A 137,487-nucleotide genomic window follows, 5' to 3' on the forward strand; every position below is an offset into this window, starting at 1 on the left:
AACAATCAGTTTAATTATATGTGAATGCATTTAGGCATTGATGTTAGTTGATCTTGATACAACTTTCTTGATACCTCTTATTTCAGGGGTTCCTTTCATATACTTTTCCTCTTCAAATCCCTATTGATCAGAGTTGAAAACAAATTCCTTACTGAATGATGGGATACGTTTGTTTATCTCATCTACAAATTTTCTGGCCATTCCACAGTTTGCTGTGCATTGTCAAGTTGACATTTTGTTTGAAATTTCATCATCCTGTGTCTTCCCACTCTATAGCATTGTTTGAAGTTATGCAACCATCCACTACTTCTCTTGAAATCGCAGTAAACAATGTCATGCCCAATTTGATGTGCATAATATACTAAGCCACTACCGTGCATAAACACAAGTTTTTGTAACAAGTGCACCCCTCGAATATCTATAGTTTTTCTTATGCTCTGCAAGGTCAAATTGCTATGGTCGTATTAGAAATCTGGTCATAACTGGTTTTTCACTTTGCTGCAGATGATCTTCCATGCACGTAATTATATGTAATACCCACTCCTTGGACAATGATTGTCCTTTACTATGCTTCACTGTAGATGGGATTTGTGGCTCCCTGTCTGACAAGGATCTACATCTACATCTACATATATACTCCGCTAGCCACCAAGCGGTATGTGGCGAAGGGCACAGTTTGCGCCTAAGTTATATTTCCCCCCCTCTGTTCCACTTGCGGTTCACACGAGGGAAAAACGACTGTCTGAATGCCTCAGTAAGATATCTAATTTCCCTTATCTTTGAATGGTGATCATTTCGCAATTTGAAAGTTGGTGGTAATAATATATGCTCTACATCCTCGGCAGAGATCGGATCTCAGAATTTAGTGAGCAGCCCCTTCCGTTTAGCGTGTCGTCCATCTGCAAGTGTATCCCACTTCAATCTTTCTATGAGATTTGTAACGCTCTCATGATGGCTAAATGTACCAGTCACGAATCTTGCTGCTCTTCTTTGGACCTTTTCAATCTCTTGAATGAGACCGAACTGTTAAGGGTTCCATACAGACAAACAATACTCTAAGACTGGACGAACTAACATATTGTAAGCAATTTTGTTTGTTGAAGGACTGCATTGCTTCAGGATTCTACCAATAAACTGCAATCTAGAGTTCACCTTGTCCATTACTTGTGTAATCTGATCATTCCATTTGAGATCATTTCGAATAGTCAAACCCACATACTTGATGGATGTTACCGCTTCCAAAGACTGGGAATTTATTTTGTACTCATAAATTAATGGGGATTTTTTCCTTGTTATATGCAGTAGGTTACACTTACTAATATTGAGGGATAACGGCCAGCCATTACACCATGCACTTATTTTCTGCAAATCCTCATTGATTTGTTCACAACTTTCATTGATACTTCTTTCCTGTAGACTACAGCATCATCGGCAAATAGTCTAATGCCACTGTCAATACCATCAACCAGATCATTTACATAAATTGTAAAAGGCAGCGGGCCTATTATGCTGTCCTGGGGCACACCTGAAGTTGTGCTTGTTTCTGTTGAAGTCACCCCATTCAGGATGACATACTGCTCTGTGACTGTTAGAAAACTTTCTATCCAACCGCATATGTCATCCAATAGACCATAAGCGCACACTTTTTGGAACAAGCAACAGTGAGGAACTGAGTCGAATGCCTTTTGAAAGTCGAGAAATATGGCATCAACCTGAGAGCCAGTATCTAGAGCCTGTTGTATAACACGCACAAAGAGGGCCAGCTGTGTCTCGCATAGCTGCTGTTTCCTAAAACCATGCTGGTTTCTGCAGATGAGTTTCTCAGAGTCTAGAAAGGTCATTGTGATGTACAGATGGTGGCAGAGCCAGGATGGGGAAGGTGTAGGCACATTTATTTGGCCCAAGCCTTGTTGACACAAATTTATTATTTAACAATAATTGGTTATACATCCAAGTTAATACAATTAACAGTTTAAAAGGAAATTTTAGCAATAAATTAAAAAAAAAAATTCTCTAGAAGAACATGCAGCCCCTCTCTGAAACATTACATAAAGGTACTGTTAGTAAAGGGTATATTATATCGTACAATAGTGCAACATGTACAAATATTAACAGTTACACCAGAAAAAAATTGAACTTGTGATTTGTACTACATGTACATCAAACCTTTAAAATTCCAGTTTGGCGAGAGTGCAACAAATTCCCTACTGCCTGCTTAAAAAAATGTGGCAATGATAATCAGTTTTTTTACCTCCTGATTTCACTTAAGCTTCCGTAAACCCTACACAAATGTCACTTATTTTTCTCTCATGTGACATCAGTTCACCTTTTGTGACAAATACACAAAATTTCTAAATTATTTTATATCAGTTAAGTAAGCTACAAGACAGAAATAACATTAATGACTGGTGACATGAGTAAACACTGTCAAGCTTTCAATTCCACGACGGTTGTGTTATCTAGCAAATTTTCATTTAAATACTCGCCCCACGTGTTCCAAAATCAATTCAGTCAGTCTCGAGAAGAAACACAACTTAATACACAAATATGGCAATATCAAGAAATAGATGGGTTTATCCCAAGCAATATTAGTAGAATTAAGAAATTTGCAATTTAAACGCACCAATTTTAACAAAGTCTAATGTAATAATAATTTGGACAGAACTTTCATAAAATGATTAATGATAGTGGATACCATGCCATACGCTATGAAACAAATTAAGAATTATTCACAGTAGACACCTGGCACATTATGATATTCTCTGAAGTATTTCAAATCAAAAAATGTTAGCTACAAGTGCCAACCACATAATAAAGTAATGATCATTAAATATAATAAAAGTATATGAAAATTTCAGCCTTAGCCAGGTGACAAGAACCACACCAATGCAGTTTCCTGTAACACTCGAGTGCTAGGCCCAACAAACAACAGCTGGTCATGGAGAACCACGCTGAGCAAGCGGGCATCCCATCCTCCCCACATGCTCGCAAACAGCCATACTCATTGCAGTTCTTAATTGGCAGGCACCCACCACTTCCGTCCTGTCGCCCTATCCCAATCAAGCTGTCGTCCAAAACTGTTGCTTCGCGCACCAGCGCCAACAGCGCTCAGCGATCACACCTCCTATCGCTGCGGCAAAAACAAGTGAAATTATCTCGCGGGTAAAGCAAATGAGCTGAGCCGTGACACGGCTCAGTCATTATGTCTGAACACAGAATATGTTCCATGATTCTACAACAAACTGATGTCAGTGAAATTGGCCAGTAATTATGTGCATCCCATTTCCTACCCTTTGTATAGATTGCTATGACCTGGGCCTTCTTCCAGTCTCGTAGAACTTTCCGCTGTTCCAATGATCTCTGACAGATGATGGATAAGAGTGGTGTTATATTTGTAGCATAGTCAACATATAATCCTACAGGGATACTGTCTGGGCCAGATGCCTTCCTGGCATCTAAGGATTGTGAATTACATGGCTTGACATCTGTTTCAGTATCACTTTCAGTTGTTAAGCATGTATCGAAGTCATTGTACTCATCGTGCACTTTGTCCACACAGTTGAGCATGTATGACACCATGTGTTCCACTGACTCATCTTGCAGAAATGTTAATATTTTATATGCTACTTCTTTCACACTCTGCAAAATTCCTTGGGTTCCTTTGTGATGAAATGTCAACTTCAGCAACTATTGTTGTAGATATAATACAATGTTTGTTTTATTTATCATTGCCATTGTTCTGCTTTGTATCAATACCACTAGCACTGTTGTGAGTTACTTGTCAACTAAGCAGTTCAACTAGACTCCGTAGCCTCATGCTGTTCTCTCCATTGGATTCCTCTAGTCCCACCCCCTGTGGCCATTAGCAGCCAATATTGTGGTTTCATGGTAGATAATTTGTGGGGTGTTGACTGCCGTGCACATCATTGGCGATTTGTGACCTCGCACTCAAGGAGTTCCTTGCAATTAACTACACCCATGCTACAGCAACCAGAGGCCCCTGCCAGGTGTCGCTGGCCACAGACACCAATGGAGTTGCTTCTGCGACCATGCTGACTTGCACCCTTGGGTGTCGACTGCATAGAGGATGTCTCTTGGGAGGAGGAGGTAGAAGTCATCATGCATTCCCAGGGGGCCAGTGTGTGAGATGATGGCGACTTGTCTGATCATCGAAACACTGTGCCTGTTGGACACTATGAACCAGCAGTACATATGATCTGGATTGTTTGATACTAAATATGCTGACACAAGCGATTTTGTTAAAGGATAGATTCTTGAGTCCCTTCAGTTGGGAATGATGATCAGAGAAATGGAGAAGCTGTTTGTGTGCTACTGGCGGGATCATCTGCGGAACATCATAGAACACGGAGGTTGATGTCTTGCATGCTGTGTAAATCAGGATAGGTAGCAGATGTAATGACAGATTATAGTGCTGGTGCAGGTGCAAGTGTTACAGACTGCACTGTTCAGTGTAAAATGTTGAACATGGTGCTCCACAGCAGGCAACCCCTAGTATTTCCATAGTGACCAAATGGCATCATCAGTTCTGATTATGGTAGAGATAGGATCAATGGAAATGAGTCTCCTTGTTGGACGAATGACATTCTTGACAGTTGCATCTGGGTACTCCATCACGCTGGTTAAGGTCTGCTCAAAACATGCGCCACTACGTGGACACCAGCTAGGAGTCAGTATGTTGCTATGGGGGTCACCCACCTGGGCTTATATGGGATCTGTGGATGTACATGAACATTAGTGCAGATAACTTACATCCTATCTACATCTATACTCTGAAAACCACTTTGAAGTGCATGGCAGAGGATGTGTCCTATTGTGCCAGTTGTTAAGATTCTTCCCATTCCATTCACATAGGGAGCATGGGAAAAATGATTGACTGAAATGCCTCTGTGCATGCAGTAAATATTCTAATCTTATCCTCATGATGCCTTTGTGAGCATTACGTAGGGGGTTGTAGCATATTCCTGAAGTTACCTTTTAAAGCCAGTTCTTGTAGCTTCGTTAGTAGAGTTTCTCGGGATAGTTTACAGGGTCTATCTTCAAGAGTCTGTCTGTTCAGTTTCTTCATTATCTGTGTGACACTCTCCCACAGATCAAACAAACCTCTGCCATTTATGCTGCCCTTTTCTGTATGTATTCAAGATCTCCTGTTAGTCATATTTGGTATGGGTCCCACACACTTGAGCAATATTCTAGAACTAGCTGCGAGAGTAATTTGTCAGCAGTCTCCTCTGTAGACTGATTGCACTTCCCCAGCATTTTACCAATAAACCAAATCTACCACCAGCTTTACCCATGGCTGAGCCTGTGTGATTATTCCATTTCATGTCCCTATAAAATGTTACACACAGGTGTTTATATTTGACTGATTCCAACAGCGTCACATTGATATTATAGTCATAGGATACTACTTTGTTTTGTAGGGAGTTTTTACGTGTTTGAACATTTAAATCAAGTTGCCCATCTTTGCACCACTTTGAAATGTTATCAACATCTGGCTGAACATTTATGCAGCTTCTTTTAGACAATTCTTCATTATAGGTAACTGCACCATCTGCAAAAAGTCCTTCCAAAATTGTCTGAATTATTTGGCACAGCCTGTTGCAATTTGTTTGTTAAGTATGATTCAAACCAGCTGTGCATAAAGCCATCAATTCCATAAAACTTTAGTTTTTCTTCGAGAGTAATGCGATCTACACAATGAAATGCTTTGAAAAGACCACAAATATACCAACTGGCAATATATTATTATTTAAGGCTTGTACTATTTGATGAGTGAATGTATAAATAGCATTATCAGTTGAGCTACCCCTCTGGAATCCATACTATGGTATACTAAGTAAATTGTTTCCACTAAATGTGTTACTTCTTTTTGAATCCATTATTTTTTGAATATTTTGGGAAAGAATGTCAGTAAGGAAATTGGATGATAGTTGCTTAAGTCTGTCTTGGCACCTTCCTTATGAAGTGATTTAAAACTGCATATTTTAACCTACTTGGAAAATATTCCTGTGCCAATGATGCATTTGCATATGTCACTAAGAACATTACTTATTAAGTTGGAACAGCTTCTCAGAATTCTGTTTGAAATTACATCAAACCCCCCCTGCCCTTGACCTTGTGTTGTTTAGAGTTTTTCTAATTGTGTTCATTTCAGTAAAGGATGTTGGTGCTACTTCTAGTTGCTTAAATTTTATGGAATGACATTTTTAATATACTCTCTTGCTTCTTCAACTGAACTATTTAATCCTGTATTTGCTGCTACGTTTAGAAAGTAATTGTTAAAAATTCTTGCAACTTGTGAAATATCAGTCACAACATTATCATTTAGTTTAATTGTTATGGACTCCTGTACACTGGCTGGTTGTCCTGTCTTGTTTGTGACAATCCCCCATATAGCTTTAATCTTGTTACCTGAATCATTTATTTTTGTCACATCATGCATACTTCTGGACATTTCAATGACTTTCCTTAAAATACTACAGTATTTTTGTAATAAGTAAGTAATGTCAGATCTTGATTTACTCAGGCCTTTAGATAAATTTTCCTCTTCCCTTTACATGAAATTTTAATTCCATTAGTTGTCTAGAACTTAATTCTTTTTAACAGATCTTCTGAATAATTTTTTTAGGAAAGCAACTTTCAGATATTGATGCCAGTTACCTATGGAATAAATTGAATTTGACATTAGCATCTCTTTCTATGCATATCTCATCCCGCACCACCTCTTTTAGCTTACTCTGAAAACGCTGTATCATGTCCTCATTAATAAACCACATTGCTTCACATGAGTTTGCCTCAGGGTTATAAGGCTGATATTCTAGTCAGGTACAGGTGCACATTCTGAGTTGACAGTGCCTGCTTTTGACATATTTTACGAGTCCGCAGGTAGAACCGGCAGAGCACAAGTTAAGTGGGGCGAGACAGGAAAGAAAAGGACCTCCTCTTAAGAAAAAAATGGTAATGAGAAAGTGACTCCCCAAATGTAGACAGAAATGACTGAAAGAAAAACATTCTCTTCATTTACATGCGTGTGTAATCTGCAGACCTATGTTCATCATCATAATGCTAAGTGAAATATTGACTTCTCAGTTTTCAAATAAATGCTTTTCAAATGCTTTTCTTGTTGCATTTGTTTGGAAGTTATCTTAAAATGATATACTAAGCACTAATTAAACTAATTGTTATTATATTAAAATATGTTGTATATTTTACCCTGCAGCCAGAGACAGCGGTCATGTGTGTGTGAGCTGCGTTTGCATGAAAGTGTGTATGTTGTCTATTTTGGATGAAGGGCTTCTGACCAAAAGTTTACGTGTTTAGTAGTCTTTTTGTTGTGCCTGTCTGTTACTCAGCATCTCTGCTATATGGTGAGTAGCATTCTATCCTTTTCATAATACAGTCATTATTCCATTCTAAATTTTCCTTTGTAATATATAATTAATAAGAAATAATATGTGGTCAGTGATAAATATGTAATATGTCAGGGTAAGACACCATACTTTTTGCTTCTACATGAAATTATGACAGAAATTTTGAGATTTTCGAAACAAAATTAATCACACATGTGGAAAGTTGTTTTCAAACTGAAAACCAATGTATATGATAAAATCATGACATTCATGTCCTGCAGGTTCCCCCCAACCCACCCCCTGTGGGCTACTAGGCATCTCGCCCTGAACATTGTGTTACGATGGCAAAATAAATTTGATACCATTATCCATTTTATTTACACCGGTTCCTGTGAGATCACTGAAGTTAAGCGCTGTCGGGCGTGGCCGGCACTTGGATGGGTGACCATTCAGCCGCCATGCGCTGTTGCCATTTTTTGGGGTGCACTCAGCCTCGTGATGCCAATTGAGGAGCTATTCGCCGACTAGTAGCGGCTCCAGTCATAGAAAACCATCATAACAACCGGGACAGCGGTGTGCTGACCACACGCCCCTCCTCAACTGAGGATGACACGGCAGTCGGATGGTCCCGATGGGCCACTTGTGTCCTGAAGACGGAGTGTTTTTTTATCCATTTTATTATATATTTTATTGTCAAGTAAAACAAATAAAAATTTATATTGCAATTACTGACAATTCTACAGTTGGTACTTAATTTACTGTTTTATGGTACTGTCATTATACGTATCTGCTTCACCTGTGCCTGTTTTATGGAACCCCTTCTTAACAGTGAAAGCACTGAATCCAGCCACTTGCAGTCCATTTTTCTCATGGTAGTTACTTTTTCATTGTCTTCAGCAGTATAATTCTCCCTCATTTGGTGGTCGGAGAATTTTTTTTTGTGTCAGTCTTTTTCTATTGCATTGCTTTCAGACTTTGTACAGTTTCCTAGTCTGTCAACACAGATGTAGTTTTCTTTCACCTTTTCTCCAGTGTTTTGCAAACTGGTATCAATGCAACCTTTTCAAATGAGGTAGAGGTCTCTACTTTAGCTGCAACACTTGAGTTAGTTGCAGTTTCTGCACTTACAGATTTATTTGGAGTGTTTGGTTCGGAGTTGCCACTTCTGCCAAAAATGTTGGTTCCATTAGGATGCTTCTCCATAATTTCTAATTACTGTCTGCACATAAATAAGTGTACCAACAAGGTATTATGAAAGTCAGTCTTACCCTGAATAAACTATGGTGTCTTTCCCAGGTATCAGAGTGAGGTGTAAGCTGAAATAAATGGCAGCAAATGGGACATAACTGGACACAGACATAGTTCAAGACACAGAGTACATGATAACAAACAATTAGAATTGGTAAAAATGTATAGAAATCACTATTATTTTTTAATACATCTGTGATTATTTTACAACATAAATCTTAATGCTTACCACAGTTTTTTGGCTCCCAAAGATGAAAAATAGCTGATACAATTGCACCTACCATGTACCCCTCATTTCTTGGATTTAAAGAAGCAGTGGATGCTGCACTCTCTCGACACAGTGAACTAACACAAGCAAATAAGCATCATACCCAATTATCATCTTCTCCCAATACACTCTATACAGGAAAATTTTATTAATTACTGCAGCATTAGAACTTTTAACAATATGCTGCACAGGGCTAAACTGAACAAAGACCTAAACAAAAATGTAGCTCAAAAATTCTAGTCATTTTTCTATGATTACAAATACTTCTATGATTACTGCTATGATAATGCATTCCCCTTAAAAAGTTAAAATCATTTGCAACCTAAAATTAGACTCATGGTTAACTCCAGATATAAATAAATCAGCAGGCACACTTAGAAATCTGTGGAAGTATGCAAAGCATAATACAGCTACATCTTAGATGTTACAAAAAAGACTATAGGAAAGTGATATGTGCGGCAAAAAACTTGAACAATGACTTGTTTATTGGAAGATACAGTGACCAAACAAAATCAGTTTGGAACAAACTTGGGTAAATGTAAAATGGAAAACAGTATGCTTATCATAAAAAGAAGGAAAAGTTATTGAAGACACCAAATACATGTAAATTGCTAACAACATTGTTAGGAAAAGGATAGATTTCTACTCACTGTATAGATAATCCGTTCAGTTGCAGATAGGCACGACGAAAAGACTGTTATGCATTATATCTTTACGCTAAAGCCTTCTTCAGCAGAGAAAACACACACATACACACAAGCAAGAATGCCCAGGCATGCACGGCAGCTACTACCACCAGTTCCAACTGGAATGCAACTCTCAGATGAATAGCACCAGATTGCTATTCACGTGACAGTCACATTTCAGTTGGAACTCTGGTGATAGCGGCCGTGTGTGTGTGAGGTGTGCTTGCTTGTGTGAAGGTGTGTGTATTTTCTTTGCTGAAGAAGGCTTTGGCTCTGAAAGTTATGTGTAACAGTCTTTTTGTTGTGCCTTCTGCAACTTAATGGGTCATCTTTATGGTGAGTAGCAATCTATCCTTTTCCTAATATTGTTGATATTCCAACCTGCAGTTTCCATTGCTTGGTTTTAAATATATTGCTAATATATTTAATAATAACTATACAAATTCAGCACAAAAAAAAAGATAGAGATCTTAAGAAACACAGACAATGAAAACATAAAGATTCCCACAAAAGGAAAGATATGTTTTGTACCCCGTAACATATTCAGAGGCAGTAAATGCTAAAAAAATTGGCTAAAAATAGAAGGATTATCAATTTGATGGCATTCCTGATTAGGGAATTAAACATAGTTCAGAGAATGTAAATACCCAACTAACTGATATACGAGGACTATCCACAAAGTACATTGCGTTTTCGTTTGTGTCTGTTAGGGGCGGGGCTAGTGCGGCCATCTTGGTGTCATGGCATTCTGCCGCTCAGTCGGCATCCTGCTGTGCTGGTGAGAGGTTTGTGCTGTACTCTGTTGAGTTACTGTGACAGTTTGAAATGTCAGCGTTAATTGAAAATGCCGCAAAGTGTAAAGTGCGTGCTGTAATAAGGTTTCTGACTGCAAAAAACTGTACACCGATAGAAATCTATCGGCAGCTTTGTGAAGTGTATGGGGACAACATAATCACTGAAGGTGGAGTGCGTCAATGGGTCATAAAATTTAAAAATGGCCGAACTAACGTTCACGACGAAGAGCGAAGTGGAAGACCCAGCATAGTGACTGCCAAACTTGACAAAAAAGTCGATGCCGCGGTCCGTGAAAACTGTAATTTCACAATAACGGAACTCTCTATGAGTTTTCCACAAATTTCATGAAGTTTGTTGCACGAAATCATTACTGAAAAGCTTGGTTACCACAAGTTTTGTGCAAGATGGATACAAAAAATCTTGACAGAGATTCACAAAAATCGGCGAATGGCTGCAGCGTTAACGTTTTTGGACACTTACGAGAAAGATGGCAACTCATTACTCGACCGCATCATTACTGGTGACTGTCTTTTGGGACAGAAAAGGTGTGATTTTTGTGGATTTCCTGGAAAGAGGCACTACAATAAACTCTCAAAGGTATTGCCAAACTCTGCACAACCTAAGAAGAGCAATACAAAACAAGCACAGGGGAAAGTTGGGCTCAAAGATCTTGCTGATTCACGACAATGCCAGGGCCCACATGGCAATTGCCACTCGTGAAGATCTCGAATCTTTTAAGTGGGAGTTGTTTCCTCATCTGCCGTACAGTCCCGACTTGGCACCGAGCAACTTCCACTTATTCCCAGCAATGAAGAAGTGGTTGGCTATGCAGTGTTTTGATGACGATGCACAGCTTCAAGAAGAGGTAAACACGTGGTTGAAGGCGCAGGCGGCCGAATTTTATGACGAAGGAATTTCCAGGCTCATCCATCGCTATGATAAGTGCCTTAATATAAATGGAAACTATGTAGAAAAGTAGTTTTTAAGTGTGGCTTTCATCTGTATATAATTAAAAAAAATTCCAATACTTTATTTATTTTTAATTCCAAAACATAATGTACTTTGTGGATAGCCCTTGTAATAAATATTTCCTTTAAGACTGATATATTCCCATGTACACATAGACAATAAACAATAAAACCACTTTATAAAAATGACTATACAATTAACACACAAAATTACAGACAAATAACACAGCTTTCAGGTTTTTCTAAAGCAAGTGAAAGAATAATTTATGAGAGACTTTTAAAATTTCTGAATAAATACAAATACCCACCAGTGTGTAGAATGGTATCAGAATGCATGAGTCAACTGAAACAGCTGCATGTCATTCTTGAATCAGATTCTAACTGCAGTGGATAAGTAGGAATTTTTAAATCTGTCGAAGGCATTTGATCTTACTAGCCATGACCTGTTACTATAGTAACTGCCTTTTTATGGTGCCTGTGAAGTGGCCATAATGAGTATCTATATGACAGACATTGTTATGACACAGAGCAGAAAATGGGAAGAAATTAAAATTTTCCTTAAGTTCTCATACAACCACAGGAAACAGCAGACAGACGTGGTGGTGATATAGCCATGGAGCTGAAAGAAATAGTCAACACTCTAAGTTGGTCATGGACATGAGCACACATTGCTAAATCGTCACCAATCGCCAGGCACAAGTTATACATTTAGCAATAGGCCCATTGACAGAGTTAGACAGAGATATATTTCTTAGCTCTTGTTACATGGAGCAACAAGATATACCTTGGATGTAATAACAACTATCAGATGCTTGACAGTGCAGTTAAGAGCCTGTAACAAGTTGTTAAGCAAATGTAGCAGCGAGGACTGCTGATAACCAGTAAAGAAGCGGGGCACATTTGGTCATAATGAACACAGCCTCATGTCATTATCTCTTGATCTCCATAAATAATGCAGTTCTTCAGTTCTGGGGGCAGTTGAACATTAGGAACGATGGTGTTTGTACCGAAGCACTTGATGCAATGATTACTCCTTTGTAGTAACATCCATGTGTTAGACATTCCAGCACTTCTCATAAATTTGCTGCTTGCCATTCCTGAGATAGGAATACCAAAGAACCACAACCTGATATTCATGGGAAGTAGCACGGGCCAACCATCACATCATTGATAGGGATACTGAGGGTTTTCCAACACCAGTACATATCGTGGTGCTAACATCATCAGTATTGCTGAGAGAGAGGGCTTTTTGGTGCCTCTGTTCCTGTAGGCACGTCTGGGTGTGTGGGCCCACCTCTCCTGTGGGGCCAGGATCAATCAACTTTTGACAGCACAGTACATCCCAATGGTCTCCATGGGTCATCGTCATCTTTTGGAGTGGGACATAGGACACTCTGATGCACTGTGAGGTCATAATCTCACAGAGTGGCTTCACCTGCAGGCTGCAGATATCAGCCAGCAAGACTTCAGTGGAATTGCTGGGCCAACAGCCTTGCCATTCATGCTGACAACAGGAGTCAGCAAATTTCACCATGGCACTGGCATGATTCATTATCCGAGGCTGGCGAGAAGGCACAGAGCTGTAAATCTAAATGAATAAATATTAACTTGCTAATCATGTTTTATTAACAACAAAAGATGCTGTACACATTACACACACCATCCTGACAACATAGTGGTGTCTCCACTCGGCACCCTTACAATTTGGTGCCAGAAGTGGTTCTTCAGTGACATCAATTCAACACTGATTTTGTGGAGTGATCGACATGCCGGGAGAAGGCGTCACAGCATCAGCAAAAACTTTCTGACATTTCAGTGTCCAAATGTCTCAGCTATGACCACAATGCAGGGAGTCCTAGGAATATTTTCTACTGGCCTTTTTGTTCCTTTTGATTTGTTATGGCTGGGATTGGATGTAGATATTGGCATACAATGTGGAAAGTGACTCTCGTCAAACCTGAAAAACCTGTAGATCTGTCACAATTAGGAGGAAATGCAAGGAATGTTATTTGGTACTTGTGAAGTGTACAAGCTGTAATTTAACTAGACATAGTTAAGATGAAGCAGTGACTTGCACCAGTTGTAGTCGTCATGCCCGTGCAGTACATGATAGTTGCAAGTGCCAATGGACAATGATAAGACTTAAAGATTAGTTAAGATTATTTGTATAAGTTTTGGGTTCAATTATGTCTGTAGCATTTTGCTATTGCTTTTGAAAGAGGAAGTGTTTCATTTGCCTTAGTCTTGTATGAGTAAATGTAGTAATAAACTGCATGAAGATGCCGGAAACACTATTGAGTAATATGAATGATGCTGTATCCACACTAATGGAACATAATTGTTAGAGGACAATGCTGAACAAAAGTTGTATAATGATGAGTTAAGTAAGCAACTAGTAGCTCTGTAAGCTGTGAAACAGTTACAGCCAGGTTCAGATGAAGTTAAGGCAGTAGTGAGTGTTCCCTCCTCCTCTGTAGGTCCCTCAGCAGCTAACCTAAAAGACCCTTCTCCAGTAAAACAACCGGGGCCTGACAGTATTCACAAATGATGTTTTAGCCACAGCTGAAATGAGTAATTGGTCAGATGAAAAGCATCTGTAGATGGCCAATCTACATTTGATAGGTGAGGCAAAAACATATGTGATGTATCATGAGATGCTTAGAAAACCTTGCACATCCAAACAATTAGCAGAGTGTTTATGGCAGAGATACTGTAAACAGAACAGTGCTAGATTTTTAGAGAGAAGTTGAGTGGATTAGTGCAGGAGGTCGCTGAAACATTGAAGCCTTTTTTCACAGAATTTGAAAAATGAAAGCACAGATATATGAGTTGACAAAAATCCAGAAGCGGATCAAGTCTTGCTGAGAGAAGCAAAAAATAGGGCACTAGACGTACACTGAAGCACCAAAGAAACTGGTATACACATGCATATTTGAATACAGAGATATGTAAACAGGCAGAATACAGCGTTGTGGTCGTCAATGCCTACATGAGATAAAATGTGTCTGGCGCAGTTTTTACATCAGTTACTGCTGCTATAATGGCAGCTTATCAATATTTAAGTGAGTCTGAACATTTGAACATGATGTTATAGTCAGCACATGAACAATGGGGCACAGCATCTCTGAGGTAGTGATGAAGTGGGGATTTTCCCATATGACCACTTCACAAGTGTACCATGAATATCAGGAATTCGGTAAAACATCAAATCTCTAACATCGCTGCGGCCAGAAAAAGATCCTGCAAGAATGGGACCAATGATGACTGAAGAGAATCATTCAACCTGACAGTAGTGCAACCCTTCGACAAATTTCTGCAGATTTCAATGCTGGGCCATCAACAAGTGTCAGTGTCCAAACCGTCATCAATACGGGCTTTTGGAGCTGAAGGCCCACTCATGTACCCTTGATGACTGCACAACACAGCTTTATGCCTTGCCTGGATCTGTCAACCCTGACATTGGACTGTTTATGACTGGAAACATGGTGCCTGGTCAGACGAGTCTCATTTCATACTGTATTGAGCAGATGGATGTGTACCGGTGTGGATACAACTTTATGAATCGTTGAATTTTTGGTTTCCCTCTTTATTAGAGTTGTCCTTGATAAAATATTTTTATCTTTAAAGTTTGATTGTGGTGGTTATTGGTCGCGCCAGACCGCTCGTTAAATTTTTTTTTAATGAATTAAAAGAAGTTAAGATTTTGTTCATTTTTAGGTTAAGATGTTATAACCTCAATAGAATAAAAGCCTCAAAGTCTATTTGTTTTAGTTCTTTGAATTTTCGGTTTCGCTCTTTATTAGAGTTGTCCTCGATAAAATATTTTTATCTTTAAAGTTTGATTGTGGTGGTTATTGGTCGCGCCAGACTGCTCGTTAAATTTTTTTTTTTTTAATGAATTAAAAGAAGTTAAGATTTTGTTCATTTTTAGCTTAAGATGTTATAACCTCAATAGAATAAAAGCCTCAAAGTCCTGCTCAGACACACAGCCGAAGGCCATCCTAGAGAATGGCCTCACAGTAAGTGAGGTCTCCTTGTTAGGGTGATTAAAGTAGGCAATTAAATAATATACTTACTGTTTGGGTGGTCTACTGAGTTTACGAGTGGGGACGGTGGGTGGGTTTATGTTTGTTACATACTTTATTCGTTGCTGTACGCGTCTTAATGCGCGTGACTTTCATTGGGACTTAGTGTCTGGTGCAGCTGCGCGTCTCAGTGTGCGTGACCTTGATTCGGACTTAGTCTCTGGCGCTGTACGCGTCTCACTGAGCGTGACCTTGATTCGGACTTAGAAATTTTCAGCGTGCCTTATATTTACTTTACCCGTGTTGCAGAAGAATTCACTTCCGGTCTATGCTATTCTTATGGAGATTTAGCGCTCTTATCATTTAATTCTATCAAAATGCACTTCCGGTTTTTAATGAGCGCTGATAAGGACTTCCGCCGCGCTGCTCGCGGCTTGGAGTTACTCTGCCAGCAGCAGCTGACGGTGCAACACAACACGGGTCCTAGTATTACGAGACCCGTGTTGCAGAATAATTCATTTTCGGTCGTTTATTGCATTCTGTCCTGTGGGTTGCAGGGGTTACGTCCCCTGGGGAGGTGGACGGGTTGTCTATTTGTTTTACTTTGTGATTTTTTGGTTTCCCTCTGTATTAGAGTTGTCCTTGATAAAATATTCTTATCTTTAAAGTTTTATTGTGGTGGTTATTTGTTTTACTTTCTGATTTTTTGGTTTCCCTCTGTATTAGAGTTGTCCTTGATAAAATATTCTTATCTTTAAAGTTTTATTGTGGTGGTTATTGGTTGCGCCAGACCGCTCGTGAATTTTTTTTTTTTTTAATTAGTTAAAAGAACTTAATATCTAATACAGAGGGAAACCAAAAAATCAGAAAGTAAAACAAATAGACAACCTGCCCACCTCCCCAGGGGACGTAACCCCTGCAATCCACAGGACAGAATGCAATAAACGACCGAAAATGAATTATTCTACAATACGGGTCTTGTAATACTAGAACCCATGCTGTGTTGCACCGTCAGCTGGTGCTGGCAGAGTAACTCCAAGCCGCGAGCACCGCGGCAGAAGTCCTTATCAGTGCTCATTAAAAACCGGAAGTGCATTTTGACAGAATTAAATGATAAGAGCGCTAAATCTCCATAAGAATAACATAGACCAGAAGTGAATTCTTCTGCAACACGGGTCAAGTAAATATAAGGCACGCTGAAAATTTCTAAGTCCGAATCAAGGTCACGCCCGTGTTGCCGCGGCAGACTCACTCTGCGGCTAAGTCCCACTCAAGGTCACCCGCCTTACACAGCGGCATACGCTGAACACAGACTCGCAAGAGAAAGATGTTTCAGTAGCTGAATTAGTATTTTTAATTTAAAAAAAAAAAAATCTCACAGGATAGATAAGGATGGTTCTCTTTATTAAGAATGGTAATACAAAGTAATATCTCCTTGTACAACAATATATTTAGTTAACACACCAGACATTTTGCACGAAACATTCAACTTATCATCTGCATTAACCTTCCTGCGATTCCTTGTGTAGAGTGAAAATGGCTTGTCTGTTGTAACCACACATGTTCCATAATCCCTGTTGGGTACAACTCCAACTGCAAATGTGCGATATGAAATAATGTCTCTTTCATTGTAGGCCTCCAATCCTTGAGGAGGTTTATCAGTGCCTCTTAATATAGCAATTGTTAACCATGAATTGCCACTAACTACTTTTGTTGTAGTACAAGAAACATGTCAGCAGGAGACTGTTCAAGCTGGTGGAGGCTCTGGAATGGTGAGGGCATGTGCAGTTGGAGTGATATGGGACCCCTGATATGTCTAGACACCACACTGACAGGTGAGATGTACATAAGCATCCTGTCTGGTCACCTGCATCCATTCATATCCATTGTGCATTCCAACAGACTTGGGCAATTCCAGCCAGACAATGTGACACCTCACATGTCCAGAATTGCTACATAGTGGCTCCAGGAACATTCTTCAGTCACCAAACTTCCCAGGCATGAACATTATTGAGCAAGTCTGGGATGCCTTGCAATGTACTGTTCAGAAGAGATCTCCACTCCTCATACTCTTATGGATTTATGGACAGCCCTGCAGGATTCATGGTGTCAGTTCCCTCCAGCACTACTTCAGATATTAGTTGAGTCCATGCTATGTTGTGTTCCAACACTCCTGTGTGTGCTCGCAGGGGCCTTACAATATATTAGGCGGGTGTATCAGTTTCTTTAACTCTTCAGTATATTTCTATGGGGAATTCCTGCAGAATTTTCACATAGAGTCTATATGGAAAATCTGAATAATTTAGCTGCAGCATTTCCTATTGCCATGCACTTGCAGAAAATCAACGTTGCTATGAAAGTACACAACAATCGATGAAACTTTGCTTCTGAAAAGAAGGAAAGGACATTTGCAGGCACAATATTGCCAGCCACTGTGCTAGAGTTGTGAAAATATTGGCCATGAGGCAAATAAATGTAGAAATAAGAAGCAGGTTAAACAAACAAACAGAAGTAGGTGTTAAATGCAGCAGGAAATGTTTCATCCATCAGGAAGCATTCCCAGTAAACCATAATACTGTAAACATGCCTTGGTGCACGGCCAGCACATCTTGGCACAGTGTTACACCGTCCGGGTTATCTGGATACTTCCCACTAACACCAACCTGTCAGAACTCCGGAGATGGGAACTTGCCCTTCAGCATATCCTTTCTTCTCGCTATCCGCCAGGCCTCAATCTCCGCTAATTTCTAATTTCTATTTGCCGCCGCTCATACCTCACCTGTCTTTCAACTTCATCTTTGCCTCTGTACATCCGCCCCGACTGACATCTCTGCCCAAACTCTTTGCCTTTACAAATGTCTGCTTGTGTCTGTGTATGTGTGGATGGATATGTGTGTGTGTGCGAGTGTATACCTGTCCTTTTTTCCCCCTAAGGTAAGTCTTTCCGCTCCCGGGATTGGAATGACTCCTTACCCTCTCCCTTAAAACCCATATCCTTTTGTCTTTCCTTCTCCTTCCCTCTTTCCTGACGAGGCAACCATTGGTTGCGAAAGCTAGAATTTTGTGTGTATGTTTGTGTTTGCTTGTGTGTCTATCGACCTGCCAGCGGTTTTGTTTGGTAAGTTTCATCATCTTTCTTTTTAGATATAATACTGTAAACATGTATACATAGGCAGACTGCTGCTTTAGCGGCTTAATACAGGGCATGTAACATAAATTTCTGGTAGACACGGGTGCACTTGTGTCTGACATTATGCTAGACCTAGTGGGCAGGAGACCATACGATACAGGTTACAGATTATGTGGAGTAGGAAATAATGATGTGGCGTCATTGGTGACAACACAGCTTAGCTTTAAGATAGAAATTAAAGGGTTTCATGGCCTGGAAGTGTTGCCAACTGTAGGACAGGGATAGACATCATACACAAAACTGATCTTTGACATGTATGGTTGAACTTAATGGGAATTCATTTCTGATGGGTGCAATACTGCAAATGTGTCTATGTTGCAAGGTACACCAAATGCTAAGGTGTCATTAATGGAACAGCAAACACATCCATTAAGGATAATTTCGCATGACAGAGTACCAGCAAGTACAGGGAAGTTGATTTGGGTAACCATGGATATTAATGTACCACAACGAGTGCTGTGTATGGTTGAGCCACTGCAGAACAATGAAGCATTAGATGAAAGGCAGTGTTTTATATGCAGAAGTGTGGTGAGCATGAGTAATGTAAATGTTGAATTAATGGGTCCCATAATCCCTGATAATTTTTGCATGGATGACGTGAGTCTCCTGAAGGGACTAATTGTAGCAGACTTAGAGATACTCAATGAGGGTGATATGGATAGATTAACATATGATCACAGCCTTAAGCAAACCCCCAATGCATGTGCACTACATGCCCATATTTCTCACTTAAAAGACAGTGAATGGGAAGCCATGGAAATATTGTTGATAAAATACTCAGACTTGAAACTTCCTGGCAGATTAAAACTGTGTGCAGACCGAGACTTGAACACAGGACCTGTACCTTTTGCAGGCAAGTGCCCTATGAACTGCACTACCCAAGCACAACTCATGATCCATCCTCAGAGCCTTACTTCCACCAGTACCTCGTATCCTACCTTCCAAACTTCACAGAAATTCTTCTGCAAAACTTGTGGGACAAACACTCCTGGTGGAAAGGATATTATGAAGCCAGAGCCCTCGAGATATTTCCAGAATGAGATTTTCACAATGCACCAGAGTATGCGCTGATATGAAACTTCCTGACAGATTAAAACTGTGTTCCACACTGAGACTTGAACCTGGGATCTTTGCCTTTTGTGGGCAAGTTCTCTACCAACTGAGCTACACAAGAACAACTCATAACCCATTCTCATAGCCTTACATCCACCAGTACCACAGTTAGTAGAGCACTATCTCATGAAAAGCAGAGGTCCCGAATTCAAGTCTTGGTGCGGCACACAGTTTTAATCTTCCAGGAAGTTTCATATCAGTACACACTCGACTGCAGGGTGAAAATCTCATTCTCTACTCAGGCTTGTTTGATTTATGTGTCCCATTGCCATCAACACCCACAACACAACACCACATTCAAAGAGGCGATAGTACACCAGTCTACAAGAAACCGTATAGAACAGAAAATTACCTGCAACTGCTGGTAGATGAATTTATAGATTAACAGCTCACTAAAGGTATTATCAAACATACTGGTAGCCTCTGATTAGGTGATATTGTCATTGTACCAAAAAAGTCATCTGTTGGAATCAAGGTTTTGTGACGGCTCCCAAACCCAAGGTCCTCGGCAGTACTTTTGGGGCAGCCACCACAAATTGTATAAAGTGTGGGTAGTGACCAGGATGTAGCTATGTCTGTTGGCCAAAAAATAATTAATGACAAGAATTGCGCCAGGTAGAATGAAGAGATTACTTATCTTTATTTCTGACAAAACTTGCACCAGAAATACAAGTCCAAGTAATATCCAAGAGTAATCCATGTACTGAGCCTAGTCAAATACAATAGCAAATATCACACTTCAATGGCTCCACTATGAACTCCACGAAAGGCTAGCAATAGACAATCAACAATAGACTGTCCGTCTCGGGGCCAGCACTCCTCCTTATATACAAAAGGCAGAGGGCGCTGCGGACCCGAGCTCAGCCATGGCGCGACCTCTTCCGTCAGTGGTAACGCCCTGAGACACTGATGGCTGCGACAGGAACTGTGGCCAGTGATGTCACGGTCAGGGTGCGTGTGGGTGAGTTGGTTGGTTGGTTGGTTGGTTGGGTCTGTGGATACAACACAAGGAATACAGATCCTGTTGGAAATACTGTTTTCTAAATTCAGGCAGTATAAGAGATGTGTATCCAACCCAAAGATCAGGAAAACATTACACAACTTTGGAAAATGTAAATATTTTTCAACAATGCATATTAGAAATCGTTTTCACCAAGTTGAAGTATATCCAGAAGACAGGCCTAAAACAGCATTCACAGCACTAAAAATATGTATGGTGTATTTTGACAATACAATAGCTTATTCAAGAAAATTTAGAAGAGCATGTTAAACGCTTAAATGAAGTGTTCAGCAGACTGAGAACAGCACACCTTACTCTCAGCTTAGACAAGTGATATTTTGACCAAACAAAAGTTAATAACCTCAGACATATAAGTCAAGAGGGAGTAAGGACAGATCCTTGTCTCACATCAGCCATGCATGATTTTGCAACACCACAGACAACAAAACAGTTCAAATCATTTCTTATATAACTATTCGTAAATTTACAAAGGGATTTGCTGAAATAGCAGAACCATTAACTAGGTTACTTTGCAAGGAAGTTAAGTTTCAGTGATCATCAGAGTATTGGGAAGCTACTCTGAAACTGAAGGAAATACTGATATCAGACCCTGTGTTTGTATTCTCTGATTTCAAGCACGAATTCTCATTTTCCTGTGATGCTAGTAACAGTGCATTAGGCTGTATTCTAAGTTAGAATTATAATGGAAAGTAACATCCTGTGGCATACACCGCTGGACAGTTGAACAAGGCTGAACAAAATTATTCAGCAACTGAAAAAGAGATGTTGGCATTGATATATGGAATTGGCCCCAGCTACCAGAGACTGTGGTCATGTGTGTGAGTCATGTTTGTGTGAGTGTGTAGCATGTGTGTACCCTGTCTTTTTTGACGAAGGCCTTGTGGGTCAAAAGGTAACTTTCCAACAGTTTTTTTTGTTGTGCTCTCTGTGACTCAGCATCTCCACCGTATGGTGAGTAGCAACTATCCTTTTCATTATACTGTTACATTCCATCCTGAATTTTCCATTGTTTGAATTTATTATTTTCATTGTTATTTGTATGGTCAGAAACCTAAACTGATAACAGATCACACATTCTTGAAGTGCCTGTTAGGCCTAAAAGCCGCTTCAAGTCAGTTAACAAGATAGGCTTTCAGATTAAGGACATTTGATTATGAAGCAGTTCACAAGTGAGGAGTAAAGCATATGAACGCAGATACTCTAAGTGGAGAGGTTGCAATGTTACAAGCATTGGTCAACAGTCAAGCAGAATGAAAAGACACAGGTGGTTGACACAGAATTTCTACATCTACATGGTTACTCTACAATTCACTATTAAGTGCCTGGCAGAGGATTCATGAATACTCTTCAAGTGATTCCTCTACCATTCCACTCTCAAACAGCGTGCAGGAAAAATGAACACTTGAATCTTCCTGTGTGAGCTCTGACACCAATTGTTTAAAATGTAACCTCAGTTTGCAACATAAAAGGGTTTACTGTGCAGGTCCAGTGCTGAGTATTGTGGTTCCCACAATGCTCAGAACTGAAATCAGGCACATGAGCATGTATTATCGGGTCATGACTGTAAGAGGGCAACTGATAAATGAGTTGCCATTCCACTCTCAAATAGCATGCAGGAAAAATGAACACTTAAATCTTCCTGTGTGAGGTCTGATGTCAACTGTTTAAAATGTAATCTCAGTCTGTAACTTAAAAGGGTTTACTGTGCAGGTCCAGTTCTGAGCATTGTGGTTCCCACAATTCTCAGGACTGGAATCTTACAACAGGCACTTGAGCATGTATTATCAGGTCATGGGGGTAAGAAGTCAGCTGATAAACAAGTTGCAGAAAGATGTTGGCGGAAAACAAGGGTACTGATGTAGAGCAGTATATGAAAAACTGCATCTTGTGTGCACAAAGAGCAGATTTAAGTCATCAGAGAAAGCAGTTACATAGGTTACCAGATGCTGAAGAACTGTTTAAAATGGTAGGACCCAATGTGTTAGGACTTTTCAACAGAACTCCAGCTGGTAACAAATTCGTACTCATTATGACAGATCATTTTTCGAGATATTAACTAGTAATGGTAGCTATTCCAGATCAGAAAGCTAGTACTGTTGTAGTGGCAATGGTAAACTACTGGTTACTAAAATTTGGCATGCCAGAAAGCATAGTCACAGATCAAGGACTAATTTTGTGCCTGATCTGATGAAATACTTACGCCACTTATTGTGAATTGAGATGTTATATACGAGCCCATTCCACCAGCAGGTGAATGGGCAAACAGAAATAGTTCACTGCACAGTATCAAAAAATGCTAAGTTATTATATGAATAGCCAAAATGTAGACTGGGATACCTATTCACATTTTGTAGTTGGTGCATATATTCAAAAAAAAGTTCACACAGGAACAGGTTTTTGACCATACATCATAATGTATGGGCGGAATGCCATCACCTTTTGACGTGATTCAACCAAATTTAGGGACACAAGGTGAACTGGTAAAACAATTTACAAAATGGTTAAGAAAAGTTTGGCAGAGTGTAAAACATGCCAATACTAAGGCTTTGAAAAATCAGGAACATATTGGACAACATGCAAGTAAACTACTGCAATACAGGATAGGGCGGTGAGTATCGTTAGCAAATTCTTATACCCAAAGGACAAAAAAAATGTTCTTAAAAAAGTATGAAGGACTATACCAGGTTGTCAAAATGACTTTGCCAGTAAATGTAAATCTACAACAACCAACTAATACATCTGTATCCCATGTCAGTAAAGTGATGACATTTAAAGGAGTGATTGAGGTATTACAGCAGGTTCCTCCACCATTACCAGAAAAAGAGAGGTTACCTAAGAAAAGAAAAGCCACAAATAATGTACCATATGAAGTTAGATCTAAGGAAAATTAGGATGAGTCTACACAGTTTGTACTTTAGGTGTGCATGGATTATGTTGGGGTATATGTTAGGGTACTTAGGTTAATATTTTTTCCATTTGCTTGTATTCATTCTGTACATATACACTGGTCTGAAAGAGGGAGGAGATTGATGATAATACCTTATCTCTTAGGTGGTATACAAATTATGAAGCCCAGTAGGGTTACCTCGAGTGTAGTACTACTACACTTTAGTAGAAGCGAGTATCAGAGGGAGTGTTACCAGTAATCCAGCCAGGGCAATTCTCACTGACAGACAGGCATGTGAAGTCCAACTATTTCTTGGGAAAATGGAAGCAGCAGAGTGTAAAAGGGAAGTACTGGCCCCACAGCCATATTTCCAGAAAATTGGAGACCTCTGGGTTTAGACCCATTTCACCAGAAACAGAGATTGTCAACTGTTACAGAAATGGAGAATCAACATGGATGACAAAATTAGAATTATGAAATAATGGATTACTAATCAATGGAACAATATGTGACATAGCCATGACATGGTTTCCTCGTCCAGCTACTACCACAGCAACAACAATGATTAACTTTTCTCGACCAGTGTTGTATTAGTCAGGGCATCAATTATGCATATTACCTATACATAACATAACCTTCCTTAACAAAACCTCAGATTCCAGTCTATTACACCCTTTACATAAACAGATAATCTGATAAAAGAGAAGAATTTCAGTTGACCAGGTATTACAAATAGGTATCACGAGAAACACAAGCAAAGCATAATAATTGTTAGTGTGTCAACAACAAGAGTTATCCTGATTCTAGTACAAATACAAATGTTTTATTCCACCATTGAGCATATTTACATGTAATTGGCATCATCAGTGTTAACACAATAATAATATAAACTTTGACATGACAATGTTGTTGTTGTTGTTGTTGTTGTGGTCTTCAGTCCAGAGACTGGTTTGATACAGCTCTCCATGCTACTCTATCCTGTGCAAGCTTCTTCATCTCCCAGTACCTACTGCAACCAATATCCTTCTGAATGTGCTTAGTGTATTGATCTCTTGGTCTCCCTCTACGATTTTTACCCTCCACGCTGCCCTCCAATACCAAATTGGTGATCCCTTGATCCCTCAGAACATGTCCTACCAACTGATCCCTTCTTCTAGTCAAGTTGCGCCAAAAATTTCCTTTCTTCCCATTTCTATTCAATACCTCCTCATTAGTTATGTGATCTACCCATCTAATCTTCAGCATTCTTCTGTAGCACCACATTTCGAAAGCTTCTATTCTCTTCTTGTCTAAACTATTTATTGACCACGTTTCACTTCCACACATGGCTACACTCCATACAAATACTTTCAGAAACGACTTCCTGAGACTTAAATCCATACTTGATGTTAACAAATTTCTCTTCTTCAGAAACACTTTGCTTTTCATTGCCAGTCTACATTTTATATCCTCTTTACTTCAACCAACATCAGTTATTTTGCTCCCCAAATAGCAAAACTCATTTACTACTTTAAGTGTCTCATTTCCTAATCTAATTCCCTCAGCATCATCCGATTTAATTCAACTACATTCCATTATCCTTGTTTTGTTGATGTTCATCTTATATCCTCCTTTCAAGACACTGTCCATTCTGTTCAACTGCTCTTCCAGGTATTTTGCTGTCTCTGAAAGAATTACAATGTCTTCGGTGAACCTCAAAGTTTTATTTCTTCTCCATGGATTTTAATTCCTACTCCGAAACACAAGCAAAACGTAATAATTGTTAGTGTGTCAACAACAAGAGTTATCCTGATTCTAGTACAAATACAAATAATACAAATACAAATGTTTTATTCCACCATTGAGCATATTTACATGCAATTGGTGTCATCAGTGTTAACACAATAATAGTATACACTTTGACATGAAAATGTTATTAACTACAATATAATAACCCAAAATACATATTTGTGCAAATGTCAGTAACACCAAGAAGTTCCCTAACAGATCAATTACAAGACAAATGAACTACATAGTTCAGTGAATGACAAATAAATAATCAAACAGATAATTAACCCTAAGTACACGAAACAGTAATAAAATAGTTGCACAGTGTGGCATTTGCATAGTTTGCAGTTAATTTACAGTTCATTCTCAAAAGGAAAGTGGGTCATTTGTCACATACTCAAGGAACTCTTGAGCAGAGTAAATTACTTTACTTTTCATCCACCTTTAAATTTATTTACCGGCACTGTGTAGGTGTCTTCAGGTTGAGGGAATATGATATAGTTGTAGGTAAACAACTAGAATTCTCTCATATACAGATTTATTCACACTTAGCGTCTACACAGATACAAGTCCGGAGGCTAACTGCCGTTAGCATCCAACATGCTCTCCAAAGCCCCCTCCTCAAAGATAGCACACTTACGCACAGAACAAATATCGATTTTTATGGCGCTCTACGCCACATAGGCCCCCCCGCGCAGTATGGAGTACGTCCCTGTGGATGGGGGGGTGAGAAGTTAGGAAGGTAACGCACAGTTCTTCTGCATCAGGCGGAAGCAGTCGACTGGTAGGAGACCGGCGGATGAAACCCGGTACGTCAACGGTGAAGTCAGCAACCGACGCCGGCGGCTGAAGACAACGTCCCGTCCTGGATTGGAGGTGTAGCACTTCGTCAGCTGGCAGACGGAGAATCATCTTGCCAGAAGGCCTAACAAAGGCACGCAAATTGCCACACGCAGCACTTCTGCTCAATTTAAAGCGGCGCACCACACGAGATTCTGCACTTCCTCCCCCAGTATTGTCACATGCGAGTACCACACACACCGTATCGCCATCTACGACAACAGATAATTTATGTATATCATCAGGGTGCACATGTGTTGTGAATTCTTGGATGGCACCTGTACGAGCAATGGTAGGGAGGCAGGGATGTGTGGGAAAGCCATGGCAGGGGGAAGCATCTGCTAGGAGGGGGGTGGCAGGTGCACTGGACTGCGCAGGAGACAACCTCGAGCGATCAGCTGACAGACGAGGGAGCGTGACCGAAGGCAACGAGGAGCCAGCGTGGATTGAATGGCGTGACAGAGAGCTGTCACACGAAGATGGTAACACAATGGTAGAATCCGAGTGGTTGGCAGTTCGACTGCGAGGGCTGTGAGGAGTGAAGCCCCGAAAAGATTGGCCACTCGAATTAGATGAACGCGGAGAAGGAGCAGTGCTCGGCAGAGAAGCACGCTGTGGAGAATCAATACCCAAATGCATGGTGTGGGAAGATGGATGGCCGCTCGAAGCAGGAGTGGGAGAAATAGGGGCAGAATCAGGGAGGTTCACCTGAGGCTCAATGAAAGCTGGTTTCACTCGGTTGAGTGAGATCGTGGTTACAGAGTCTCTTATGAGGAGATCCATGTTATTCTCAGAGCGTTTGATGACCTTGTAAGGACCTGTGTAGGGCGACTGAAGCGGGGCTTTGACTGAGTCATCTCTGAGAAACACGTACTCACAAGAGTCTAGCGTGCGCGGTACGTACGCACGCGGAGGTGTATGAGCAGCCGGAGGTGGCGGCTGAATTTTGCTGCAGTGCAAGCGCACCCGCTCGAGAAGTGAAGGGAGTTCAGAGGGCCGTGGAAGTGGGGTCGGAGTGACTAATTCTCCAGGCAAAACCAGAGGTTGGCCATACACAAACTCGGCTACGGAACCCTTGAGGTCTTCCTTGAAAGTCGCACGAAGGCCAAGAAGCACGAAGGGCAGTGCCTCTGTCCGTAGTGAGTCATGGCAACGCAGGGCAGACTTTAAGGTGTGATGCCATAGCTCGACAAGCCCATTGCTTTGGGGGTAGTATGCAGAAGTATGAATTTTGACAATACCACACATTTTACATAAGTCAGAGAAAACTGAAGACTCGAATTGTCGCCCCTGGTCAGTGGTGAGGTAAACAGGTCAGCCGAATCTAGAGATCCACGAATCTAAGAACGCTCGGCTTACTGTCTCAGAGGTAATGTTTGGAATAGGCACAGCCTCAGCCCACCGAGTCATCCTGTCAATAGCTGTAAACAAGTAACAGAAACCCTCGGAGGGGGGCAAAGGGCCTACGAGGTCGACATGAACATGGTGAAACCGGCCTGGCGGTTGGGCAAAACAGCCAAGGGGTGGAGAAATGTGCCTGGAAACTTTGTTCTGTTGACACATCATGCATTCCCTTGCCCAAGACTGACAATCACGGCGCATGTCTCTCCAGACAAACCGTTCAGTTACCAGACGGGTGGAAGCTTTGACACCGGGGTGTGCTAATGAATGTAGTTTGTCAAAGACCTGGTGTTGAAGGGGCACACGCACACGCACATATCCATCCACACATGTGTGGATGGATATGTGCGTGTGCGCGAGTGTATACCTGTCCTTTTTTCCCCCTAAGGTAAGTCTTTCCGCTCCCGGGATTGGAATGACTCCTTACCCTCTCCCTTAAAACCCACTTCCTTTCGTCTTCCCCTCTCCTTCCCTCTTTCCTGATGAGGCAACAGTTTGTTGCGAAAGCTTGAACTTTGTGTGTATGTTTGTGTTTGTTTGTGTGTCTATCGACCTACCAGCGCTTTTGTTCGGTAAGTCACCTCATCTTTGTTTTTATATATAAATATTAACTCACTAATTTTGGTTTAATTGCTCCAAAAGATGTTCTACAAGTTCCACAACACTACTCTGTCAGCATAGATGTGTCTCCACTTGGCACCCATACAATATCAAAGAACTGAAATATCTCAGGCAGACAGTTTTACTTAGCATACAAAAAAGTTAACTATGATGTACCCCAAGGTTCTGTTTAGGATATTCTGTTATTTTTTAGTCTTCATAAATAATTTATCAAACCACTTAATAAGGGCAGAGCCAGTTTTTTTTTTTTTTTGCAGACAGTATAAGGCTGCCTTTTCCTTTTTTTTTAGGGATTGAATGAACCAGTTTTACAAGAAAAAGCCACTGCAACAAGAGATGAGACAGGTAAATGGTTTAGGAACAACTGTTTAGTTGTAAATTAAAAGAAAACCATATGGCCGAATTTCCAGCTCATAAGAAAGAACATCAGAGATAACTTAAAACTGAGATTAGGTGACTATATTATTGGACAAATAACTTACACAAAATTTATCGATATACGTTTGTATGACAACTTAAGAAGGGGGAAACTGAATGAAAACTTAGTACATATTGTTTTATATTGAGAAAGCTCAGAGACTGCTGCAGTATCCAAACAGTGCTGTATGCCTATTACTCTCATATAAAAAGCCTTGGCAAGCAGCAGTGTTTCTTATAACGCTGTATGACAAGTAATACTGTACTGTAAATTGGACTCTGCGTTGACAGATGTAAGGAAATATTTTCTTTGAAAAACGCCACTGTACTAAGTTACTAGCAGAAGATGAACAGCAGCTATACAGTAAAACTGAGGAGGCAACAGAATTTTCAAAGCATCAGCTTTCTACTAATTTACTCAGTTAAATTTAGCTGGAGAAGGAGAAGGCTACTAGAAGGATGTAGTCAGACAGTTGCACTTTGTGTACCAACTGTTAGAGTTTAGTGGAGAGGAATCCCTTGTAGCTGAAGGTGTAGGAGACATGCAGCAGACCTCAACAGTAAAGAAGCCTAAGTCAGTTGCAAGTTCAAATAGAAAGAAGACGATTCTGCATTTAGGTAGTTCTCATGGCAGAGTTGTAATCCAAGAGCTCCAGGAAGCGTTGGAGAGAAGATACCCAGTCACCAGTATTGTGTTTTATATTGCAGGGTTGGGTCAGGTGACTGATATCATAGGGAAGTTGTGTAGGAATTTTACAAAAGAAGATCAGATAGTGATTGTGTGTGGAGCTGGCATAGTCTTGATAGGGACAAGGAGTATGACATAGATGGTGATCTGGAAAAGATAGCTACTCCAAGAGGTGGCACAAATGTGCACCTCATGCAGCTGTTTCAGCAACTTAACACAGCTGTTACACATATTAGCATGGAGTTTGAGTAGACATCAATGACAGAGGGGATGGCTCACATTTCAGTTGTACCAGTTGTCTATTGATAGATTGGCATGAGCCGCAGGTCATAGGTATGGGAATGTGAGGTTGGCAAAGGTTATAGGTGACAGCATAGTGAGAGATAGTGGGATCACTCATAGGAAAATTCCTGCATTCGTTGGTGTTGGAGTTCCACCTTTTTTAGACTGAAGTCAGCTGATAGATATCTCTGCTTAATAGAAGTCTCTCTATCAAAGGAATCACCTTAAAAAAAAAAGGCCAGGTATCTACAAAATTAAGGACCTAGCATATTTTATCAAAATATAAGAGGTGCCAGAGATAAAGTTAGTGAACTGCTTATTGTTGTTGACTCTGACATCCCTGGTACATCGGAGCACCACTGAAACAATGTGACAGTTCAGAGGTTCCCTATACCAACATACACACTAGCTGGCTGTTTTTGAGGAGTTCTTTGCAGAGAGGAGAAGTGGCCTTTTATGTGAAATACGGTTCCATTTGAATCTATTGACAAATAATGTCAGAAATCAGTACATCTGACAACAGATTTAAGGCAATATGGGATATAGTGAAGCAAGATACAGGACTACTAACCACAGAAGAGGATAACATTACTATTGAATTGAATGGAAGAGTTATAAATGACAAGCCACAGATAGAAAAATGCTGTTATTAATAATCATTTCTTAAACATAGTAGAAAACATAGGGACCAACAGTTCAAGAGAAAGATCACAGCAATATAAAATTACATCATATGAATGTACCACCAACTTCTACTTCTGAAATTAAGACAGTCATACAGTCTCTCAAGAATAAAAGCTCTTCTAGTTTTGATGGTTTTTCCAATAGAGTACTAAAGATTTTTTCCCATATAAGTAGTCTGGTATTGTTCGAAACACGTAATGCATCACTAACTCAAAGCGTTTTTCCAGAGAGACTAAAAGATGTCATTGTAAAACCCCTCTTTAAGAATTGTGATGAGGGAGATGTCAGTAACTACTGACCTGTTTCACTGTTTACATCATTTTCCAAAATTTTTGAGTTGATGATGTGTTCTAGAATAGTATCTCACCTTGGCAACAATAATATACTCAACAAATCACAGTTTGGGTTTCATAAGGGTTGCTCTACTGAGAATACCATTTACATGTTCACACACCAGATATTACAAGCATTAAGTAACAAAACAGCACCGGTATGTATTTTGTGTGACCTATCCAAGGCATTTAAGTGTGTGAATCATAGTAAACTCCCAGATAAATTGAAGTTTTATGGGATTGGTGGTATATCCGATTAATGAATAATGTCATAGCTAACAAAAATAATGCAGAAAGTTGTATTTAGTAGTAATTCAACCACCAGAATCAAAGGACATAATTCTAACTGAGGAGAAATTTCATATGGGGTCCCCCAAGGCTCAGTCTTAGGTCCACCACTGTTTCTCATATATGTAAATGATCTACCGTCTAGTGTACAACAAGCAGAATAAGTTCTTTTTGCAGATAACACCAGTATTGTAATCATTCCCAGTATACATACAGAAATGGAAGAAATGGTGAACTAATTTCCTAAAACTATCATTGACTGGTTTTCTGTGAATGGTCTCACTGTGCATTTTACAAAGACACATCATCTTTGGTTTTGCACCTTTAGGGGTACTGCACCAGTGATAAGTGTAACACATGATGATGAAATAATACATAGGGTGAAAAATTCAAAATTCTTAGGTGTCCATACTAGCGAGAATTTAAATTGGAAAAAACACATTTTGGAACTTCTAAAACAATTTAGTTAAGAAACAATTTAAGAAACAATTTAGTTAAGAAACATTTGCACTTAGAATCATAGCAAATTTTTGTGAGAGAGACATAAGTAAGTTGACACATTTTGCTTATTTTCATTCAGTAATCTCATATGGAATAATGTTCTATGGTCACTCATCTTTAAGAAAGAAGGTCTTCATTGCCCAAAAATGTGCTGTAAGAATAATATTTGGTGCTCACCCACAATCATCTTGTGGATATTTGTTTAAGAAGTTAGGCATTTTGACTACTGCTTCACAGTATATTTATTCTCCCTCATGAAGTTTATTGTAAATAGTCCACTACAGCCCAAAGGAACTATGAGGTACATAATTACAATACTAGAAAAAAATGACATTCATCACTCAACATTAAGATTGTCTTTTAGCACAGAAAGGTGTGCACAATGCTGCAACAAAAATTTTTGACCACTTGCCCAGTGATATAAAATGTCTGCCAGACAGCAAGGTAAAATTTGAATATAAATTGAATCCTTGACAACTCCTATTTTGTGGAAGAATTTCTGTGTTTTTAATGTGTAAATGGTGGTTGGTAGGAATTGCTAACTCATTCTGTATATCTTGCTGCCATTAAATATTTGCAATACAAATGTAAAATGACTCATTCCACATCATGACAATTTATCATGCAAAATGATCCATGGAACATGAAAGTAACTAGGGCCTAACTAACTGACCGCACTGAACACGTCATTAAATCAACTGCAGGAGAAGTTGAGTTTAGTGAAACTAAATTTTTAATTATAGTTATCTATAGATCCCTTAACTCTGATTTCAGGACATTTCCGTTCAAGTTAATGAGAATTCATGGTTCACTTAACAGAACATACTAAAAATTAGTTATATGTGATGACTTTATTTTATGTTTGTTTGTGCGAGAAAAAGAATGTTGGAAGATCTACTAAATTCAGATTGTCTGATGCAGACTATATTCTTTCCATGTAGAGTGTAAGGGAACAGTAGCACAACTACAGACACCATTTTTGTTCATTCTTCATTTTGAGACAGGAATTCCATTAGTAAAAGGGTAAATGGACTTCCAGACCATATGCATAAATTTTAACACTAAAAGAAATTTGTACACATACATGTGTTAAATATAATGACAAACTATTTAGAAATGTTAATCAAGTGGCAAAAGACACTATTTTAAAACTTGTTAAAGAACAAGAGTGCTGATAACATAGACAAAAAGTATAATGCTTTCCTAAACAAATATCTTATGCTCTTAGAAGGTTGCTATCCATTAGAATGTTTCAAACAGGTGGTCAACAGAGGCATCTGATCCCACCCGTCGGCTTTGACCCGTGACATAAGGGTGCATGTGTTGTGTGATTTCATGACGGTGCGGAGTTCAGTTTATTAATGTGTTGCGTTTGCAGAGGCCGTCTTGTTGTAGTTGGTGGTATCCTCTGGTGGTGTGTGTATGGTCCACGTGTTGTGTTTATGTTATTGTGGTGTTGTTTGATGTTATTGGTTTGCTATTTGTCATGTGGTAAGTCATTTAATTCAATTTGTGGCTTCTTTTGTTAGGTATGGATATGACTTCTAAGTATAATAGTGCGCGTCTGCAGGCTGAAATGGGGGATGACATGTTGTCTGTCATTAAGTTTCTGCAACTTTTGGGTTTGTGACAGAGATAGTGAAATGCAGCATATGCAAGCAGAATATGCAAGCTGGGGGTTAGTGAGTAGTGCCAAAACTTTTTTATTGTAAGTAGTAGTTTTTTTTGGGTCTATTGCTCGCATGTTACGATGTTCGGTGGGGTTTTTATGTGTTGTTGGGTCAATGTTATTTACTGCATGTATTGGTGGTTGATGTTTAGTATCAGCACTTGTGGTTGATTTATGTATCTTAGGGGAAGCACTCGATTTCAATTTCTTTGGTATTGTCAGTTGTGTCTGAGCTGTATAGGTCATGTGAAGTGACTGATTCCAATTTGTCATCATAACTATGTGTGTTTTGGTATCGTGAGCTGTTGTTGACCTATATAGGTCAAGGGAAGTGTTAGATTCCAATGTGTCATGATTGTGTGTTTGGTATCGTGAGCTGCTGTTGTCCTATATAGGTCAAGGGAAGTGTCCGATTCCAATTTTTGTTAGTTTTGTGGTATCGATAGTTGCTGTGTGATTATAGTTCTTGGAGTAATTGGTTTCTTAATTTGTGGTATTGACAATTGTGGTTGAGGTATGTAGGTGAAGGGAAATGATCGATCTGTAATCCCCAAACAGGTAATAGAATTAACAAGTAACCTGGGTGGCTTACTTGTGGAATAAGACTATCATACAGAATAAAGTGGGAACAGCAGATGGCCGTAGTTCATTTCCACGAGCTTGGCAAGTTAATTGTCCATTCGGAATGCAAGGAGCATGAGCACTCGGGCATACACTATCATTACAAAAGGGGGTGCTGACACAGTTTACAGAGTTCACAACATTGTCGTTAACATGCGCAGGCACAGGAACACCAGATTGGCATGGACTGACCTTGTCTGTAGCCAACGAGTTGTCTGCTTGTAGTGCCGTGAGGCATTGTTGTGTGGAGGCCAACTCGTGGTAGTTGTGGTGTATGTTGCGGAGATGCAGCAGCATTTCCGTACCTTCCATCCGCAACTTCGAAGACTTGTGCACTCCACTAGCCACTTGTTTGTCCAAGATTGCAGCTCCAAGGATAGGTTTACACACTTCTTAGCACAGCACACATGTTTGGTGTTAGCCGAACTATCACTCGGCGAAGCAAAAGGAATATGTTTGTTAAGGGAGGGGTAAAACACAGTATTTTGCACAAAATCTAGTGACAACTGATAGTGCTTGAGGAAATCAATTCCGAGAATAGGTTCTTCAATTGTTGACACTAGAAACGTCCACTCCAGCTTGCACTCGGGCGAAAGTTTCACTGTATACAAAGTGGAACCCGAACACTGTAGGGTAGACAAGTTCACTGCACGAAGTACTGTTTTGTGTGGTTGCACTTTATTGGTTGCTAGGCGAACCGGCAGCAAAGAGACGTCTGCGCCGGTGTCTACCAGAAAACATACACCTGATCTTAAATCGTGAACATAGACTCGACCACACTTACTGTTGGTGTCCAAAACGGAGTGCAACGTGGGATGATGCCCGTTGTTTACATCGCAGGAGGTGGCACTGTAGCCTACCTGCGGTTGAAGTTTGGGTAAGAACACAGTGACTGGCATTTGCGAGCTTGCTCCCCGAATCTCACGTGGAAGAAACGGTAAGGTTGGGCGGGCCTGTGCTCCTGTGGGTAGTTGCTAGGTGACAGAGTATGTGCCCCAGAGTCTTCCACAGAGGCCGATGCACTGTCGTTGCGGGGAGTTGAAGGTGCAGGCAGGGCGGCTAGTTTAACAAACTTGTTATTAGCAGCACCAGACAAGGGCGTGGCGTCAGAAAGCATCTTAGTGCAGTCACGTCCCGAATGCAGTGCACGGAGCTCACATTGCCTGGCAGAGTATGCTCTGCCGGCGGGGCATAAACGTTCATTTACTGGCCTATCTTCATACACAGAGATTGCAGTCTGGACAGGCAAAGGCAGCTTTTCAGTCCAGATTTCTGCGAGCACGTCATCAGGCATAACATGCTCATCGACGAGAAGATGAATGCACCGCCACAGCTGGGACGGAGACCTGTCGCTGAGACACTCTTCGTAGATGAGCTGTCGCACATTTTCTCTCCTGGTTTTAGAGACGCACTCCAGTATCGTTTGTTTTGCCACAGCATAATTCCCTGCTAGGGGGGGTGCTTTGAACAGATCATAAATTAAATTGACACGGTCATGAAGATGGTTCATGAGGCAGGAGAAGCATGCATTGTCATCCAAAGCACAGATATTGAATGTTTGCTCAACCAGATTAAACCAGAACTCTGGGTGAGCAGGTTTGAAGTCTGGTAGTTTCGGCAGATTCGGCACTGCAGTCACTGTGGAGGTGTGCCTATTACTTCGGACGGAATTAGAGCATGCAGAAGATAGCGAGTCCGAATTATTGGCGTCCCGTAATGCGGGAATCGCGAAATTCACTTGACGCCGGGGGGGCAGCTGAGAAGCGACAGACGCTCGAACGATGTTAGGATCGTAGTCAAAATGTGCATTATCATTGACATGGTAGCTCAGAGAGAAGCCACAAGTGCTTAAGTACGCCGGTGAATGTCCGTTATGCACACAGTATTCACTCGACCGTGAGTGGTGGGGCTGGTTGTAGATGTCGGAGTAATTACTGTGCAGCACAGAATTGTTGACTTGATTAGAAGCAACACAAGGATCCCACACACGTTGACTAGGATGCACACTCGGTGTGATATTTGCTGTTTGGCGAGCATTGAACACCTGTTGACTAGCCTGCACGGAAGGAAACACACGTGGCGGGAACTGATTCGAGTTTGAATTTACTACTGGATTTTCCAAAGTAGCAAAACCTCGCTCGACGCCACGAACTGTATTGAAATGTGCATTCGACACGTGAGTAGGAATGTTCTGACCAACACTCTGTGGAGAACACGTGGGAAGGTCTAGGCTAACAAAGCCAGAGTCCAGGACCGTTGGCGGTTGGAAGAAACTGGCGGCACTCGATGAATTCCACTGTATGTTCTGGCTGAAGGATTCCGAAGATTCTTGCAGCATGTCCACTATGATGGCAGGAGTGCTGGAGAGATGTTGCTGAAATCCGGGCGGCGGTGAGTGCAGAAAGGCCATTGTCTGGAGCTGAACAAAGGCCCTCGCAATCGCGGAGAAACCCGACGCGGTAGGTGCGTAAATAACCTTCGGGCAGTAACTCGGACGCGTATTACACAAAAACGGGGTCACCAGTGAGGGAATATGGAATAGTTGTAGGTAAACAACTAGAATTCTCTCAGATACAGATTTATTCACACTTAGCTTCTACACAGATAGAAGTCCGGAGGCTAACTGCCGTTAGCGTCCAACCTCCTGCCCAAAGCCCTCTCCTCAAAGATAGCACACTTACGCACAGAACAAATATCGATATTTATGGCGCTCTACACCACAAATTTTTCAAGAATTTTAGAAAAGGTTGTTAAAAGGGAGATAGGCCGATAGTTGGTAACGTCGGCTTTATTGCCTTTTTTAAAGAGAGGTTTGACAATAGCAAACTTTAGTCTCTCAGGAACAATCCCGTGCTGGATGGATTCATTAAATATGTGGCACAGTATTTTGCTTATCGACTTATAGCACTCCTTCAGTAATCTTGAAGAGATACCATCTATGTCAACAGAATTCTTGCTCTTCATCTCTCTAATGATATTCTCATTAACAGAACATGTTTTTCCAGTTTGTACTGCTGATGCCAGAAAGTGGTTGTTAAAAATTTCAGTGATTATTTCAACATTGTCATGAATGATATCATTTGTTTTAATTTCTATCGTGTTTTCTGCAGCAGGGATTTTACCTGTTTCCCTTTATATTATGCCCCATATGGTTTTAATTTTGTTGTTCGAGACATCAATTTCTGATTTTATAGAAATACTCTTTGCCCTTCTTAGCACTTTTTTAAGGATAGAGCAGTATAGTTTGTAATGTTTTTCCTTTTCTACACTATAACTGGATTTTAGTGAGGCATACAGATTCCTTTTCCTTCTGCAAGACGTTTTAATGCCCAGTGTTAGCCAGTTTTTATTAAAGTAGGTTTCGCGTTTGGATTTGACAGTCCTTTTAGGAGCAGATAAATTCATTTAGAAAAGCATTGTACTTGTCATTAACATTGCCAAAGAGCTCAATCTGGTCCCAGTCTATTTCTTGTAGGGAATTGCAGAAGCTATTGATAGACTGTGTGGTAATTACTCTGAAAGTTTTACTGCAGGAGTTGTTCTTACAAAAAGGGCTAACATTGTCAATTGAAAGTAGTTGACCATCATGGTCTGAGAGTCCATTCAATATATATTTTACAGTTATGTTTAGAATTCTACTGCTGTCTAAGAGGATGTTGTCAATTCGGCTTGTAGAATTAGCTGTGACTCTAGTGGGAAAATCCACCAGTGCTGTTAAGTTAAAAGAGTTCATTAAATGTGATAAATCATTTCTTCCCATGTTATCTATAAGAAAGTCAACATTAAAATCACCTACAATTATAATATCTTTTGTTTTTACAAAGAGATGAGTTAACAGAGATTCTAACTGTTTTAGAAAAATACAGATTTTGTCTGCAGGAGCCCTATAAAATGAAAGGACAGTAATTTCAGAGAAATAAGTACAGATTACAGCTCCACAAACCTCACAATGTTGATCAATACAGTATTCACTCAAGTCTAAAGATCTATAAGCTATTTTGTTCTTCACGTAAACCACCACTCCACCCTTATCTAAAGAATGTCTACAGTAAAGAGCTGCTAGGTTATAGTTATTCAGTTGCAGTGTGTCACAACCAAGTTTCATAAAGTGTTCACTAAAACAGATTACATCAGCATTGTTAATAAAGTCCTTATCTAAAATGTTAATGGATAGCTCATCTAGTTTACTTAATAAGCCTTAAATGTTCTGATGGTAAACAGCAAATTTATTAGCACTGGCTGCAGATTTGGGGTGGTTGATTGGGTTAGTCTCTCTTAAAATGTTAACATTAGGCTTACTTGGAGTTGTAGTTATGACACAATTTTCCTTTCCTTGTGATGATACCACAAAAAATTCTCACTACGAACTGCAGCTTTTTTGGACCTCTTGCTCCTCCTCCTTGCAGTTGGCACTTCTCCTTGGGTTGCTGAAGATTTCTTATCTGTTAGCTGCTCTGATGGTTCTGCAACAGCAGCAAATGATACTCTGGGTGCTAATGATGCTTCATCTTTTGGCTCTGGAACTATTCTTGATGCCAGTATATCTTCCTGAGGTGATGCTGGGAAAGCCTCTTCTGCCTGTGGGAGTATTGATATCCCCTCTTCTTCTTCTGAAATTGTTGGTAAGTGTATTCCGGATTCTGAAGTGATGTCTTGAATGACCATTGGAGCAACATTATTTGTTGACACTAGTACTACTGTTGCAACCACTTCTGATGAGGGTGATTTTCCTTCAGTTGATTCAGGTGTTGCTGCCCTTGGTGAAGTCTCTGTTGTGTCAGCAATTAATCCTGGTAATGCTGCCACAGGTGTTGGCTCTCTTGAATTCGCTGATGATGGTGAATTTGCTAATGTTATTAATAGTGGGTCCACTTGTTGTGGATTGGCAGGAGACCAACCCACCAAATTTAGAGGAAGGCGAAAGGCACGCATTTTAGCTCACGCAGGCTGGCGTGAGGTCTGGAACAGGACAAGGAAATTAGAACTTAGAAAAACGGACGCAGATGGTGGAATACTTAACTTTAATCCATTAATGTTGAACATAGCTCTTGTCTGTACATTATTTACAATATCAATAGTAACTGAACATGGCGCCTTGCTAGGTCGTAGCAAATGACGTAGCTGAAGGCTATGCTAACTATCGTCTTGGCAAATGAGAGCGTATTTTGTCAGTGAATCATCGCTAGCAAAGTCGGCTGTACAACTGGGGCGAGGGCTAGGAAGTCTCTCTAGACCTGCCGTGTGGCGGCGCTCGGTCTGCAATCACTGATAATGGCGACACGCAGGTCCGACGTATACTAATGGACCGCGGCCGATTTAAAGGCTACCAACTAGCAAGTGTCTTGTCTGGCGGTGACACCACATTCCTCCCCCGCAAATTGGCATACGGTTGTGTTATAAGGCTTCCGCCCACCGTGGGGAGGACCCCATGTTGACGTATGCAACGAGGTGGGGAGCCTAACAACAGGCGAGGCTGTGCCACCCGCACCCTGCCATTCGGTCCGAGGGGAGCTAGGAAACGCCTGAAAACCTGCTCCAGGGTGCACGCCAACATGCGGTGTATGCGCCCGCAGAGAGACAGGAGGGGCTGAAGGGTCGACCTCCATCGGGCCGGGGCACCCAACGGGTGAAGACGCCATATGGTCCGGAGCGGGCAAGAGGTCCATGTCGGAGGACAACTGGGCACGGAAAGCGATATGCGGCGCGACCCAGGGAGGCGCCCGGCGGCTGCAGCGAAGCGTCCACTGTGGGCGTCACTGGCGGGAGAACAGGCGGCGGCGGCGGCGCGTCGCCATGGGGCAAAATGGAAGGCAGCGTCAGTAACACCTGGGGCTGAGGCGAGCCAGTAGATGGGTCCCCAGGGCGCTGACCGGACGGCCCCGTCGCTGAAAGCAGACGGGGAGCGGCAGAACCCGTGCGACGACATAGGCGCAGCTGATTGAGATGCCGACGCACCTCACCAGAGGCCCCCAAAACCAGATACAGAGCGCGTCCGAGGCAGCGAAGAATGCGCCCTTCAAGCCAACGCCGTGAACCTCGATAGTTGCGGTAGTAGACAATGTAGCCTGGAGAAAAAGAAGGTGTCTGCCGCTGCACAGGAACCAGATGCGGCGGATGTAGCAAAGACATCAAGGTTCGATGATGTCGACCGTGGAGCACCTCAGCCGGCAAGCGACCATCTCGGGGCTGAGAGAGATACGAGGACAAAAAGAGCAACAATGCGTCCTCCTGAGAATGAGACTCTTTCAACTTCAACATCTGTGACTTGAAAGTCCTGACCAATCATTCAGCGGCACCGTTTGACTGTGGCGAAAACGGCGCGGACGTAAGATGTTGAATACCATTGGCCTTGCAGAATGACTGAAATTCTGCGGACATGAATTGTGGGCCATTGTCGGAAACAATAGTCTGTGGAAGACATTCAATGCAAATGATAGCAGATAATGATTGGATGGTGGCAGATGACGTTGTGGAAGACATCCGGACAACAAAAGGAAAATTAATGAATGAATCGACCAGAACCAACCATCGAGCATTCCAGAATGGACCAGCAAAATCGATGTGTAAGCGTTGCCAAGGGGAAGTGGCTTTTGGCCACGCAAAGAATTTCCACGGTGGTGCGGATTGTTGTTCGGCATACGCCATGCAAGAAGAGCACATATTCGTAATCGCAGCATCGATTCCGAACCAAGTACAGTGCTGACGAGCAAGTTGTTTTGTTCTCACTGTACTCCCATGTCCTTGGTGGAGAAGCTGTAAGACAGAGGACTGTAGTGAACGTGGGACCATGACCCTGGACTGATCATTATCAGAACGCAACAGCAAAACACCATGTCGAAAAAAAAGTCTCTCCTTGTGATCAAATAATCGGCGAACCAGCGGATCCCTGATCTGTCACTTGGACAAGGGCTATTGCGTAGCAACAAAACGCAGAACGGTAGCAAGGACAGGGTCGGCAGCTGTGGCTGTAGCTACACGACGAAAATCAATCGGAAACAATTCGACCACATCATCGGTTTCCGCATCAATGAACATGCAAGCAAGTTCAGAGGAATCAAATGCTCTATACTCAGCAACAGGCAAACGGGACAACGCATTGCCATTTCCATGCTTAGCAGTGGACCGATACAAGATATCGTAGCAGTACTGCGAGAGGAAAATAGACCAGCGAAGGAATTTCTGCACTGTACGTGGAGGTACAGGCTTGTTCGGATGAAAAAGCGATGTCAAAGGTTTGTGGTCTGTGATGATGGTAAAGTGACGACCATACAAGAAATCATGAAACTTTGTAACACCAAATACGAGAGCCAATGCTTCTTTCTCGATCTGTGAATAATTTCTTTGTGCCGACGAGAGCAATTTGGACGCAAAGGCAATAGGGCGATCGTGCGATCCATCTTTGTGCACAAGCACAGCACCGATCCCGAAATCTGATGCATCCACCATCAACAAAAGGGGTTTCTGGGGATCGAATGGCGTAAGGCAAGTATTGGAAAGCAACGCCGATTTCAACTGGCGAAAGGCGCATTCGAATTCCGTCTTCCAGACAAACGGAACACCTTTACGGCGTAAGCGATGAAGCGGAGCTGAAATGGAAGAGGCATGGAGAACATAGCGAAGATAATAGTTAATTTTTCCCAGCACACTCTGTAGCCGCTTCAAATTCTGCGGCGAAGGCAAGTCTTGTATGGCACGGAGGTGCTCGGCACTGGGATGTATGCCTTGGGCATTGAGTACATGTCCCAGGTAGGGTAAGTCACGAGCAAAAACCACACATTTGTCCTTCCACAAGCAAAGACCATTTTGTCGCAAGACCTGAAATAATGTTCTGAGATTGGCTAAATGTTCTTCTTCCGTCTTTCCGGAGATCACAATATCGTCCAGATAGTTTGATGCAGTAGGGACTGACGCACAAACAGTTTGTAGATATTGCTGAAACAATGCAGGGGAGGATGCACACCCGAATGGCAGTCGTTTGAATCGATACAAACCAAGATGCGTGTTAACCACCAAAACGCGCTGGGACTCATCGTCCACCGGTATTTGCAAGTACACATCTGCTAGGTCCAACTTTGAAAAATATTTACCCGGGCACAGTTTGTCAAAATGATCTTCCGGGCGGGGTAAAGGAAAAGTTGCAATCACTAGTTGTGGATTCACTGTTGCCATGAAGTCCACACAAAGTCTCAATTTTCCGGAAGGTTTTGGCAAAATGACTAAGGGTGATGCCCAGAGAGAAGCCTGCACACGTTCAATCACACCTTGTGATTCCAAATCGTGTAATGTTTTTGCAACCTCATCACGCAATGCGTGGGGAACATTGCGCGCTCTGAAAAATTTCGGTTGCACGTTTACTTGCAGTTCCAAATGTGCTTTATAGTTCTTAGCGCAACCAAGGCCCGGTGCAAAAATGTCTGCAAATTCCTCACATAGACGAGAAACACTGTCTGAAGGCACAGACTGGTTCACTGATAGGACCTGATTTACTATACACAAGTTAAACAACTGAAATAAGTCGAAACCAAACAAGTTCACTGCAGAAGAAGAACGAAGGACGTACAATGACACAAGTTTTGTTTGTCCCTTGTATGTTGCAAGAAGGCTGCATTGTCCTAACACAGGGAGCCCGTGACCTGAATATGTAGTTAGCGTAACATTTGCGGCACGCAACAGAGGTGTGCCCAGTTGTTTGTACGTGTCTTGATTGATCAGGGAAACTGCAGCTCCGGTATCGAGCTGGAATGGTATCACTTTGCTGTTAATGTCCAAGTCCACAAAAAGTTTATTGTCCTGTTGACGACAAGAGCGACTGTCTCGTGCAACATGAACTGACACTGGTACAAAATCACTTGCGATTTGACGGGATTTCCGGCGAAGTCGACGCACACTATTTGTGGGATGAACACAGTCACTGTTAGAGAGAGTGGCACTGGGCGGAGTGGAATGAACTACATGAATTTCCATGGGTGAAGTTTCACGAGCCAGAGGATCCTTGGTTCGATTCCGATTCCGGCGCAAAGCAAAGGGCCTGGAATGATTGAGAGTGTCCGATCTGAGCTTTTTCTGGCAAACACTCTGAACATGGCCTTTTTTATTACAGAAAAAGCAAATAGCCTGGCGTGACGGGCAATTCTCATGCGAATGTCTAGTAGCACACCGCGGGCATGATTTTAGCACTGCATTTGCTTGCCTGCGCGGCACAAGTGGCTGAGAGCCTGGCGGCCGTTGCGGGGCCGGGCGCGAGGGCTGTTTACTGCTCCGTGCAGCTCGGCTGGTGGGCCAGTTAATGTGACACACGGCTGGTGAAGTTTCAAATGATTCCTGAGCAAAGTCAAGTGTGTCCTGCCAATCCAATATGTCCATTACTTGTTGAAGGGAGGGATTGACTAGTTTCAAAATCTGTTCCCTTATACGAACATCAGAAACGTTCTGTGCAATTGCATCACGTACCATAGTATCTGAATAAGGGAGTCCACATTGACACTCAAAAGCACAATCCCTAGTAAGGCCTTGCAAGGTTGCAACCCACTCCCAATTAGTCTGACCTGCTGTATGTTTTGTACGATAGAAGGTATACCTTTTTGCAACTACATTGACTGATTCTTTGAAATATGCATCTAATGCAGACAAAATTTTGTCGTAGGACAGAGTTGCTACATCGCGTCGGGGAAATAATTTGACTATCACACGATACGTTTGTACCCCGATGGAGGAAAGGAGAAAAGGCTGCTGCTCATTACCTTGAATTCTGTAGGCGGCGAGATGGAATCCAAATTGGCGTGACCACTCCGTCCAGCTTTCCAGTGCAGCATCAAAAGGTCGAAAAGTTGGTGCAAAAGCGTGTTGTGGCTGCGGTAGCGGTGGAGCGGCGGCTGCCGCATCGCTTTGCATTGATTGTTGACCCTGGACGAGCTGTCCAAGGGCATCCAGTAAGGCCTGTGTCTGCTGATTCTGTAAGCGATAAAATTCGGACAGTACATCTGGAGATTGTGGCAAAGCCATTACACAAGTAAATCAGGGGAATATCGATCAGAACGCGGGGGTCTCGTCGCCAAATGTTGTGGATTGGCAGGAGACCAACCCACCAAATTTAGAGGAAGCCGAAAGGCACGTGTTTTAGCTCACGCAGGCTGGCGTGAGGTCTGGAACAGAACAAGGAAATTAGAACTTAGAAAAACGGACGCAGATGGTGGAATACTTAACTTTAATCCATTAATGTTGAATGTAGCTCTTGTCTGTACATTATTTACAATATCAATAGTAACCGAACATGGCGCCTTGCTAGGTCGTAGCAAATGACGTAGCTGAAGGCTATGCTAACTATCATCTCGGCAAATGAGAGCGTATTTTGTCAGTGAGCCATCACTAGCAAAGTCTGCTGTACAACTGGGGTGAGTGCTAGGAAGTCTCTCTAGACCTGCCGTGTGGTGGCGCTCGGTCTGCAATCACTGATAGTGGCAACGCGCGGGTCCGATGTATACTAATGGACCGCGGCCGATTTAAAGGCTACCACCTAGCAAGTGTGTTGTCTGGTTGTGACACCACACCACTGTTGGGAGTTGAGTTGTTGCAGTAATTTTGGAAAGTTGAGCTGCTGCATATGGTGGTGTTTGCTGAGGTACTGAAGGTTGAACTGTTGTAGATGAGTAATTTATCTTTTTGGCACTTACAGGCAGCATTGCCATAATTTTTCTGCAGAGAAGTTTCTTGCCCTTTCTGTTAAGGTGCAACCCATGTCTCGTGAAGCTGTCTCTAAGTAGGAAGTCGACAGGTAGAAACTGAGTATTCAGATACAGTTTACATATATTTTCGAACTGTTCATTAGCCTTGATTATTTCTTTGTTTACGCATGATTCAGATGTATGGTCATGTCTATGTGGAATTCCCATGACAATAGTTGCTTTAGTATTATTAGAATCAAGTATCCTATTCAAGTTTTGGACAGCACTCGGCAATTCATTTTTATAAACGTCGTTGGCTCCCCCCCTATTACTGCATATTTATTTATATTTCTTGGAGACCTGTCTTTTATGTTTTTCTGATTTCATACAAGGGTGCTCCTGGTTTTACATAACTGCAAACTTTAACATCGTGATCTTCACGCAAGATTTTTGCTAATCCACGACTGTGACTATCCGAGTGGATATTTACCTTAAAGGATTTCTTCCCTGATGCACTTTTATTTGACAATGCAGTAGCAAATGAGTATTCACTATTTCTAATCTCTTCAAGAACACTGAAAAAATTATTTAATGGCACTTGGATGACAGATTCGTTTGGTTTTTGATGAGTGAAGTTTTTAGGCCTATTAAACTCAGCACAACTTTTATTTGGTGATGTATTAACACTGCTCAGTGACTGAAGATATATCAAGTCCTGTTTTAGCTTTACTATGTCGTCACACAGGATGTCAATGATTTTTTTTTCTTTTGTTGCTAATTCACACAGAATATTGTCCAAATTTTGTTGCAAAGATCTGCGTTTACCGGGCTGATCACTATACACGAGAGTTTACATGTTCTTTTTTCCCAGTGTTTTTAATTAAGATTTGGCACGGCACGCACCAATTATCACACCCTGCATTGTATTTCTCGCACAGGGAACACTTAAACTCGCGATTTTTGTTACTAAAAACGGAGCTCACCAAATGTGTATCTTCTCCGGCATAATAGGTGTAAAACAAAGCATAGTGCTATAGATAGAATAATGTTGAATGAAACACATTTAGCTATCCAGAGAGCAATGCATGAAGCCTTCAGTAACAATCATAGCAGAATATTGTCCAATAATCCTTCACAAAACCCAAAGAAATCTGGTCATATGTTAAGGCTGAATTTGTGGCTGATTGAGTCTCTCTTCTAACTATAAACATAAATCCTTCAAACAAAAACCTGTGCCCAATTCTTGGAAAAAATTGCAGAGTACACCTGTGTACAAGAAGGGTAGTAGAAGTGGTCCGCAAAACCACTGTGCAATATCCCTGACATTGATTTGTTTAGAATGTTAGAACATATACTGACTTCAAACATAATTAAGTATCTCGAACAGAGTGACCTCCTCCTTGCCAACCATCATGAATTCTGAAAACATCGATCTTATGAACACAACTTGTACTTTTCTCACATGACATACTGAAACATATGGATCAAGGCAGGCAGGTAGATGCAGTATTTCTTGACTTCCCAAAACCATTTGACTCAGTACCACACCTAAGCTTATTGTCAAAAATACCATCATAGGGGGTGTCAAGTGAAATTTGTGACTGTACTGAGGACTTTTTGGTAGGGAGAATGCATCATGTTATCTCAGATGGAGAGTCATAATCAGATGTAGAAGTAACCTTAGGGCACACCAGGGAAGTGTGTTGGGACCCTTGCTGTTCATGTAGTATATTAATGACTTTGCAGACAATATTAATAGTAACCTCAGACTTTTTGCAGATGACACAGTTTATCTATAATGAAATACTATCTGAAAGAAGCTACATAAATATTCAGCCACACCTTGAAAACATTTCAAACTGGTGGAAAGATTGACAACTTGCTTTAAATTTTTAGAAATGTAAAATTGTGAATTTCACCAAACAAAAAAACATAGTATCCTATGAATAGACTATCAACGAGTCACTTTTGAAATCAGCAAACTCATACAAATACCCGGGTGTAACACTTTGTAGGGATATGAAATGGAATGATCACATAGGTTCATTCACGGGTAAAGCAAGTGATACATTTTGGTTTGCTGGTAGAATACTGTGGAAGTGCAATCAGTCTACAAAGATTGCTTACAAATCACTCGTGTTACTGGTTCTAGTACATTGCTCAAGGGTGTGGGACTGATACCAAATCGGATTAACAGCAGATATTGAATACATAGATAGAAGGGCAACATGAATGGTCACAGGTTTGTTTGACCTGTGGGGGTGTGGTACAGATATGCTAAACAAACTGAACTGGAAGACTCCTGAAGATAGACAAACTATCCCAAAATTGACTGATTGATTTATTCATCCGTAGAACAATATACATTGCATAGATGTCATCAAATGTTTGTACAATATTTCTTATAAAATAAACGTGTCTCTTTACAGTATATACAGCTCCTATACTTAGTTCTACTTTTCTAATCATGTCAAGTTAAATTTGTTATGCAGTACAATGTTCATGAACATTAGTCTATAGTTATTTTAAATATTCGTCTGCAGTGTAGCAGCTATTATCTAGTAAATATTTTTTTAGCCTTTGACTAAGGGTGTGGGGATCATTTACACCTTTTATTTTTAGCGGTACAATTTAATACCATGATATAATACACTATTTTAAGTTTTTGACTTGTGTCTTCTGTTTAGATGTAAACAGTGTCTCGATTTGGTTCTATGGCCGTGAATTGTGCTGTTTGTGGTATACGGATTAATGTTTTTCCTTATGCACATTATGTTTTGATAAATATATTCACATGGAACTGTCAGAATTTCTAACTTTTTGAGCAACTCTTTGCAGTGTGCCCTGTTAGTGCTATTTGTTACTATTCGAACAGCTCTTTTCTGTATCTTGAAAACAGCTTGTATGCTTCCAGCATTCCCCCCCCCCCCCCCCCCCATAAAAAACAAACATTATCCCATAACTGAGGACGGAATTCATATACCCATACCCAAAGTAGATTACTTTGAGGGAGGAAATATTGCACACTGGTACAAGAATTCTCACATGCCCTGTCCATTTTAGCTGACAGTCTACATTCATCCCCAAGAATTTACTGTTAGACAATCAAGTACCTCATTGTTTACTTTCAGTGTAATGTCAATGGGTTTTTTATTTACTCAGAATTTTATACAGTTTCTCTTTTTGACATTTAGGGTTACTTTATTCTTTAGTGGCCAGTTGTGGATGTCTCTGAGAGCTTTATTAGATTTGTTGTCTGTAATCACTACAGTGCCTGTCATAGGACTGGGCCCAGTACACTTCCCTGGGGGACACCTATATTAATATATATTGGATGAGATAAGTGTTTTACTACCAATCTTTGGCAAATATGTGAGATTTCAACTCTTTGCATCCTGTTTTCCAAGTATGATTTAAACCATTGCTTTGCTGTACCCCTTATTCCTAATATTTCTACTTTGTGTAATAAAATTCTGTGCTCAACTGTGTCAAAAGCCTGTTGCATTCTCACTCTTGTCTAATGCTTCTAGTACGACTTTGGTAAACTGTGCTGTAGCTGTCTGTGTACTTTTTGTGGGCCTGAAATCAAATTGTTCACTGCGGAGAAGGTTAAATTTTTCTAGTTAGTCTATTTTTCATTATGGTTTCTATTATTTTGCAAATGCAAGATAACAAGGAAATTGGTCTGTGGTTTTCTACATTTTTTGCATTGCCATTTTTTAGTACTGGTATTAGTTTTGCTTGTTTCAGCTATTCAGGAAAGCAGCGCCGTCTGAAAGCTAGATTAATTATTATTGTTAATGGGGTTTTTATGTTGTGTGTACATTTGTTTAGCACACTGACTAGGATCTCATCTAACCCTGTGGATTTTTTATTCTTTAGATGGTGTTTCACCCATGCCACTTCTTGCTCTGTTGTTGGAAAGGGCATTATTGTGTGTGATGGCTGGTCCTGTTGGTGTTGAACATATGTGTTTGGAAATTTCTGTTGCAATTCCTTAGCAATCCCACCAAAGTATTCATTCACAAAGTTTGCTAGTTCCTTTGGGTTGCTGATTTCAACATCTTTGCTTTTAATCTGTTTTTCCAGATTTTTTTGTCCATCATTTGCTGTCTCCTGTTTAATTATGTTCCAGATTGCTTTACTTTTGTTACCTGCCTTCAGAAATGTTTTGCCATTTGTAAGTTTCTTTTTTTTTTTTTTGCAGCTAGCAATACTTTTCAATAAGTTCTCCTGTAATTTTTGTTGTACTCACTGGGTCAGTCTGGCAATTTTTGATGGATGCAAGATACCTTAGGGTTTCAGAGGATTTTTTGATACCTCTGGTCACCAATTTATTTTTGTTTGTTGCTCCAATTGAATGCAGTGTTTTGGGGAATGCGTCCTCAAATTTTAGTTTAAATATTGTCATGAACTTATTAAACATTTTGTTTACATTTGTTTCTGCATACACTTCCTCCCACCCTTCATGCTGTAACTGAGACGAGAAATGGCATAGGTTTGATTCTGAGAAGGCCCTCTTGCATGCATTCAATTTAGCAGACTTCTACACTAATATTTGCTTTTAATATCTGATGGAGATGATCTGATAGGCCTAGATTTTGAACGAGTAAGTGACAGACAGTGCTTTCTTTCTATGTCTGTTGCTACATGGTCTGTTATTGAGGAAGATTGTTTGGTCACTCTAGTTGGATAGTTAACAAGTGATGTTATGCCATAGCTGCAGAGAATGTTCAAGTAGGTACTACTAAGATCATCTGATTGCACTGTGTTGGTGTTTAAATCCCCACATATGAGAATGTTCATTTTGGGACAAGTTACCTTTTCTAAGCTCTGATTGAGTTTTGAGACAAAAATGTCCATATTACCACTGAGGGATCTATATTCACAAAATACAATTAATTTTTTTTGACAAGCTGTTTTCTGTTATTTCAACTGCTGATAGTTCAAAATGTTTGTCTTCACTTAATGGTATAAGATCTTTACTAATTTTAAATGTTATGCCTTTTTTCACATAAATACATGAACCCTTACCTTTCATATTAATTCTATTATAGGAATAGGTCAGGTCATAAGATGTTAATGCAAAATATATAATGTCATTTTCCTTACACCAATGTTCAGTAATAAACACAATGGTACTGTCTAGTTTTTGCAATTCTAATTCTAGTTGTTGAATTTTATTCTTTATGGACTGTATATTTTGGTGAAATACAGTGAAAAATTTAGTTCTACTTATTGTAATGGTTTCCTCCTCTTTGTGCTTGACATTAAAAAATCTTTCATGTGGGATGGAGGCACTATTTTTTGCCTGCTTGTTACACTACACATTTCACCTGCAGCTGTTTCCTCCTCTTCTGTTGGTGGGGTTTCTGTGTCTTCTACTGCTGCTGCTGCTGTTGTGAGTACGGCTGGGCATGCAGGTGTTTCCTCTTCTTCTGTTGTTGGTGTTTCTATTTCTACTACTATTGTTGTTGTTCCTGTGGGTGCAGTTGGACATGCAGTGACAGCTTCCATGTCTTCTGGATTATCTGGTACATAAGGATTTTGCAGGCCTACAATTGTCTTAGCTATGGATGGTTCTTTGCATGCTTTTTCTTCTGATGGCAGTGCAGTAGTGTTACAGCCTACTTATGAAGTTTCAAGAAGTGGGTTTAACTGATGACACTAGGAGTACACTACAACCCTCCATATATTGCTCATATAGTAATTGTGACGTTGTCAAGATATGATTAATTACAGCATGAAAGAGTCATTTAAACAGTCATTATTCCTGCACTTGGGTATATGAAGAAACATTAATAACTGATACAATGGGACATACCCTCTGCCACGCACTTTACGATCGTTCGCAGATTATAGATGTATATGTAGAAATATATCAAGAATATTTAGATGGCCGTATGAAATACTGTGTTTATTGTATCTGTAAAAAGTGGCTGAGTTACATAAAATAACACTGGGGGAAGCCAGAGTAACAAATTGTGACCCACTCCCCCTCCCCACAAAGAACCGTCTCTCGGTTACGTGCCTCGTTGAAAGAAACACGAGCGCAAATAATGAGTTTCCTGCAGAAAATCACCTCAAGATATATTAGCAATACATTTACTTTCTTCCAGCTGTCCCCGTTTCTAGATATTTAGATTTTAAAAAAGAAGGCCCGTTCCTGACACCGTGAATGTTGGTGACGCTGTACCCTGTTCAAAGTTACGACTTTAATTAGAACTCATAATGCCATGCTGTAAATCGTGTCGTTAACTGGTATGTTGGGTACCACATGCAGTCCGCCGAGCGTCATACGAACACGCTGCGCTGTGTTGTTAAATTCAAATTACGCTCGAAAGTTTGCGACGTCGTGACGAAACACGTCGGATTGGTCACCAGTACGTCAGTTCCGCCGGAGCCATCCAATAGTGTGTGAGGTAGTATTAGAAAAACAAAGCAGACATTCAGTCAACATGGGCGCAAAAGGCGTAATTGTGTTCCCGCTTGGAAAACCAGCAAAACTTTTAAAATGGGCCGTGGAGGAAGGATCTTTCGTTTCTATAGGTCGTGTGCTACTATTTTACAACCTAAATGTGGATGCAGAGAAACCGACAGAACAAAAATTGAAGGCAAAGACCGTGGGTGTAATTCGAAAGCTGTTGGTGAAGGAAGGCGAAATAATCGAACCAGGGTATGTAACTTACTTAATTAATGTTGTAGCGTGGTGCCTTTCGTAATCTGTGGTTGAAATTCATATTTTCATTATTTTATATGCCGTAATACTTGTTACACTAGCAGTATTATTGGAAATTAATTGTCGTGGGAGCAAGGAAATCAGTGTCGTGAATGAGTAGCGAAGTGGCACGATGTAAACAATAACAACAACAAAAGCATCATTGTGTCAGCGTTAATGTTGATGTTAATCAGAACTGGCATGACTGACGTGATCAGCGTACGTTAAAGTTTACCATTTTAACTGGTTGCATTCGGAAATTAATTTGACTAGTGACCGAAATATTTATTGACACAGCGAGTAAAATTATTCCTCGATACCGAGCGTTTCTCCACCAGTTGACTCTAAAAAAAATTTAGAAGTGTACTTAAATGCCTATAGTCATGCTGACAAAAAACATGAAGACATTAATCACTAATAATTAATTTGCATCGAACTATTAGTGGAACAGTTGTGAACAGCATTTCATAACAGTGGTAACTCGTACATTGTATTGTAGGCCTTAGCGTGAATTCTTTTTTAAGGTACATTTGAAATAAATTCTCGACATCGAGAATAATTAAAGAAATTGTTTGGTAAACTATCACAGTGGCTGTCATTGACCTATAAATATGCCTTCTCATTATTCCAATATTTGTGTAATACTAAATGGCGATACAATTATTAGTATACATTCTGCTCTGTTTTCTTGTCATGGGCTATACATCATTCTTCAAGGAATTACCTCCCACATGAACATTCTCTTCGTTTGTTGTGGACTGCAGGCTTGGATAGATTTGTCTGATTCAAGAACAACTTGGTTTCTGGATTTTGTTTTTTCTAAGTGTTCCATTTTTATTGCACAGATGAGTGTGAATATAGCTTTCTGACAATTTTGGCCCTGAACTATGGTCTCATAGTTAGAGTAGAGATATCATATCTTCATGTAGTAAACCATAGTATGCAAACCGTTCCTACATTTTTATTTAAGATTGAATGAATTCGTCAGTAAGACCTTTAAATAAAGTTGAAGCATTCATTCATACTCAAATTAAAACTAAAGACACATCAGTGTCATCTGTATCATTATCACTGATTCTCAAGTAGGCTTAGTCTTTGCTCTCCTGAGTATTTTCTGGCTTCGAGAATACTGGCATCAGCATTATTAAATATGTGCTTATTTGTAGGATGCAGAGGTGTAGTCCACTACTCAAGTATAGGCAATCATTTTTTTGCATGGTATTAAAATGGACACACGCACATGTCCAAACATATATGTGTCCATCATGTTAACACCATAAACCAAGTAATTAGTTTTACAGGTATGGCAGAAATGACAGGTAAGATATTGCTTGACCAAGTGGCATTGTGTTGTCCTAGTACTTCATAAAGACAGTAAACAGGGAACGTTAAACTTAAAACCAGATTGTTAATAGGGGGAGCAAAGTACATCGATGAAAGTATTTTGCATCTAGTGTATACCCTTCAGTAAGAATTAGCCTACCTTGCAGTTTTATGTATATACAGGATGTCCCAGGAGGTGTTGTCGATATTCAGGGATATGACGTGAACAACCATTCGAAGCAAAAAAGTCTAGTGACCATTTGCTCTAAAATGCACAGCTTAAGAGTTATGAACACTTCATCTTTCAGGTGTGAACTAAATCTCTTTTACTTCAGGATCTTTGCTTTCCATATTTTGAGAGGTGGTAGTATGGACCAAAACAAGAAAAAATATCCAGTAAATGTGGGCTCTAAAGTGCATAGATTAAGAGCTATGAGCACTTGCTCGTCTTTGCTGCTGTGAAACTCATCTCTTCTACTGAACTACTGTGCTACTATACTACTTTGCTTCGAATGATCATTCCTTTTATGTGTAGATCTAGACTCCTGAATATTGACCATTTCTGTCTGGACATCCTGTATAAGACTGGTATCTATTTACATCTCTAGTTCCATAGGACCAAATTGAGAACCAAATCTCCAAGGTCATTGACCATGTCAGTACATGAAATTACAACATAAAAGTAATAACAGATAAATAAAATGTTTATGAACCCAAAAAAAAGTCATCCATAAGTTTAAGTAAACGCAATAAACAATATTACGTAGGCATCAGCTAAATTTTTCAAGGAACTCCTCGACGGAATAGGAGGAGTGACCCATGAGGAAACTCTTCAATTTCGATTTGAAAGTGTGTTGATTACTGCTAAGATTTTTGAATTTTATGTGGTAACTTATTGAAAATGGATGCAACAGTATACTGCACACCTTTCTGCACAAGAGTTAAGGAAGTGCTGCAGTCAAAATGCAGATTGGATTTCTGCCTAGTATTAACTGAGTGAAAGCTGCTAACTCTTGGGAATAAGCTGATACTGTTAACTAGAAATGACAGAAAAGATTATATATATTGAGAGGCCAATGTCAGAATACCCAGACTAGTGAACAGGAGTTGACATGAGGTTCGTGAACTGACACCATTTATCGCACAAACTGCTGAGAATGGGAAGAGTTATCCCAAAATACGAGGGCATTTCGAAAAGTAAAGATACAATGGCTCACAGTCCTTAAATAGAACATTTATTTAGAAAAAGACAGTTACATCTTATTAACTGGATTATTTGTTATTTTTCGACATAATCAACCCCGTTATCCAAACATTTGTTAAGTGGGTGCACAAGCTTTTGTATCCCACAGTCATAAAAGGTTGCCGCCTGTTGTCGGAACCACATTTCAACTTCATCTTTGATCTCTTCATCATCGTGGAATGTTTTTCCACCAAGATGTGACTTCAGGTAACGGAAGACATGGAAGTCGGTGGGCGCAAGGTCTGGGCTGTATGGCGAACGGTCCAATACGTCCCATTTGAATTGTTAGAGTAGTGCTTTGGTTACGAGCACTGTGTGAGGCTGAGCGTTGTCATGAAGCAAGCGGACTTCACTTGTCAGCATCCCCCTACGTTTGTTTTAAATTGCCCTTCAAAGACATTTCAAAGTCTGGCAATATGCAGCAGCATTAATTGTCATTCCAGGAGGCATAAATTCCAACAGAAGAATGCCTTGCCTGTCGCAAAAAACAGAAGCCATGATTTTCTTCACTGAAATTGATGTTTTGCATTTCTTGGCTTTTGGTGAATTCAAATGGCACCATTGCATTGATTGTTGCTTGGATTCAGGTGTATGGCGATAAACCCACGTCTCGTCACCTGTCACAATGTGATCAAGGAACTCATCACCTGCTTCAGCATAGCGTGTGAGGAAGCCGAGTGCAAAGCCCATCCTTTTCTTTTTGTGTTCTTCTGTTAACAGTTTTGGAACCCAGCGTGCACACAATTTCCTGTACCCTAACTTGACAGTCACACCATCATAAAGAGTTGTCATTGACACGTCTGGTATGATCTGATGCAATCCTTTCAATGTGAGGCGTCTATTCACATGAATTGCTTCCTCCGTTCTCCGAAGAAGGGTATCAAAGATCACAGATGGCCGACCTGTTCTTTGTTCGTCATGAACATTGGTCCTACCTTCAGAGAAATGACGACACAATTTCATTACATTTTGTCGATTCGTAATGTTCCCGTAAACAGAAACAATTTCTTTGTGAATATCTGCTGGTCACTGACCTTTTGCATGAAGAAAACATATGACGGAGCGCACTTCGCATTTGGCGGGATTCTGAATCGGTGCAGCCATTTTTAACGTGACCTACTCCAACCAGATGCAACGTTCAACTGCCGAACGACTGTGAGGAGGAAGCTAACGGTTCAAGGTTAACACCAGGGTTGCCAACTTGCTCGCCAAAACTCTTCTGCTCCTCCCAGGAATCCCCTCAGACCCCATGTCACAGCCATTCTCAACACTGTGAATAATGACATTTTACTGTCTGTTGTTAAAGTAAGAGGTGAACCAATTGTGAGCTACTCCCTGTATTCCATAATGGTCCAACTTCTGGAGCAATATTCGGAAATACGGAAGCGTCCGATCCCGCCCATCTGCTTTGACCCATGACGTCACAAATATGGCGGAAACAAAAACACACACACACACTTTCCACAAGAAGCCTAATGACACTAACGGGACAAGCACGGGAAATGGGGTGTTTTGGGTGGGGGGGCAAACTAAATATAAACAAATTTAGATGCCTTGCGTAGCTACAACGTGTAAGTGAAGACAGCCATGCATGAATACCCACCCACCTCCCCAGGGGTCGTAACCCATAGAAGATAAAAATGCTTCAGTAGCTGATTAGTGTTTTTTGTCTTTAAAAAAAAAAAAAATCTCACGGGATAGAACGAACAGATCCGAAAGATAAATATAATAAACTAAAACAGAAATTGGAGGAAACAGATAATTAAAATAAGTAATAAGTGTTTTTAAATTTAAAAAAAAATCTCACGAGATAGAACGAACAGATCAGAAAAGTAAATAAAATAAGATAAAACAGAACTGGAGACAGCCACACTCAAACCAAACTCCGCGCCGTCATGACGTCACACACGACAACACCCTTACGTCACGGGTCAAAGCAGACGCGTGGGATCGGACGCTTCTGTCGACCCCAATATTCTGTGATAAGCACAATCAAACTCCTTAGTTAAATAAAAAAATATGCCTAGCGTTCAAAATCTTTTGTTTATTCCATCCAGTACCTCACAGAGAGAAGACAATATAGCCTTTACAGTTGTTAAATTACTACTGAAGCCGAACAACACCTTTGATAGCAAATTATGTGATATAAAATGATCAATTATCCTTACATACACTGCCTTTTCAACAACTTTAGCAAACACTGATGGCATAGAAACAGGTTAAAATTGTCTACATTATCGCTTTCTCCCTTTTTATAAAGCTGCTGTACTACTGAGTACTTTAATCGTTCAGCACAATGACGATTATTAAAGGAAAAATTACAAATATGGGTAAGTACAGGGCTAACATGTGCAGCACAGTAATGTAATATTGTGTTAGGCTCTCCACCGTATCCATGATAGTTCTTAGTCTTCAGTTAATTATTGACTCAGTCTCCCCATTGTCAGTATCGCAGAGGAGTATTTCAGGCATCAGTCTCGGAAACGCATTTTCCAAGAGAGTTGTAAGTTTCCCTGTAGAAACTAAGTTTTTATTTAATTTACCAGCAATGCTCAGAAAATAATTGTTAAATACTTATCACTAACAGAAATATTTTTACTGCGAACTGACTTTATATTGTCGATCTTGTGCTGCTGACCAGACACTTCCTTCACAACTGACCATATAGTTTTAATTTTATCCTATGACTTAGCTATTCTGTTTGTGTGCCACATACTCTTTGCCTTACTAATAACTAAAACAGAACTGGAGACAGCCACACTCAAACCAAACTCCGCGCCGTCATGACGTCACACACGACAACACCCTTACGTCACGGGTCAAAGCAGACGCGTGGGATCGGACGCTTCTGTCGACCCCAATATTCTGTGATAAGCACAATCAAACTCCTTAGTTAAATAAAAAAAATATGCCTAGCGTTCAAAATCTTTTGTTTATTCCATCCAGTACCTCACAGAGAGAAGACAATATAGCCTTTACAGTTGTTAAATTACTACTGAAGCCGAACAACACCTTTGATAGCAAATTATGTGATATAAAATGATCAATTATCCTTACATACACTGCCTTTTCAACAACTTTAGCAAACACTGATGGCATAGAAACAGGTTAAAATTGTCTACATTATCGCTTTCTCCCTTTTTATAAAGCTGCTGTACTACTGAGTACTTTAATCGTTCAGCACAATGACGATTATTAAAGGAAAAATTACAAATATGGGTAAGTACAGGGCTAACATGTGCAGCACAGTAATGTAATATTGTGTTAGGCTCTCCACCGTATCCATGATAGTTCTTAGTCTTCAGTTAATTATTGACTCAGTCTCCCCATTGTCAGTATCGCAGAGGAGTATTTCAGGCATCAGTCTCGGAAACGCATTTTCCAAGAGAGTTGTAAGTTTCCCTGTAGAAACTAAGTTTTTATTTAATTTACCAGCAATGCTCAGAAAATAATTGTTAAATACTTATCACTAACAGAAATATTTTTACTGCGAACTGACTTTATATTGTCGATCTTGTGCTGCTGACCAGACACTTCCTTCACAACTGACCATATAGTTTTAATTTTATCCTATGACTTAGCTATTCTATTTGTGTGCCACATACTCTTTGCCTTACTAATAACATTTTTAAGCATTTTACAATACTGTTTGCAGTGGGCTACTGTAGCATGATTGTAACTACTTCTAACGTTTTGATATAATTCCTGCTTTCTACTACATGATGTCCTTATCCCACTAGTCAGCCACCCAGGCTGGCTTTTACTGCTATTACCCCATTTAGAACATTCTAATGGAAAGCAGCTCTCAAAGACCATGAGAAATGTGTTAAGGAAATCATTGTATTTGTCATCTATGTCGTGGGCACTATATACATCCTGCCACTCTTGTTCCTAAACAAGGTTTAAAAAACTCGCTCTTGCCAATGGATTAGCTTTTCTATATAGTTTGTAATTATATTTGACATTTGTTTGAGTACAAAAGCCTCATAGTGTTAAATTTTGTGCATCATGGTCTGAAAGGCCATTAACCCTTGTAGTATCAGAGTGCCCGAGTAGTTATGAAGAATGAATAAAAGTGACTAAATAAATCTCGGGTGAACAGCCTGATATGAGTGTGCATAGGACACAATACTTCGGCAATCGACCACATTGCCATCATCGGGTGCGCTGATGTACTGAATGGCAGTGGGCCGGCGCCAGGTATATCTAGGACAATCCCCCTCCTCTCTCAGGCGCTTCCTATGAGCCAGTGCAGTCCGCACCCCATGCGCAGTCCAGGTACAGCATCCGTTCTCCCGCCGTCTGGGCGCGGCGTCCTAGGTGTTCTCGTTCAGGAGGGTCTGCCGGCACCACTCTCATTATTCTTCCCCGCAGGGCCTACTTGGTGACAGCGCATACCGCAAGATTGACACCGATCCTACCAAGAGGGTCGAGAGGAAGACTCTGGCACTTCTCAAGGATTCTGGCTTCCCTGACGAGATTACCAAGAAGCTACGCCCGAGGGCTGCTGTTCCTCCTAGACTTTACCGACTGCCGAAGGTGCACAAGGAATCGATTCCGTTACGTCCCATTGTCAGCAATATTGGTGCCCCAACGTACCTTCTCACCCAGCACCTCAAACAAATGCTTAGCCCTTATGTTGGGAGATGTACACACCATATCTGTAACTCCGTGGATTTCTTGGGACGCATCAACAACCTTACACTTAAGGAATCTGACATACTGTTGAGCTTCGATGTGGTATCTCTATTCACTAAAGTTCTGTTACAAGAATCCTTGGAACTCATCAGCCAGAAATTTGACGAAGAGACCACCAACCTTTTCAGACAATTTCTGACATCAACTTACTTCTTATTTGATGGTGAATACTACGAGCAGACAGAAGGAGTAGCTATGGGGAGCCCACTCTCACCCGTTGTTGCAAATATGTACATGGAACATTTCGAGGAGGAAGCTCTTGAATCAGCACATCTAAAACCCATCTGTTTCTTTAGATATGTGGATGATACATTCGTTATCTGGCCACATGGAAGAGAGAAACTGGCAGACTTCCTCATACATCTCAACTCCAGACACGAGAATATTAAGTTCACCATGGAGATCGAAATGGATAGGATGCTCCCTTTCCTAGATGTTGTGATTAGAAGACGAGCTGGCGGCACTTTGGGCCACAGCGTGTATGGGAAGAGGTTGCACACTGATTCGTACCTACATGTGGATAGCTGCCACCACCCGGCACGAAAGAATGGCGTGCTCAAAACTCTTAGCTCACACCATCTCCAACAGGGACAGTCCCCAACAAGAATTGGACCATCTGAAGACTGTGTTTCGGAGGAACGGTTACAAGGAAGGACAAATTCGGAAGACTCTACATCCCACACCTGCAGCACCGGCGGAAACTGAGGATGAACCTCAGGAGGAGGCGGCCTTGGCTACTATTCTGTTTTGTGGGGCCTTATCTGGAAAAATTGGACGCATTTTACGTAAACACCAAGTGAAAACCATCTTCCGTCCTCCAAGCAAAAGCAAGAGCCTTCTCAGTAGTGTCAAGGACAACCTTGGTCTACGTAAATTAGGGGTTTATCAGATACCTTGCCAATGCGGGAGTGTATACATAGGTCAGACCATTCGTACCATTGAGGACTGATGCTGAGAACATCAACGGCACACTAGACTGCAACAGCCCAGTAAGTCGAAAATCGCTGAGCATTGCCCATCGGAACTCCACAGCATGGATTATGACCAAACCAAAGTCCTGACACAGACTTCCAAATACTGGGACTATGTCGTCAAAGAAGCCATAGAGATTAGGGTAAGGGAGCCACAACTAAATAGTGACAGCGGTTACATCCTTAGCAAGGTGTGAGAACCTGCGGTCACCCAGATTAAGAAGAAAAAGGATATTTCCCAGAGTGTACTGACGTTGGGGCAGAAGGGAAGAATAACGAGAGCGGTGCCGGCAGACCCTCCTGAACGAGAAAACCTAGGACGCCGCGCCTAGACGGCAGGAGAATGGATGCTGTACCTGAACCGCGTGTGGGTCGCGGGGCGCTACTACATGTTTCGTGCACCTACAGCTACAAGAGGCTCCTCTCCACTAAACTGTGACAGTTGGTCAAATCTATTGGAAATATGCAAAGTGCAACTGTCTGAATAGCTCCTCCTAGCTGCCTTCTTGCCAACTGCCAGTTCCCATTCCCTAGCATCTTTCACCCTCCTCAACCTATCTAGTTCCTCCTTTGCGTATTGTAACTGCACCTGAAGGGCACAAATCTTACGCTCCTGCTCCTCTGTAGACGTATTTCTGCTGCAGATTCTGCATTCCCAGGAGAAGATCTCACTAGAATGCCTACTGCCTTCCCCACTGCATTCCCCTCAGTGAAAATTCTTTGAACAAATCCCACACCATAACCCACTACTCACAAGCCTACGACAAAGCCCACACTTCTCATTCATGGTAAAATTTTACTGTTACTGAAAAAATTGAACATCTGCGTTACTGAAGTTCAGTTACACCAGTAGAACTATTTATAGAACTAACACTAGTTGTCTCGAAATTCACCCTCTACTAAGAAAGCAACAACTTTTATTAATACTACTAACCACAATTAATACCAATACCACCAAAAATTCACACAAAACCAAAAAATTCAAGCAGCCACTGGAGCACTCAATGAAGTTAAAACAGTGAATGAAAATTTTACTGAAATATTTCACTAGAAACAATAAGAAACATCAGCTGAAAACTACCACACGAAATTTACTAAATGACTTCAATGCACAGACGACTAAAAAAAAAACCACAGTGAGCGAATGTTTCCAGAAGTTTATTAAACCATTATTTCGCCAGAAACAGCATGAGACATCGTTGGAAACTACTAAGTTTAAAAACTGTATAACAGTGCACAAACAACTTTGTCAGAACTTAACTGAAGAACCAACCACCGCAGATGCAACTGCACACCACAAAATGTAGGCCTTAGTCCACTCTGTGGATCAGTCTGTTGCTACAACCTTTATTTCATGTTCATATTTATTTGCTATACCAGTTCCCAACCAGAGTGTCATCTTCCAACTAATTTAGATGCCAGGCTGCATTACAGATCAGTCTGTCACGATTACCAAGATTTCGAGGGAGTTAGTATCAGACTCAAACCCATTTGGATGCGTAAAGATTACTATTTGTTCACAATGTCTTGTCTGAGTTTTCATTGGAGTGCTGGGAGCAAGGAAGCAAGCTCTGCCTACCAAAGCCCAACACATTGACATCTGAGGGGAGAGTGAGTATTCAGAGGGTGCAAACTGCAGCTTCTTCATGCAACGATGACATTATACATGTGCTTACTATTTAATCACTACATGTCAAATACTTTGTAATGACTACTGTACACACATGTTCAATATTATTAGATCACAAGACACTCATGGCCCAAAGTCAACTGACTTTACTGACTTCAGCCGATCCAGATCTAGGGTGTCCTCATTCAGGTCATTGTGAAGAAACTATACATAAAATACCATTATGCTGTGATACTGACTGTTTTTTGTCTGATGCATTATCCAAATCCTCGTGAATTACCCAGTTTCTTTTACTTCCATGCTGGGATGTTACGCAGCTAAGGAGGCAGATGGGGAAGATCAGTGCAGTGCAGTGGGAAAATGAAGTGTAAGATGTGGTGCGCCAGTAATTCTGGCTTTTGCAAGCATCATGGCATAAATTGTAAATATTTTATGTTGATTTTATTGTTATAGTTGTTGTGACTACTAGTTAGCCATTATACTCTTTGTTATGGGTGACAAAGGAAATACAACAAATATTTCATGAATAATCAAGAGTGCTAGTTGGCTTCACCAACTTGGAACCAAATTGTCACCTTTCAGGATAATTTACACGTTGGACTATATCACTGATCAGTCTGTTAACACAACATATGTTTCAAGAAAATAAAATAAACACAAAACAAAATATTGTCAGTGTTCTATACTTTCCCTGTCTGTGCACTTTTATCGTCACACACCACAACACCATTATGTCACAGGTTGACGCCCGCTTCCAGTATCGGTAGGCTCAGTTGATTTATTTGTCCCTTCCCTGCAAATGGGTCACACACTTTTACTTGACCACTGAGTGGAAGATGCGGGAAATAGAAGCTTGTGATTCGCTTGTAGCACATTGACTGAGACAAGCCCCACCTCCTTTTCCCAGAGCAACTGGCTTATGGTGTGTAAAAGAAATGAACTGTAATGGATTAATGCACCACACACAAGTGTCGTGACAGTTTATGGCAAGTTGCTCATTTTTTAACGTAATAATAATCACTCTGCACATCAATGCGCATGGGTCAACGCTGTATTTACAGCTATGTAATCTGCGGCAAACAATACTATTATATAGTTAAGGTTGTCAACAAGCATAAACAGAATGAGATTTTCACTCTGCAGTGGAGTGTGTGCTGATATGAAACTTCCTGGTAGATTAAAACTGTGTGCCGGACCAAGACTCGAACTCGGGACCTTTGCCTTTCGCGAGCAAGTGCTCTGCCAACTGAGCTACCCAAGCACGACTCACACCCCGTCCTCACAACTTTACTTCTGCCAGTACCTCGTCTCCTACCTTCCAAACTTAACAGAAGCTCTTCTGCGAACATTGCAGAACCAGCACTCCTGAAAGAAAGGATATTGCGGAGACTTGGCTTAGCCACAGGCTGGGGGATGTTTCCAGAATGAGATTTTCACTCTGCAGCGGAGTGTGCGCTGATATGAAACTTCCTGGCAGATTAAAACTGTGTGCCTCGAGGACGGCACGTGAGTCGTGCTTGGGTAGCTCACTTGGCAGAGCACTTGCCCGCGAAAGGCAAAGGTCCCGAGTTCAAGTCTCGGTCTGGCACACAGTTTTAATCTGCCAGGAAGTTTCAAGCATAAACATTCCTGAAAGGCAAGAAGTCAGCTGCTAGCAGCAATCGCAGAGGGGCCAAGTAAAAGTGCGTAACTTTTAGGTGCATAATGTGATTTTCCAGGGAACACATTGTGTGTAGCTCAAGGTGGTGGATACCAGTCGTGATTGTAATTTAACGTGACAAAAAAAAAACAACCATCTGAGTTTAAAAAATTTAAAAAACCCAACAGTATTTAATTATGAAAATTTAATTAATGCACAAAGTGGTACATAGTTATTTTACAGAAACTGAAAAGAGTCACTATGTTTATTGAAGGCAACTGTTTACTGTTTTAAGAATATGTTTTATTAATGTTGTGTTTTAACTTTTCTCTCAGTGTAAGAAACATACTTAAATAACATTTACACTTCCAGGGGAAAAAAGACCCTCAAACGTGATGTAAAATCCTAATGTCGGTAAAGTACAATTTAGCCCTTTTTGGAAGCAGTAGAAATTTATAGATCTTCACTGATTTCTCAGCTCTTTTTCTCTCCTACCTTATCCCCTAATTTTGACCGAACTGGAGAAGTTTCTCCAGTGGATGCAATGCTAGCAGGGAAATAAATGAGGATTTTCACAAAATTAATGTGCCCTGTTGGTAAACTTCCTTTTTTGCTGATTTCAGCTCATTATCTTCCACCATTGGTGTGGTTGAAACTGTGTTACAATTGCATCAGAAGACACAGTAGCAGGAAAATGATGAGAATCAACATTCCTAAAAGACATAACACTTGCAGTCCACTCTGGATGCATCTCTGTGAGCCAGTTTTTTGGACTTTCTCCATGTTCAGCATTTAATCTTCTTCCACTGAATCTTGGATTTACTATATTAGTAAGACAGTGAAAGGATTCTAAAACGTGTTCCGTTTGTGTATGGGTGGCTTTATTTTATTGTTTAAGGGTTCTATACCAGGACTTTCTAAAAGACTGATTCACAATTGAACAGCTTGTGCAATATTTGTGATGTCTTCTTGAAGAAGATCCAGGTCTCTACAGACCTCTAACAATTTTTGGAGAGATGAATGACTTTTTTATCAATTTTAACATATCCTAGATTATGCTGATGTTAGTAGGGACTTCTTCATAGTGCATCATTACAATTTCTAAATGTTTAGAAGAATTATTGACAAAGGTGGTTTCTTACAGCCGTATGTATAAACAAGCGAATGTGATAGGTTCTGGCTGCCAACATAAGAAAATGTAATTTACCAATTTTTGCCGGTTTAATTTACCCTTTTTTCTGCAGGTGAAGTAATTGTAAGAATGGGTTAGTGTTTTGAATAAATTAATCGTAAGCACTAAGACTGAACTATTTGTCATATGAAAAAAAAAAAAGAAAAGAAAAAAGAAAACTAAATAAAATCCATAAAAACCCAGTCTAACCCATTGAGTATTTTTTTCAAAAGAAGAAAATGCTTGGGTTTTTCTCAGCCCTGATACCAGTACTTTAAAATGAGGTAGTATTACTTTTCACAAGTTATTGTGTACATTATTAGCAGATACATTTGATAATATCATGTTGGGATTGATAAATTGTGACCCACAGCTGAGCCTGAATATTTTGCAATGAATTGTGTGTTATAGTGGATACATATTCAGGAATACCACATTCAAACTGACTGCTATGGTGATTCATAGACAAATTGAACACTTTTAACAAACGATATTGTAACTTAGAAGTAGTAGTGTTGTTGTAGTTTATCCATTCAGAGGTACACATGCAGAGACAATGTACATTGAACGGATTTCATCAGTAAATACATACCATATGTATACAAGAGTGTACAGGAGACTACACAATATCGCATTCCAAATTGTGTATAAAATTCTGATGAATCGCAAAACTGTATGATAAAGGTATACAGTTGACATTTACTTATGAATAAAATTTGATTTCTAACACATCTGTTCACAATATTCATTTACATTAAAGAAAGCACTTGGTTAAAAATACTACTGGCTTGTAGTACATGTAAGAGTTATTTGCTAAAAGTTTATTGCAGGTATTCATTTACACTGTATTGGTAGCTGATCATTAAAAATTTGAATACTGCTTCCTGAAATGATTAATTTTATTTTATTTCTTTTATCTGTCCTGTGATTTTGTTGTACAAACTAGTACCCCGAACATTTGTTTTTATGCTAAAGTGTTGTTGTCATTGCATGTTTTTGTGTTGTAAGAATGGAAATCTGAATTAGTTTGGAAACTGTCAATGTACATTTTTAACAGTGTAGGAAAAGATAGATTGCTACTTACCGTAAAGGTGGTAATGTGTGCGTGAAGTGTGCTTGCTTGTGTGAATGAATGGTTTATGTTTCTCTTTCTGACGAAGGCTGTGGCCGAAAGCTTATGTGTGTAAGTGTCTTATAATTGTGCCTGTCTGCAACTTAGTGTGTTACCTTTATGGTAAGTACCAATCTTATCTTTTCCTACATTGTTGATGGTCCTACCTGAAGTTTCCATTGTTTAAGATACGTTTTTGTACTAATTACATGTATTGCTGAACATTGACTGCAGGGCGCCATTGGAAAGGTGCAGTCATGTACCATCACTCACAGCTTTCAGTTTTCAGCCACCAAGATTTGCACCATGCACTTCTGTCACCATTGTAATGTTCATCCACAACCAGAACTATACCTCGATGACCAATTACTCGATCTCGTGGAGACTTATTGCTTTTTGGAATTGCTCTTCGATGCCCACCCATCTGATGTGAATTCCACATTTTTGCCAAGTTAAACAATGGTGCTGGCTGCACCGTAATACACTTCGATGCCTCAGTAATACCAGCTGGGGTGAGGACTACTCTACCCTCCTGTTTCTTTACAAAGCCCTGATCCTGTCCAGTCATTGGGTTCGACATCGCCTCAGCAGTGCAGTCACTGGACTCAATACACCACTGTGGCATCCGATTTGCAACAGGACCATTTTGAACTAGCTCTGTGTACAGCCTACTCATGGAGGCTGAGGTCCCTCCACTATGGATCTGGTGTCAACAACAGTTATTCAGTTATGCTGTACACATTAGCAGCTTCCATAAGCATCCAAACTACCGTATCCATTTTTCCTAATTTGGGGGGTAGGGGGGGGGGGGGGGGGTCACCACCCACACAGAGACCAAGCACTGGGGTCACAATTGCAGTTTGATTACAGTGTCTCTGCTCTGAACTCAAACTTCCCCACTCTCGCTTCTTGTCAGGGAGCAGTTGCTTATGCTTTCATGGGGTGTATGCCAACCTCAGATGTGTCTCAATTTATCTTATGGACTGAAAGATATATTTGGCCCCTTGTTGTTTTGCTGCCTGTTGCTGGCTGTCCTTGATGCATTTCCGGGTTTGGAAGTGGTGTACACTGATGGCTCAGTGGTCAATGGACAAACCAGTTTTGTATACACACATGCAAAATGTATTGAACTGTGCTCCCTACCAAATGGATGCAGTGTCTTCAGTGCTACTTTGATGGCCGTGAAACAAGCCCTTAACCATGCTCGTCTTGCACAAGCAAGATGCTTCACTCTGCAGCAACACGCTGAGCAGCCTTCGGGCTATAGACCAGTGCTACACTTGTCACCCATTAGTCACAACTATCCAGGATCTTCTTTCTGACCTCCATCAAGTTGGACAGCCAGTTGTCTTTGGACCCCTGGACATGTTGGGATCTGAGGGAATGAACATGCCAACCATTTGCCAAAGTTGGCTACCAGGATGCCAATTTTGGAAATGGGGGTCCCGGAACTGGACCTTCTGTCAGCTCCGTGCATCAATTGTTGGAGTTCTGGAACTCAGAATGGCCTGCCGTGGACTCCCCAAACAACCTGAGGGCAATAAAGGAGACCACGATCTCGTGGCAGTCTTCTCTTTGCACTTGTTGCAGGGAATCCTTTTTCGGCTAAGCATTGGCTGCACTTGGCTGACACACTGTCATATTCTCCGCTGTAAGGGTCCACCTTATTGCTGATGTGATGCCTGCATGAAGATGGCTCACATCCTACTAGACTGCCCAAATTTGGCACTTTGCACAATATCTTAACCTTCCTGACACGCTACCTATAGTGCTGGAGGACAACGCCAAAGTGGCTGACCTTGTTTTATGTTTCACTTGCAAAAATGGTTTCTAATTATCTCTTTGAGATGGAGAACTTTGGCCTCATTGACTGCTTAAGAGGTTGAAGGGGCACCCCTCGCTTGCTTACCCGCAGTGGCCCTTGCTCAGCAGTCTGACCTGACCCCTATCCTTTCCACCTTTTTGTTCTCTTATATTCGTCCTTTTTAAAGTTTTATTGTCTTGTCTATGCTGCTCATTTTGTCGCGGTAATGAACGGGAAGGTGATGCTGGTGTGATGCACAGGGTGCGTCTCCCACTGCATATAATGCTTAGGGGACCTCCAACTGCATTCTTGGCAGAGCGACTCACCTGCCTTACCCCCTCTCACTCCCTTCCTACTAATCCTTGCTTTAATGCCTGTCTCATTGTATATTGCTTACAGTCAGGCTTCCCAAGATTTGCCTTTTGTAACACTCTTCTGAGAATTATTCCTGGTTTCATACTTGTAGGATGATGGAACTGATGACCTCTCTGGTCCCTTTAACTCCAACAAACAAACAAACAACCAATCCACTATTGACTGAGGTAAGTCATGAAGTGGTGTGTATGTACATGTTGGTTGCACGGAACCAGTGCTGTAAGATTACTCGATGTGGAGATGTGCCAGAACATCAGAAAGAAGCTGTTGTGTATGGATGTCACCATAACCACACCATGAAGGAAGATGTTGTGAGGAATGGTGTGCCATTTGCAGCTGTGTAACATTGCATAAGAACGGTGGTTGTAGGAAGATCCAGACTGACAGGGGGCGGAATGATTGTCGCGCCTTGTCAACAATAGAGCTTGTGAAGGAAACTGCATGCAATGGAGATTTAGAGTCAAATGTCTCGCAGAGACCATTGCTCACAACAGCACATAAAGCTGCATGTCTTCAATGGACCAAGAAACACGGACACTGGACAGTAGTTGTCTGGAGATGTGAAATGTCATCAGTAGAGCCACAGTTATGCTTCCTTTCGAGTTATATGAGGTAATGAATGCATCAGTGACCCATCATGACTAATTCACAGTATGTGGAGAGTGTTGTTTGGGCTGGAGGTAGTTCTGTAATGCTTTGGGGACATTCTTCATAGACTGAAGTGTGGGCCTTCATTCAGTATATTGTGAACATGAATCAGTGTGATCATTTCAAAGTTCTCAAAGACCGTGTGTAGCCCTTTCTTCAAAATCAGTGTGATAATGCTATTCACACCTCCATCTTCCACAATGTGAACAGCCATGACCATTGTGCTGCACGCATATGCTCCCAGTTTGATGAATTCCTGGGCATCCTATTGCATCTTGACTGCTCTACTAAACTGCTTAATTTTCATCCCATAGAAAATGTCTGAGATTGTTTGGAGCAGGGGGTGAAGTGTTGCAATCAGTACGCAGCCCTCTGGAACCTGATCAAAAGTGAGTGGCTTCATCTGGATGTTGCATAACTGAAGAAACTTCCGGACTCTCATCCTTGCTGAATTGAGCCCATTATTAAAGCTACAGGTGGAGTTACATGGCACTAGTGGGATGTTTTCTGGGTGTGACAAATGTTTTTGTTCAGTGTGCTTATTAATGACTTTGGCTGCAGTTGGCCTTCAGGAACTTTCAGACATGCTTTGAGATCTTTCCAGGACATTATTTACAACTGAATGTGTTTTGTATATTTTGCCTGGTCAGTTAAGAGATATTGGTGGGTTACATGTGATAACATTGTATCATCTGACTGACCATATTCGAGCATGTATGTGTGCCACAGTGTGAAGACTGGTTTGATGCTGCTCTCCATGCTACTTTATCCTGTGCAAGCCTCTTTGCCTCTGAGTAACTACTACAACTTACGTCCTTCTGAACCTGCTTACTGTGTTCATCTCTTGGTCTCCCTCTTTGATTTTTACTTCCCACACCTCCCTCCATTACCAAGTGGTGATCCTTTGATGTCTCAGAATATGTCATATCAACCAATCCCTTCTTTTAGTCAACTTGTGCCAAATTTCTTGTCTCTACAATTCTATTCAGTACCTCCTCATCAGTTATACGATCTATCCACCTTATCTTCAGCATTCTTCTGTAGCATCATATTTCAAAAGCCTCTACTCTCTTCTTGCGTAAACTGTATATTGTCCGTGTTTCACTTCTGCAGGGTGTATTTTTTTTTTTTTTTTTTTTTTTTTTTTTTTTTTTTTTTTTTTTTCCCCCCCTCTCTACTGTGTACAAACTCTATGGATTGATCAATGAGAGGATACAGAACAAAAAAGGTCTAACGAACCTATGTCCGGAAATGCTCGGTTTCCATGCTACAGACAATGTATTCAATCATACTTTGTTACAGAGACTGCAGTCTAATATGCGTTGTACCATGCTACCACAGTGACGGAATGCAGGTTTCCTCCTAGAGGGTGGTACTGTTCCTCATATGTCATGCCCTACCGCCCTCTCTTGCAATTGTAAGTGGTAATGTTGCATCCGATTCACTTCTCTTGCAGGCTCACCTTGTAGTGGATGTGATGCTGTGTTGTACACAGTGGTTCCGTATTCAAACTGAGAGCTTGCTGACGTGGTGTTGACTTATGGAAAGGCAAATGGCAACAGGCAGTGGGCAGCAAGGTTGTATCAGGAGACCTATCCCCACCCACAACCACCACAGCATTTAATGTTTGCAACAGGAGTTTCACCATTTGTCTGAGACAGGGTTGTTCCAGGAAGCAGGAAATCATGAAGGACAGACCTGAAATGTTCAGACACTAGACTTGGAGGAAAATGTGATTAACACTGTGGAAGGTGACCGCCGTGTTGTACCAGGCAGTTGGCCTGCCAGTACATGTTAAGCCAGATGACCGTGTGGAACATTCTCCACATCAATTTTTTCTACCCTTATCACTTAGCGTGTGCATAGCTTATTAGAAACAGACTTTCCACATCGGGAGCAGTTTTGTTGCTGGTTTCTTCACCAGGCATCTTCCCTGGTTGATGGATTGGTAGAGGGGGTCTGTTTGCATGGCCTGCTCATTCATTGGTTGTCAACGTGTGCAATTTCTGGTTATGAGGCCATCTCAAAAATATTGTGTACGCAGAGCTCATGCCAGATGTGGAGACACTGAAGCTGCATATTCATGCTGCCTTTGACACTGTTCAGATGCAGCGTAGCCGACGAGAACATGACGCAGATCATGCTGCGGCATGTACATGCATTCATCGAGGCTCATGGAAACCATTTTCAACACACACTGTAACTGTGGCTGCATGGTACAGCATGTATTAGACCACAGTCTCTGTAACAATCAGTGATTGAATAAATGGTCTGTAGCATGGAAACCTGTTTTGTTCTGTATCCTCTCATCAAACAATCCCTAGATTTGTACATGGTGGAAAAAATCACGCCGTATCTATGGTTACACTCCAGACAAATACCTTCAGAAATGACTTCCTGATGCTGACATCGATATTCAGTGCTAACAAATTTCTCTTCTTCAAAAACACTTTTTATACCATTGCTAGTCTGCATTTCATATCCTCTCTACTTCAGCCATTAACAGTTATTTTACCACCCAAGTAGCCAAACTCATCTACTGCTTTAAATGTTTCATTTCCTAGTCTTATTCCCCCAGCATCAGCTGGTTTAATTTGAATACATTCCATTCCCCAGTTTCAGTTTTGTTCATATTCATCTTGTAATCTCTTTTCAAGACAATATCTATTCCATTCAACTGCTCTTCCAAGGCCTTGGAGTCTCTGACAGAACATCAGAATGAAATTTTCACTCTGCAGCGGAGTGTGCGCAGATATGAAACTTCCTGGCAGATGAAACTTCCTGGCAGATGAAACTTCCTGGCAGATGAAACTTCCTGGCAGATGAAACTTCCTGGCAGATGCTTGGGTTGCCCATATGGTAAAGCACTTGCATGCGAAAGGCAAAGGTCTCGAGTTTGAGTCTCAGTCTGGCAAATAGTTTTAATGTGCCAGGAAGTTTAATGTCAGTGCACACTCTGCTGCAGATTGAAAATTTCATTCTGGAAACATCCTCCAGGCTGTGGCAAAGCTGTGTCTCCGCAATATCCTTTCTTCCAGGAGTGCTAGTACTGCAATTTTCACAGCAGAGCCTCTGTAAGTTTGGAAGGTAGGAGACGAGGTACTGGTGGCAGTAAAGTTGTCAGGATGAGGCATGAATTGTGCTTGGTAGCTCAGATGGTGGAGCACTTGCCCACAAAAGGCAAAGGTCCTGAGTTCGAATATCAGTCCAGCACACAGTTTTAATCTGCCAGGAAGTTTTGCAACGTCGTTGACAAACCTTATAATTTTTATTTCTTCTCCATGAACTTTAATTCCTACTCCCAATTTTTCTTTCGTTACCTTTACTGCTTGCACACTGTAAAGATAGAATAACGTGTGGGATATGCTACAACCCTGTCTCCCTCCCTTCTCAACTACTGCTTTCATTTCATGCCCCTCGACTCTTATAACTGCTGTCTGATTTCTATATAAACTGTAAATAGCCTAACACTCCCTGTATTTTACCCCTACTACCTTCAGAATTTCATTCTTTGTAAAGAATTCGTGTTAGTGTTTTACAACCATGACTTATTAAACTGTTATTTTGATAATATTCACACCGGCCAGCACCTGCTTTCTTTGGAATAGGAGTAATACATTCTTCTTGAAGTCTAAGGGTATTTCACCTGCCTCTTACAGCTTGCACTTCGAGTAGAATAATTTTGTCATGGCTGGCTCTCCCAAGGCAATCAGTAGCTCTGACAGGCCTTGTTTCAGCTGAGGTCTTTCAGTGCTCTTTCAGATTATTCTTCCAGTCTCATCTCCCATGGTACTTGATAGTATTAAAGTTCATCTCTCTTGTCTAAACCCTCCTTCCAGTTTCCAGATTTTCTTTCTTTGCTTAAGACAGGTTTTCCTTCTGCACTCTTGATATTCATGCAGCTGCTTTACTTTTCTCAAAAGGCCTCGTTAATTTTCCTGTAGGCAGAGTCTGTTTTTCCTGCCATGAAAAATACTTCTAAATCCTTGCATTTGTCCTCTAGCCATTCCACCTTTTAGCCATTTTACATTTCCTGTCAGTCTCATTTTTTAGACGTTTGTATTCACTATTGCGTGCTTCATTTCCTGCATTTTTGTGTTTTCTCCTTTCATCAATTAAATTCAGTGTCTCCTGCAATATCCAAGGATGTCCACTAAGCCTTTTCTTTTTACATACTTGATCCTCTGCTACATTCACTATTTCACATCTCACAGCTACCCATTCTTCTTCTACTGTGTTCCTTTCCCCTATTCTATTCAGTCCTTGACTAATGCTTCCTCTTATACTCTCAACACTCTCTTGTTCTGTTAACTTATCCAGGTCTCATCTCCTCAATTTCCTACCTTTTTGGTAAGTTCTTCAGTTTTACTCTACAGGTCATAACCAACAAATTGTGGTCAGAGTCCACATCTGCCCCCGGAAAAGTTTTCTGTGTAGTACAGCATTGAAATTAGTTATACTATCATTCATAAGCGTGTGTGTTTTAATTCACTATTCATAGCTCTCGAGGAGAATACAGCTTTAATATTGTATCGGAAAATCTTACATCAGATACTGTTTATTCAGTAAATACAGACCATTAAACCTGTAATAGAGACATTAAATGGTGGAAAAATAGGTACAGAAGAATCTGAGAATTTTAGTTTGGCTTATAAAGTTGAGTTCTCCTTCAAAGCATGTGCACAAAAGTGAAGGCAAGGAATACAGCAGAACAGTGCATAAAAGAGGTTTCAGCTAGGTGGCTGACAAATACTGACAGTATAGTCTGGGATAAAGACTGATAATGTATTTGATAAAAGCTGTAAATTATAAAAGTGCCATTAGCAGCAGTGTAATGATACACCTTTCCTGTATGAGTGTTGTGATTTCGGCACTGGCACTGAGCATGAAGCGCATGGTGTTCGCTGGTGAGTATTGTTTACCAGCTATAAGAAGAGAATGGGCCAGCTGTTCAAGGAGGAATGACTCAAGGCACGCATTTGTTAACCAGAAATACAAAGTGCATAGTGAGGGCAGTGGTTCACAACCAAAAAAGGACAAGGTCACTAGAATGTTCACAAATAATATTGAGCAGCTCAGTTGCAAATGTCATCAGAAAAAAAAAAAAAAAATGTGTAGTGTACAAGCAAAGGGACGAAATAGAGAAGGGAGAGCTGGCTCAAAGTAGGGAAAAGAAGGCTAGAAGAGATGCTTAATTTATCAGTTTGTTTTTCCTTGGTTTAAAATGTGTGAGAGATGTTTAAATGACAACGTTAGTCTTATTTCATTTGTAAAATTTGGTGAAGTGTGTAAACTGATCTATTCTGCAGGTGAGTAAGGTTGCAAGTTGATTAATGTAGTAAATATGAAACAGCAGCAGTAAGGTTGTCACAGAATATTGAAAATGTTTATTGAAAGTCAATTCTGTTTCAGATTTATCCTGACAGTTTTATTCTTATAAATTTTAAAGTATAGAACATTGTTAAAAGTGGTAGGGGGGCTTCTCTGGACATCCTCATCACGTGATATTATTTTTGCCCTCTCCTTTCACAAACATTTCAGCTAGTTGTATTATACTCTTTTAATTTGAAGCTCCATTTTTATTTTCTGCTTGCAGGAAGGAGATATTGGAATTAGATGGCTGCACACATCCAACTGTTATGAATTCCATGTGTGCAGAATGTGGAGTAGACTTGAAGGAAGATGACCAGGTTGAAAGTAATGCATCTGTGCCTGTTATACACAGCATTCCTGATCTCAAAGTCAGCAGAGAGGTGAGTCAGCTTACTATCCTCTTCACATTGACCGGGTGGGGGGGGGGGGGGGCACTATCGTGCGGGAGGGTTCGGCATTATTCAAAATGTCTTGTCTCCAACTATTGAATGTGTGTGTATCATAAATACCAGCTGTATTTTTTAGGCACTTTTTGTTGCTTTCTCATAATTATATGTATTGAAGGAAAACATTTAATCTTGTTTCAAAATTAAATGCCATCTGGATAGAATCTTTTTGTAAATTTTAATAATGTTGCTGTTCAAAGGAAAAGAGGGTGAAAGAAATGTTCTTGAAACCATAATTCACATTTGATTCTTGAGAAATGTAGTTTAGGACTGGACTCCTTGTTTTGATTTCTGCATTGCTTATAAGCTTAAACAAGTATAACACAAAAATCACTGCAACGTATGCAGTGGCTGTTGGATACCCAGGAAAAAATTCTATGGCACACATTAATAAGCATTTTAGGTCCGCAGCTTGTGGTCTTGCGGTAGTCTTATCGCTTCCCGCGCATGGGATCCCGGGTTTGATTCCTGGCGGGGTCAGGGATTTTCTCTGCCTCGAGATGACTGAGTGTTGTGTGTCTTTCACTGCCATTTCATCATCATTGACTTGCAAGTCACCGAAGTGGCGTCAGCTAAAAAGGACTTGCAATATGGCTGCTGAACAACCCCGCATGGGGTCTCCTGGCCAACAATGCCATACGATCATTTCATTTCATAAGCATTTTAGAACATTGGACTATCTTTGTCTATAAGTAAGCAGTTCCTTATACTTCACACATGTAGAGGATTTGTGCTGTTATTTCAGTGAATGCAAAACTGAGTCAAATTCAGAAAATTAGCCTGGCAGTTTGAGGCCACTTATCAGTATGGTGTTGCACCCCATCCATCCTGGAAGCATGTCTCGATTCAGTTGTGAACAGTGTCATAAAGCCAAGCTAGCCCACAACTGTTGTAGCTGCTCCATGATATACTGGCAGTGAGGCAGAATTGATGTCCAAGCTGGTCCCAAACATTCTCTATTGGTGACAGATCTGGGGATCTTACTGGTCATGATAGTATGTCAGCTTCGCACTGACAGTTCGTACAGAGACATATCTTGTGAACGACGACTGTCCTGATGAAAACGGCACCACCATAAATAAATGACACAGGGTGGGTGTCCATGACATGTCATTGTGTCATCAGAGCTCACCTAATCACTACCAGCCATTACCTGAAGTCATACCCAATGGCCTCCTGAACGTGTAGCCAGAAGCAACACTGCTATGCATCTCTAAAACGTGGGATGATTGGAACTTTTCCCTGGGTAGCCACCATAGTCATCAATGATGGAAGCTAGTGGACATCTGTGAATCGTTGCTGAATACAGTCAATGTTATTCATTACCAGTCTGTACTTCTCAATAATGGTACCACTCCGGATGCAGCCATTTGTGTTGTGGTGCATGGGGTGGTAATTCGCTAGTCAGGTTGCTGCTAGTATCCGACCGATAGTAGGGGGTGACACAGAATGTTGCAGGGAGTCCATTAGTTGTTCTCAGATGGCAGGCACAGATGTGAACGGGTTACGATACTCGTAGTACACGATACAGCGATCCTCTCTTGTGGAGGTCTGACGTGATCAACCAAAACCTTGACAACGAGTGTGCCTACCCTCATGTGCCTATGTAGTCTAACATCAGACCACTATCACATCCGAATACCCCACAAATCTGGATATTGCACGACTCTACCAGTTCGCCAGAGACACACAATGAGGACACTTTCAAACTCTGTCAGGTGCTGATAATGCTGTATCACACTGCAGATATTTGGAATTACATTTTTACAATGTGTAGCTGGAGATGGCTCATCATAATGATGCTCATCATGTCATTCATGCAGCATCCAGGGTCTGCGGAAAGCATCAGTTTGTTTCCAGTTAGAAACAATACTATTTTTAAAGCAGAATTTTATGGGGAAGGATCCAGTTTGCACAGCTTGTGAAGCACCCATTAAACTAAAGCATTTTGTACTCAAGAGTGTTTTCCACCACTGGGTGGTCATTTCTGTTCTTGGCTACAGTTTGGCTGGTTGGTGGTTATGTTCACATACAGTGTCATGCAGAAATTACAGCAGAGCTGGTGTATGAAATGTTTGCTTTCACAGGGGGCCCTGCCTCTGACGGGGTAGGATAAACTTGTGGCACAACTAGAGTAAGATGTGCTGGTTGGATGAATGGGGCAAGTCTTGCACTTGGGTCGTCCACAGGGATATGTCCCTTGTGGCAAGGGATTGGGAGTGCGAGTGGCATAGAGAATGGACCAGGATGTTGTGTAGGTTGAATGGGTGGCAGAATACCACTTTGAAGGGTGGAAAGATTTGTGGGTAGGATGTCCCTCATTTCTGGGCACGATGATAGCTAGAGTGGAAGCCATGGCGAAGGCCATGGTTCAGTTGCTCCAGTGTGGTGTGACATTGAGAGATGAGGGGGTGCTCCTCTGCACCTAGTTCTTGGGGATAGTGGGATGGTTTGGGGGGATGGGAGTTATGGCACAGGATATCTGTTTGCGGACTAGGTTTGTCTGTGGAAGTTGTTGTGAGACATTAAGTGTATTGGACAAGGGAATTCTGTCACTGCGAGTACCTCATTCACATGTAGCCAGGCCAAATTGTAGTGATTTTTTGGTGTCGAAGGGGTGACAGTTATTGAAGTTCAGGTACTGGTGATGGTTAATGGGCTTGATATGAATAGAGGTATGGGTGGTTCCATTTGAGAGATGGAGCTCAACATCCAGGAGGGTGTCATATTGGCTGAGGTGGTCCCAGGTGAAGTGGATGGGAGAGAGAATGAGGTTGCAGAGGAATGAGGATAGAATACCTTGGCTCTGGTGCATATCATGAACTGAAACCATACAAGGGTTTGTAGTTTTGAGAGGATAGGAAGGTTTCCTCTGATGTTCCGTAAACAGTTTGGCATGAGAGGCTGCTATAAGATGTCCATAACTGTGCCACAGATTTGTTTATATTTCTTCCCTTCAAACGAGAAGCATTTGTGTGTGATAATGTAATGGGTAAGATGCATAAGGAAATCCCCAGTGGACCCCTTACTGACCTTTTCCATTTTCCACATCCTCCAGAACTCCCTCCCAATATTCCATGAAACCCAGAACCTTAACAAACTCAGAACACTGTTGTTAACCTGTCCATCAAAAACTTTAATCTTACAGAAGTTTCAGCCCTATTCAAAGACCTCAGCTTCACCCCCACACCCAAGCTCAGCTCACTGGACTCATCTAAAACCTTCTCTCCTTCTCTCTATACCTACAGTGGAAACACTTCTTTGCCATCAGTTCCTCCAACCAAGTTAACTTCCAAGGAATAGTCTGACCCCCCCCCCCCCCCTCCCTCTCTCTCTCTCTCTCTCTCAACATGAGGAATGAATTAATTCATAAGTAAAGTTAATGAAAACAGAGCAAAATGTAGTGAATGCATTAACATAAAGAGTAGTTACAGAATGTCTCCAAAAATCAGCTGGTGTAAATCTGAAGGGAGAAGTAGTCTGCATAAAATGAATGCTACATCAGGGAAATGCGTAATGTTTAAAGTGTAGAAGAAGAAGCAATGAACTGTTGAGTGCATCAGCGATCACTGTATGTTCTGCCTTCGACAGGATCCGAAATTCTAATGCAATAAATAGTTTGTATATGAGTTCTCTAGAAGATTGCCATCACTGCTTACATAATTGTTTGGTCTCTTCTAAGGCCCGTTAGCCAGTTTTGCTGCTTGATGTCACATATAAGATCTTATCTAGAATCATCTTTACAAGAATTCAGGAACAACTCAACAAAGAACTTGGAGAATATCAAGGAGGATTTCATCCTGGAAGAAGTTATCCAGATCAGATTATCAGCCATAAGTGTACCATGAAACTCAAAGAATGAGAAACAAAAAGTTGGTCACCACTTTTGTTGACTTCAAGAAAGCATATGACAGTATCCATCGTGAGTCATTACTTAAAATCCTCACGGAATTTGGATCGCACCTGAAACTCGTTAGTCTTGTTGGACTCACCCTTGAGAATACTAAATCAAAAGTTACATTCAGAGGGGAACTATCTGAATCATTTTAAATCCGGATGGTACTTCGACTGGGGATGGTCCCTCACCACTACTATTTAACTGTGCACTGGAGAAAGTCATGCGAGAGTGGAATAAGAAATGCTGACCAAACATCAAGATTGGCAGAAATATCAAGCTCAAATGCCTGGCCCTTGCAGATGATCTAGCGCTGCTTGCAAATAGCGTGGAAGAGGCTAAACATCAAATTGAAAAACTCGAAAAAATAGCAGCAAAAGTCGGACTACGGATCTCATTTGAAAAGACAGAAATGATGCCATCTTTCACAGTTGGAACACCAGCCTTTACACTGAATGATAACAAACAAATTAAAATTGTTAGTAAATTCAAATATCTTGGGGAGGTTATAAGTTGGAATTCAAACAAGAAAATGTCAGTAGAAAGCAGAACAACTAAGCTGAAACAAGCCCAACGCTTCGCCTGTCCAACATACTAGAAGAAATATCTCTTGATAAATGCAAAACTCGGACACTGCCACTCTGCTGTCAAACCTGATGCAACCTATGCTAGTGAAACACTGTTCAAGATGAACATCAGATCAACCACAGACAAATTACAGAAGGCAGACAGAAGAATCCTTAGAACAATTATAAACAAAAAATACCAAGTAGAGGGACAGTTGCGACTATTACCTAATGAAGTTGTATGCCAAGATACTGAGTCAATAATTGACACCATTTGGAAAATGAGGGTTGCTTTTTTCTGCCACATTTCCAGACTACCAGAAACCAGGCTACTGAAACAACTGTTCACCTACTTTTGGAAAAGACCAAGAACATCTGGTTCAAAGAAGTTCAAGATGATTTAGACGAGTTAGGCTTGACAATGCAACATATTGAAGGCAGAGAAGAGAAGAAGATCCTGAAACACAGTGACACGAGATTTAAACTAAAGACATTTACACACAAAAAATACACCATAACTGACAGAAAGGGCAGCCAGGTCGGAAAGGATGAAGAAATTTTGGGAGCAGAGAGGAAAGCCAAATCTACAACTAGTATTAAAACTTAAATGTATGGATTGAATAAAGTGCTCCAATGTGGGCGTAAAATATGTAAATAAATAATAAATATGGAAGGTCGTTTACATATATGATGAACAATAGTGCACCTAAGATAGAGTCATGGAAAATACCGTATGTTATTTCTTCCCAGCCAGAATTATGTCCTCAGACTATATTGGGTGTATTACTAAGTACAATTTTCTTTTGGTAGAGTTGACATTATTCATTCATTGGCTATGCCATCAATCCCACGAAACTTCAATTTGTCTAGGAAAATACTGTGATTCACACAGTCAAATGCCTTAGATAAGTTGCAGAAAATACCAAATGACATTATTTTGTTATTTAATGCTTGTAAAATCTGGTGAGTGAACATATAAATGGCATTCTTAGTAGAGCAACCCTCCTGAAACCCAAACTGTGATTTGCTTGAGGATATTATTGTCGCTAAGGTGAGATACTATTGTAGAATACACCACCACCTTAAAATTTTTGGAAAATGATGTCAGTGGTGCAAAAATAACAATAATGCCTATCTTCCGTGTAGTATAAACAGGCCCAGGCTCCTTGATCATAAAATAATAACCCGTCAATATTTGTGTACATTTTCCAATTACCGCCTCCCTCCTCTCCCAGATGCAGCAGATAAATTCACAATTTTACACACTCATCGATTCCTGTTTACCGATTAATTTAAATCCACTCTGCCATGTTTCAGTGCAGCATGATCTACAACAAATATCTAACCCATAACTTACTAATAACAACAACTTGCCCTTGCATTTACCCCCTTATAAAAATGTAATTTTTGTAAAGCTGGAATGAAAAATTACGTGAAGTATTAATTTTGAAAAATTACTTTTCAAATATGCAGATTGATGCTAAAGTGCTACTTATTTTAATTAATGCCATTTACAGAGGCTTCAATGTTAAAATTACAGCTGGTACAGCCAACTGCCTGATGAACTGTGTTAAAGATTATTAGCTACTGGACGTTAACAGTTTCAGTAATTAGTCATAACATTGCACATTGTTTTTCTTTGACCTTTTATTTGTTATTTTTGCAAAACCATAGTACATAACTGAATTGTCACCTTGTTGTTTTAACAGAACGGCAGTGTGTATATGCAAAATTCCAAGCTGTCATAATTTTGTAAATGAATTAGTGTGCCGGCCGCTGGTGGCCGAGCGGTTCTGGCGTTACAGTCTGGAACCGCACAACCACTATGGTCGCAGGTTCGAATCCTGCCTCGGGCATGGATGTGTGTGTTGTCCTTAGGTTAGTTAGGCTTAAGTAGTTCTAAGTTCTAGGGGACCTCAGCAGTTGAGTCCCATAGTGCTCAGAGCCATTTGAATTAGTGTAAGTAACTTTTTATTTACAAGACATTCAGTTATTCCAAACACTGCTAGATAATGAGTAATAATTGTGAAAGGAATAAACCTAAAAGTAATATAACACAATAAAAAAATTGAGTGTCAAGCAATACCCTAAATATTGTGTATCATCTACTCTTCTACAAACCCCAAAGCTGCTATATTATGCTAATTTCCTGTAGACGAAGCAGTGGTAGAAAATTGCAAATTGCTGCTAAAGGGCTGAAGGAACTGAATTTTGTAAGCACCTGAAGAATTAAAATCTGGTGAAGGGGGCTCTTGCTGCTGCTTAATACACAGAGTAAAAACTTATATAACATATGACTAGGTTGGTGTCTATAGTTGCACGTGGTTTGGATAGTCTCTCTTGTGAGTAAACACATTGGCAGTGAAGGTCCAGGTTTGTAACTGCAGTTGAATATTTGAATATTAAATAAAGATAATGTCTTAAAAGTATCATAACAACTAGCTGTTTAAAAGATTTGTATGTTTCGTCAAAAATTCCAGTTCCAAAAAATTGATTGTATCATTCCCAAGAAGAAAAGAATTATTGAAGTGATGTGAGCAATTTATGGCAGTGAAGCTATTGTAATTTATTGCAGACACCCTATGCACACTTAAAAATTTGCTTCATATGCAGCATTTCCAGTCGTAGACATCACACCAAGCAGCTGACACAGCACAGTATTTGGATTTCCTGTTGTAAAGAACTTGAATTGGATGCTAGATATCTTATCCTTTTTTAATTTCTCAATCAAGTTCTGCTAATTGTTTCAGTGATTTCCTATGCAAAACTTTTTGAAATGTCAGAACATGCTAAATTTCGGATCCCTTGCTTCAGTCAGATACTTACACTTGCACACAATTTGTACACTTCCCCAGAATTCCTGCACTGTAAGTCACGTACCAAATGATTTTCCATATATTATTTGATAACTGTTTTGTACTCACTTAAGCAGTGCAATAGCATTTAGAAGTTACTGTATTGGGACTGGAAAACTAATTCTGTGAAGGAATTAAATTCTCAGTTTGATTCAAACCTCTTGTATATATAAGGGCTATGTTACAATCAACTTGCTAAAATCTACACTTTTTCAGTGAAATGTGTCATATCAGTCAATTTTATCCTTTTTTGTCTTTCTGTGCAGCAAGCAGAAATTCTTGGAAAAGCTGATGAAGAGAGGCTTCTTAAGGAACGGAGGTTGGTGTTGTTGGTTGACTTGGATCAGACTCTGATCCATACTACAAATGATAATATTCCACCAAACATAAAGGCAAGTATTTTATCACTTATATATGTTAAGGGAGATTTATAAAAATTTTTGATTTGCTTTTGTTATTGGAAAAATGTGTGGCCAAAGTGCACTAAAGCAGTAACCATGAAGTTTGAAACAGTTTCGTCAAAGTTTATTAAAACTTCATTCAAGTATAGATTCTTCCAATAATCTTGATGCATTATTTTTATTTATTTATTTTATGACTGTCAGCTTTTTTGCTATTATGTTTTGGATGCGAAGAAATGTATGTAACCAATAACTGCTTAAGTAATTCATAGTCTTTTGTAGTAAGTACCACAGCAAACTGGTATGCAGGTGCTACGTCTAGGAATGTGTGAGGGGCAAACACAGTGATGAAACTGTACTTGGCTCATAATAGTATAGCTGATGCTGTTTTTATGAAATAATTTCTAGTGCTTAAGTTCCTTTTTTCTAATATTTAACAACCATGACACAGCTACTGAAACATGTCATGCTAATTAAGTATTAAGGTCTGATTAAAATTATTGGATAGTTGACACTTCATACGTTGGAGCTGGTTTCCTCCAGCCTTAGTGCTAAACATCACTCCCGAACCATTCGCCATTACCAAACTGCCACAACAACTGGTCATTCACATCTAATTCCTTTATACACAGCACTAATCAAACACACACACAAACACACACACACACACACACTAAACAAACAATGCTAATTAAATACACAAGTTTCATACACAGCACTAATCAAACACTACTGGATACTTCCACAAAGGCATGATTAAACGTCATTTATACAGTTAATTATAATCACAGAGATTGGTGTACATTAGATAAACTTGACAATTTTGAAGCTGAATTTTTTAAATGCTGCAATTTATCATTGTGACTGGGTCAGTAGATTCATAAATATATGTGCTTTACGTAGTGATGTGATGTAGTGCAATGGATAGCATATTAAGATAAAGTGCAAAGGATCATGTGTTCGAATCTCGGAAAATACATCATAATTTTTTAATTTGTAAATCTACCCAAAAGAGTTGTATTATTATTATTATTATTATTATTATTATTAAATTAACTGACTCAAACATAATTTCCTTTATTTCTAATTCTTTGTTGCATCATTTTTTATCATTGCATTGACTTTGTGCTTATTTTTCTTCCTGTCATTCTTTTTTCGTTTGGACTTTGCCTGTGTTGCCTATAATCTGTGACTGAGTGCCAACCAGGAGTGTTCATCAGTTGGTAATGCAGCATGTCATGAAGCCATTGTGAGATTAGTTTCATGTAACCAATGACAGCAAGAAATTACAGTCTGCTTTTAGCACTGAAACTGATGATTGCTGTGAACAAAGTGACAGGATTTTAGTTCCATCTTATATGGTTGACAGCCATTTTCTTGAATTGCACCTAAGAAGGATGTTGTTAGCTTAGAACATGAGTTTGAATTCAGGGCTACAAAATGTGTCATCTGCTGCAGTTCAGTCATTGGTCACTCAAAATCAGCTGTCGACAGGGCATCTTGCATTTCCAACATACCTCACAGCGGTCATTTTCAATGTTTCTTCACGTTACACACTAACAGCATATGTGAAGCGACTTTCCGTGTTAGTGTGTCTGCGAGCTGATTTGGCAACACCGTAGTTTCAAGTGTCAGACATCAACTATCAAGTACTTTTGATTGGACTATAGTAAAAAGTGATTGAAGCAGTAGGAATTATTTCACAAATTTACAATACAACTGTAGACCTCAAACATTTCCATATAATGGGATGAATTTAAGTGTTGCTGTTTTCCTGTTTAAGTAGTAATTTAGCATTTACAAAACCTTGAAAATTATGAGAATATTGAACAGCTAGAAATTATTTAGGTAATAAATCAAGACAAACTGTTCATTCCTTTTGATAATACTCGAGCAACAACATTTTTCTGTTCACATTGTCACTTAAGTGAAAAGATCAGCTGTGTGAATAAAATTAAACGAGTTTGTTATTAAAGAAAGTTGGCTTGCAGCTTAATGTCAAACATTTGTAGGTTTTTCCTTGTATTTGGAGAGTGTCCAACAAATGAGAGATTAATAGACTCGTGTCTTAGAGCACATTCAAAGATATACATAAGAACATGTAATCAACCAGAGGCTAGCCAAATGTCATTCAGTATGAACCCAAGGCATACGTAAGAACATGTAATCAACCAGAGGCTAACCAAATGTCATTCAGTATGAATCCAAGGCTCCTCCATAGTAGATGTACTGACCAGTTCCAGTCACGAGGCTATACTCTGAAATAGTGTAGTGGCACAGCAGTTTGATAGTTCATGTTCATATGTTTTATTCATATTTAGAATCTAAGGAAAAGATAACATTCTGGTCTGAGCTGCTGGAGTTGGCAGTCATGTGTTGTGTTTGTGTGATGTGTGTTTGTTTGTGTGAATGAATGGTGTGTGATTGTCTTTCTTTTTCTGATGAAGGCAGCGGCTTAAAGCTAATGTGTAAATATTTTTTAATTGTGCCTGTCTGCGCTCACCTTTATGATAAGTAGCAATCTATCTTTTCCTTACGTTGTTGACATTCCAACCTGGAGTTCCCATTGTTTTATTTATATTTACAAGATTTACATTTCACTTGACTTCACATTCTGAAACTAAGCTCTTTTCACCATTTGGTTAACAAAAGATGATAACTTTGATGGTTTAGATGTTATTGAAATTTTCTCCACTAACAAGTAAAGGGAGTAACCAAACTTATATACTTTTTCATTCATTTGTATTCTGCATGTAACAAGACTTTACTCTCCATTAATTACGCTGTTAGATCATATGCAGAGAGTATGGAAAAGCCTGATTGGAAGAAGAAGAAGAAGAAAAAAATGGTTTGATAGCTGACTGCCACACATCATAAAGTGTGGGAATCCTGAGTAGTGGACAGGCACATAAAAAAAATGTAATTAGTGTTGCTCAGCCAGCTTAGAAACATATTGGGGACTTAAATGCTTGCTATTCCATACACATATTGGCGTTTTTCCAGTTTCAGAAGTATGTAAAAAATGGCAGCTTTATTCTGTCTTCAATTAATTCACTTAGCTTGTGATTCCCACTGTTTGTACCCTACAGTCAACAGTACATGTTTGAGAAAGAAAGAAATGGTATGCTACTATGCAGCGAGTGATAAAGTTTATAGATTTTCTGCCTAAAATTATTGGCGTGGTTTAACTTACTGTTCTATCATTTGTGAATTGTTATAATCTTACAGAAGATTTTACAAGTTATTATTAACAGAAATCTTCAATATCATCTGTAAAGACCACTGTCTCATTATACATCTCTCTCTGTGTGTGTGTTTCCATTTTGACGCCAGTCATTCAGTATTTTGTTTTCCCTAATACTCTGGCATGACAAAATTTGTTTGGTTTATTATTATTATTATTATTGTAATTTTGGTATGGGGTCAAGGCTAATGTAAAATTATTTCTTTTGTTGCAGGATATTTATCACTTTCAGCTGTATGGGTCAGTGTCTCCTTGGTACCACACTCGTATAAGACCTGGCACCCAGAAGTTCTTAAGTGAAATAACACAGTATTACGAATTACATATTTGTACATTTGGTGCTCGCAATTACGCACATACGATTGCCACATTTCTCGATCCAGATGGAAAATACTTTTCACATCGCATTCTTTCCCGTGATGAATGCTTCAGTTCTAATACGAAGACAGCAAATCTTAAGTAATTTGTGACAAACATTGCTATTTTTGTTTTATATTATAAGCTTTTGCCACTATAAGCTTTACTGCCCTTTGTTCAAACAGTAGTGTGGAATACTTTGAAACCAGAATTGAACAAGAGTATCATTAATTCCACTTCTCTGAAGAATGATGTCAAAGTTAACTTAATGTTTACAAACATGAGGATGGCATGCCAAACAGTGATGGAATATTAACTTCATATATTATTTGATATATTTCATAATTCGTGCTATAAATGTATGATTATTATGAACAGTGTCTAAGAAATTGTTCTCGGCTAGTTTGTCTAATCTTCTGTGTACCTCAAGCAACAGATTTGACTACAAATTATTGAATTATTTATCAATAATTTCTGAAATACACTAATTTTCTTGTTGCTCATGTCATGGAAAATTCATTTGATACATGCCGAATACTCAGGTTTTTTCCCATTCGCACGTGGAGCAGCGGTCTATAGGACTTGGTAATTTCCAGTCACAATATGCATGTGGTTAGTAGACATATTTATGAGAGATCTACAGTTCATACTTACTGTATTTACACAATTATAAGATGAGGTTTTTTCCCAAATATATCATTAAAAAATACAGTATTGTCTTATATTCTCAGATTAAATTATTGCTGCCAAGGTTAACAATTTTATGTTGTTTAATAGAGTATGTATGAGTCATCATATATTTACAGATGTAGTTTTGGCTATTGAGGTCACAGGCAGATTTCTTTTGAAGAATTCGTGAGGACAGAACTGCTTAATGCAGTACAGTATCAACATTGCTCGAACAGTCGTGCGACATTTGACTCACGCAGCACTAATGCAAGGTATCATATGCAAGGGGTATCTGAGAAACGATGAACAGCCACAACAACATTCTATTACTCTGCTTAAAATTTAACAATTTTGTGAAACAACAGAGGAAGTGGCATTAAATTCTATTATCTTACAAACACTTTTTGTGTTTGAACAGGTTTGCAATAAAAGTTCTCGTATATGTATGGATACCATGTGCAAACATTAATGCTGCATTTTAAGTAAAGGTGACATCCAAAAATGGAAATGTTGTCTTTGAAAAAACATTACTTGATTCTGAACCCTGACCATTACTTTATTTGATTATGAGAGACCGCATTGATTTACTAAGTGAGTTGCAAATGAGAAATTTGGTAGCTATTCACGTATTAAAATACTGGGTAAAAACATTAACAGCTTTTAATTGGCATTAGATGGTGACATTAAGATGAAACAAGAAAAAAAATTAATCCAGAGTGAAATGTCTTAAAAATGAAATAAAATGTATTAAACTGACTTTGTCACGAGAATGAATTACTGTGCAAGCTCCCTCATACAGGTAGTATCAACAGAAGTTAGTAGATCATGGGATGAGCGAAAGTTCAAACATTGGACTGAAATGTAATTGTGATCTTTTATTTATGTATTAGTTTAGTTTAGTTTAGTTTTATGTTAGTTTATATTGTTACATATGATTTGCATGCTAAAAGATATTGCAGTTCATGTTTTGTACTCACTCAAGCACAGCACTGCGGATGGGTTGGAGGGTGAGGGTAGGGTAATAGTGAGCAGGCAGCAAATTAGGTATGTTGCCAACCTTGGGAACATATACCGCATACTTTGGTGGTTTAAGAACACCTACCACATTTAAACTGAAGGTCGTCTGAATCCATTTGTACTCAGTATTGAATTGCCTTGAAAGTTGACAGATACTCAGCAGTAGTATTCATTCCTGCAGGAGACAGTAAAAGTCTAGATAGGGGCCAGTAGCTTACTCAAGTGCTGCGATATTGTTGACACTCACTGTGACGTATGATGGGTGTCAGCAGCTAGTTCTACATAGGCAGTGAGAGAGCAACGGGTAGATGATAAGTTTGGAAGTAAGAGTCATTGCACCACCCTCATGTCAGCAAGAAGCAAAATCTGAAATGTATCCAGATAAAAACAGCTATGTTCTCTGGTTCCACAGTAACCACAACTTCAAAACTTGCAACATATTCGGAAGATACAGCCAGATATTTATGACCATGAAGATATAAGTATTACAGGTATGCTAATAGAATGATGATGATTAAAAAGTAGTGGTTCCTCAGATGACAGGGTTAGTGAGTGAAAAATGTTGAAAAGAAAACGGTCTGCAGATTGATGAAAACCATTTCTTTTCATTTATTTTGTTTCTCCTTTTATTACCAAAATGTAGCAATCAATAAACATCATAAATTTACAATAATATTATGAGAAGGAAAGTTGCTACCCAACATATAGTAGAGATGCTAAGTCGCTGATACGCACAACAGAAAGACTTTCACACTTAAAGCTTTCGGCCTATAGCCTTTGTCAACAACAACAACAACAACACACACACACACACACACACACACACACACAAATGCAACCGCAACTCACACACACGACTGCAGTCTCAGTTGCCTCTGCTATATGGTGAGTAGCAACTTTACTTGTCGTAATATTGTTACATTCCATCCTGGATTTTCCATTGTTTGATAAATTTAGAATAGGTATAATGTTAACTTTTTAGGAAGATACTTTGTCAGTAAAACAGTTCCTAATTTTGATTGGTCAGAACTTGTTAAAAATAAATTTATCTCAAGAAGCCTGTTGAGAAAAATGGGGTTGTCTTGCAACCAGGGTCGTATTACACTTGGGTAAATACGGTATGTTCAGACTGTTGGCACAATTGTCGAGAGTCTAGGAGTGTTGGTAGTTCATTGGCTGGGTCTGTAGGGAAGTAGTCTGGGTAGTAACTCATTTAGAACAGCAGCTGTATCAAATATTTATCCAGTAACTTCAAAGGAAGTAACTCATATTTGAGTAACATTAATTAGTGCAGTTCCAGCTTAAGATATATATTTGATTCTTCTTGTACCATGAGAATGAGAGCAGAAGAGAGAGAGAGAGAGAGGGTGAGAATAACACCCAGTGGAGACGAAAGAAGCAAACTGGACAAAGGAGAAAACTGACAAAGCAAAAAAAGCAGGTACTCGGTAAGGTAGCCACCCATTATACAAGTGTAAAAGAGAGTCTGCCAGGAGTTATTCTTACTGGAAAAAACATATAAAGCCAAGTACACATTTTGTATAGCAGACAGCAGGGCGCATGATCCAAGTGGAACAAAAGGAACTAGTTTGATTTCAGTGTTATAGCGAGTGGTTGAAATAATATATAGAAATTTTGGGGTGATATATATTGTGATAACTGCAGAATGTGGTAGTGAACTAAAGTGGCTGTTACAGCTTGGACGAGTAAAGGACTTGGTTAAGTTTTTTTTTTTTTTTGCAAATGGAGAAAAAAATTTCAATTAAAGGAGGCTTTTAGTGAATAGGCTTTAAACCAAGTAAGAACTCTTTAAAGTTAAAGTGCTTGGAAGATAGCTATAATTATGATGTTTGCAGCATTGACTGTCATGTGGGTCCTGCCAGTTCATTCTAACAAATGAAATGAACAGAAGACAAACTGAGTGATAAAACATTCTGAGAGATTAAAATTGTGTGCTGGACTGGGACTCAAATTGGGTGCCTTACCTTCGATGATTAGTGACTGTGATCTACTCAGGCACAATTCAAAACCTACCCTCACAGCTTCGGTACTGTAAGTAGATGTCTCCTGCTTCACAGAAGCTCTCCTACATTCATTTTTGGGCCAGCACTCCCAGAAGAAAGGATACTGTATAGAAATGGTGTCGCCACAGCATAGAGGGAGTTTCCAGAATGAATATTTCACTCTGCTGTGGAATGTTCGCTGTTTTGAAGTTTTCTCACAGATTAATACTGAGCTGTCCATCTCTCTCTCTCTCTCTCTCTCTCTCTCTCTCTCTCTCTCTCTCTCCCTCCCTCTCCCTCTCCTGTTCTCCAAATGTCAAATAAGTTGTTCTGCATGCAATGCTGGACTTAACTTTGAAGAAAGGGTCCGGGTCTCACTCTGTCTTACAATTTCAATGTGGTAGGAAATTTCATAATTATGTGGCCCCTACTGCAGAGTGAATGTTGTACTTTGGAATTGAAAGATGTTTGTTCCCTCGCTTAGATAGCAATCAAAGGAACTGTCATGATCAGCGGTGCACTAAGCTGCTAGCTACAGTAAAGATGTTCCAAACTTCTCGTGCACTTATAATTGCTAATATCTTGTGGTCTTTGCAGTGACGTGTGTCACTCCCTGTTTGAATGAAAGCAACATGTCCAGTTTGCAACAAAACAAAGTCAGTGCTAATATGCTGACAATTTATTTTTATTTCAAGTTTTAATATCATAAAAAAAACATACAGTGGAAGTTATTTAGTGATTCTTTTTGAGCAGTATTTAGGAAAATGTTATGGACAAATTTGTTGACACAATAACAAGAAAGGCTGGCACCCTCATCATGCAGCTGCACACATCTCTTTCATTCTCAGTGACTTCCTTTGAGAAATACAGGTTCTCAATTTCCCTTTTGACCTTTTAATCTGTCATACCTACTTGTGATTATATGTCATTCCAAAAATTAATGTACAGTTGTAAACCCCTCAAAAAAGTTTTAAAAAATTAAAAAAAAGAGGGAGTACTGAGAAGAAATTTGTACAGTGGCATGCCACCCTAAACATTTTGCAGGTTGTTAAAAACATAAAGAGAAGATATGTGAAAAAATGTAAGGTATAAATATATTTCAGCATAGAGTTAATAATGAAAATCTCTCTTTGCTGTACATGCTCTATATATTTCGTATTTTCAGAATTAAAATTACATTAATGGCAAAACTCCATCAAAACATAGAAAACAAAATCATTGTCTGTATCTGCAAAAATTTTGTTGAGCTCTGAATATTGCTGCAAATATCTTCACTGCTGTAATTACTGGGTGACGGAGGGTCACATTATGTTCTGATTAGGTTATTATAATAATGGACACTGTTCTTTTTGTCTGTGTCCAGTGTTCGCTCATTAGTCTGAACCAAATTAGCTATAATCTGTTACTGGTGTTTTGAGCTCTCCTTCTAGTTTATTGATGCAAGACGCAATGTTTTAGGGCACTTTTTCCCTGTGGGGACAATTTGGTGTGTATCATTGATGACCGAGAAGATGTTTGGAATTTTGCTCCTAATTTAATCCATGTCAAACCATACCACTTTTTCCAACACACGGGGGATATAAATGCCCCTCCAGGTCTAGCAAAATGTGAAAATGATGATAAAAGTGGCCACGATTTTAAAAAATCAGGTAGGTAACAATAGTTTCTTAGCATATGACAGACTGTTTTGTGCATTTGTATTTCCAGTCAGCTGATTTTTTTTTTATTTTTTTTTTCTCTGTGCAGGTGCTAAACCTGCAACTGAAATGGAGAGTGACAGCAAAGGAAATGGTTCTGCCTCAGAGTCAAATAAGCTTGTAGAAGGTGAAGAAAATAATTTGAACAAACCGTGTGTAGTAGCTGATAGCAAGGAAGAGAAAGATGGTTTTCAAAATACCCTGCCTGGGAAGGAAAGTATACAGAATCACATTAATAAAAAAAGTAGTCCTGCAGTAAATAATTCTCAAATGGAATGTACAGAAGCAGCTGCAAGTGAAATTACTACAGGAAAGTCCAGCTTAGGGAATGAAACTGAATGTGAATTGGCTAACAGATTGAGTTCTAAATCAGATTTGCAGGAGAAAGCAGAGAAAAAGCCAGACCAGAAGAAAGAAAATGATCAAAAGAAAAATAAGAACTTGTCAAGGGTGGATAAACAGTTGAAGAAAGAAGAAAAAAATATCAGGTCTGCTGCAGAGGGAGAAAATAAACAGCCAAATGCAGAGCCATTAAAGAAAGAAGAGGAAGCTGCTGAAAAATCAGGTGTTTCAGACAAAGAAGAGGAGAAACCTGATAGTACGGCAGGTGCCAATGGAGATGATGAACTAACAGAAGTGGAGGATGATGATGATTATTTGATATATCTTGAAGAGATACTCAAGACCATACATCGCTCCTTTTATGAACTGTATGATGAATCACCAGGTGAAATGCCAGACTTGAAAAACGTGATTCCTTATGTACGCCGAAAAGTCTTGGCAGGCACTTATCTCGTCTTTAGTGGCCTTGTTCCCACACACGTACCTCTGGAACGTAGTCGTGCCTACCAGGTAATTTCAAGAAAAATATTTGCTTGGTTTTTAATGTTTTGGTCACAATCTCCAAGAAACTCTTCATATGAGGAGTATGTTAAATAGTGTAGTTACAGTATATTACTAGAACAACAGGCATCTCAAGTACTGACATATTTGCAGCCATTATTACTAGCAATTTTATCCTCTTTTTAACTGTTATTAATTGTTTGACATAGCTTAATGTGTGCAACCCTGAGGGTGGGGATGGGGTGTGAGGACTGCAGGTATAATCCCTTCAAAAACAATATTGCCACTGGAGAAATGTAAACATACAAGTCACATTTTTGTAACTCATAAGCTTCCCTTGAGTACTATACACCATTGTTAGTTCAGTGGTAATTCTTAAGTCTTTAATTTGTGATTTTGTTAACTGTACCAGATTCTGATGCCATATAACTTATTTTATGTCAGTTTCTTGAGACAATGTTAGGTGTCCTGGACATTCTTGAAATTTCGTAGTAAATCTCAATGCAGTGACCAACTAACTTCCATCACTCAAATTGCTGCACTGACTGTATTTAATTCAACATACATTGTTTGGAATAACGCTGACTTTGTTGATGACACTAGTCCATGTGAGAATGCCACAGTGCACAGGGCTGCTGCCAAGACACTATAACATATGATTGAATTTTGGTACATCATCTTCAGGTTTCCTCAGAAAATGAATGAAAGTGAGAAAATATGTACTTTTACAAAAAAAGTAAGAAATCAGTTCCTTTTGCAAATACAGACTGAATTAATTAATTTTTTAATGGTTGCACTTTGACCATCACCCAGTAGTAAGCGACAATGATTTATTTGCACCGTTCACAGTTCGAGGATGCGGATACTACACTAAAGTAGCCATACCTTCACATCAAACCTGTTTATAACTGTTGCAGGTTCCTGCTAGATTCAACACCACAGCACAAATGTTCTTTTCAAATATTTTTAACTTGTGCATATGCCTTTGCAACATCTGCAGCAGTTACTTCCTTCATTTAGTTTTATCGTGAAAGATTGTAAATACATCCCTGTGCTGATGTCTTATGATTAGTTGTGATTCAGTTCAAAAGGATTTAGGATGCAGTGGTAGGAAGGTATCATAAATGGAAAATCGGTTTGGCACTGTGATCTTGTTAAGCAGAGACGAAAGTGAGGACTCTCTCTCTCTCTCTCTCTCTCTCTCTCTCTCTCTCTCTCTCTCTCTCTCTGTGTGTGTGTGTGTGTGTGTGTGTGTGTGTGTGTGTGTGTGTGTGTGAGAGAGAGAGAGAGAGAGAGAGAGAGAGATTGATTGATTGACTGAGTGACTGACATATAATCTTGTAACATAAGCTTTTAAGTAATTGTTAAAGGACAGGGCAAAATAAAGATATAATAATGTATACTATGAGCAAAATAAGAGTCAGAATAAAATTAGGTACCCATTCTTACAATTCACTTTGAAAGTAATATTCATTATTATTTATTTACACAAATTGGCCAACTAAGAACCACATTACAAATTCTATTTCATGTTCACTCTTTTCTTTCTCTTCTGCCTGCTGCCATTTTTTCCAGATGTTCAGCTGTTAGTTTCCTGTTGGTCTTCAGTTTTGGAGCCTCCTGAAAAACCTCGATTTAATTTATTGCCTTCTGTACTTGTCCCTATTCATCGCGTCCATTTCTGCAAGTCCAATTTCATTGAGGTCTTTCTTTATTCCTTGCAACCAAGAGTTGAGTGTTTCCTCTGCTGAATTATATTGAAGATTTTCTTCGTTAATCCGCCAACGTCCATTCTCACCAGATGACCAAAGAACACGAGCCTTCTCTTTCTTATTTCCGTTGTGACTGGTTTCATAAATTGGTAGATCTTCTCATTGCTCATTTGTACCCATTTTTCATCAATTCCTTTTGTGTCCACTAAGAATCTTCCTCAAAATTACCCTTTCCTTCTTCTTGAGCTCATATATTAGTCCTTTGTTCTTGAGGGAGAGTGTTTCTGCTGCATATTGAACTTCTGTTCTCGTCACTGTGTTGTAGTGTTATAACTTTGCATTTCAAGATAGGCATTTTTTGTTGTTAAGCTTCTGTGTTAAAATGTGTGCTCTCCTAAGTTTAGCTTCTTGAAGTTTGATAGCTTTTTTTTCTATGCCACTATCCGTTATTGTTTCTTGCAAATATTGAAAGTGTTTGACCCTTTCGATACATCCAATAATTGTGTGCAATTCTTTGATTTCCTTATATTTGTTAGATATGAATGTAGTTTATTTGTGTGATATCTGTAAACCAAATTTAGCTGCATGCTTTGGTAAGATTTCTGTGTGTTTAATTGCATCTGCAATATTTGTGGATAGGAGAGCAATATCATCTGCAAAAGCTAGTGCATGTATCGTAAGGCCTTTAACTGATACTCCAAAAGAAATTCTCTTTACTTTTTGTTGTGTGTATTCCTCCAGTGTCTCCCTCATAATCTTTTCCAAAGTGATGTTGAATAGAATTGGGGAGAGTCCATCCCCTTGTCTCAAACCCGTTTGGATTTTAAAAGGTTCAAAAATCTTGGCTCGAAATATTACTTTGGACTCGGTATCTGTCAGTTTTGCTTTACTATCTCTCTAGTTTTTCTGTCAATTCCAAATTCCTCCAGAGTTCTAATGAGGCTTTATCTGTCTATGGAGTCATATGCTTTTCTCAAACCAGTAAACGTCATAACATGTGGTTGATCAGCACGTGCTCTAATTATGTTTTTAAGGTTAATAATGTGCTCTGAACAGCTCCTCTCTTTTCTAAATCCATCTTGGTATTCTCCTATCTGTGGATCGAGAACTGGTTCACTCCTATTTATATCTTGGAAAGGATCTTGTATGGAACAGATAGAAGGGAAATCCCCCTGTAATTGTTCACACCTGATCTGTCACCCTGTTTGTGAAGTGGATGTATAAGTGCCGTCCTCCAATCTTCTGGGATCTTCATGGTTCTTCAAATTTCCTTAATAATTGTACCGAGGTGTAGTGCTACTTTATCCTCACCGAGTTTCAAAGGTTCAGCTATGATTCCATCTTCGCCAGAAGATTTTTTGTTCTTGAGGGATTTTATAGCATGCGGGACTTCATTTAGAGTTGGTGGATGTGGTTGTGCAGGGATTTCTTCGGGAGTTTTGAATTCCGGTTTCTCTGGAGGCGCTTTACAGTTGAGAAGGTCTTTGAAATAGTGTGCTAAAATGTTGCATCTGGATTTGTTTTGAGTGAAGTACACCCGTATTTGTTGAAGGGATATTCTTTCATACAGTCTCTTTTCGTTTCTGATTGTGTAGGAGGCTATTCTCCTACCTTCTCAGAACCTTCCCATGTTGTTTTCTGTCAGATTCCATTTACATTTTTGCCAAAGCTTTTGTATGTTTTCCAAAGCTTCATTTCTCTTTTCATTCCACCAGATATTCTTCTGTTTAGTTTTGGTGGGAAGAGAGTCTTCTGCAGCTTTCATTATTTGAGACTACATTTCGTCCCATGTCTCACCTTGCAATTTTGATTTGAAATAATTTTGAGTATCTGCCTGGATATTACTTTTTCAAAATCCTTTATCATAGGTTTATTACTATTTCTTCCTGAATTTGGGATGAATTTAATGTTAGACTTAACAAGAAGTGATCCGTATCTATTTTGGCTCCTTTCTGTACCTTAATATTTTGAATTGTCATAAATTCTCTTCTAGAAATGGCGATGTGGTCAATTTGGAACTCCTCAAGGAGTTGATTTGGTGCTTTGCAAGTCTTTATCTTCTTGGGATGTTTCTTGAAGTTTGTAGTCATAATTTTGAGGTTGAAGATTTGGCAGAGTTCCACAAGTCTTATTCCATTGTTGCTTGCCCTCTTACGTGCTGGGTATTCTCCAATGATGTTTTTGTATTTCTTCTCCTTGCCGAGCTGTGCATTAAAATCCCTGAGCAGGATGATGACATTTTCCTTTGGAATCTTCTGAATCATATCTTCTAGTTCTTCCCAGAAAGTCTGTACTTTGTTCTGATTTTTGTTGTTGTCAATATTTGATTGGAGCATGAGCATCCACTTGCGTATACATTTTGTTTCTACATTTGATCTTCAATGTTGAGAGCCTGTTGGACATAGAGCTGAAGTTTGTTACGGACTCCTTTATATTTCTTCTAACAATAAAGGCTGTACCTAATAGGGGGCATTTTCCAAAGATATACTCTGCTGATTTTCCTTTATAAATTCTGTAATTGCCCATTTCAAAAGAATTTTTATCAGTATAGCGAGTTTCTTACAGTGCCAGAATTTGGATATTATGGTGTTAAAGTGCTTGAGTCAGCAGTTCTTGATGTTTTCCTGTTTTAATCAGTGAGTTAATATTCAATGTTCCTATATTATATTTCTTCTTGAATTTAAGTTTTTCAGGTTCTTTCGATAAAACAAGAGCAGAAAGTGCAGGCTCCCTGGAATCCGAAATGCCTGCTTGAGACCTGAGGTACTTCCTGGGGTAATTTGTTTTCTTTTCCACTCATAATCCATAAAATTTGTAAGGTTGGAGTGGTGGAGCTTTCTGAAGATTGCTCGAGATACAAGTGGAATGTTAATCCAGAGGGTTTGTGTTTGTCTGCGAGAGCTGTTTGATTTCACACTCAAGTCCACTGGCAAGCCAATGAGGACCCCCCTCCTCCCTACATCCACCACCTGGGGACACGCCATGTTGGAGTAGCACCTCTCTGCCTGTTAAAACAGCGTAACAAGTTTGTGGAAAGTAATATTTATTTTACATATTTGGAAGTTAATTTGTGGAATAGGAACAGTGTTGTATTGGAAATGCTTTTAAATACATTTTAAATATTTGTTACAAAGAAATTTTTATTTCCCCTGGTATCTTATTGTGTAGACTGACAGTTAATTATGATCCTCTGATAAGACATTGTTTTGGAATTTGATTTTCCCTCTGCTGCAGCAATTGTGTACATTCTTGTTCTGCAGTAGTTTGCCTGTTTTCAAAAGATAGTTCCTAATGAACAAGATAGTTTCATAAATGAATAAACATGGAACATTCAGAACACAAAGTACTGTTGTTTTGCATGTTGTGGACTTCAATATTATTAGGTGGTAGCACACAGATGAGAGTATCTTTTACAAGTTATTTACATGTGTATCCCATTTTAAGTCTTACTGAACCCACAGACCCAAAAATTTTGTCACATTTGCTAGATCATTTTTTAATCTTGCTCGAATGGACATTTGGCTAGATGGTAGAGGTTAACAGAGGTTGACGCATACAATTTTTTCGTTATTTACACTTGAGTTTGCTTTTGATGAATCACTCTGAAAGTGTTTTCGTAGAACTTTCTGCTGTTGACTGCAAGGTTTTTGGACAGGATCCAGTGAGAATAATATTGTTGTAATCAGCAAATAGGACTGTCTATTTGAGGACTCATATATTCAAGAAGAGTAGCGTTCCTAGGATTGAGCCCTGAGATACACCATATTTTATTGGTAATTTGCTGGAAAAGAAAGAGTTGTTTCTTGGTTCATTCATAGTATTGAACTCACACTGAAGTGATACGTTCTGCCTGCAGTTTTTTTTTTTTTTTTTGGTAAGAACACAACCAGCTATGTGCTAGACCTCGTCTTCCTAATTTTTTGAGTGGAATTTTATGGTCCAGGATATCAAATATTTTTGAAAGGTCTATGAAAATACTTGCAGCTGATTTTTGTTGATTGAGGGATTTTAAAGTGCCGTCTGCAAATTCAAAAATTGCTGTTTATGTAGAATTAGACTTCCTAAAGCCATGTTGTTGGATGGTAAAATGTGAATATTTATTTCTGAAACTTTCTAGCCTGTTATAAAAAAGTTTTAGTAGAATTTTTTAGAATTAATTTACTGTGTAGTGAGCACAAACTTTTACTGTGAATTCAGGTACTTCATCAAAGCCACTTGACATTTTGTTGCATAATGATTCAATTTTACTTGTAATTTCATAATAGTTTGTTTTATAAACATACTTAGAGGCATCCGAGATAGCCGACTTGTTGGAGAAACTTGAGACTAGTCCTGTGCAAATTACTGAGATCTTCAGCTAGGAAAGTGAAGTTTCCATTGAATTCTTTCTCAACTGATTTTGGATGTGTGACTTTTGAGCCCTCTAGCATCCATAATACATTCATTCTTTTTGATACTGAGCTACAAGTTTTTTCTTTATAATTCTCTGTGGTGTTCTTACATTATTTGAGTGTGTTATCAACTCATCAGTCTACAATTTTTGCCTGTCTGACTACTGTACTGTAGATTTTAATGTGCAAAATTCTTGTGTGACTGAATTCTTTCTACAACTTCACTGCAGAAATCTGTTTCTGTTTGTCACAGTCTACTTTCAGTGTGCCTTCTCTCTGTGGCAGAGTAGAAATCTGTCCTGCTTCATATTGTTGTTATATCACTTCAAATGTTCCATTGTTTAAAAAATGGTAGACATTCTACTCTATCCACAACATGGAATGTACATGGCACTTGCAGGAGAACATATGATTCCCCTATTGCCTAGCTTACACAAGGTAATTCAGATGAGATGTATCACGTAATTTTTCTACTGTTATTTGTGGCATACCAGAATTCAACCATTAGAGCTTTATTGGTGATGTTTGGAGATGTAGTTGCACTTGAAATTTTATAATTGAGAAATTAGGTAGTGTGATTTCTAAACTATAGAACATTACATGTCATCTGGAAGGCAATAAACATTGATGACACATTTCTTCTATGTAAGTTTTAGTATGCATGTGAAAGTTACAGAGACAACTCAAAATTTGTTTTTATATTGTTATTGGAGAAACAAAATCACACAAATAGCAAAACACTATCTCAAATGTGTGAAAATGTCAGATAATCAAAATTTGTGTTATGGCACTAAAATAAAGTATTGATTATGCTTATCCATTACGGATGTTTTAGAACCGTGACTGTATATTAATGTAAATAGATTATACACAACTGCAACCAGTCACTTTTTTCATTAATAATGCTTTATTACATTAACCGGTTTTCGAACCCTTTCGGGTTCATCTTCAGATGATTTCGGGAGAATCCGGGAAGTTACATCATTACTGGTAGTAGCATAATGCTGGGTGCTGGTTCTATGGCAAAAAAATGGGTCACACTTTAATGTATCGCCATGACTATAGATTATCTGTCGATATGGATGTGAATTTAGTTTTTACTTACTGCAACAGTATAGGCGGCTTTTTTCGTATCTATCTGCCTCCATTTTGATGTCCAGAGCACTTTCACATGAACTATATTAGTTCACACTTTAACAGTGACACTTTACCAGCATCCAGCATGCGCTTTACAACTGTTGCTTATAACAAAGATCTTGACAGAGAGATATGGCATAAGCCTACTTTGTACAGAGATGTAATTTGTTGTTCTTTACATGTGTTAAAGTCGATATAAGGGCAAGTTTTTTCATCAGAATGGTGATAACATGAGAGCACTAGAGAAAATAATAATAAATTACTACAAGAATAAATTTCAGGTGATCTGTTATGTTATTTCTATTTGTATGTTACAGGCTGTTTTTTTTTTTTTTTTGTAATTATCATGTTTGGCACTAACATGAATCCCAAGGAATCAATAATACAGAGTTATTGTACGTACTCAATGATCAAACTGAACTGAGAAACAAATTTTTCCTTCAGAACTTTGAAGATCTAGTAGTTCAAAACAAGTAACCACCCAATAAAACCTACACCAGCTCCCCAACCCCCCCCCCCCCTCCCCCTCCAAATGACCCACCCTCCCTCTCCTTACATCCTAACCACACTGGTGTCTATGTAATATACTACCACAGAATAAGACATGTACCATATCTCTAAATGTTAAAGCCCTCCATTGCTAACATAAATCAGTACTTTATACATATTAATTCTAGCTGGAACAAACATAAGCTGCCTTTACCAATATCCCAGATCACTCTAATGTTAGAATAAAAATAAGTCAACAGTTAAAGAATTTTTGTTCATGATTTTTTAAAATATTAAATGTGCAGCCATTCAAACAGCTTTAATCCATTACAATCACTTTAACTCTTATACATATACCTTTAGCTAAAATAAACAGAATCTGCTCTTGATAATACTCCAGATCACGTTAACGTAACAAGAGAAATAAGCCAACAGTTCATCTGGAGATTTGTTATTAATTTAAATATACAGGTCCTAATCATACAGACAGCTGCGCCTCACTGCAGATACAATAACTCTGTATTATTGATTCCTTGGGATTCATGTTAGAGCCAAACATGATAATTGCAAAAAAAAAAAAAAAAAAAACAACCTGTAACATACAAATAGAAATAACATAACAGATCACCTGAAATTTATTCTTGTAGTAATTTATTATTATTTTCTCTAGTGCTCTCATGTTATCACCATTCTGATGAAAAAACTTGCCCTTATATCGACTTTAACACATGTAAAGAACAACAAATTACATCTCTGTACAAAGTAGGCTTATGCCATAGCTCTCTGTCAAGATCTTTGTTACAAGCAACAGTTGTAAAGCGCATGCTGGATGCTGGTAAAGTGTCTCTGTTAAAATGTGAACTAATATAGTTCGTGTGAAAGTGTTCTGGACATCAAAATGGAGGCAGACAGATACGAAAAAAGCCGCCTATACTGTCGCAGTAAGTAAAAACTAAATTCACATCCATATCGACAGTTAATCTATAGTCATGGTGATACATTAAAGTGTGACCCATCTTTCTGCCATAGAACCAGCACCCAGCATTATGCTACTACCAGTAATGATGTAACTTCCCGGATTCTCGCGAAATCATCTGAAGATGAACCCGAAAGGGTTCGAAAACCGGTTAATGTAATAAAGCATTATTAATGAAAAAAGTGACTGGTTGCAGTTGTGTATAATTTATTTACAATAAAATATTGACAATTTAATGAAAATGATGGATTGCTACTTACCATGTAGAGGAGATGTTGAGTCATAGACATGCACAACAAAAAGACTGCTAAACATATGAGCTTTTGGCTATAGGCCTTCTTCTAAAGTAAACAAGACACATACATTCACGCGAGCACAACTCACACACGCATGAGTACTGTCTCTGGCTGATGATGCTGGACTGTGAGTAACTGTGCCTGATGGGAGAAGCAGTCTGGGTGGTTGAGGATAAGGAGGAGGCTGGGGCAGGGAGGGGGTGGGGTAGCAGGGTAGGTGTGTGTGTGTGGGGGGGGGATTCTTGCTTGTGGGAGTGTGTAGCACATGATGGGGACAGTCTGTGACTCAACATCTCTTCTATATGGTGAGTAACAATCTATCATTTCCATAGTACTGTCATTATTACATCCTGGACTTTCTATTGTTCAAAATAAAGTATTGGATTATATCAAAATGTTAAAGAAATGAACGACATACCATCTGTGTGTAACGACTCCGACCTACATCCGTTTGAACTTCCTGAATGTATTCAAGTCTTGTTCCTCCACAACAATTTTTACTGTCCCCACTTACTTCTGTTACCAAACTGATGATTCCTTGGTCCCTCAGGATATGTTCTGTCAACCAATTCTTCCAGGTAGTCAAGATGTTCCATAAACGTAGATTCTCTGCAATTCAGTTCAGTACCTCTTCATTAGTTATCCCATCTACCCATCTAATCTTTAGCATTGTTCTGCAATGCCATGTTTCAGATACTTCTTTTCTCTTCTCATGTGAACTGTTTATCATACATATTTCTCTTCCATTCCAAACCATGCAACTTGCCACATAAAGATCTCCAGAAACAATTTCCTAACAATTAAAATTATACTCGGTGTTAACAAATTACATTTTCTCAAAAGAACATTTCTTGCTGTTTTCAATCTACATTTTATATTTTCTCTATTTCAGCTATCATCACTCATTTTGCTCCCTGTGTATCAAACCTCATTGACTACTTTTAGTGTGTCATTTCTTAATCCACGTCCAGCAGCATAGCCTGATTCAGTCCAGTTACTTTACATTACCCTTGTTCTAATTTTATTGCTGTTCATTGTATAACCTTCATTGGGATCTACCCATCCACTCAACTGTTCATTCAAGTCCTAAAGTTCTTTTAAAGATTCTATCCATTCCACTGAACAGCTCATGCAAGCCCTACTAAAATAGTTTTTTTTTAAATGTTTGTGGTGTGGCCCCCTAAGCTGTGGTCTAGATAGCCTTGCACGTAAATGCAGCCCTGGCTGTAGTATTAGTAGGTTAGTAATGGTAAGTGTAGAGCTATTAGTACACTGGAATAGACTACCATCAGAAACCTGCAGCAGGAGTAGTACTGCTCAAGTGTTTGGAATTCCCACCAAGTCTCATTAAAGGAAGACATCGAAGCATTTCAGAGGCAGGCTGCTAGATTTGTTGTTGCTTGGTTCAGTCAGCATGCACATTTACAGAGATGCTTCATGAATTCAAATGGGTATCCCTGGAGGGAAGTCAATGTCCTTTCTGTGGAACACTATTGAAAAAATTTAGAGATTAAGCATTTGGAGCTGACTGCAGAACGATTCTACTGCTGTCAGCATAAGTTTTGCATTGGACCACAAAAATAAGACAGAGGAATTAGGGCTTATGTGGAGGCGTATAGACAGACGTTTTTCCCTCGCTTAATTTGTGAGTGGACAAGGAAAGCAAATGGTTAGTAGTGGTATAAGGGACTCTTCACCAATACGATTCACTGTTTGCAGAGTTTTCATGTAGATGTGGATGAGATAATGGGCATTTCAGTGATTCGAGGCTTGAAATCTTGCCAAAAATATATGTCAGTTAATATGTCTTCATATCTTTCATATCCTGTTCATCATAGAGCTCAGCATATGGATTTACTACTGTTAGACGATTGTTTTTCTCATTATTAAACTTTGTCCCACAATTCTATGAGATGCATTTCTTATGCTCCATCAGTTCTAGTAATCATAAAGTATTGTGCTTGTGAGAGCCTGAGCTTAGTGTGTTATTTAAACTGGTACTTTTTCCTTGGATTCTCAGTACCATTTCTTGTTTTCAAATACAGTTTTAGACATGTGAGTGTGATGCATAATTTTAAGCTTTCCTGACAGGTTGACAATTTGTACTGTTATCTGCTTATAAAAAACACTGCAGGGCTACAGGGGACTCAGTGAGGTATGAAGAAACGAAAGTGTTAAGACAGGCCTCATCAGCTTAGGACAGTGTTCTGAAGGCAGTTATATTGAAATTTGAGTGGCCAGTGGGCAGACCAACAGACAGTGGCTACACCCTAAGCAAGGCTAGGGATCCAGGGCTCAGCTGACTGGGGCTACAGAAGCAGTGAGTTACAGTTCACGCAGGATATGAAGGCCAATGCGCAGTGACCAGTTTTCATCCAAAGTGCTGCGCAAATTCATTTGTTTGTTCAGAAGGGGAGGCCAATAAGTCTTTGCCAGCTTTCAGTCGGTTGGCGATGGCAGAATCAACGTGCACACTCTGCAGCCTTTCTCAAACAGATTTTGCAGAAACTGTTTGGTAAAAAAAAAATCATTTTTGCTTTACTTGTTGCTTTGTATATCAGGTTCATTATGATGTGCACATCATTTAACTAACATTTGTTATTGTGATATTTGTGCGGATCTCAAGAAAATTAATTTGACTTAGCACACTCATCTGCGATTGTTCCACACCAGAGATAAAACCAGAGTGAAATATCCACAACATTCTTCATATTTCATAAACGGTGTGAGATATTGCAATGAGATTTTGGCAAAATATAGCGCACAAAGAGGACAGTATTTTCCTGTACGGTTATTATGCAAAACTTAATTATCCAATGTGTTATTCCACTAACTGCAGACTTTCTTGATGAAGGAATATAATTTTTAAGGGTCATCAATAGTTGGTGAAACGAGAAATGATATGTATTTTGGAACAACATAAGCCAAGTCATTACACGTTTATTTTGTACTAAGGATGTGTTTTTTTCATAAGAAGCTGACCTTCCTTTTCCTCAGTTCCTTGCTTAATAAAGTTAATAAACCACTGTTTCAGAATTCTCTTGCAATTGCGTCTGCGCAACATGTTAGTGAGGTGAGACTGTGTAAACTCCACCGAGTTGTGGCAAAATAAGCAAATTTTAACATGGCAACAACAGAAATGTGTAGGTTTTACTCAGCAGCTCATGACGCTTCGCTGAAAGTTACAAATGTTAACAAGCCAGGCGAAAATAAATCACTGCATTTTCGGCGGAATTCCTTCTTAGATACTGATAAGAGCTGAGGTGATAGATCTTTTTGAATGGTCACAATGCAAGTGTGGGCGTGAAGGGGCCCCGCTTAATATTTACAAAAATAATTGAGTGTAGCCTTCAGTTTAGAATGGCATTTTCCCCCAGCACTCCACCCAGGGGGCTCGCCACTCTTTGGCGGGTTCGTGCTTGGCTACCACGGGGCCCCAGCCTTTACAGCATCTTTTCCCTTCTGTGCTGCATGTCTATCCTCTTGCTATTCTTTTTCTTCTTCCTTGGGGAACATGTCCCGGGTGTTATTGCGAATGTTTCGCATTGTCTGTCGCTGACATAAGAACAGTCTCACCACTGTTTTCCCCTCCCTTTTCCTTTCCCTGTTTCCCTTCTCCTCTCATTCCTCCACGTTGGCTTTTGAGGTTCTTCCTTTTCTTCCTCCTCCCTGTAAGCTCCTGAAGGCCAACCCACACAACTGACACGTTATGGGTGACTGAATAACGCGTAATTCCCAGCCCCGGGTCGACAGGTACGGTTTGCACCTGTTACAGGCCAGGGCCAGGGAGGGGTGATTGCCTGAGCTGCAAGCTTCCCAAATTGCCAATTGGTTCCTCTGGCAGGTTGTGACCTGGCAGGTGACCAAGGCAGGTGCGCCCCCATGTGAAGGGAGCATGCAGTTCGAAGGAGCGCACCATCGGAGACACTGGCAATGATGGGGACTTTCACGCAGTGAGCCAATCATCTTCACAATCAATGTCTAGAAAACATAAACAGAATGAGGCTAACAATTCAAAGACCCTTCCAGCTGCACCACCGTTCCTCATGGTCTCACATACTGAAGGAGGTCAGTCCTTCGCCACGGTAAATCCAGTTATTATTCAGAAAGGTGTTGATGCAGTTGCTGGCACGGTGAAATCCTGCTCTCGTTTGTGGAATGGCACTTTGCTTTTGGAGACTACTTCTGATTCTCAAGCACAACTGCTTACTGCGTCGCTTCTCCATGGCTACCCTGTTCGTGTCGAGGCCCGTAGGACTTGAATTCTCCCCGTGGTGTTATTTACCCTAGGCTGCTTGACGATCTGACCAAGGCCAAATTCCAATCTTATCTGTCTGATGAGTGTGTCATTGCCGTCCATTATGTAATGAAAAAGGTAGAGTCCTCCTTAGTGCCCACGCGCACTCTTTTTCTCACCTTTGATAGAGTGGTGCTTCTGTCCAAGACCAAAGTAGGCTTCAAAATTATCACAGTCCGACTGTACATTCCAAACCTAATGCGCTGCTCCCGGTATCATCATTTCAACCACACTAGAACGTCTTGTCGACATCCAGCCAAATGTGTAACCTGTGGTAGGGATGCGCACGAGGGCGACTGTCCGCCTCCTTCTCCCCGCAGTGGCTAGCACACTGGACTCGCATTCGGGAGGACGACGGTTCAATCCCGCGTCCGGCCATCCTGATTTGGGTTTTCCACGATTTCCCTAAATCGCTCCAAGCAAATGCCGTGATGGTTCCTTTGAAAGGGCACGGCCGACGTCCTTCTCCGTCCTTCCCTAATCTGATGAGACCGATGACCTTGCTGTCTGGTCTCCTTCCCTAAAAACAACCCAACCCTCCTTCTCCCCGCTGTCAACTGCAACAGTGGCCATGCCGCCTCCTCTCGGGATTGTGTCATGCATATTGATGAGCAGGCTGTCCAAGAGATCCAGGTAAAGGAAAAAGTGCCTTACCCAGTCGCTCGCAAGTTATTAGCTAGTTGCAAATTCTGCGTTCTCCTGTCTGGCACCTATAATTTGATTCTCGTTACCCCTCGCTCCGTGAAGGATATGGCCACGCAGACGTGCAACCTCAGCTTCAGCTCTAAGGTTGTGAAATCGCCCAGTATCGAGGTAGCATCGCCATCCCCACTTCCAGCTGTTTTTATTATTATTATTGTCGTATGCATCAATTACAGTAACACACATTTAGCAAAACAAAGAAATTTATATAAAATTGAACATGTGAAATTATATACAGTACACAAGTTTTAAAACGGCTCAGACTACACTAGGGCGTTGATGGATTTGATACAGTGGAGTGCCTCGTGGGATGCTTGATGGAGCTTCTGATTAGACATTCATTCACAATGTGGCTCATTGTTTTGGTGTCACCACAGTCACACACACTGTCACTTGAAAAGCCCCATTTGTGCATGTTGCATTTGCTCCTACCCTCTTCAGTCCAATATCTGTTTAACTGCACCCACACCTTCCTTGGTTGGTGGATGCCTGGAACTGGAACTGTTGGAGTGTCTACAAGTTTGTGGTTTCGGGTACTTGTAGCTTGCCGCTCACGTTTCCACTCTGCGTCCTGGTCGAATCCTGTGGATAGCATTTGGGCTCCCATTTCATGTGCTGGTCTTCTAGATTTGAGGCATTTCCTGGGCAGTGATAGCACATCGTCATGAAGAGGGATCAAGTTGTTTTCAGAAACTTGCTGACGGAGTTTGTAAAGAGCAGCCTTTCGACGGAGGTCTGGTGGACAGATCTTTGAAAGCACTGGTAGCCAGCAAGTGGGTGTAGACCAGACTGTACCACTAATTACTCTCATAACTGAGTTCATTTGGACATCTACCTTCACTACGTGGGTGCTTCGGAGCCAAACTGGTGCATAGTATTCTGCTGCAGAGTATACCAGTGCAAGGGATGCTCCTCGGAGGACTGATGTGGTTGCTCCCCATGTACTGCCTGCCAGCTTCCTCACAAGGTTCACTCTGTTTGTTTCTTCTTGGCCAAGTTGGAAAGGTGTTTTTTGTATTACGGTATATTGACAATTTTTACTTATGGACTGTCTGACAGCAACTGAATAAAATGCAATTTTAGTGCCATACGCGTTTCGCCTTTATTTTCTGCAAGGCATCATCAGTGGCCTGGAATATGTACATATGTTTGCTATTTAATTTACATTTTTGTCACTGTACCTATAGGTTATAAACAGTTCTGGTGGTTGGTATTTCCTATTAAGTAGAAATGTTTTGAACTGTACTTACAGGTTGCGTGGACAATTTCTTACATATTTTCACCACAGACGCAATAAAAGAAATAACAGATATGCTCAGACTGACAACTGAACAAAACTACTTTCAGTTTGAGAAAGGATATTATCTACAAAATGGTGGACTGCCCATGGGATCCCCAATATCAGGAACACTAGCAAACATTTTCATCAGTCATCTAGAAAATCAGATATTTGAAAAGATAACCACTAATGAAAGTTTCAAAATCGTATATTGGTACAGATACGTGGATGACATTATTTGTCTGGTAGATGAGTCAAGTGAAAAAATAGATGAACTCCATTCGGAAATAAACATAGCTCATCAGAACATAAAATTCACACTTGAAAAAGAAAATCAAATAAATTTTCTTGGCATTACAATGAAAAACGAAAATGGCAAACATACATTTAACATCTTTAGAAAACCAACAGCCACAGACACAATAATACATTCCACATCCAACCACCGCCACAGCCAGAAACTTGCAGCACTAAGACACAGGTTACATAGAGTAAATAGAATCCCACTCAACAAGAGAAACTATGAACAAAAAATGAGTACAATCATACAAATAGCTAGGAACAACGGGTATGACACACATGTGGTACACAGGCTCAATCAAAAAATAAAAACACAAATACAAAACAAACACAACATTTCCAGAATACAAGAGAACTCACAATCGGAAAACTTACAAACACACTCAACATACATACACAATGACAACACCACACAGAAAAGAACCAGATGGTACACCATGACCTACACACATAAACAAACACAGAGTTGCAAACATCCTAAAGAGACAGGGTTTCAAAATAGCATATAAGCCTGGGCAAACCCTCCAATCACACTTAAGCCAGCCAGCTACCAGGACGGACAAATTCCAACAATCAGGAATATATAAACTTGGAAACCGAGCGAGGTGGCGCAGTGGTTAGACACTGGACTCGCATTCGGGAGGACGACGGTTCAATCCCGCGTCCGGCCATCCTGATTTGGGTTTTCCGTGATTTCCCTAAATCACTCCAGGCAAATGCCGGGATGGTTCCTCTGAAAGGGCACGGCCGACTTCCTTCCCCATCCTTCCCTAATCCGATCAGACCGATGACCACGCTGTCTGGTCTCCTTCCCCAAAAACGACCAACCAACCATAAACTTGAATGTCAAAGTTGTGATGCAGTATTCATAGGCATGACATGCAGGAATTTTCAAACGTGATACAAAGAACATATCAGATGAAACTTCCTTGGAGATTAAAACTGTGTGCCCGACCGAGACTCGAACTCGGGACCTTTGCCTTTCGCGGGCAAGTGCTCTACCACCTGAGCTACCGAAGCACGACTCACGCCCGGTACTCACAGCTTTACTTCTGCCAGTACCTCGTCTCCTACCTTCCAAACTTTACAGAAGCTCTCCTGCGAACCTTGCAGAACTAGCACCCCTGAACGAAAGGATATTGCGGAGACATGGCTTAGCCACAGCCTGGGGGATGTTTCCAGAATGAGATTTTCACTCTGCAGCGGAGAGTGCGCTGATATGAGGAGTGCTAGTTCTGCAAGGTTCGCAGGAGAGCTTCTGTAAAGTTTGGAAGGTAGGAGATGAGGTACTGGCAGAAGTAAAGCTGTGAGTACCGGGCGTGAGTCGTGCTTCGGTAGCTCAGGTGGTAGAGCACTTGCCCGCGAAAGGCAAAGGTCCCGAGTTCGAGTCTCGGTCGGGCACACAGTTTTAATCTGCCAGGAAGTTTCATATCAGTGCACACTCCGCAGCAGAGTGAAAATCTCATTCTGGAAACATATCAGATGTTGGATGTATGAAACAAACCATTCCACATTTGCAGAACATTTAAAACACCATAACCCTCATCCTAAAAACATGAAACAAGAAATGAAAATAATGAGAATAAGCAACCATTACAAACATCTTATATAAACACAAGAAAACTTCCACATCCAGAAAGCCGTAGCAGAAAACAAACGTGATAAATGAACAAACACACATCAGCACAGGCTCCCTACTACACTTAATAAAGGAAATGATAAGATAAAACAAAAAAACTCTCTCCTTTCACCTTCTGGACACACACACACACACACACACACACACACACACACACACGAACAGATCACAGATACTTCAGTAATTACACAAAGTTTGGCAAAAACATTTGACAGTCGGCAATAGAAAGCAAAACATTGCATTGAAACAAGCATTCAGTTCATAGTGCTGTGGAACGTGGGAAAAAAAACCGCAAATTGACATTCATAAAAAGAACAACAACACCAAAAATGCAGCAGGAGCATAATATGTAAGAAATTGTCCACGCAACCTGTAAGTACAGTTCAAAACATTACTGCTTAATAGGAAATATCAACCACCAGAACTGTTAATAACCTATAGGTACAGTGACAAAAATGTAAATTAAATAGCAAACATATGTACATATTCCAGGCCACTGATGATACCTAGCAGATAATAAAGGCGAAACGCGTATGGCACTAAAATTGTGTTTTATTCAGTTGCTGTCAGACGGTCTAAAAGTAAAAATCATCAATATGCCGTAATATTACACGCAACTGAGGAAGACAGGACTACAAAAGTTGAAGATGTGTTTTTTGTATGTTAAAGTTCTGTTCAAAGTGACTCCCAGGTATTTAGGGTTTTCGTTGTATGTGACTGTGCCAAGAGGGCCGAACTGTGGACTGATCTTTGCTGATGAAAGGCGTTTAGAGAGGTGGAACAGGCTTACCTCGGTTTTAGAAACATTTGGTCTCAGTCGCCATGTCTCAAAATGCTCATAAAATTTAGTAAGGCTGTTCATTAGGTGTTCTTCACATTCAGAAAAGTCTTCACTCTGATATGAAATTGCCAGGTCATCTGCATATTGAAATTTGCAGCAGGTCAAATTCGGCAGGTCAGCTGTGTAGAGGTTGAATAACACTGGAGCAAGAACAGAGCCCTGAGGTAATCAGTCATTGAGTACATGCCATCTGCTTTTCTCTTCTCCTTGATGTACTTTAAACCGCCTATTGCTTGATGTGTTACTTAAGAGGTTGCCTAGAGTTTTGCTAGGTATTGCTCTCAAAAATTTCAATAATAGGCCCTCGTGCCAGACCGTGTCATAAGCTGCTGACAGGTCAGTGAACCTTACTCCAGTTTTAAGTTTCTTTTGGTATCCTGATTGTATGTGAGTAGTCAAGGAGAGCACTTATTCACAGCAGCTTCTATAAGGTCTGAATCCAGCTTGTTCAAGTGGTATCGTAGCATTAATTTGATCATGGATTTGGTTTAGAATCATTCTTTCCAATAGGTTGTGAGCACAGCTAAGTAGAGATATTGGATGGAAGTGTTCTGCAGCTGTTCCCTCTTTCCCTGGCGTGTTACTGGTCCACTGTGCACCAAAAATTCAGGGTAAAACCCATCTACACCTGGAGCTTTTCTACTTTTCGTATCTTTAAGGTCTGTCTCTAGTTCAGTGACTGTAAATGGAAAAGGGAATTCCGGGTTATGTTGCAGAGATTTCTTGACTTCCGTAAGCCCTCTTCTTACTTGCCGAAGATTTGCTTTATCTGTAGGAACCTTGGAAACTCTCACTAAGTGACTGGTGATTGAGTCGCATGAGACCGTTGAGTTCTCTCTGTTGTGGGAAGGGTCTTCTCCAAGTTTGTGAATCAGCATCCGTGCTTTTCTACAGAAGTGTGTGAAATCGAGGTCCCTTGTTTCTTCATGCCATTTTTCTCTCCTTTGTTCGTTCAAGGAATTCATAAGGTTCGTAGCTGTTTCTTAGTCTCCACTTTCTTTGAATTGGTTAAACAGCTGGTTGATCTCTTCATTCCAGCCAGGAATGTATTCTTTCCGGCATCCTCTGGGTATGCTCTTTTTGGCAGTAGATATTACGATATTTAAAAACTTTGAGTATGATTTTGGAAGTGCAGGGACCTGTTTTATTGACTCATCCAGCAATTTAGAAAATTTATACCAATCTGCTTTTTGAAAGTTCCTGCGTGATACAGAGGCAGATCGCACTGGGGGAATGTGTAGCCCGTAGGAGATGAGAATGGGGCGATGTTGGCTTCCGCTACTACTCTCCGAAGGGTCCATAGTTGACAGGCAGAGGTCAGGTGTGCTCTCTGTACCCCACCTTCGAGACCTGAATGTGCCTTTTCCCTTTGCATCATAATGGAGCTTTAAGTTGTTTGCTTCCATCCATTCTGCCAGACTTCTACCATTTTCATCCTCTTCGGCATAGCCCCACTCATAACTATGGCTGTTAAAATCTCCTACATATATTGCAGGATGTTCTAGCACTGGGAATTGTTTGCGCCAAGTGCTACTCGGTGGTTTGTAGATATTTACTATTTTTATATTTCCGATCCGGATCACCGCTATCATCACGTTTTCTTTGTCTGATTTCTCCTTGAGAATAACTGAGACATCCTTTAAGTTTTTGCTGACGAAGCTGGCAACTCCATATTGAGGATGGTTAATTTGGGACACTAATTTATAGCCTGGGATGCGCCCTCGCTTCCACAGAGCGTTGTCATCTTCAGTGTGAGTCTCTTGCAGCACTAAGACGTCCGCCCTATTCTCTCTCGAAATTTTAGATAGTATTTTGCCCTTATTTCTGGACAGTCCCTCAACATTCAGTTGACATATTCTGAGCACGTTTCCAGGTCGGCTCTGAACAGTGCCATTTGTATAGGGTTTCATATTGTTGTTAATTTTGTATCGCTGTTGGAATTATTTTAAATCGCCGTCTTCGAAAGTTAGCCCAATTGGAAAGGACCAATTAGTTGCCCAGGGAGCACTGACAGTAATCAAGGCACATGAAGATGCATTTGAAGGCGAAAAAAGTAACTGCTCACGTGTAGGTCTCTCACTTGCTTCCAGCTGTGCAAAAAGCCATCAAACTCTTGCCTCAAGGAGCGAACCACCAGCTACACAACCAGTAGGCCGGAAAGGACGGAAAGAATACTGCCGTGAAGACTTCCTATGCCCCTCGAGCCAAACAACACCTGAGTCTTCCTCTACTAACAGGAAAGGATCGCAGAAGTCCAACAAAGGCAAACGGTCTTCTCCTTCGCCGATGCGAAGATCCTCTTCGTTGCTGTTGCCACGTGATAGCCCGGCTGACCTCCGTGTTGCCGGTGCGCACCACGAATTGTTTTTCTGTATTGGTCTCCACAGACTGACAGCACAAGCTAGCTGGTGCGTCTGTGGACGCCATGGAGCAGGATCCTCTTGCTTCTGTGCCCTGTAGCAGCGATTCTTCACAGGCTATCACTCGGCAGCTGCTGAGATGACAGCCTTTCATCTATTCCTCATCATGACTCTCCTCCAATGGAACGTTCATGGCATTCCTTCAGGAAACAAAATTGCCGCCCCACAACCTCTTTGAGCTTTCAAATTTCTTCTCAGCTCATTCTACCTCATGGGGGCGTCATGCTGCTCATATGGGATGATATTCATTGCCAACCCATCTACCTGACTACCCATCTTCAAGCTGTTGCCATTTGCCTTTTCCCTTCTCACATGACTTGTCCCTCTGTACCATTTATGTCACTCCGTCATTCGATGTCACCAGGGCACACTTACATCAGCTTCTTGGGCAGTTACCCCCCTCCCCCCCCCCCCCCTCCCCATTTCTACTACTTGGTGACTCATCCCCTTTGGGGTTCTCCCAGAACCTGTCAGAGAGGTGCCCTCTTGGGTGATCTTCTTAGTGAACTGAACCTCTTCTGCCTTAACAGTGGAGCACCCTCATTCCTTTCCGACTCCTCGCACACCTATTCTCATTTGGACCTATCCTTCTGCACTGCCCAGCTTGCCCATTGTCCCTAGTGGTCCATTCTTTGCGACACCTCTTTGAGCGACCATTTCCCATGTGCTATCTGTTTCTGACTCCTACCCCCACCTGCGTGCACACCCAAATGGCAGCTTACTAAAGTTGACTGGAAGCTTTACTCCTCCCTGGCGACCTTCGAAGAACAGTATTTTCCCAGTTGTAATGACCAGGTGGACTATCTCACAAACGTTATACTTACTGCTGCAGAACATTCCATTCCTCGCACTTCCTCTTTCCTGGGGCATGTCCCAGTCCCTTGGTGGACTGAGGCATGCTGCAACGCAATTTGCGCATGGAGACGTGCTCTCCGCATTTTTAACCGTCATCGTACCCTGCCTAACTGCATTCGTTATAAACAGATGCGTGCAACGTGTCGTCGCGTTCTTCAGGATAGCAAAAAAGCTAGCTGGATTTCATTCACTAGTTCTTTTAACAGTTCCACCCCTTCCTCTGTAGTGTGAGCCAACTTCCGACAGCTCTCTGGGACTAAGATCCATTCGCCAATTTCCATATTGAAAGTAGCAAACAATGTTATTATGGACGCTATTGCTGTCTCCAACACTGTGGGCCACCATTCTGCGGAAATTTTGAGCTATTCCCTCTATCACCCTGCCTTCCTCCATCGGAAAGGAGCGGAGGAGGCTCAGTGGTATCATTCTCTTCTCCCAATCGTGAGTGCTACAATGCCACCTTTACTATGAGGGAGCTAGATCAGGCTCTTAGTTCATCCCGATCCTCCACCCCGGGGCTGGACACTGTCCATATTCAGGTGTTGTAGCGTCTTTCTCTTGTGGGCAAGCATTTTCTGCTTAACACGTACAACTGCATCTGGGGAGAGGGCACATTTCCTGCACATTGGCGTGAAGCCACCGTCATACCTATACCTAAATCCGGTAAGGACAGAAATCTTCCTACTAGCTACCACACCATCTCTCTCACCAGCTGCGTTTGCAAGGTGATGAAATGTATGATTCATGCCTGGGTGGTATGGTGGCTCGAGTCTTGCAATTTACTAACGACTGCACCATGTGGACTTCAAGCATGGCATTCTGCAGTTGACCATCTTCTTACTTTGTCCACCCATGTCATGAATGGTTTTCTGGGGAAACCCCAGACTGTGGCTGTGTTTTTCGATTTGGAGAAGGCCTACAACACCTGCTGGAGAACTGGTATCCTCTGTACTCTTCACATGTGGAGCTTCCGTGACTGCCTACCCTGTTTCCTTCAGGAATTTGTAAAAGACGAGATTTTCAAGGTGCGTGTGGGGTCTGTCTTGTCAGACACCTTTAGCCAGGAGAACGGTGTGCCGCAGAGTTCCATCCTGAGCATTGTCCTCTTTGCTATCGCCATTAACCCTATAATGGCTTATCTCCCTCCTGGCATCTCCAGCTCTCTTTTTGTAGACGATTTTGCCATCTATTGCAGTTCTCCACGGACCTGTCTCACTGAGCGGCATCTTCAGCGCTGTCTTGATCATCTTTACTCCTGCAGCATCGACAGTGGCTTTCGTTTTTACATTGACAAAACTGTCTATATGAATTTCTGGTGGCACAAATGGTTTCTCTCTCCATCTTCACGTCTTGGGCCTGTTGCCCTTCTGTTAGTTGAAGCTGTAAAATTCCTGGGGCTCATGCTCGATAGGAAACTCTCTTGGTCCTCCCATGTGTTCTACCTTGCAGCCCGCTGTACGCAGTCCCTCAAATTCCTACGTGACCTCAATCGTATTTTCTGGGGTGCCAATCAAACCACCCTCCTCACTTTGTACTGGTCTCTTGTCCGTTCAAAACCCGACTATGGGCGCCTGTTTATGCGCCTGCACCTCCCATCCCTCCTAGGCCATCTCAACACTATCCACCATCGTGGCATCCGTTTGGCCCCTGGCACCTTTTACACTATCCTGGTTGAGAGTTTGTATGCTGAAGCTGCTGACCTACCACTGTCCTATCGCCGTGACTTTCTCCTCAGCAGGTATGCATGCCGTTTGTCTGCCATGCGTGCCCACCCATCCTATGCCTCCTTCTTCGGTGATTCCTTTGATCGCCAGTATGGGGTGCGTCCCACTTCTGTGTTACCTTCTGGAGTCCGCTTTCAGTACTTGCTCTGGCTGCTTAACTTCACACTACCTGCAACTTTCCCGATGGGTGTGAACCCTTCACCACCTTGGCTTTGTGAAGTGGCCCGTGTTAACCTTGACCTTCGCTTCCTAAGGACACTACTCTTGCCTCGCTCTATCACCTTCAATTTCAGTCTGTCACCTCCAGTTTCATAACCTTCGCATGGATCTCCATGATAGTACCTTTGTATACGCTGATGGCTCTCGGACTGATCTTGGTGTCAGGCATGCCTTCGTGATTGACACCCATGTCTTTTGATATCTGTGCTGTACACTGCCTATTCCTTAGTACAATGGGTCCAGGAAAACAGTCACTTGCTCATTCTTGGTGGAGCCACTGTGCTGTTTATGTGGGTTCCTGGTCATGTCGGTCTGCCAGGAAACGAGGCTGCTGATGCTGCTGCCAAGGCTGGAGTCCTTGAACCTCAGCACACTAGTTACTATATTCTCTCTGACTATCTCTATGTTGCCGTCTGTTTGGAGGTGGTGACCCTTTGGCATCACCAATGGTCCTCCCTTCACAGGAATATGCTCCGGCTTATTAGGCCTCTCCCAGCAGCTTGGATGACATCCTCTTGGCCCTCCTACCAGGAGATCATTTTAACTAGGTTGCGTATTGGGCACTGCGTTTTTAGCCATCGTCATTTGATAAGTGGTGCTCCCCCACAACTTTGTACACATTGTGCCCAAATTTTAACTATCTGCCACTTCCTGATGGAATGCCCATTTTTTAACCGTCTACGTTCCTGCTTGAGTTTGCCTTCTGAGTTATCGGCCATCTTAGCAAATGAAGCGCGGGCTGTCAACCACGTTTTACTTTTTAACTGACAAAGCAATATGGCAAAGGCCATTTAATATTTAGTTTTGGGCCTCCATTTCTGTATGGTGTCTTTTCTTGCACCTTCTCCACGTCCCTGTTTTTAGCTGTCTTCTCTTATATCAATTGGGGCTGATATATTGTCATTTTTTAACTCCTCTCTGTCACTGTGTTCTATATTTTTGACTTGGGTGTGTATGACCCCAGTTGTTTTTGCAGCCTAAAGTAAAACAAAACCAAACCCTCCGGCACTTGGCCTGTCCGCAGTCCCCACCACAACCACTCTCCGCAAGCATGCCCTACCATCCGCGCACACGATATTCTGCGCACACTATACTGGGGTTCCCACTCAACCTTCGGCAATGCCATCCAGAAACACACCACCCCACCCCTCCACCCAATGCGTCATGCGGTCTATAGTGGGTGAAGGAGTGCTGAGTAATCATAGTATAATGGAGGCAGGATGTAGCGAAGAAACTCATTCTTCAGATATTACCTGAAGATGATGGCAAGGTAAGCTGTCAAAATATCATGTTACAAAGAAGACTGCATCTGGATGGAAATCCGAGAACAGTACATACATCTGTGTATGACGTTTGTTACTTATCATAAAAAGCCTCAATGTGGATTAACCATTCACTCTTTTTGAATACTTTGTAGAAATGTTAATTTTCATACCCTGGTGTGCTGCATCACTAATACACTGAAACAGTTGTGTAATTCAGTGTAACAGGGCTTTTGTTAAAACATGAGTGCTTGACATCAGTGTATCTGTTACAGTAATTATAGAGGGATTCCTGCAGTTGTCATTATGTACACATATTACAGGCTTATGTGTCTACTAAGAGTCTCTCCAATAAGTGTAATTCTCCCATCATTTTGTAGGTGGCAGTACAATTGGGCGCTGTGGTAACACCCGACCTGACAGATTACACTACGCACTTGGTTGCTGTTCGCCCAGGCACTGCAAAGGTGAATGCAGTGCAGAGGAGGCACGATAATATTCTCCTCGTCACTCCCGATTGGCTCTGGGCGTGTGCAGAACGCTGGGAACATGTCGAGGAGCGTCTCTTCCCGCTGGGCCGCGGCACCTCTGCTCGTCGTCATCCACCGGCTCACTGTGCTTCACCTACTCGTGTTCCTCCGAGTTATGTGTTAACTCCAGATGATTCCTCAGGACAACAGAAGAGCACGTCTGGTGACAGTGTCTTGGAAATTATCAATCCCTTGATGTCTTTTTCATCTGAGGATATTGCGAGTATGGACCGCGAAGTGGAAGATATCTTCAATGAATCGGAGAGTGAAAGTGACTCTGAAGGTGAAAGTAAGGCAGACACTGATGAAGATGATAAAAATGATGACAGTATTCTGGGTGGTAGTCCTCCCAAGATCAGGCATGAGGATGACAGCAGCAGCAGTAGTTCGGGGTCACTTACAGGTAATATTTTTGATTGAAGACCAGGGCCATGTCTGTGGCCTGTGTAACTTAGTTCATACGATTTTTTAGTGTAAAATGATTTGTAATCTAATTGCTTTAAGCATGCAACCTTCCCCGCAATACCATTCTTTGTAGCATTAAATGAGAAATTAATGTTATCAGAATAGTAATGACACTAACACATACCTAATTTGATATCTTCTGTTACTTGATTTTCCGATACTAATACAAATGATAGAAATGGAAAAGAGACCCCTTCTGTGTAGAAGGGAACCATACAAACAGCAAAATAATTTACATGAATAAAAATCAATAGCAACATCACTGAGTAAGTGGTTATACTACAATTGCAAGCATACCATCTCTAATGCAGTAAACAAGACAAATGTATTTCAGAAACCTAGACTGTAAGAATAGTTTGACAGTCCTGTCACATTGGACACCAGAAAGATTCTAATCCTTTAGTTCTGTCTCCAACACTTGAAAACTGACAATAACGGTTGGTGTGTTATTTTAAACATATCTCCAAAAACTTGGGAAAGGTAGGAAATTCAACTATGTTGAAGAGTCATTTCATACTGATACAAAGCAAACTCCCATCCTAGTTGCTTGTTTGTTTGTTTATTCATAGGATAAAACAGCTATTAAAGAAATTCAAAAGAACAATATGGAGGTTTTGATCATGGACATTTAGCTGGTTGAGTGTTGAAGATGTTTTTTTCTTTTGAAGTTTTTCCGGATGTTTCTGTGGAGGATATTCTTTGACCAGGTGTTCTGTATTCTTTTCATGAGCTCAACAGACACAAAGACAGTTAGGAAAGTTGCGGCGTTGTTATTTGTCTGTTAGGATATTGTGTACAAATCATACTTAGTCGATTGAGTCTGGCCCACATCTCTCGTATCAGATTGAGCCTCCATAGTTTTAACTGAAGGATCTGTGATACCTTTGTGATTAATTGTGCCTCGCATAAGTGCTTCTAACCGATGCTACTTTGGAATGTTGTGACATTTTAAATCCAAGCTTATGTCACGAGGGACTAAGTGCCAACTTTACAAAATGATGATATGCCCAGTACTTACTTATGGCTCAGAAACATGGACAATTACGAAGCAGGTTGAAAACAAGCTGAGATCACATGAAAGAAGTATATTGAGGAGGATTTTTGGACCTGTATATGAAAATGGGACCTGGAGAAGGTGAAGAAATTATGAACTTTGACTGTTGTAAGGAGGAGGATGTGGTAAAGTTCATAAAGCTGTGTAGACTGAGATGGGCTGGACATGTAATGCGACTCGATGAGACAGATCCCACAGGGAAAGCCTGCTGCAGTGAACCTGGAGGAAGAAGAGCAAGAGGATGACCTAGGTTGAGATGGAGTGACGAGCTTGAAGAGGACGCTGCCAGAGTTGGTTGCCATAACTGGAGGTGCATGGCGAAGTTCAGAGAGGAATGACAGAAAATTATTGAGGTGGCCAAGTCCCATCCTGGGATGTAGTGCCAATGGAAGAAGAAGGCTACAGATCAGGCACATTTGTTGGCCAAGACGTCAGTGGGAGTTGACTGTAATGCCCCTCAAACTACAGTAGCATGATACTGACCTTGCGGCACGGACAGTTATCCTGCTGGAAGATGTTGCCACCATATGGGGAGATTTCAAGCATGAAGCAATGCAGATGATCTGCAGTAATGTTCACATAGTTGACTCCTGTCATGATTCATTCGATTACTGCCACAGATCTCATGAAAGCCCAACTCACTGAGTCCCATAGCATAACTCTGCCCTCACTGGCCTGCATCTGGGGCACAGTTTATATCCAAGCAGCCATTCGCCTGGGTGACGCTGTGTGAGTGTCCAACCATCGACCTGGTGCAACAAGAAATGCGTTTCGTTCGACAGATGACACGTTTCTATTGATTCACAGTGAAACCCAGTGACACTGTGCCCACCGCAATCATAACTGACAATGTCATTGGGTCAACAGAGGAACACACAAGTAAGGGTTTTAAGTTTTCATTGTGTTCTTTCACCTCTGACTAACTTCAGAGTGAGAGTTTGTGTGTGTGTGTGGGGGGGGGGGGGGGGGGGGGCATCTGTCTCTTTCTTTCTTCTTGTTTTGATGGCTGGATGTATGTGAAATTTCTCAGATTGTGTTCTCACATGAAGTTCTGTTCTTTTTGACAACTGTTTAATGTAGTACCAATTTTTGGTAATGCCATCCATGCCTTTTTCCTTAGGTGAGAAACTAGTTCTTTCTGTTTCTCATTTTTGTCAATGTTTAATTCTATTAGGGTTCTTTTAGCTGTTAGTAGATCACCAGATGTTTGATACTCTTCATTTATCACTTGGGTAGATTTATTGTAGCATGTGTCTTAATGTTGGAATGATTTTCGGTTGATGCCGTGTTGGATGATGCTGACTGTTTGGGAAATTAAAACCTTTCTTGAATGAATGGTCCAGAGGGACAACAAGGATGTTTGTGGAAAAGAAAACCAGTTAAAAATTTATAACAATTTGCCATTAGGCAGACGGAAATGTTTTGGTTTCTGTATCAAAATTGCGACATAGATTTTATCATTCACTCCATGTTGTCATTCTATCTCCACAAGATGAATGCTGGCTATTAATCCCCTAACTAGATGAAATAAGTCAGAAGTGATGGCACAGATATGTCAGGTGGTTTGTATATTGATTGGTTGCTAAGCCATTTAGTTCAGCTGTCAGTAGTTCTTTATTGCCTACTTCTCGGAAAGTTAATTTTTTGATACCTTGAAGACTCATTATTTCCAAGAAGCATCTGCACATATTTGTATAAAATTTATTGATAAATATTATGTTCGAAATTTACACTCATTAACTGATACATGCAAACCACAGCACTTTCAGAGCAAAGCAGCAGCAAGTTTCAGATTCAGAGTCTGCCTCATACAGTTCAACAAAGGGAATTTGTCAAAGGATATATGTAAATTATTCACTGACTATAATGTTGATATCATGATTCTACAAAAATATATGTAACTGAAAACATACTTGACACCTGAGAAAATATTACAGAATACAATAAAGCTTATGTTACCCATCCATCAAAAAGAAAGCAATCTTTGTGGCATCGCTGTGCAGAGTCTAAAACTTTTCACCTTGTGATTGTAAAATTATTGCTGGTAATTATATAATATTACTAATGTGGCAGTAGTATATCATCAGATTCTTAACAGTAGTAATTTTTTTATTTGCAGCGGAAAGTCCGCATGGCTGGAAACACCATGAAGAATTTAAGAGAGAGAAAAGACGAGCGAAGGAGGCATTTGAAGATGATGAAGATCTCCTAGAGGATTCACCATGTGCCAAATTCAGACGTGGGGAAAAGGTGCCAAGTGATCTGGATGTCGATAGTCCAGAAGATGAAGAGAGTGCAAGTAATGATGGAAGTGATGAGCCTCCCGATGAAGTAGATGATGGGGAATGGAATATGATGGGCGCTGCTCTTGAAAGGGAATTCCTCTCGGGCAGTGACTAACTTATGTTACGGTGTGCCTTGGTGGAAGTTCCTGCTGTTAGTACATACTGCCACATATAGTTACATTCTTTATTTGGGTGTCAAACTAGCATACAGTAGTACCCTGTTCTAGAATTGTGACTATAGACCCAAAAATTCATCTTTGCTATGCATTGATGAATAGTTAAAGGCTGAAGTTTGAAAGTTACCCCAGTGAAAGATTTCTCATGTTAGGAAAAGAACTAATAATTTGTAAAGACATTACAGCAAGTTTCAATGAATTTTAGCTTGTGCTCATGTATCAAGAACAGTGTGGGCATTCTCTCTCTCTCTCTCTCTCTCTCTCTCTCTCTCTCTCTCTCTCTCTCTCTCTTCCTCATTCCTTTTTCTCTTTTTCTGGGTGTGTGCATGTGGGAGAGAGGGGGGTCACTCTCTAAAGGTATGAAACCATGAGGTTTCCCTGTTGTGGCAGGTGTCTTTAGAATTTGCTTAATGATTAGCAACAGGGATATGACCGCACTGCAGAGCTGCTTGCATGGACACACATTCATTTCAATGAGCACTTTTTCTGTAATCATTTGTAAAGATTGTACAAATAATTTATTGTGCTAGTCATGAAAGTTTGTGAAAGTACATGTACATTAAACATACATATTTTTCTAAGGTAATTTTAGGATTATTACAACACTCATTTTTAATGTGTGGCTCAGTATGAGGACAAGAGAGAGGTGCAAAATATCTTAACGTTTTAAAACGCTGTATAACATTAATATTTGGATTCACAGCACATTTTGATATTGTGGAAAACCTTACAGACTTCAGTCTGACTTAAATATATGCAAAACTGCCCAAGGAGTCTTTCCGTGCTGAAGTGTTCATCAGTAATTTGTTTTTTAATGTGAACTGCATTTATTAGTAAATGAATGCTGCAAAACAACAATATTGTTTTCCTTCCTTCTCAGTAGCAATAAAGTAAGAAAAGTTACTAACCATAAATGTGTAGTGACAAGTGTAAAAATCTGAAATATTTTGTGTGCTGAACTGATTGTTTCCTACTTGTGTTCAGTTGCTGACTTCCTCAGAAGAGTGCGAAAATGCATTAAATTAAATAGAGTCTCTAAATATTTGAGCATCTAACAATATTAGTTTCAATATGACATCATTACCATAGCAATAATTGTTTTTCAACATCACAGCTACACTATTTCTACACTGTAAAGGAGAAACTTGGGATTTCAGTTCAGGAATTTCATCCATAAATATTTCACAAAGTTGTCTGTGTGTTGCTATACCTTCAAAATTAAATTGAAAATGGAACTTCAGAATTTTCACCTAAGTTTCTTATGGTAAATGAAAGTTTTAATTTTATTGTCCACACATTATTATTTGCAGTAAAATAGTTACTAATTTGGTGAATAAATTTATTTGCTTTTTTATGTTTTAATGAACTGCACTTAACCTAATGTATAAAGAAATTCTATGGGTTTATACAGTACATAGACAGTTCAAATATTTCATTAATAAGTCAGGTACCAAAATGAGCTTTTCAACATGTGATTAATTCACAGTATGGTGAGTACGTAAATGTATGACATCTGTAGAAAATTTGACTTTTTTGTAAGAGAGAGGACATTCAGTGACAGTCCAGAGCCCTTTACAAGTGGCAGACAGTAACATAACAATTGCAGATGTTAACATTGAATTCTTTTACTGAAACAATCAGGAAAAAAGAATTTAAGGAAGGCTTTGAAGACGTGGTGAAAGGAATAGACAGCATACATACTTACTGAAGAATATAGCAGAAGGATAATCAGAGGAAAAATGAAGGTGATGAAGAGTAGCTGAAAGGAGGATAATGACATACTTAAAATCAACATTGGGAATGACAAAGTAGTGGAAGAAGTGAAAGATTATACAAGTTTTTTCAAACAAGTAGATTAGCAAAGATGAAGAAAACTCTTTTTTAATAAAGGGGCAATACTGGTATCAGATATTGGTATGGAACAGAAGTAGTAGTTCCCGAAAGTGTAAGCCTAGAGCACAGCATTGTATGGAAGTGAATCTACATTTACATCTCTACTCTGTGAAGCGCGTGCCAGAGTGTACGTCCCATCCTTCCAGTTATTAGGCTTTTCCTGTTCCATTCGCATATAGAGTGCAGGAAGAATGATTGTTTAAATGCCTCTGTGCATGCTGTAATTAATCTCTCTCTATGGGAGAAATATGTAGGGATTTGTAATATAATCCGAGAGTCAAAATTGGTTCTTGAAACTTTGTTAGTAGACTTTCTTGAGATAGTTTCCATCTGTTTTTACAGTTCGCCAGTGCAATTCTTTCAACATCTCTATGACACTTTACCATGGGTCAGACAAACCTGTAACAATTTGTGCTGCCTTCTCTTTATATGTTCAATGTCCCCTGTTAGTCCTATTTGGCATAAGTCCCACACACTTAAGCACTATTCTAAGATGGGTTGCATAGGTAATTTGTAAGCAATCTCCTTTGTAGACTGATTGCAGTTTGCTAGTATTCTACCAGTAAACCAGAGACTGTTACCTGCTTTACCCCAAATGAGCCTATGTTGTTGTTCCATTTCATGTCCCTACTAGGTGTTACACCTAGGTATTTGTATGAGTTTACTGATTCAAGCTGTTACTGACTCATATCATATTCATAGGCTTCTATGTTTTTTCGTTTTGTAAAGTGCGCAGTTTTACATTTCTGAACTTTTAAAGCAAGTTGCCAATCTTTATACCACCTTGAAATCTTATCAAGTCTGACTGATCATTTGTATATATTTGTTCATACTGTACTCCATTGTAAATAACTGCATCATCTCCAAAAAGTCTGTAGTTCAACAATATAATGAAAAGGATACTCACTGTATAGCGGAGATGCTGAGTCGCAGAAAGGCACAACAAAAAAGACTATTGGAAACATTTGTCAAAATTAGACAAAAAACACACACACAGATGCAACTTACACACACATGACCACAGTCACTGGCAACTGGAGCTAGACTCAGACTGTAGTTACTATTTCCGTTGATCACAAAGTCATTAGATTAGATTAGATTCAGTTTTCATCCATAGACCCAAATATGAGATGATTCTTGGGGTTGTGGAACATGTCCCATGTATTAATACACTCCTGGAAATTGAAATAAGAACACCGTGAATTCATTGTCCCAGGAAGGGGAAACTTTATTGACACATTCCTGGGGTCAGATATATCACATGATCACACTGACAGAACCACAGGCACATAGACACAGGCAACAGAGCATGCACAATGTCGGCACTAGTACAGTGTATGTCCACCTTTCGCAGCAATGCAGGCTGCTATTCTCCCATGGAGACGATAGTAGAGATGCTGGATGTAGTCCTGTGGAACGGCTTGCCATGCCATTTCCACCTGGCGCCTCAGTTGGACCAGCGTTCGTGCTGGACGTGCAGACCGCGTGAGACGACGCTTCATCCTGTCCCAAACATGCTCAAAGGGGGACAGATCCGGAGATCTTGCTGGCCAGGGTAGTTGACTTACACCTTCTAGAGCACGTTGGGTGGCACGGGATACATGCGGACGTGCATTGTCCTGTTGGAACAGCAAGTTCCCTTGCCGGTCTAGGAATGGTAGAACGATGGGTTCGATGACGGTTTGGATGTACCGTGCACTATTCAGTGTCCCCTCGACGATCACCAGTGGTGTACGGCCAGTGTAGGAGATCGCTCCCCACACCATGATGCCGGGTGTTGGCCCTGTGTGCCTCGGTCGTATGCAGTCCTGATTGTGGCGCTCACCTGCACGGCGCCAAACACGCATACGACCATCATTGGCACCAAGGCAGAAGCGACTCTCATCGCTGAAGACGACACGTCTCCATTCGTCCCTCCATTCACGCCTGTCGCGACACCACTGGAGGCGGGCTGCACGATGTTGGGGCGTGAGCGGAAGACGGCCTAACGGTGTGCAGGACCGTAGCCCAGCTTCATGGAGACGGTTGCGAATGGTCCTCGCCGATACCCCAGGAGCAACAGTGTCCCTAATTTGCTGGGAAGTGGCGGTGCAGTCCCCTACGGCACTGCGTAGGATCCTACGGTCTTGGCGTGCATCCGTGCGTCGCTGCGGTCCGGTCCCAGGTCGACGGGCACGTGCACCTTCCGCCGACCACTGGCGACAACATCGATGTACTGTGGAGACCTCACGCCCCAAGTGTTGAGCAATTCGGCGGTACGTCCACCCGGCCTTCCGCACGCCCACTATACGCCCTCGCTCAAAGTCCGTCAACTGCACATACGGTTCACGTCCACGCTGTCGCGGGATGCTACCAGTGTTAAAGACTGCGATGGAGCTCCGTATGCCACGGCAAACTGGCTGACACTGACGGCGGCGGTGCACAAATGCTGCGCAGCTAGCGCCATTCGACGGCCAACACCGCGGTTCCTGGTGTGTCCGCTGTGCCGTGCGTGTGATCATTGCTTGTACAGCCCTCTCGCAGTGTCTGGAGCAAGTATGGTGGGTCTGACACACCGGTGTCAATGTGTTCTTTTTTCCATTTCCAGGAGTGTATGTAACATGAACAGCAAGAGTTCCAACACACTTCCCTGGGGTACACCCGAAGTTACTTCTACATCTGTCAATGACTCTGCATCCAAGAGAACATGCTGCGTCCCCTGCCAAGAAATCTTCAATCCAGTCACAAATTTCGACCGATACACCACACAGTCATACTTTTGATAATAAGTGCAGGTGCGATACTGAGTCAAATGCACATCTATCTGATTGCCTTGATCTGTGGCTTTCAGAATGTCATGTGAGAAAAGTGCAAGTTGGGTTTCACATGATCTTTGTTTTCAAAATCTGTGCTGGTTCCCATGTAGGACTTCGTTCTGTTCAGGATACCTCATTGTGTGTGAGCCCAGAATATGTTCTAAGATTCTACAACAAATGGCTGTCAAAGATATTGAATGGCAGTTTTGAGGATTACTTCCGCTATCCTTTTTGTAGACTGGTGTGACGTGCTTTCTCCCATCTACCGTTTACAGTTTTTTGTTCAAGGGATTTATGATAGATTATAGTTATCACTTGGGCTAACTAACCGCAAATTAGTTATGGTGGGGATTCCATCGGGCCCTGTGTTTTTGTTCAGTTTCAGTGATTTCAGCTGTTTCTGAATGCCACCGACACCAATATATATTCCACTCATCAATTCAGTGGTTCGAGGATTAAATTGGAGCAAAACTCCAGGGTTTTCCTTTGTGAAGGAACATTTGAAAACAGTTTTAAGCTTTTATGCTTTTGCTTTGCTAACCTCAATTTCAGTTCCTGTCTTGCCCATGAGCGACTCGAAACTAACTTTGGTGCCACTAACAGCCTTTACATACAACCAGGATTTCTTGTTTTTTGTTAAAGACTTTTTGACAGTATTCTGCTACAGAAGTCACTGAAGCCTTCACACACTGTTCTCTTGACTGCTAAACATGTTTCATTCAGCATCTACCTATCTGTATAAATTTCCTTACAATGACTATATACCATGGAGGGTGCCTCCCATTATGAACTGTTCTATTGGGTACATAACTCTCCAGTGCATGGTGAACAATTCTTTTTAACTTGAGCCGTAGCTCTTCTACATGCTTCTTCCTCATTGAAACATGACACCACTGCTTCTTTGTCTACTTTGCTGAATATACTGTACAAGTCTTACGTGTTTTAGTTGCCCTTTGTACTTAGATGTTGCTAGCTTTGTGCCCACAAAACACCAAATGACATCCAACCTTGCAGTGGGCAGTGGTCGTAATGTTTAGCTCATCAGTGTATCGTTATGTTCTGTGAGTGCAAAGAAAAATATTAGTAAAGGCAGAAGCATCATAAAGGATGTGAACCAGCCTAGATAAAGAAACAGTTTAATGATTTTGAAGGGTGTGCCACACGTAATTATTTTGTGTAATTTTATCTGATTAGCGAGTACATTTGCAAAGTAAAAATAATACAGATGTGTAAGATAATGCATTAAGTCATATTGCATTATTATTCACTCATTTCTCACAAACCACTTTGCATATAACAAGTTATGTTGTTACTTCGTGATGAGGTATCAGCAAACTCTTTCCATTAAATACTGTGACCAAGCATTGAATGTCAGTTATTGAATTTCATCCCATTTGCATGATAAAAATCAGGAAGACAGTGCACTTTTTCCAGGATTGCTTCTGGCCATGTTATGCTATGCATATGTGGCAGTGGAGATGAAAGTGTGCTGCATGGGAAGCAGTAGCCTTCATATTTGTTATGTTTCAACTATTTTTCCAAAAAGATTTCTGTAAACATTAACAAGCGATGTACAGTTCTACACCCATTTTTAACAGTTTCTGATTTTCACTAGGAAATACTTTGTTATTTGAAAAAAATAGTTTCTTTCATTTTCCTGCAGATAAAAAAGAATTACAAGTACACTGACGTGACAAAAGTCATGGGATACCTCCTAATATTGTGTCAGACCTTCTTTTTCCAGCATAGTGCAGCAACTCGATGTGGCTTGGGCTCAACAGGTCATTTGAAATCCCCAACCTGCAGCCTCTATAACTGTACATAATTGTGAAAGGATTTTGTGTACGAACTGACCTCTTGATTATGCCCCATAAATGTTTGTAGGATTCATGACTGGCGATCTAAGTGGCCATATCATTCGCTCAAATGAACCAGAATGTTCAGACATGGCACATTGTTGTCCAAAAAAAAAAAATCCATTGTTTGGGAACATGAAGTACATGAATGGCTGCAAATGATCTCCAAGTAGCCGTACATAATGATTTCCTGTCAATGATTCGTTCAGATGGACCAGAGGACTCAGTCCATTCCATGTCAATGCACGCCACACCATTATGGAACCACCACTAGCTTGCTCAGAGCTTTGTTGACAACTTGGATCCATGGCTTCATGGTGTCTGCACCACACTCGAACCCTGTTGTCAGCTCTTTCCAAATGAAGCTGAGACTCATCTGACCAGGTCCCATTTTTCCAATCATAGGGTCCAGGAGAGGGCCCAGGAGAGTTGCTGCAGGCGATGACATACTGTTAGCAAATGGACCCGCATTAATCGTCCGCTGTCACAGGCCGTTAATGCCAAATTTTGCATCACTGTCCTAATGGATGTGTTCGTCATACATCCCACATTGATTTCTGTGGTTATTTCATGCAGTGTTGCTTGTCTTTTAGCAGTTATGACTCTACACAAACGCCACTGCTGTAAGTTGTTAAGTGAAGTTAAAAAAATTATTCAAGCAGGAGAATCGTACAAACATACCATCATTTGATCATCTCACAGACTCCCATGTGGAGGACATTAAGACGTAGCAATAAACACCGCTGATGTACAGAAACAACTGAAAGAATTGAAAGCAAATAAGTTACCAGCTTATGAGGAATCCGAATTCTGTTTTACAAAGAGAACTCTAAAGCATTGGCCCCTTACTTAGCTTGCATTTATTGCAAATCTCTTGCCCAATCCAAAGTCCCAAATTACTAGAAAAAAGTTCAGGTGACTCCTTCACACAAAAAGGGTAAAAGAAGGGACCTGCAAAATTACAGACCAATACTTGTAACATCGGTTTGCTGCAGTTCAAATATAATAAATTTCCTTGCAAGGGAAAAACTTATGTCCACAAATCAGCATGGGTTTAGAAAGCACTGCTCGTGTGAAACTCAGCTTGCCCTTTCCTCACATGAGATCCTGTGGACCAAGGATGAAGGACAACAGGCAGATTCTGTATATCTAGATTTCCGTAAAGCATTTGACTTGGTGCCACACTGCTGACAGTTAATGAAGGTACAAGCTTACAGAGTAGGTTCTCAGGTATGCGAGAGGCTTGAAGACTTCCGAAGTAACAGAACCCACAATGTTGTCCTTGAAGCCACTCTGTCTGAGGCATCCTGTCATGGTCTCTCAGTCCGGGCGGCTCTCCCCTGTTGAAGGTTCGAGTCCTCCCTCGGTCATGGGTGTGTGTGTTGTCCTTAGTGTAAGTTGGATTAAGTAGTGCATAAGCTCAGGGACTAATGACCACAGCAGTTTGGTCCCATAAGACCTTACCAAAGATTTCCATTTTGTTGACCGTGATGGCAAGTGTTCATAAAAGACAAGGGTTTCATCAGGAGTGCGCCAGGGAAGTGCTGTTGTTTTCTGCATACATAAGTGATCTGGTAGCCAGGGTAAGCAGCAATCTGCAGCTGTTTGCTGTGGCATATGGGAAAGTGTTGTTGTGTGACTGTAGGAGGATACAAAATGACAAAATAAGTCAGTGCAGCTGAGTAGAGAAAACAAAACCATAATATTTGAATACAGTGTTAGTAGTGTGCTACTTGATGCAGTCTCGTTGATTAAATATCTGGGCGTAACATTGCAAAGCAGTATGAAATGGATTGAACGTATAAGGATGTAGTAGGGAAGGCAAACAATCGACTTTAGTTTATTAGTAGAATTTTAGGGAAGTCAGGTTCATATGTAAAGGGGAGCACATATTGGGCAATAGTGCAACCTATTGTTGAGTACTCTGAGTGTTAGGGATTCGCACCAGGTCGGTTTCAAGGAAGACATCAAAGCAATTCAGAGGCGGGCTGCTAGATTTGTTACAGGTAGGTTTGAGTGACTCAGATGTTACAGAGATACTGGAGGGAAGGCGATGTTCTTTTAGAGGAACACTGTTGAGAAAATTTAGAGAACTGACATTTGAGGCTGACTGCAAAGCAATACTAGTGCCACCAGTGCACATTTCAGAGATCGCAATTCTTGTGGAAAACCTGGAATTCTCAGGGAATTGCATTTTACTGGGAAATCTCAGGGAATTTAAGGAATTTCATAGATTCTCTGGGAATTCTACATTTTTAACCTAACACCAAAATTGGATGTTATTGAGTTTTATAAGTAACAAATCCCCCCCGTGAACCATGGACCTTGCTGTTGGTGGGGAGGCTTGCGTGCCTCAGCGATACAGATAGCCGTACCGTAGGTGCAACCACAACGGAGGGGTATCTGTTGAGAGGCCAGACAAACGTGTGGTTCCTGAAGAGGGGCAGCAGCCTTTTCAGTAGTTGCAAGGGCAACAGTCTGGATGATTGACTGATCTGGCTTTGTAACAATAACCAAAACGGCCTTGCTGTGCTGGTACTGCGAACGGCTGAAAGCAAGGGGAAACTACAGCCGTAATTTTTCCCGAGGACATGCAGCTTTACTGTATGATTAAATGATGATGGCGTCCTCTTGGGTAATATATTCCGGAGGTAAAATAGTCTCCCATTCGGATCTCCGGGCGGGGACTACTCAAGAGGATGTCGTTATCAGGAGAAAGAAAACTGGCGTTCTACAGATCGGAGCGTGGAATGTCAGATCCCTTAATCGGGCAGGTAGGTTAGAAAATTTAAAAAGGGAAATGGATAGGTTAAAGTTAGATATAGTGGGAATTAGTGAAGTTCGGTGGCAGGAGGAACAAGACTTCTGGTCAGGTGACTACAGGGTTATAAACACAAAATCAAATAGGGGTAATGCAGGAGTAGGTTTAATAATGAATAGGAATGTGGGTAAGCTACTACAAACAGCATAGTGAACGCATTATTGTGGCCAAGATAGATATGAAGCCCACACCTACTACAGTAGTACAAGTTTATATGCCAACTAGCTCTGCAGATGACGAAGAAATTGATGAAATTTATGATGAAATAAAAGAAATTATTCAGATTGTGAAGGGAGACGAAAATTTAATAGTCATGGGTGACTGGAATTCGAGTGTAGGAAAAGGGAGAGAAGGAAACATAGTAGGTGAATATGGATTGGGGCTAAGAAATGAAAGAGGAAGCCGCCTGGTAGAATTTTGCACAGAGCACAACATAATCATAACTAACACTTGGTTTAAGAATCATGAAAGAAGGTTGTATACATGGAAGAACCCTGGAGATACTAAAAGGTATCAGATAGATTATATAATGGTAAGACAGAGATTTAGGAACCAGGTTTTAAATTGTAAGACATTTCCAGGGGCAGATGTGGATTCTGACCACAATATATTGGTTATGACCTGTAGATTAAAACTGCAAAAAGGTGGGAATTTAAGGAGATGGGACCTGGATAAACTGAAAGAACCAGAGGTTGTACAGAGTTTCAGGGAGAGCATAAGGGAACAATTGACAGGAATAGGGGAAAGAAATACAGTAGAAGAGGAATGGGTAGCTTTGAGGGATGAAATAGTGAAGGCAGTGGAGGATCAAATAGGTAAAAAGATGAGGGCTGTTAGAAACCCTTGGGTAACAGAAGAAATATTGAATTTAACTGATGCAAGGAGAAAATATAAAAACACAGTGAATGAAGCAGGCAAAAAGGAATACAAACGTCTCAAAAATGAAATCGACAGGAAGTGCATAATGGTTAAGCAGGGATGGCTAGAGGACAAATGTAAGGATGTAGAGGCTTATCTCACTAGGGGTAAGATAGATACTGCCTACAAGAAAATTAAAGAGACCTTTGGAGAAAAGAGAACCACTTGCATGAATATCAAGAGCTCAGGTGGAAACTCAGTTCTAAGCAAAGAAGGGAAAGCAAAAAGATGGAAGGAGTATATAGAGGGTCTATACAAGGGCGATGTACTTGAGGACAATATTATAGAAATGGAAGAGAATGTAGATGAAGATGAAATGGGAGATACGATACTGCGTGAAGAGTTTGATACAGCACTGAAAGACCTGAGCCGAAACAAGGCCCCGAGAGTAGACAACATTCCACTAGAACTACTGACGGCCTCGGGAGAGCTAGTCCTGACAAAACTCTACCATCTGGTGAGGAAGACGTATGAGACAGGCGAAATACCCTCCGACTTCAAGAAGAATATAATAATTCCAATCCCAAAGAAAGCAGGTGTTGACAGATGTGAAAATTACCGAACTATCAGTTTAATAAGTCACAGCTGCAAAATACTAACACAAATTCTTTACAGACGAATGGAAAAACTGGTAGAAGCCGACATTGGGGATGATCAGTTTGGATTCCGAAATATTGGAACATGTGAGGCAATACTGACCTTACAACTTATCTTAGAAGAAAGATTAAGGAAAGGCAAACCTACGTTTCTAGCGTTTGTAGACTTAGAGAAAGCTTTTGACAATGTTGACTGGAATACTCTCTTTCAAATTCTAAAGGTGGCAGGGGTAAAATACAGGGAGGGAAAGGCTATTTACAATTTGTACAGAAACCAGATGGCAGTTATAAGAGTCGAGGGACGTGAAAGGGAAGCAGTTGTTGGGAAGGGAGTAAGACAGGGTTGTAGCCTCTCCCCGATGTTGTTCAATCTGTATATTGAGCAAGCAGTAAAGGAAACAAAAGAAAAATTCGGAGTAAGTATTAAAATTCATGGAGAAGAAATAAAAACTTTGAGGTTCGCCGATGACATTGTAATTCTGTCAGAGACAGCAAAGGACTTGGAAGAGCAGTTGAATGGAATGGACAGTGTCTTGAAAGGAGGATATAAGATGAACATCAACAAAAGCAAAACAAGGATAATGGAATGTGGTCTAATTAAGTCGGGTGGTGCTGAGGGAATTAGATTAGGAAATGAGGCACTTAAAGTAGTAAAGGAGTTTTGCTATTTGGGGAGCAAAATAACTGATGATGGTTGAAGTAGAGAGAATATAAAATGAATCTTCCTGGCAGATTAAAACTGTGTGCCCGACCGAGACTCGAACTCAGGACCTTTGCCTTTCGCGGGCAAGTGCTCTACCAACTGAGCTACCGAAGCACGACTCACGCCCGGTACTCACAGCTTTACTTCTGCCAGTACCTCGTCTCCTACCTTCCAAACTTTACAGAAGCTCTCCTGCAGGAGAGCTTCTGTAAAGTTTGGAAGGTAGGAGACGAGGTACTGGCAGAAGTAAAGCTGTGAGTACCGGGCGTGAGTCGTGCTTCGGTAGCTCAGTTGGTAGAGCACTTGCCCGCGAAAGGCAAAGGTCCCGAGTTCGAGTCTCGGTCGGGCACACAGTTTTAATCTGCCAGGAAGTTTCATAGCAGCGCACACTCCGCTGCAGAGTGAAAATCTCATTCTGGAAACATCCCCCAGGCTGTGGCTAAGCCATGTCTCCGCAATATCCTTTCTTTCAGGAGTGCTAGTTCTGCTAGGTTCGCAGGAGAGCTTCTGTAAAGTTTGGAAGGTAGGAGACGAGGTACTGGCAGAAGTAAAGCTGTGAGTACCGGGCGTGAGTCGTGCTTCGGTAGCTCAGTTGGTAGAGCACTTGCCCGCGAAAGGCAAAGGTCCCGAGTTCGAGTCTCGGTCGGGCACACAGTTTTAATCTGCCAGGAAGTTTCATATCAGCACACACTCTGCTGCAGAGTGAAAATCTCATTCAGGATATAAAATGTAGGCTGGCAATGGCAAGGAAAGCGTTTCTGAAGAAGAGAAATTTGTTAACATCAAGTATGGATTTAAGTCTCAGGAAGTCGTTTCTGAAAGTATTTGTATGGAGTGTAGCCATGTGTGGAAGTGAAACGTGGTCAATAAATAGTTTAGACAAGAAGAGAATAGAAGCTTTCGAAATGTGGTGCTACAGAAGAATGCTGAAGATTAGATAGGTAGATCACATAACTAATGAGGAAGTGTTGAATAGGATTGGGGAGAAGAGAACTTTGTGGCACAACTTGACCAGAAGAAGGGATCGGTTGGTAGGACATGTTCTGAGGCGTCAAGGGATCCCAATTTAGTATTGGAGGGCAGTGTGGAGGGTAAAAATCGTAGAGGGAGACCAAGAGATGAATACACTAAGCAGGTTCAGAAGGATGTAGGTTGCAGTAGGTACTGGGAGATGAAAAAGCTTGCACAGGATAGAGTAGCATGGAGAGCTGCATCAAACCAGTCTCAGGACTGAAGACCACAACAACAACAAGTCACAAATCTTAAAATATTTAATATTCAAAGTGTGTTAATTATTTGAATATTATTCCATAATTTCCATTAATTTAGCAAGAGCTTCTTGACACTGTCTTCCTCCTCTCACCTGGAATTCTCAGGGTGGTGGTGTTCCCCCCCCCCCTCTTTCTCTCTCTCTCTCTCTCTCTCTCTCTCTCTCTCTCTCTCTCTCTCTCTCAAAGTTTGAGTAGCCATGCTGATTTTGCGAAAGGACCATGAAGATAAGATTAGAGATATTAGGGCTCATGCAGAGGTGTGTAGACTTCCTCACTTTATTTTCAACTCAAACAGAAAATGAAGTGACTAGTAATGATACAGGGTACGCTCTGCAACGCACCATACAGTAGCGTGCAGAGTATGTATGTAGATGTGGATGTGGATGATACAGATGTACAAGGCAGTCAGCTACTGTGTTGTCCATGGTGAGTGATAATGCCTGAAATTTGGTGTTCTTGGCACTGTGGGTTTCAGAATATTGAATTTCATAACAACTTCTGCAGTGGAATGTCCCATGCGTGTAGCTCCAACTACCATTCCACATTCAAAGTCTGTTAATTCTAATTGTGTGGCCGTACTCATGTCAGAAACCCTTTCACATACATCAGCAGACTACAGATGACAGCTCTGACAATGTACTCCCCTTTTATACCTTGTGTACACAATACTGCTGCCCATTTGTATATGTATATCATTGTCACATGTCTTCTGTCACCTGCGTGTATTAATCACACAACAAAGTACTTACCCCTTTGAAGTTTTGTGCTTATTAGAAATCTGGTTTTGGTGTCGGATGTTCACATTGCTTAGGACACCATGCATACTGAAAGTTTTTTACTCTGCCTTATTATCATCTTTTATCCCCACTTCTTCAAATCCAAAAATTCCATCCACTTTGAGTTAGGCAGTTCGTTGTATCACTAGGATCTTGTGTACGATGAAATGTTGTGGATATATTTGTCTCCTCTTCAGAATGTTGATTTCTTGAAATTCACAGAATGATGTTTCAGTGGCAAATCAGACTATAGTCAGTGAAAGTGTGACACAGACACCCAACAAAATCAGTGGAACCGGAAAGATAATTCCAACCAATCACTTTGTATTCTTTATTTATTTATAGATGCAATTTTGTGATGTTTTGAACTTTAAGTCAAGCGATTCCAGCGTTGAAAAAATAAACTGATGGTCATGTTCATCATTTACTACTACTACTACTACTACTACTACTACTACTACACCTGGTTCGGGCTATGTTCCTGATAGAACCTTGGCCCTTTTTGTCATCTGCCGCCATTATTCTCTTTCCGTTGCTTTCCTCCTCCAGTTCCTAACTCCCTTTGCTTTGAGATTTTCTTCCATATCTTCAAGCCGCCTTTTCCTGGGTCTTTCTCTTCTCCCTCTCCCCTTGGCTTTCCTATAAACACTTTGTTAACACTCAAGAGTTTCTGACATTCTTTACGTGGAGCCATCGTAATGATGGCTTTTGCAAACGTCAGACTTAATACTATGGTTATGTTTACACTTATAAAATACACTATATTCTGTAGCTGTTGCTTCTTATGTCTATTTGTCTATTTTTTACATTTGTCACATTAAATCTGATATGCTAATACCTCATGTTGCAAACACTACCTTAAAATTTGTTAAATGGATATAAACATTTTTCTATTAGATAAGATTTTAATTTTGTTTTAAAAACATTTCCCATGTACATTCTTAGAGAGTTTGGTAGCTTGTTATACCAAATCAAACCACTGATATGTGGACTTCTATCAGTCATGTTTAACGTTGTTCTGTTACGGAAATGGTTACACTTTGTTCTAGTGTTGTGATCATGTACATCACTGCCCTTGATAGCTTCTGTTGGTTGACATCTAAAAAAATACAACTATTTTGAAGATGTACAGAGAATATATTGTCAGATATTTCTGCTGCACAAACACTTCACGACATGAATCTCTATGTCCCATCCCATGTGTATGTCTTATTGCTCTTTCCTGTAGTGGTAGTAGTATTTTTTTAAAATGTACATCAGCTGCACAGCCCCACAGTTCAATTCCATAATTGAGAAAGGGGTAAAGTGTTCCATAATATACTAATTTCAGTGCTTGGCTAGGAACTATCTTTGCGAGCTGGCTGGGGAGATATATGGCACTACTGACTTTTCCGCATGCAAAATTAATGTGGCATGTCCATCGCAAATTTTCATCAACGTACACACCCAGGAATTTACAGTTACCATTTTCTGTTGCAGAGATATTACACACACTATTCATATTGTTGTGGTGAGAACTGCCTGTTTTAAATTTCAGTAGTTGAGATTTGGTGACATTCACCTTGAGTCCCTGATCATTGAAGTATTTTGTTACTTCTGTTACACCACTAGTAGCAAGAGATTCTAGCTCATTAGATTCACTTCCATAGAATAAGATTGACGTGTCATCTGCATAACTTACAATATGGGAGTTAATGGGTTGTGCAATGTAATTAATATAAATAAGGAATAGAAAGGGTCCAAGGATTGAGCCCTGTGGTACACCTTGTAATACAGGTTCACTTATGGACTGGGAGTTCATGATTTTATTATCTAGTTTGTATGACAACTTAGTGCTTTGCTTACGATTCAGCAGGTATGTGGTTAGAAGATTCATGGCTTGATCCCCAATACTATAAGATTTTAGCTTTTTAAGAAGTACTCTATGGTTTACAGTATCAAATGCTCTTGTCAGGTCCAAAAATATACCTGCAGTCTGCATCTTCTGGTCCAACAGACAATAAACTTCATGAATGAACCGTGTAACTGCTGTGGTTGTACTTAGCTCTTTTCTGAAGCCATGCTGCAAATCTACAAGCAGTTTATGTTTTGTGAAAAAAGCATTTAGCTGAGAAAGGATAATGCTTTCGAATACCTTACTAGAAGTGGGAATTAATGATATCGGTCTATTGTTGGAGAAATCTTCCTTACTTCCCTTTTTATACACTAGTTTCACTACACTCATTTTTAGAACCATTGGATACATGTTTTCTCTAATGCTGCAATTAATCAGGTGAGGAAGAGGTTTAGATATTTCTTTTAGGCATGCTTTAGTAATAGCACTGGATACACCAACTCATCCAGATGAAAATTTTTTCTTTAGCATGTATATTGCACTGCGAACCTCCTGCTCATTTACTTCCACAAATTCAAATTCAGTACACTGGGTGAGATGGCATCGGGTCTCTACCTGTGAATCTATAATATGGCTTGATTGTTCACCAGAAACGTAGTTGTTATTAAAAATATTACATATAGTATCTGGGTATTTTATAATGTTACCATCATGTCTTATGCTAAGTGGTTCCATGTTCATCTTGTTGGGACCTTTTCGGTATTTGTCAATCAGTTTCCAAGATGCTTTGCTTATGTTGTCAGACTGTTCTATTGTTTTGCTGTTAATCTGCTTCCTTAGGTTAACAATTTCAGTTTTAAAAGTTTGCTTAGCCCTATTGTATTTTTCCTTGAAAACCTGCATAGTAGTAGTTTTATAAAGCTGGTTTAGATCATGTACTTGCTGCCTGAACATAATTAGATTTGTTGGGAGTTTTAGTCTAGGATTACTTCCATTTTGACAGTGTTTAACTACCTTCTGGGTTTCTCTGACTGGACAACTATATTCATAATGATGCAGTAGGGTTGAGTAGAATTCATTCCGTTTCTCATCCGACTCTTTTACCTGGTACACAGAATCCCATTTCTCATGCGCTAGTTTGTCTTTAAGAGCATTAATATTTGAGATATTCAGCATTCATTTCTGTAGCACAACTTTTGTTATTTTATGCACAACTGAATTATTGTATTCTATCACCTGACAGAAGTGGTCAGAATAAAGAAAATCTAAGTTACTGTAATTTACCTTATCTACAACATCTTTGTTGATTATAGCATAATCTATTCTAGTGGAACATGTGTCCGTCACTCTGGTGTCAGAGTTCACTATATTTACAAGATTGTATGAGGTCAGTACATCACTGAGTTTCAAGTTTACTATACTATTTGAGTTTGCATCTATATTAAAGTCACCTAATATAGTAAGGTCATTAGAACCAGCCTGACCAATAACATTACAAAGTTTATCCATAAACAGCATTACATCAGCATTTGGTGGCCTATATACTCCAATCACTTTATGCTTTGGTAACTTAAGATCATTGCTGTGGAGTACAATACCTGTCATTTCAATTGACCCTTCTTTGGTGTGGTGTTCAAGAAAGGAATTTTGTTTTAGCTTCTATATCCTTATTAACATAAACTGCCACGCCACCACCTTTATGGTTTTGCCTACAATAACTATTTGCTAGTATGTAACCTTCTAATCTATAATATATTATTTCACTGCATTTTATCCCATGTTCCGTTATTACTAGTACATGTGGCAAGTGTTCCTCTATGAATATTTGTAGAATGTCTAGTTTGTTTCTGAGATATTGCACATTTAAGTGCATTAACTTTAAGGGTGTTATCCCTTCTTGTTTATTTACCATCTTGCATGAATCAAAATTGTTTG

At 40.4% G+C, this 137,487-nt stretch overlaps 1 protein-coding gene across 1 annotated transcript; it reads left to right on the forward strand.

The window, feature by feature from the left end:
• Positions 1-50,789: 50,789 nt before the first annotated feature.
• On the forward strand, positions 50,790-121,230 carry LOC124797964 (RNA polymerase II subunit A C-terminal domain phosphatase). Its single transcript, XM_047261127.1, has 8 exons — positions 50,790-51,019; positions 73,271-73,427; positions 81,076-81,201; positions 84,669-84,913; positions 89,959-90,149; positions 90,247-91,049; positions 115,960-116,512; positions 119,748-121,230. The coding sequence occupies exons 1-8, from the start codon at positions 50,802-50,804 to the stop codon at positions 120,026-120,028; spliced, it is 2,574 nt and encodes an 857-aa protein (XP_047117083.1). The 5' UTR covers positions 50,790-50,801; the 3' UTR covers positions 120,029-121,230.
• Positions 121,231-137,487: the final 16,257 nt, after the last annotated feature.

This window comes from Schistocerca piceifrons, chromosome 5, assembly GCF_021461385.2.
Source record: "Schistocerca piceifrons isolate TAMUIC-IGC-003096 chromosome 5, iqSchPice1.1, whole genome shotgun sequence".
NCBI lineage: Eukaryota > Metazoa > Arthropoda > Insecta > Orthoptera > Acrididae > Schistocerca > Schistocerca piceifrons.

What these genes read in the sequence shown, in the direction of transcription:
- LOC124797964 (XM_047261127.1), top strand. Translation starts at nt 50,802, where the DNA reads ATGGGCGCAAAAGGCGTAATTGTGTTCCCGCTTGGAAAACCAGCAAAA. An exon ending in ACGAAGACAGCAAATCTTAA is followed by an intron (nt 84,914 to 89,958) that starts GTAATTTGTGAC and finishes GCAATGTTTTAG; the next exon opens with GGCACTTTTTCCCTGTGGGG. An exon ending in AACGTAGTCGTGCCTACCAG is followed by an intron (nt 91,050 to 115,959) that starts GTAATTTCAAGA and finishes ATCATTTTGTAG; the next exon opens with GTGGCAGTACAATTGGGCGC.